At 42.9% G+C, this 144179-nt stretch overlaps 5 protein-coding genes and 1 pseudogene across 8 annotated transcripts in view; 3 read left to right on the top strand and 3 right to left on the bottom strand.

Moving 5' to 3' along the window:
- Window positions 1–2990, top strand: part of LOC139371009 (fatty acyl-CoA hydrolase precursor, medium chain-like) — a 4664-nt gene extending 1674 nt beyond the window's left edge. For both annotated transcript variants that reach the window (XM_071110996.1, XM_071111007.1), the window contains exons 7-13: window positions 35–136; window positions 390–530; window positions 733–813; window positions 1192–1333; window positions 1441–1590; window positions 2428–2500; window positions 2698–2990. In XM_071110996.1, the coding sequence (XP_070967097.1) occupies window positions 35–136; window positions 390–530; window positions 733–813; window positions 1192–1333; window positions 1441–1590; window positions 2428–2500; window positions 2698–2878 (870 nt within the window). In that variant the 3' untranslated portion in view covers window positions 2879–2990. The remainder of the gene's footprint in view (window positions 1–34; window positions 137–389; window positions 531–732; window positions 814–1191; window positions 1334–1440; window positions 1591–2427; window positions 2501–2697) is intronic.
- Window positions 2991–26951: 23961 nt separating this feature from the next.
- LOC139381854 (forkhead box L1) lies at window positions 26952–28483 on the bottom strand. Its single transcript, XM_071125673.1, has one exon. The coding sequence runs from the start codon at window positions 28459–28461 to the stop codon at window positions 27229–27231; it is 1233 nt and encodes a 410-aa protein (XP_070981774.1). The 5' UTR covers window positions 28462–28483; the 3' UTR covers window positions 26952–27228.
- Window positions 28484–53338: 24855 nt separating this feature from the next.
- Window positions 53339–67220, top strand: LOC139370999 (gigaxonin). 3 transcript variants are annotated; one of them, XM_071110962.1, is made up of 12 exons: window positions 53339–53649; window positions 54039–54236; window positions 54595–54709; window positions 54950–55300; window positions 55529–55749; window positions 56141–56262; window positions 58302–58414; window positions 59678–59827; window positions 59921–60057; window positions 63400–63534; window positions 65041–65150; window positions 65279–67220. In XM_071110962.1, exons 2-12 carry the CDS (start codon window positions 54046–54048, stop codon window positions 65458–65460), a joined length of 1827 nt encoding a protein of 608 aa, XP_070967063.1. In that variant the 5' UTR covers window positions 53339–53649; window positions 54039–54045; the 3' UTR covers window positions 65461–67220. The 3 variants fall into 3 exon arrangements, with proteins under 3 accessions (XP_070967063.1, XP_070967072.1, XP_070967081.1); XM_071110971.1 differs by lacking the exon at window positions 53339–53649 and adding an exon at window positions 53657–53745; XM_071110980.1 differs by lacking the exon at window positions 53339–53649 and adding an exon at window positions 53681–53958.
- Window positions 67221–69008: 1788 nt separating this feature from the next.
- Window positions 69009–113119, top strand: LOC139370990 (C-Maf-inducing protein-like). Its single transcript, XM_071110950.1, has 21 exons — window positions 69009–69826; window positions 98469–98594; window positions 98693–98743; window positions 98945–99106; window positions 99299–99340; window positions 100959–101021; window positions 101436–101516; window positions 101676–101779; window positions 101943–102047; window positions 102494–102895; window positions 103367–103432; window positions 104059–104085; window positions 104193–104241; window positions 104349–104456; window positions 104551–104667; window positions 104865–105005; window positions 105375–105422; window positions 105646–105792; window positions 105935–106040; window positions 107805–107875; window positions 107966–113119. The coding sequence occupies exons 1-21, from the start codon at window positions 69506–69508 to the stop codon at window positions 108017–108019; spliced, it is 2391 nt and encodes a 796-aa protein (XP_070967051.1). The 5' UTR covers window positions 69009–69505; the 3' UTR covers window positions 108020–113119.
- Window positions 113120–113639: 520 nt separating this feature from the next.
- LOC139377811 (1-phosphatidylinositol 4,5-bisphosphate phosphodiesterase gamma-2-like) lies at window positions 113640–121310 on the bottom strand (annotated as a pseudogene).
- A 4452-nt stretch (window positions 121311–125762) lies between these two features.
- Window positions 125763–131202, bottom strand: LOC139381846 (MTOR associated protein, eak-7 homolog). Its single transcript, XM_071125662.1, has 8 exons — window positions 131131–131202; window positions 130710–130872; window positions 130138–130371; window positions 129893–130037; window positions 129336–129734; window positions 129034–129152; window positions 128666–128845; window positions 125763–127350 (listed from the first exon to the last, which is right to left on the bottom strand). The coding sequence occupies exons 2-8, from the start codon at window positions 130866–130868 to the stop codon at window positions 127228–127230; spliced, it is 1359 nt and encodes a 452-aa protein (XP_070981763.1). The 5' UTR covers window positions 130869–130872; window positions 131131–131202; the 3' UTR covers window positions 125763–127227.
- Between the last annotated feature and the right edge of the window lie 12977 nt (window positions 131203–144179).

Here is a 144179-nt window from a genome sequence, read left to right as displayed (position 1 = left end):
GCTATGTGATGTTTGAACAACTCTATGTGGCCAGGTGGTGGCTAACCTGACAGAGTGTGACTGCACCACTAACGAGCATCTTGTCAAGTGTATAAGAGAGAAAACTGAAGATGATTTAGTGAACGCAACAAAAAAGGTACGCTCTGCAAAAAAGGTAAACTAGCTATTCTTAGTGGAAACATAAGGAGGATATTTTGCATGTGCATTTCTTCTTGGTGGTTCAAATTATTAATTTCATGATTGAAATGGTTTGACCTCACCTTTAGTGTAAAACAAACATACAGAGTAGCATCTCCCTCAGCTACTACTGTTAAGTTATTACAACAACAGCCACAAGGGGTCAGGTTAGGCCTGTCTTCAACCATTGAGCCAACTTTTCTGCATTTTAGATGAAAACCTTTATGGGGGCGACTGTGGACGGAGTGTTTCTGAAAGACCTTGCAGAGGAGCTTTTAAAGAGCAAGGCGGTCGAAAAGGTTCCTGTGCTGCTTGGAGTGACAAACCATGAGTTTGGATGGATCCTCCCCTCGGTAAGTTTATAGTTTCTTAATTCAAAAGCACACTTCTGTTCAAAATATCTCTTCATGTCTCTTCATCTTCAAGTTTAGGTGGTTCGCAAAATAAAAAGTGTTTAAATAAGGATTAAGTTGCTGTCTTCTTGCTTTTAGGAAGACAAAGGTTCGTTTAATGTCTTGGCTTTCATACAGTATGTTCTCCTATGTTTTGTAACAGTCCTTTGCTCCACCTGGATGGTCGGAGGGATTTGACAGGCAATCAGCGATGTCGATAATGAACGTTTTCTATCCTGCTGGGGTGAGTGGTTTTCATCCACCTTGTCCTCCTCCTCCTTCTGTTCCTTCATCTGTTACTGCTGCTGATTGCTCTTACGCTCTGCATTATTAATCAATCTGAAGCAGTGTTTATGTACCATTTACATTATTGTATCATGATACAATTTAGTATTATTGTTATCATAGTAACTTAATTAAATTATGAATATTATTAAGCAGAAAATGTACCAGAATATGAAAGTAATGCTGGCCACACTAAGATGATGATATGTAGGCCTATACTATACAGCAATATCAAACCAGATTGGAAGTCAGAGTGGGTCTTGAACACACAGGGGCACTTAAACTTGTATATCTGCACAATGCCAATTCTGCAATCTGCATCTCTGTTGCATTTCAGGCCTCCGGACTTAACAATCTCATTGCAGATGAATATTTCAAGGATGCAAAAACTCCTGAAGATATACGTGATGGATTCACTGAAATGCTGGGAGATCTGTTCATGGTTCTGCCTGTTATTAAAGTCGCTGGATACCACAGAGGTTAGTTTCAGTTGGGGAAGGCAACCTCCTGATGCATTGTAATTCACCTTATGATATGATGCCAAAAGCTCTCACGATCACTTACAATGTCTCTCCTGTGTTTTTAGATGCAGGTGCACCTGTGTACATGTATGAGTTTCAACACCGCCCAGAGATGCACAAAGAGACCAGACCAAGCTTTGTAAAGTCTGACCATGCTGATGATATTGGGTTTATGTTTGGATCATGCTTCTGGAATGGACATATAAAGATAACAGGTAGGTAGGTCTACAGAAACTGCATCAGGGCTGGATTACTGACCGTGCACGCAGTAGTCTTGAAAACCCGACCCTATAGGCCACAGTGACTATAGGGTCTGGCTTCAATTCCGGACTCTTTTGGCAACTTCGATAAGGGAAAAAAATTGTTATGCCAGAACGTCGCAATTTGAAACCAAAGTTTGCAGGCAAAACCTTTGCAGTGATTTTAGTGAAGGTAGTTGATGCAAACTAGCCACTTGCGAAATGCACTTATTAAAAATAATCTCTGGATCTCCATCCTGCTAGCTACTATTTTGCATTTTATTCAAGCGGATAAGGTTGTGACGTAGGCAGTGACATCTATGCCTGAAGAGTAGTTCATCTATGCCTAAAGAAGGAATGAAGAAAAATAGCATTAAACCACAAAATTGTATCTCTGCTGCTAACATGTTTCTTGCCCAGGGCCCAAGGTTTGGTTTGTCCAAACCTGAACTACATAGCCTGCGGTCACATTGGCATGGTTGATACCATTCGTGATCACCAGAATGATTCAAATGTATTATGCAATGCAAGTTAATAAAAACTGACCTGAACGTTATAAGGAGATAGTCATTAGCCTTTGTCTTCTGAGGATATGAACAATATGAAGATTATATTTTCACAAGATAAGAATAATAGGGATAAAAAAGAAAGATGGATCATCAAATAAAGTGGTCAGGTGGCCACTAGTTAATTATCATTATTTGTTGATTTATAATGGTCTTGACCTAAAAAAAAAGCTTCTAGAGATCATATTATTTTCAAAACAAGGTAACGTCTGATCATTCCCTATATTCCCTTAAATGTCACTTACAGGAACAGTCACTGAAGAGGAGGAGAAGCTGTGCAAGACAATGATGGCATATTGGGCCAATTTTGCTCGCACTGGGTAAGCACGCACTCTGACATAAACTGACGACAATATGGCTATTTCTTTGTTCAATAACTTTTATCTGCATGATTTTCACACAACCGTCCAGCACACCAAAGGAAATAGACTCCAAGGTTACTACTTTGCTTCAATAGGCCTGTTATAGCACACTGATCCCTAAGAATGAACTAACTGTGACTTGATGTAACCCTCAGCTCACCAAACGGGGAGGAGCTGATACTGTGGCCCCTGTATGACCAGAAAGAAGAGTACATGGAGTTGGGTTTGAAGCAGGTGGTTGCTCAGAGCCTAAAGAAGGACAAGGTGCACTTCATGACTGTCCTCCTCCCTCAGAAGCTCCACAGCCTGGCAGCCGCAGCAAGTCAGGGAAACTGACATTATTAGCTTACACCTCTAAACACTGTACCTGTAAGCCTAATTATTTTGACAAATTTCTGTAGGTATGTCTAGACTAGAATTTGAATAAATAGTGCACTTTAATTGTAAACGTGTGCTTGCCATCTTTCTGTCTCTGTCTTCATAGCCTTGTGAAGGAAAATGTTTGTTATTTTCTAATAACCAATTTGAATGGGTTCATGCAAGTGACTGATTGATCGTGCCTGGGAGGAATTATCACTATCAGTATCTGCAATTTGGCAGTACGCCCAGAAGATTGTTTTGAGAACAAATGGGATATCTCAGTTTCAAGGTCTCAGCTTGGAGAGAAGAAGCCTTGTGTGGTATTGGTTGGTCACATGCATGAACCAAAAATGTATGATGAATTAATTATGAATTAGCTAAATCATGCAAATATAACTTGTCTGTGTAAGCAGTATATAAGAGAACTAACAGATTGCACCAGTGGAGCTCACTTCAGATCGGTACTTTATGCATCTACAGTACCAGTCAAAAATGTGCACACACCTACTCATTCAAGGGGTTTTCTTTATTTGACTATTTTCTACATTGTAGAATAATAGGGAAGACATCAACACTATGAAATAACCCATATGGAATGATGTAGTAACCAAAAAAGTGTTAAACAAATCAAAATTCTATATATTTTTTAGATTCTTCAAAGTAGCCACCTTTGCAATGATGACAGCTTTGCACACTCTTGCCAATCTCTGAATCAGCTTCATGAGGTAGTCACCTGAATTGCATTTCAATTAACAGGTATGTCTTAAGTTAATTTGTGGAATTTCTTTCCTTCTTAATGCATTTGAGCCAATCAGTTGTGTTGTGACAAGGTAGGGGGGTATACAGAAGATAGCCCTATTTGGTAAAAGACCAAGTCCATATTATGGCAAGAACAGCTCAAATAAGCAAAATAAATTGAAATTTGGAAAATAATAAAATGAGATATTATTACTATTAAGTACTGAGTGAATGAGAGCAATCAGGGTACTAGCTCCAATGTGAAAGAGGTGGTGTCTGAATGAATACCACAACCAGTTCTGTGTGAGCTGAGTTTACCAGTTCTGTGAGCTGAGTTTTCAATCTATGACACTATCTAGTGGTTCTGTCCACCACCGCCCGTTGATCTACAGGTAGTGAGCACTGACAGGAGAAGCCATTGAAAATGTTGAGAGGGTAACAGCTGAGATGGGTAAGGACTGTTCATTGATGACCCTGGACACTGAGGTTTCCTTGAAACTGCGCTGTGATCGTTGCTGGTGGTGGGGATTTAAATACCTAAGTTCTGTATGTGAAAGGAGAGAGTACTATTCCCCAAAATGCTGTTGAATTGAACACTAGTGTAAATATTTAAACCCCTGTATGAATAGAACACTAGTGTAAAGGAGGAATTTGTGAAGAAGAGTATAATGGCTTACTAGATTTGATAAAGTAACAATGTGTGAATGTATAATGGTCACTTAGAGTTGAACTTGGTAGGTAGAGACTTATTATGGACAGAGCTCGCCATCTACAGGGGACTGATAGACAGTGCCAGCCCAGTTTTAATACATCTTGATCCCAGATAGTTAATCTCTTACCTTCTGAATTGGCTGATGTATTCTATAAATTTGGCACATTACATGTTAATCTAAAATAATAGACATTTAATAAGTGTGAAGCAGAAAGTGAATATCCAACAGAAATTGTTAATAAATATATCGAGTAACAGTTTCGGGTAGACAAAAAATTTAAACAATGCTTTCCAATAAGGAGAAAGTTATCATATTTGTTCTGTTTTTAAACCTTACAATAGGGGTAAAAGCAGTTTGTTTGAGAGTGATCCGTATGTATTAGCAGTAGTGATTGAGAAGGTCTTCCTATTTGGAAGAAGGGAGAACCCTAGTTGAAGGAAACAGATATGGAGAATAGTGAAAGTAACATAGTGAATGGTGATATTAGTGGCATTCAGATCACACTCTAATAATGCAATGTCTTAGTAATTTGAAGAAGTCAATGTTTCAATACAAGGTCACATGACGAACAGAGGGCTTGAGCCTTATTCGAGGCTGCCATCTGGTGTTTGGGTTAAAGATAAGCTTCCTGTGGACCAATAGATAGGCCGTTAGTACTCACTGAACTCAAATGGGTTGTAAGGGACACAGTGGGAAAATATTTGTTTTCTATTTTCTTTTTTTCTTTCACTTTTATTTAACCAGGTAGGCCAGTTGAGAACAAGTTCTCATTTACAACTGCGACCTGGCCAAGATAAAGCAAAGCAGTGCGGCACAAACAACACAGAGTTACACATGGGATAAACAAAAGTACAGGCAATAACACAATAGAAAAGTCTATGTACAGTGTGTGCAAATGTAGTAAGATTAGGGAGGTAAGGCAATAAACAGGCCATAGTGGCTAAATAATTACAGTTTAGCAATTAAACACTGGAGTGATAGATGTGCAGAAGATGAATGTGCAAGTAGAGATACTGGGGTGCAAAAAAATAAATAACAATATGGGGATGAGGCAGTTGGGTCGGCTATTTACAGATGGGCTATGTACAGGTGCAATGATCGGTAAGCTGCTCTGACAGCTGATGCTTAAATCTAGTGAGGGAGATATGAGTCTCCAGCTTCAGTGATTTTTGCAATTCGTTCCAGTCATTGGCAGCAGAGAACTGGAAGGAAAGGTGGCAAAATGAGGAGTTGGCTTTGGGAGGTGACCAGTGAAATATACCTGCTGGAGCGCTTGCTACAGGTGGGTGCGACTATGGTGACCAGTGAGCTGAGATAAGGCGTGGCTTTACCTAGGAAAGACTTATAGATGACCTGGAGCAAGTGGGTTTGGCGACGAATATGAAGCAAGGGCCAGCCAACGAGAGCATACTGGTCGCAGTGGTGGGTAGTGCATGGGGCTTTGCTGACAAAACGGATGGCACTGTGATAGACTGCATCCAGTTTTCTGAGTAGAGTGTTGGAGGCTATTTTGTAAATGACATCGCCGAAGTCAAGGATCGGTAGTATAGTCAGTTTTACGAGAGTATGTTCGGCAGCATGAGTGAAGGATGCTTTGATGCGAAATAGGACGTTTGGATTGGAGATGCTTAATGTGAGTCTGGAAGGAGAGTTTACAGTCTAACCAGACACCTAGGTATTAATAGTTGTCCACATATTCTAAGTCAGAATTGTCCAGAGTAGTGATGCCAGATGGCCGGGCGGGTGCGGACAGTGATCGGTTGAAGAGCATGCATTTCCTTTTACTTGCATTTAAGAGCAGTTGGAGGCCACGGAAGGAGAGTTGTATGGCATTTAAGCTCGTCTGGAGGTTAGTTAACACAGTGTCCAAAGAAGGGCCAGATGTATACAGAATGGTGTCATCTGCGTAGAGGTGCATCAGAGAATCATCAACAGCAAGAGCGACATCATCGATGTAAAAAGAGAAAAGAGTTGGCCTGACAATTGAACCCTGTGGCATCCCCATAGAGACTGCCAGAGGTCCGGACAACAGGCCCTCCGATTTGACACACTTAACTCTTTCTGAGAAGTAGTTGGTGAACCAGGCGAGGCAGTCATTTGAGAGAACAAGGCTGTTGAGTCTGCCGATAAGAATGCGGTGATTGACAGAGTCAAAGCCTTGACCAGGTCGATGAAAACGGCTGCACAGTTTTGTCTTTTGTTGATGGCGGTAATGATATCGTTTAGGACCTTGAGTGTGGCTGAGGTGCACCCATGACCAGTTCAGAAACCAGATTGCATAGCGGAGAAGGTACGGTGGGATTCAAAATGGTCGGCGATCTGTTTCTTAACTTGGCTTTCAAAGACCTTAGAAAGTCAGGGTAGGATAGATATAGGTCTGTAACAGTTTTGTCTATAGTGTCTCCCCTTTGAAGAAGAGGATGACACGCAGCAGCTTTCCAATCTTTAGGGATCTCAGACGATACAAATGAGAGGTTGAACAGGCTAGTAATAGGGGTTGCAACAATTGCGGCGGATAATTTTAGAAAGAGATGGTCCAGATTGTCCAGTCCAGTTGATTTGTAGGGGTCCAGATTTTGCAGCTCTTTCAGAACATAAGCTATCTGGGAAGTCAAATAAAGGCAGATAAAACGTGTTTATCCAAAGCCATCTCTTTACGCCAATACCGGTCACAACTTGTAGACTTGTTTACGTGTTGCTGTGCTGTACGTGTTGCTGTGCGTTTTGTTGCCAACCTTACTTTGCTACCTGACAACTTTACGGTTTTTACTTTTTTTACTTATTAATTACCATTTATATTTTGGGTTTTTCCTTTTTTTCATTCAACTTTTTCACTCCGGACGCTTTATCTGGACGTGGTTTGTCAGGACCTCCAACAGCCGAAGCTAAGTAGTAACATTAACATGATGCCTTCTAATTTCAGTCGCTGTACTCATAATGTACAGGAGAATGATCGCCTTACGGCGAAGATAGCTGTATTGCAAGCCCAGCTTCAGATGCAATCATTAGGCAAAGGTAATTTCAGTGTAGGAAAGGATGAAACAGCGTCTGTGCCACCAATAAGTACAGATAGTAACGTTAGTATAAATCAACTTTCTCATGGTTTCTGGAGGGAAATGCTGTAGGAATGCTCAACCGGTGTCGCTCATTCAGCCAACAGAAACTTTCAACAGGTTTTCCCCATTAAGCGAGTAGGAGTCTGAGGCCGAGCCTTCTCTTGTCTCTACTCCTCCCATTACGGGGTCTGAGACGCCGAAGCTTCCCACCATTAGCTCTGACAAATTGAAAACCCTAGTCTTTGGCGACTCTGTTGCCCGCAGTATTAGATTTCAAACGAATCATCCAGCGATCATACACTGTTTACCAGGGGGCAGGGTTACCGACATTAAGAAAGCAGAGCAGCACTTTATTTTGGACAGACTTCTCCCCATCTTAGCTACTGTTGTATCAGTATGTTTGACCATGGCAATTTACAATCCAGGGTTACTCCAAGCAGTTTAGTCACCTCAACTTGCTCAATTTCCACATTATTCAGTACGAGACGTAGTTGAGGTTTAGGGATTAGTGAATGATTTGTCCAAAATGCAATGCTTTTAGTTTTGGAAATATTTAGGACTAACCAATTGCTACCAATTCTGAAACTAACTGCAGCTCTTTGTTAAGTGTTGCAGTCATTTCAGTCGCTGTAGTAGATGACATGTATAGTGTTGAGTCATCCGCATACATAGACACACTGGCCTTACTCAAAGCCAGTGGCAGGTCGTTAGTAAAGATTGAAAAAAGCAAGGGGCATAAACAGCTACCCTGGGGAAATCCTGAATCTACCTGGATTATGTTGGAGAGGCTTCCATTAAAGAACACCCTTTGTGTTCTGTTAAACAAGCAACTATTTTCCACATTATAGCAGGGTGTGTAGATGAAATCTGAGCAAGGGTTGCCTTCCAGAGAGACATCAGAGTTTAACTTCTTTGTTTCACAGAAACATGGTTCACTCTTCATACGTTATCAGAGTTGGTACAGCCACCTGGTTTCTTCACGCATCGCGCCAACAGAAACAAACATCTCTCTGGTAAGAAGAAGGGCGGGGGTGTATGCCTTATGATTAACGAGACGTGGAGTGATCATAACAACATACAGGAACTCAAGTCCTTTTGTTCACCTGACCTAGAATTCCTTACAAACAAATGCCGACCGCATTATCTACCAAGAGAATTCTCTTCGATTATAATCACAGTCGTGTATATCCCCCCCAAGCAGACACGACCTTGAAAGAACTTCATTGGACTCAGGAAACTGGAAACCACATATCCTGAGCCTGCATTTATTGTAGCTGGGGATTTTAACAAGGCTAATCTGAAAACAAGGCTCCCTAAATTTTATCAGCATATCGAATGCGCGACCCGGGCTGGCAAAACCCTGGATCATTGTTATTCTAACTTTCGCGATGCATACAAAGCCCTCCCCCACCCTCCTTTCGGAAAATCTGACCACGACTCCATTTTGTTGCTCCCAGCCTATAGACAGCAACTAAAATAGGAAACGCCCGTGCTCAGGCCTGTTCAACACTGGTCCGACCAATCGGATTCCACGCTTCAAGATTGCTTCGACCACTTGGACTAGGATATGTTCCACATAGTGTCGGACAATAACATTGATAAATACGCTGATTCGGTGAGCAAGTTTATTAACAAGAGCATCAGTGATGTTGTACTCACAGCCACTATTAAAACCTTCCCCAACCAGAAACCATGGATTGATGGCAGCATTCGCGCAAAACTGAAAGCGCGAACCACTGGTTTTAATCAGGGCAAGGCAACCGGAAACATGACCGAATACAAACAGTGTAGCTATTCCCTCTGCAAGGCAATAAAACAAGTTAAGCGTCAGTATAGAGACAAAGTAGAGTCACAATTCACGAGAGGCATGTGGCAGGGTCTACAGTCAATCACGTACTACAAAAAGAAAACCAACCCTGTCGCAGACCACGATGTCTTGGTCCCAGACAAACTAAACAACTTCTTTGCTCGCTTTGAGGACAATACAGTGCCACCAACACGGCCCTCTACCAAAACCTGTGGGCTCTCCTTCACTGCAGCCAACATGAGTAAAACATTTAAATGTGTTAACCCTCGCAAGGCTGCCGGCCCAGACGGCATCCCTAACCGCATCCTCAGAGCATGCGCAGACCAGCTGGCTGGTGTGTTTACGGACATATTCAATCAATCCTTATCCCAGTCTGTTGTTCCCACATGCTTCAAGAGGGCCACCATTGTTCCTGTTCCCAAGAAAGCTAAGGTAACTGAGCTAAATGACTATCTAGTAGCACTGAAAAACAGCTTTTATCTCAAGGCCATGAGACTGTTAAGTGAGTGCTACGGGGCACTCACTTAACAGTCTTATGGCCTTGAGATAAAAGCTGTTTTTCAGTCTCTCGGTCCCAGCTTTGATGCACCTGTACTGACCTCACCTTCTCGATTATCTTTTTGGCCTTCCTGTGAAATCGGGTGCTGTAGGTGTCCTGGAGGGCAAGTAGTTTGCCCCCGGTGATGCGTTGTGCAGACCGCACCACCCTCTGGAGAGCCCTGCGGTTGTGGGCGTTGCAGTTGCCATACCAGGTGCTGTTACAACCCGACAGGATGCTCTCAATTGTGCATCTATAAAAGTTTGAGGGTTAGGTGACAAGCCAAAATTATTCAGCCTCCTGAGGTTGAAGAGGTGCTGGTTCGCCTTCTTCACCACACTGTCTAGTAATTTATAGACAGTGTGGTAATTTAGACTAAGAATGCATTGAGATACCACTCTCTCATTACCACAAACGGAGGCCGTGATGGGGAAAGTTAGTGCTAGAAATATAAGATTTGTATACTGTATGTCAATGTAAATGTACATTCTGCCAGTGTCGGTGTGTGCTAAGTTGAGGGTCTTAAATTCAAGTGATAGATCCAATGAGAAGCACTAAGGACTGTCATTTTACATTTGGGTTGGATAATTGATCAATAGTTCTAATTATGATTTGGAAAGGCTTCTAAAGACAGAGTGATGCCCCTAAAATGTGAGGAGAGTCACCAGATTGTAGCTTGAGCTAAACTTGCATCAATCTCATTCTTATCAAGGTAGGCATGAAGCTGTTACAACAACGTTCTCTCTCTTCCTTGTGAAAGTCAATATGTGACCTGTTTCAGGAAACTATATCGCAAGTCACGACTTCACAGGAGAGTCATATGAACGTTATTTTTTATCAAAATGAGTTTTTATGGCAGAAATGCCATCTGGAACATTTGAACTAACAAACTTGTATGCCATCTGTAAATATGAATAAAGTTGTTAAATTATGAGCCTAGTTGGTTTAGACACAGAAAAAGTCAGGAACCTTCCCGCTAGCCATGACTGGCTGAGATAATGAGTGGGCTGGACATGTCGAGAGATGAGTTTCAAATTGGTCTGCGGTGTAGCATCTTCTGTAATGAACTGCTCGTAATGCGTAGATAATCCTTTCTACTGCAGTTTTTTCGAAAGATACAAGGTTAGCCATGGAGAACTGCAAATATGTTGCTACTGCTCTCAATAACATTGCTGCCCTGAATTTATCAGGCATTATCAACAAATGTCAGTGGGAAAAAATTGTGATGGACTACTTTATGGAGACGACCGTGCCATGCTGACTCTCTCTGACTCTAAAAAAGGAATCAGACGATGAGGAAATCCCTAATTTAGGTAAAAACATTTTCATTGAAAACATTGTAGAGTCTTTTGATGACAGTGAGGGGAAGAAACGGCGATCAACAGTGTTGTTGTCACGGAAGAAGTTGACCGAGTTTTGAAATCAGTTGAATGTCTGGTAGAAGCAGAGTATTATAAGGAGATGAATATAATTCTGGCGTTTGATTGCAAATGCAGAGGGAGTCGAAAAGAGAACACAGAAGGCTGTTGTATAAAACACCTGTCTCCGGATTACATCTTCAAACTAAGGGCAACCATGGCACCCATGACAGAGAGGGAGAAAGACCTGATGATTCTTTTGGGATTGCACACAGTGACAATAAAACACAATGGGCCAAGCAAGCTATACAAACAAAATGGAAACAACACAGGATGTATTATTTAATAAAAGGGGTTGCAGTTTGCCGTGAAGCATTCATCCATGTACACGACGCTGGGCCAATTGTGCGCCGCCCCATGAGCCTCCCGGTCGCGGCCGGCTGCGACAGAGCCTGGGCTCGAACCCAGAATCTCTGGTGGCAGACCACTGCGCCACCCGGGAGGCTCTCTTTAGCTAACATTATGTGTATGATCTCAGAATGCCATTTCGCATTGCTAGTTATAGCCTAATGTTAGCTAGCTAACATTAAACCTATTTGGTTAACTTTAGCTAGCTATGACAATTGGTTTGTATAGCTAGTACTCTATGGATTGAGATTATGGTTCATTGTTTAGCTAACTAGCTACAGTGAGGGAAAAAAGTATTTGAACCCCTGCTGATATTGTATGTTTGCCCACTGACAAAGAAATGATCAGTCTATAATTTTAATGGTAGGTTTATTTGAACAGTGAGAGACAGAATAACAACAAAAAAATCCAGAAAAACCCATGTCAAAAATGTTATAAATTGATTTGCATTTTAATGAGGGAAATAAGTATTTGACCCCTCTGCAAAACATGACTTAGTACTTGGTGGCAAAACCCTTGTTGGCAATCACAGAGGTCAGACGTCTGTGATCTTGTAGTTGGCCACCAGGTTTGCACACATCTCAAGAGGGATTTTGTCCCACTCCTCTTTGCAGATCTTCTCCAAGTCATTAAGGTTTCGAGGCTGACGTTTGGCAACTCGAACCTTCAGCTCCCTCCACAGATCTTCTATGGGATTAAGGTCTGGAGACTGGCTAGGCCAGTCCAGGACCTTAATGTGCTTCTTCTTGAGCCGCTCCTTTGTTGCCTTGGCCTTGTGTTTTGGGTCATTGTCATGCTGGAATATTGCAACTCCACGAGGTGAGATCTTGCATGGAGCCCCATGCCAAGGGAGATTGACAGTTCTTTTGTGTTTCTTCCATTTGCGAATAATCGCACCAACTGTTGTCACCTTCTCACCAAGCTGCTTGGTGATGGTCTTGTAGCCCATTCCAGCCTTGTGTAGGTCTATAATGTTGTCCCTGACATCCTTGGTGAGCTCTTTGGTCTTGGCCATGGTGGAGAGTTTGGAATCTGATTAATTGATTGCTTCTGTAGACAGGTGTCTTTTATAGGCTGAGATTAGGAGCACTCCCTTTAAGAGTGTGCTCCTTATCTCAGCTCGTTACCTGTATAAAAGACACTTGTGAGACAGAAATCTTTCTGATTGAGAGGGGGTCAAATACTTATTTCCCTCATTAAAATGCAAATCAATTTATAACATTTTTGACATTTTCTGGATTTTGTTGTTGTTATTCTGTCTCTCACTGTTCAAATAAACCTACCATTAAAATTATAGACTGATCGTTTCTTTGTCAGTAGGAAAAAAATCAGCAGGGTTCAAATACTTTTGTCCCTCACTGTGCATGTTTAAACAAAAGACCCCAAATTAAAGCTTACAGTTAGCTAGCTAGCTGACATTAGATGGCTGTACGTGTATGATCTGTGTGTAATAATGTTTTCTCAGAATAACATTTTGCATGGCTAGTTACAGCCTAATGTTAGCTAGCTAACTTGCTAACATTGAACCTATTTGGTTAACTTTAGCTAGCTATGATAATCGGTGTGTATCAAATCAAATCAAATTTTATTGGTCACATACACATGTTTAGCAGATGTTATTGCGGGTGAAGCGAAATGCTTGTGTTCGAGCTCCGATAGTGCAGTAATATATAACAAGTAATATCTAACAATTTCACAACATACAATATACCCAATACGCTAGTACTCTAGTACTCTATGGATTGGGATTATGGTTGTTTATCTAGCGTGTCTAAACAAGACTCCACTTCGCCAGATGATTACATGACCCATGAAGTTAGCCAGGTGTGTCTGACAGGGATTACGGCTATCTATTATATAATAATGCTAAAATATTTGTATCTGGAATTTGTCTTTCAGCATCAGTAGAACACACCTGACTCTCCTCCACCAGTCATACAAGGAGAATAGTCTAATGCCTCCCATCAAAAAGAGAGCTGACCCAAGCAAGCACTGGTTACACATGAAGCATGAGGACCTACAGCGAGTGGTGAACTTCATCAACAACTACGCAGAGGACAATGCAATAGTATTAGCAGGACGCCACCCAGGACACAAACACTTTGGTGGAAAGCTGCTGCCATCCCATGTGACAAAAGCAGCGATGTGGCATCTCTACAAGGAATCGATAACTACACTTGGTATGTAAAGCATAAGCAACACGTTTTGATTATTTAATTTACCTCCAACATGATTGCCACGACTTTCATTGATCTCACATGATGACTGTATTTTCCAGAGGTACGTGTAGTCGGGCTGTCTTCCTTCAGGAATATGTGGATAAAATTGCTGCTAAAATTAATTTTAGATCACTTTCCCATTAAGAGACATTAAAAGAAGACAAAAATGAATGTTACCAATTGAATGACATCTATTGCAGGATAAATCAATGTTAGAGTTCACATAGCTGGCCATACATGGATGTTACATTTTACTTTATGGGTTGGTTATGTAGGCTTGTTCTAACCCATTGCTTTCTACTACATAGAATAATATAATTAAATTATATCTTTACATTAATATATAATTTATAAGTCCAAAAATGGATGTAACAACTACAGATTGCCCCTCTAAATCTATCGAGTTTGAGCATGGGTCCTTTAGGCCTATGATTATATATTTTTTTATCGAGTTAGATCATCTTTGGATGCTGACAGCAGTCGCACCATTAGAAGACATAGCTTGGACTGTAGCCTACAAAAGCCTACTCCTGCTCTTTTCCCATGATCCATCAAACACATTTGGTGTGTCATCATAGTGGTCTCTGACTTGTGGTAAGACTTGCTCAGGTGGAACGAACTTAAACCTGCGCCTTTTATCAATGATGATTTGAATGTCATTGAGAAAACCGAGAAGTGTCAAAGATTTTTTTCACAAGGTACCTTTCTGAATTTAATAGTAATCCTCGAAGTAATCATCTAGTTTTCAAAAGTATCTGTAATCTGATTCACTACCTGACCCTGGTTCAATTCCAGGCTGTATCACAACTGGCTGTGATTGGAAGTCCCACAGGGTGGCGCACAATTGGCCCAGCGTTATCTGGATTAGGGTTAGGCTGTCACTGTAGATAAGAATTTGTTCTTAACTGACTTGCCTAGTTAAATAAAGGTATAAAAACTTGGCAGGTGAATTGATGTTGTAATGTCTCCTACAATTTTTAAAAATATTTCCTGTTTTACAGCTTCGATGCTCTGGAGCCTGGTGTTGTTGTTGCCAAGGAGCGTTCGGACTCAGACGGGACCAGGTTTCAGCTACTGCACAACGCTGACATCCTTCCTCCCATCGATGGTCTGCCTGTACAAGCACCACCTGGACTGGACACAGCTAGAAAAACTTATATTTTGAGAAAATCAGGGAGTTTTGCTACGAAGAGGCTATACACGTCACATGCCCTGCACCAATCCACCAATCCTTTATCCTGCTGCTCAGCCACTTTACCCCTGATTGTATGCATATAACTACCTCACCCATCACTGATATCGATATTGATATTGTTCTTGTATATACTGTATATTATTTTCTTTATATTGACACTATCTTCTTCTGATATTGCTACTATGCAAGTAACCATTTGGCTGTACCGTTTGCACCTACTGTTGAGACCCATCACTTAGCAAGATGTGGCTGGGGGTCATAGCATTTATTTCACATGACCCATCAATTTAGACAAGTGTGCCTGGGTAGGCGTCATCTAAAATTTACAAAATATTTTTTTATTTTCCATGGAATGTTCCTTTATTGTATCCTACTACTTTTACCACTTTTAGTCTTAATCTTTTAGACCTCATATGTGAATCCTTAAAGAGTGTCACAACCTGATCAGTTTCACCTGTCTTTGTGATTGTCTCCAACCCCCTCCAGGTGTCGCCCATCTTCCCCATTATCCCTTGAGCATTTATACCTGTGTTCTCGGTTTGTCTGTTGCCAGTTCGTATTGTCTTGTCAGGTCTACCCAGTGTACTTTGCCGTGTTTGTTTCCTAGTTTTCCCAGTTCTAACCATTCTGCCTGCCCTGGCCCCGAGCCTGCCTGCGTCCTGATTACGAACCTCTGCCTGTCCTTGACCTGCCCTTAGTGTGATATAAATGATTGAGAACTGTACTATCCACCCCCTGTGTCTGCATCTGGGTCATATCCTGAGTTGTGATAAAGAGATGGGTGGTGCTGGCTTAAGAGGGTGTGAACAATGTAAATGAGTGTAGACAAAAGAGTGCTCTCCAGTAGGTACCAAATATTCATAGGCCATTTTCTCAAAGGTGAGGTTACAAGTTTATCAACTTTCAAAGCAGCATTACTTTCCCATTGTTCCTCATTTGCAGTGTATGGTATACCATTTGTTGCTCTGTGTCTCTGCTTTTATCCAATGTAAAAACATTTTCAAATTTTGCTACATAAGACTGAATCAAAGCGGTCGGTCACATATGGTTTCTAGGTGGTGTGGAACATGTTCCAGATGAGGGATCGTTGGAAACGGACACATTTTTTTTTGTAACTGAATAATTTCAGTTCCTTCCTCTGCGCCGGTGCCCAGTTCAGGCTCGGTGCCCAGTTCAGGCTCGGTGTCCAGTCCCGCTCCATGGCAGGAGCCTTCCTCTGCACCGGTGCCCAGTCCAGGCATGGCGTCCAACCCAACTCCATGGCCGGAGCTCTCCTCTGCGCCGTTGCCCAGTCCGGGCGCAGTGTCCAACCCAGCTCCATGGCCGGATTCGTGGGGTTCTCTATGGTGTTTAGGTCAGAGCTTGACAATGGGGGTGTTCTAGTCATTGATTTTCTATGTGGCTGGGTTGTATTGTTCCCAATTAGAGGCAGCTGGTAATCGTTGCCCCTAGTTGGGGATCATATTTAGGAAGCCCTTTCTCCCACCTGCTTTGTGGAATATTGTTTTGAGTGAGTGCATGTAGCACTACATTTGTTCGCGGTCGGTGTTTGTTTGTTTATTGTTTTGTTAATAAGTTTCACTTTAAATAAATATGTGGAACTCAAATCACGCTGCGCCTTGGTCCGTCTTTCCACATGACCAGTATATGAGAGAATTAATGGGACTGCCCTGGCAGAGCTCACATCAGACCGGTACATCAAATCAAACTTTATTTGTCACATACACTGAATACAAGTGTAGACCTTACCGTGAAATGCTTACTTACAATCCCTTAACCAACAGTGCAGTTCAAGAAGAGTTAAGAATATTTTTACCCAATAAAGTAAAACAAAACAAAAATCAAAAGTAACACAATAAAATAACAATAACGAGGCTATATACAGGGGGTGCCGGTACCGAGTCAGTGTGTGGGGGTACAGGTTAGTTAAGGTCATTTGTATATGTAGTTGGGGTGAAGTGACTATGCATAGATAATAAACAGTGAATAGCAGCAGTGTACACAACAAATGGAGGGGGGGGGGGGTGAATGTAAATAGTCCGGTGGCCATTGGATTAATTGTTCAGCAGTCTTATGGTTAGGGGTAGAAGCTGTTAAGGAGCCTTTTGGTCCTACACTTGGCACTCCGGTAACGCTTGCTGTGCGGTAGCAGAGAAAATAGTCTATGACTTGGGTATCTGAAGATTCTGACAATTTTATGGGCTTTCCTCTGACAAAGCCTATTATATAGGTCCTGGATGGCAGGAAGCTTGGCCCCAGTGATGTACTGGGCAATTCGCCCTACCCTCTGTAGCGCCTTAAGGTCAGATGTCGAACAGTTGCCGTACCAGGCGGTGATGCAACCGGTCAGGATGCTCTGGATTGTGCAGCTGTAAAACTTTTTGAGGATCTCGGGACCCATGCTAAATCCTTTCAGTCTCCTAAGGGGGAAAAGGTTTTGTCGTGCCCTCTTCACAACTGTCTTGGTGTGTTTGGACCATGATAGTTCGTTGGTGATGTGGATACCAAGGAATTTGAAACTCTCGACCCGCTCCACTACAGCCCCATCGATGTTAATGGGGGCCTGTTTGGCCCCCCTTTTCCTGTAGTCCACGATAAGTTCCTTTGTCTTGCTCACTTTGAGTGAGAGTTTGTTGTCTTGGCACCACACTGCCAGGTCTCTGACCTCTGTCCTATAGGCTGTCTCCTCGTTGTCGGTGATCAGGCCGACACTGTTGTGTTGTCATCAAACTTAATGAAGGTGTTGGAGTCGTGCTTGGCCATGCAGTTGTGGGTGAACAGGGAATATAGAAGGGGACTAAGCACGCAACCCAGAGGCGACCCCATGTTGAGGATCAGCGTGACTACCCTTACCACCTTGGGGCGGCCCAGGTCAGGGAGAGGTTCAAAATGTCAGCAAAGACATTTGCTAGTTGGGCCTTACATGCTCTGAGTGCACGTCCTGGTAATTCGTCTGGCCCCGCGGCCTTGTGAATTTTGACATGTTTAAAGGTCTTATTCACATCAGCTATGGAGAGCGCGATCACACAGTCATCCGGAAAAGCTGGTGCTCTCATGCATACTTCAGTGTTGCTTGCCTCGAAGCGAGCATAAAAGGCATTTAGCCAGTCTGGTAGGCTCGCATTACTGGCTCACGGCTGGGTTTCCCTTTGTAGTCAATAATAGTTTGCAAGCCCTGCCACATCCATCTAGCTTCAGAGTCGGTGTAGTAGGATTCAATCTTAGTTCTGTATTGACGCTTTGCCTGTTTGATGGTTCGTCTGAGGGCATAGCGGGATATCTTCTAAGTGTCAGGATTTGGTTCCACTCCTTTAAAGCAGCAGCTCTAGCCTTTAGCTCGGTGCGGAAGTTGCCTGTAATCCATGGCTTCTGGTTGGGAAATGTACGTATGGTCACTGTTGGGACGACGTCATCAATGCACTTATTGATGAAGCTGGTGACTGAGGTGGTATACTCCTCAATGCCATCGGACGAATCCCGGAACATATTCCAGTCTGTCCTAGCAAAACTGTCCTGTAGCTTAGCATCTGCGTCATTTGACCATTCCTTATTGAGCAAGTCACTGGTTCTTCCTGCATTAGTTTGTGCTTGTATTCAGGAATCGGGAGGATAGAATTATGGTCAGATTTGCCAAATGGAAGGCGAGGGAAAGCTTTGTACGCATCTATGTGCGTGGAGTAAAGGTGGTCTACGTTTTTTTCTTCTGGTTGCACATGTGACATGCTTGCAGAAATGAGGTAAAATGGATTTAAGTTATCCATTCAAGTATTAGACCAAACAATATGTGTCTGCTATATGCAAAATGTTTAGTATAAAGTATTAATTCATTCCTCCAGAGTGTTAGAACTACAGTGTTGTTACATATGATGCCTTGCAGTTGCTGTTCTCTGCCTTGTGTCATGGAGACCTCCTTCTGTGCTTACTCTTTCTCTTTCCTTGTGGGCTGTTTAGCAGAGGACCAGCTTCTTGTCACAAAGTGTCCCTTGTGTTCTGCTATGTCTCTGTTGTGTGTTTTCCTTGGATTGCAATGCTGCCCCCTGCTTCAAGGCTGGAGCTGACCTTCTGTTCAACAATCAGATATATTCCGCTGCATCTGCATGTGTATCCTCTATTGCCATACTGCTGAATGACTTAGACCTTTGTATTGAGGCTGTGTGTAGTTTTGATTTAGCAACCAGCGCTGCTATGTGTTTGCATTGCTGTGTGGACTGTGACCTCTCAGTATTGTTTGTATTGAAATGTGTAACAACCCTCAGCCCTCTAATACTGTAGCTGGGAATGCATCACCTGCTTTTCATGTTGCATGGCGAATGCATAGAAAGTCAGACGCTGGTCTTTAAGACATCTCTCATACAAAGTGTTGTGCTTACAATGTCCTCCCACTTCTGTTGTGCAGTGGTGGTTGAGTTTGCATGGACATGCAATTATGATGAAAAAAGTTGCTGAGATTGAAAAAACATACTGTACTTATTACAATGTGAACACTTTTGGATTCATGCGTGCGCATGAGTGTATAAGAGTGAATAAGACAGGACGTTTGAATCAGACAGAGGTGTTTGGGAAGAAGAATGTCAGAAAGGGAACTCTCTTGTGTCTGCACTTCACTGTGTGAGGCTATGAGTCTGTGAGCAGGGTGCTAAGTGGGGCCATTTAGTAGCACAATGTGGGAGTGTTTTAGACCCTGGCCCGTACTGCCAAATGGTTGCCATTCCTACCTCTGTATGTAAATAAACAGTGGTTATGCTGGCTGCTCACTGATTGGACATAATGTAATGAGCTGTGAAAGCCCAGTCAGTGGTGTCACACAATGAGGGCTCAGCACTCTCTCTATCTTTAATGGATCCCAGACCTGCCAGTTAGTTGTCCCAGTCCCACACACTAACTCATGGTGAATACACTCTTCATATCTACACCATGCATTTCTTTTCCCATATTCTTACATTGCACTTCAATGTGTAGTCTATTATACTGAAGTAACATTGTTTGTTGTGACAACTGTTTGTGCGGTAACAAGTGTGTTGTCTTTCTGTCAGAGAGTGGGAGAGTTTTATTCTATGTGAGTATGCTTGGCTGGTGCCACTGTGAGGGAGAGGGGGAAGATGGAGCTGCAGTGGATAGCAGCTTTCTTATTGTGTGTTTTTTTATTGCTGATCTTATTCTGTACATAATTACTCTGCCATCATCTCCTGCTTCTGGACATCAGAACAGTGATCACCAACCTCAATTTGGATGAACATGTTTCTCAGAGTAGTGGCTGAGTGGCAACAAGGAAAATATACACCGAGTGTACAACACATTAGAGACACCTGCTCTTTCCATGACATAGACTGACCAGGTGAATCCAGGTGAAAGCTACTGTATGATCCCTTATTGATGTCCCCCACTTTAATCAGTGTAGATGAAGGGGAGGAAGGATTTTTAAGCCTTGAGACAATTAAGACATGTATTGTGTATGTGTGCCATTCAGACAGTGAATGGACAAGACAATGCCTTTGAACAGGGTATGATAGTAGGTGCCAGGCACACCGGTTTGAGTGTGTCAAGAACTGCAACGCTGCTGAGTTTTTCACGCTCAACAATTTCCCGTGTATCAAGAATGGTCCACCACCCAAAGGACATTTATCCAACTTGACACAACTGTGGAATCCACTGGAGTCAACATGGGCCAGCATCATGTGGAAAGCTTTGAACACCTTGCAGAGTCCAAGCCCCCAAAAAACTGAGTCTGTTTTGAGGGCAAAAGGGGGTGCAACTCAATATTAGGAAGGTGTTCCTAATGTTTTGTACACTCAGTGTATATCTTGCTGGTTTTTCTATGCATCATCAAGACCGGACGGCAGACAAAGGAAGGAACAGGGTTTATATTTGTTAACAACAGCTGGTGCACAATCTCTAATGTTTTTGCGAGTTAGAATTCCTCATGATAATCTACAGAACTATTATTTACCAAGAGATTTACCAAACTGATGCTGGCACAAAGACCACACTCAATGAGCTGTATAGGGCCATATGCAAACAAAAAAATGCATATCCAGAGGTGTCGCTTCTCGTGGCCAGTGATTGTGATATAGGGAACCTGAAATTTGTTTTACCTCATTTTTACCTGCAAGTCACCTGTGCAGCTAGAGGCGACAAAACTGTACTCCACACACAGAAACGCATGCAAGGCCCTCTCTCGTCCTCCCTTTCGCAAATCAAACCATAACTCTATCCTCCTGCGTCCTGCTTACAAGCAAAAACTAAAACAGGAAGTACCAGTGACATGCTCAATATGGAAGTGGTCCGATGAAGGGGATGCTAAGCTACAGGACTGTTTCGCTAGCACAGACTGGAATATGTTCCCAGGATTCATCCGATAACATTGAGGAGTTTACCACATCAGTCACAGGCTTCGTTAATACGTGCATCAACGATGTCATCCCCACATTGACTGGACATACATACCTCAACCAGAAGCCATGGATTACAGGCAACATCGGCACTGAGCTAAATGCTAGAGCTGCCGCTTTCATCAGATCGAATATTACTACGCTGGCTCTGATGCTCGACGGATGTGGCAGGCTTGCAAACTATCACGGATTACAATGGAAAACTCAGCCGTGAGCTGCCCATCGACGTGAGCCTACCAGACAAGCTAAATGCCTTCTATATTCTCTTCAAGGCAAGCGACACTGAACCATGCATGAGAGCACCAGCTGTTCCAGACGACTGTGTGATCTGGCTCTCCGTAGCCGATGTGAATGAGACCTTAAAACAGGTTAACATTTGCAATGCCACGGGGCCAGACGGAATATCAGAACGTGTACTTAGTGCATCTGCTGACCAGCTGGCAAGTGTCTTCACTGACATTTTCAACCTATCCCTGACCCAGTCTGTAATACCAACTTGTTTCAAGCAGACTACCATAATCCCTGTGCCCAAGACTTCCAAGGTAACCTGGCTAAATAAAGCAACAGTAAACATGTCATCCCCCACGAATGATGCAGTTAATTACTATAGCTCCAGCCTTGGGCAAAAAAATGTAATTCTGTAAATGCCGGATCTCTATGGCAAGACGCCTCATTCACCCAAGTTTCATAAAAATCAGGCCAGTGCTATCTGAGATATTGCGTGTGACTAACAAACATACAGAGACAGATCCACAGTCCCCTCCCAGATTTCAGTGACAGTGACTATTGACCCGTAGCACTCACATTTATAGCCATGAAATGCTTTCAAAGGCTGGTCATGGCTCACACCAACACCCTCATCCCTGTCACCCTGGACCCACTCCAATCTGCATACTGCCCCAACAGATCCACAGATGATGCAATATATTTTGCACTCCACACTCCCCTCACCCACCTGGACAAGAGGAATACCTATGTAAGGATGCTGTTCAATCATTACAGCTCAGCATTTAACACCATAGTCCCTTCCAAGCTCAAGACCCTGGGACTGAACACCTCCTTCTGCAACTGGATCCTGGACTTCCTGATAGGCCGATCCCCCAGGTGGTGAAGCAAGTGACAAATTAAATGTGATTTGGAAGAGTTTTTTAAAATTATACCTGAGTATTTTGGGTTGGTTAGTGACAGTTTGTAGGCTAGTAATGGGAGATGGGTGGAGATGTACCTCTAAAATGTCATTGACTATTTGGTGAAGAGAGTCTGCAGAAGTGGAGCCATAGATTCCAAAGTAGCCCAGTAACTGAAACTGTTTTGTGGATGTTGGTACTGTGAGGATCGACGCTGGAGACAGGAAGCAGGTACAGGGAGAACATTTTATGAAATACGGACATGAAAAAGGACAGGAACAGCGTCTGGACAGGGGACAAAATAACAACATCTGGTCCCCCGGAACAACCAGGGGACCAGACAATTATAGATCGGGCAATCAACAATGGGAAGGAGTCCAAGTGAGTCCAATGAGCGCTGCTGCGCCTGGCATTCCACCTAGGCGAGCCTGATGGGACGGCCGAGGCATGGGCGCTGGACAAGAAAGCTGGAGCATAGAACCCCGACGAACCGGCAGAGGCATGGGGTTGGCGAACAAGCCGAGGTGTGGGAGCCTAACGATCCGGATGATGTGGGAAAGCCTGATGAACCGGCTGAGGCATGGGAGCCTGATGGCCAGCTGAAACATGACGTGGGGTGGGCGCCTGCCGAGCCCATTGGGGCAAGAAAAACCTCTCGAACCTTCTAGGGCGTGGAATCCTGACCAGCTAACTGAGGCACCCCCGGTTCCATCGGTGACGGCACCCGGACCCGACATCACCAACAAAAAACAAGGCCTCTCTGATGCTTCCAATCTTGGTGTCTGCATTCTGTGAGGATCGACACTGGAGACAGGAAGCAGGTACAGGGATAACTTTGAATGAATATCGGACATAAAACAGGACAGGAACAGCGTCTGGACAGGGGGCAAAACAACGACATCAATGCAGACACAGGGAACAACCGGGGGAGCAGACAATTATTGAAACGATGTGCGCTGAGAGTCGGGAAGCAAGTTCAGGGAGCAAGTGTTAATAAACAAACACAACATAATACAAGAATAAGAAACCCAAACAACGCACAGAACTGACACAGGAACAGAAACAATAACGCCTGGGGAAGGAACCAAAGGGAGTGACATATATAGGGAAGGTAATCAGGGAGGTGATGGAGTACAGGTGAGTCTGAAGATGCACAATTGCCCATAATGATGGTGACAGGTGTGCGCCATAACGGGCAGCCTGGTGACAAAGCCAGCTGATTCCTATAATCCTCTTCAAATTATGGTTATTTGTGTATGATTTGTAAAGCTAAAAAACAATATTGAAAAGTTTGTTTTTGAAACGCGTTTGGTTGGTCCCTTCAAAATCATTTTTTCATGGTTTGATCCACTCAGGTAATCATGCCATTTACTATGTAGGTCCAACTGTGTGGGTTTTACTGTAGTAATATTTTGTATATACTTTTTTATAATGGATTTATGTCTATATGCTTTTGGATATTGCTGTCTTGTGTTTTGATGGAAAAACAACTGTCATCTGAGAGCATTTTTAAAACAGAGTTTTGTGTGTGAGTGAGTGAGTGAGTGAGTGAGTGAGTGAGTGAGTGAGTGAGTGAGTGAGTGAGTGAGTGAGTGAGTGAGTGAGTGAGTGAGTGAGTGTGTGTGTGTGTGTGTGTGTGTGTGTGTGTGTGTGTGTGTGTGTGTGTGTGTGTGTGTGTGTGTGTGTGTGTGTGTGTGTGTGTGTGTGTACTGTAAACAATGTCAGCGGCATGCATATGCCTGGTGGATATCTGAGGTGGATAATTATGTATAAAGTTTTGTGCCAGGAAACATAACTTGATTAGCAGCTAATGTTCCTTGCAGAGAGCCCATCAATCTTCATCACGGCCCTGCCCTCCCCTTGTGCTGAGTGTGTATTTGGACAAGTGTAGTTGGTTTATGTAGATAGTGAAAAAATATAATAAACATGTAGATTAAACCCCTTTTGAAGCTTGCAGTATTAAATGGCATGATTTAGTGCAGAATGAAGGACTGATTCCACATGAAATGAGAGTGATGACACTTTCCAAGACTTGCACCATTTCTCTCACTCTATTTGACCCCGCACTGATTCATTAAGCCTGGCTAACTCAGTCACAAATGAATTATGGTGGGCAGACTCAACTTTGATTCAGAGAGCTGTGAGTGTGAACCACACAGTAAACCCTACACTACATAATATATATGCCTCACTACACCACCATTCATCCCTAGAAATCATCTCATCCACCTATATATCTTCCCTGTCAGCCCTCCATTTTACTACTGCAGTCTTGTTCCCCTGAATGATATCATGGAGTATATTCCTCATAGGTGGTCTGACTGTTGGTTAGTTAGAGGAAAGAGAAGCCAACCTGCGATTTTAAAGGTTACTAAATCCAAACAATTCAGTGAACTGACTTGAATACCTACACTTTAGGTCAATTTTTTTTTTTAAATACATCAAAACACATCAGTGTTTCAGTCTAAAATGGTGCACTATTGCAATTGATCTGGTTTATTATTAGTGTGTCGATGGGTAATATATAAAAAAAATTTTTTTACCTCATTCAGAGAGATTTCAGATTTGTTTCCCATTAAAATAAATAAGAATGAGAGGACTGTCTCTTGGGTCTGAAGTCCAAATTAGGATCATTTTTCAATTCAAACACTTAGAAGGGTCAACAGACTCTTATTCATCATTTATTTGTGTGTTATGCCTTAGAAATAGAGATCAGAGAGCAGAACAGTTGAACCACTGGGTGGCACTAGAACATTCAGCCATCCTGTTGTGGTTGTGTCTCGAGATCATTACTCTCTCCAATTATTAACTAACTTTACAGTTAGTTGTTGGTTGAAGAGTTTGCTCTAGAGACTAGAAATTACTTATAATATATGTTGACATCATAAGTCTCAAAGGTCATTATAATAGGGAGTGGTATCTCAGACCAGTAGAAGTGTGTTTAAATGTGAACTGAACTTAGTTTTCAGTCATTTACTTAGGTTGCGTTTAGACAGGCAGTCCAATTCTGTTCTTTTTTTCTACTGATTGGTCTTCTGGACCAATCACATCAGATGTTTTCACATCAGATATTTTTCAGAGCTGGTCTGATTGGTCAAGACAATTAGAGAGAGAAAAAAATCAGAATTTGTCACAATAATTCAATCAGAATAACATTGAGATGGATATTCTTCATATTTTAATTAAATGCATGAAATTTGGGAAAACACAACCACTTTGGTGCATCAGATTAATTTGAAGAAATTCTTATAAACAAAAGATATTGTTTCAGATGCTTAGTTCTTGTTTGTTGAGGATCCTCAGTTTAGCAGAGCCACAGTATTTTACAGAAAGTGCTACAGAATCTGTCAATAGAGTTGAAGACTAAATGTGCTGATGACTGTTTGAGCTGAGCAGGCTAGGGAATGTAACCTCTTTTTCTCCTCAAAAGGTTTTCAGCATGACGTTTTATTTACACATCTGACCAAAAGAATCCTATACACAGGAAATGCTTGTGATTGTGAGTTCCTCTCCTCAAATGTGGGGAAGTTTATTTATTTCCACAGGCATTCCTGATTTGCACTCTCAAGGTCTGTAGTGAGGGTTTCAGAGGAGTATACATTTAAGCTATATTTAGAAGTGGGAGTTTGGGCTAAGAGTTTTCATGATTATGTTGTCAATAACGCTCTGATTTCATGCAGGTGTCATAACAAAAGCCCACAAACCCACTGCTTATTTATGCGACTGTATACAGTATGCAACTTTACAGTTCAATACCATAACAACTTTCATTCACTGTAAATCACATAGTGACCTCAAGGAAACAGATGGCAATGCTCTGGTTGATACAGTATTTGTGTTAACAGCACTTTTTGCAATGGGAAATTTGATCAACTGGTAAACAAATGTATGTTTACTGGTGCCCATAGCTCTAATTCTGATGCAATAGGCCTACTTACTGTCTGTCATGAACAAGTTTAACTCTTCTAACCTAACTGCGGTTGAAAATTAGCTGGCTGGCTAAAACCGGAACATTTACTGAAACGTTGATTAATGTGCACTGTCCCTGTAAAAATAAAATAAACTCAAATTATTCCAAGGTGTAAGTCTGTATGAGGGAGAGCATTGAAGACTGTCTGCAGGGCTATACTAAAGAATGCATGACCAAATGTAATGATTTTTACGTTTTATAGGCTAAGATTGAATGTGTTACACTGCAATGTCCTCAATTTACTTTTGTCAATTTTCATAGAATTAAATCAAGCTGATGTGCAATGTATTCTTTTAGTTTATTACGGTTTGTTTTTACATTCAAGATGGGAAAAGAAAACTTTGTAAAATGATATATATTTTCAGATACCATAATGCTACCACTTTAACATTGAAATGTAACACCGGAGGATCAGCACAGAATATAACTCACACAACAGTGAAATGGCAGGCACTCCGATGACAAGCTCAGAGCTACTACATATAAAACCCTCATTATAATAAACATTTACATTTACTAAAACAACATCCGTATACTCATGAGGGCTTTTCGTCAAATGCAAATGTATTTTACGCGCACCAGCTCATGGGAAGTGAAGGTAGCCTAATAATCATAACCATCATCAGAAATGTAATCATAACTGGTTCATCGTTATAGTGCTGATAGGCTCTTGATCAGATGGTTGTAGAAGTCAAATTATTAATATCATATTCTCTCTTCCCACTGCACGAAAATGGTGACACTCGTGCGTAATATCTTTAGATGTTCCCCTTTTATCACATCACCTCTCGTTTGTATATCACTTTGCCTATTTGAAATGTAGAACTTTCTCAGGGCAGGTGAATGATAAGTAAGAGCAAAGAGGAAATTCCATCTGGTACAGCTGGTGCGTGCGTGCACCCAAGATAACAGACGAATTGAATGTGTGACTTTGGGGGTCCAAGCCCGTCTGTGCTGTCACGCCAATGCTGCTTTTGTGCATTTGGTTTCCCTTTTTTGATAAGATACTGTCTATGCTAAAACATTTTGATTTGTCCGTTACTCTGCTTGGGACGGTGGGTATAATGTCCTTTGTTCTGCACAGAATAGATGAGTTCAAGTTCACCGCGCAACCGGACTGGACAGGAGACCCGTTCTCCCTCCCATCAAACGCTAGTATGCTGCTGTCTGGTTCAACCTCGTGGAGGGAAGACGCTCCTGAAAGATGCGCTGCGTCCAACCAGACCCTGTGGTCCTGAACTGGTATGCACCTTGGACCGAGGCGCGCGTCAGTGGATTGACTGCCGTACATGTCCTGCGTGGATTCAATTTGGATTTCATTGTGCACATTTAATTTTGGGCCATGGCCAGACCCACTTTGCTGCATCCCAACATTGTTGAACTCACCAAGAACATATTTTAAATCTGAACATTTCTCATAACATCTATGCTGTTGTTCCATCTCTGTGCCCACCACAGCCCTCTCTCCAGCTGACATTGGCCTACCCATCCTCCTCAGGTAAGCATCAGCTGGAAGTTTAGACCCTGTCGGGTTCGAAGAGACCGGACCCCTGTTCCTCTTGTGAGTAGTTTTGGACTCTGCAGTCTCTTGACCCTTTAGTTTTCTCTTCCTCCGTCTATAGTTTCCGTGGTCGAACATGTCCAGACACTTGGTGTCCAAAGTCCAGTAGCTGCCTTTACCGGGCCGGCCCTTCTCTCTCGGTACCTTGATGAAACAGTCATTCAGAGAGAGGTTGTGACGGATTGAGTTCTGCCAGCCCTGCTTGTTGTCATGGTAAAAAGGGAAGTGGTCCATGATAAACTGGTAAATGCCGCTCAGCGTCGCGCGCTTCTCTGGCGCGCCCTTTATAGCCATTGCGATAAGTGCAATGTAGCTGTACGGAGGTTTTTGCGGAGGTTCCTGCCGATTCGGGACGAAACCCAAAGCGGGAAGAATGGTACCGCGGTCGCCTCCATATAAGTAAATCAAGGAGGAATTGGAGAGATTGAGCGCGGAGGGTGGCACTCCAAGCTGCGGCACTCTGCTGTGGTACAGGCTCATGACGCTGAAGCGCTATTTCCTTCCCAAGGAAACTTTAGCCCGTAGAGAGTGCTGCTCTTGAAATGACGGGCTCACGCTGCGTCCCTGCCTCATGAGTCTAGAAATGTTAAATAATTGTTGTACGTTTGCTGTTTTATGTTGACTTTGCACTGGAAAATAAATGTTCGATCATAAACACTCGTTGTGTTTTCAGCCCACCCACATTAATTAAAAAGTTCATTGCCGAAAGCGGCTCTCTCCCCGCGTGTCCCCTGCGTACCAGCCAATGGTGTGCTTGGTTATTCCCTCATTTGTTTATAGAATTAGTCTGTTGATAAGTCTGCCCACCCAAGTTGAATCAAGCTGTGTTTATTTGGAAAAATTTCCGGGCACCCAATACATAAACGCACTGATCTGATGTTTGAAATATCACGTCCACCCTTGACGCTCAAAGTTGCTCACACAGAGAGAACAAGCAAACGGTCGAGTTCTTTCTGGACGTTGCTGTGGGTTACTTGAAATGAAAATAAAGAGTATAAAAGAAAAATAACTTAAACAATTGTCTTTTAACTCAAGTTGTGACAGACCCCCCTACATTAGCAATAAAAAAGACAGAAGGTATAGCCTATAATTTACACATTTAATCCCCAAAACTGCATGGTGTAAATAGGCACAGCTTTTATTTCATTTATAGCAATACATAAAAATATACTTTAGGTAATTGTTTTATAATAGAGCATATCCCTCTGCTATACTGCTTGAAAAAAATATGAACACAGTGTTTTAACGGTTTTATCAAGAGATGAGTGAGAAAGCCACCCACTGCCATAAAAGGACAATTTGGCAGGACGTGAAGGTAAACAGTATTATTTGTGGATGCGTGCATGATGCTTTATATTATGTATTTTCCTGTTTATAAGACGGAGGAGGATTATAACAACTTTACAAGTGCACACAGCTGGCCGGTGCTTACATTACGAGTTTGGAGGTTTCAGCATATATAAACTCTGGAGTTTTTTTTGAGTTTGTCTTTTTTCCTCTCCTCACAAACTATGATTCATTAAGAAATAAGCCAACATGGCCAAAAAGCAGCCTATATGTATCCCTCAAGTACTTAGACCACACATTCATCTGATGTTGTAGGGTGCTGTTGCAGACCATTCCGTTCATTGGCCTAAAATAAAATATATAGAAATATAGCCCGCTATAAGAGTGACATATTTGACATTTACATTTTAAACATAATATATGTGGGTGAATGCAAAAAGGAAAATAATGCGGTCAATGAGCTCAGGCTATAGTCTATTTTAATGTAAGCTATTTTTTGATAATTGTTTTGTGGACATCATAAACTTGGCCTACACATTTTTGGGGGTTCGGTTAGTGGCTAGATGGCCATTAGAAAGTCATTGTATAACCAGTAACACATGGGGGTAATGCAAATTGAGAAATGACAACGTTTAATTTGATAAGAGAAATAGGATATATAGGTCCCACTTGAATGATATCAATATTGTATTGACATACAGTGTTTAAATTGCATTGGAGAAAGTGTGAAATACTAATTATTTTATCACTGAAATGCCCCAAATGAGTTCAGAGCAACCCTGACAAGCATATACGGATTAGTTTTGGTTAAAGACAGTAGGCCTGCTTTCCGGGAACAAAAAATATACATTTGGCGACATCTAAAGGCAAGAACGAGAATTGTGGATTTTTTGCTATCCTCTGAATATTTGAAAATAGTTCACACACTGACGTTATGGTTTTTCCGCTGTCATTTTATTTTGCAGTCTTGCTGCATGCTGCAGCACAAAGATGGTTGAGAAGAACAACATCATTTATAGCCTATGTGTTATGATTATTTGTTGGTATTGCTCTGGTCCATGCACATTAAACGGATGCACATGCAGCTCATATGCTGCAATACAAATATGTGGGAAACTCGGAAAATACTACTTGTAAACGGGGAGCAAAGACTTGTGTGCATTCACCTGCTTTGAACTCGGTATGGACATACTTGCGAACAGTTTCTCAGTTTCAAAAATTCTCAGCCATAAAATTCTTAAAATAACTAACACTGTTATTGCACAACTGCCATCTGTAGGATTATAAGGAGAGTCCTTGGCTTTGTTAAAGTATGGCGCTTTTGGCAAACAAGCTGCGTCAACCATAAACTAAAAATACAGATTTATAGCTCATAAACAAATTAAAGTATTCAAAAAACATACGAATAGTTGTTTTTAAACAAATATTATTTGTGACATTTAACTGCAGAAAATGCTGTTATCTAGGTTATTCCCCTAGTATGTGATGTCAGAGTTCAGCATGTGGGAGAAGTCGGAGCTCAGAGATATTGTATTTTTACTCGTGGAAAATGCATCTAAAATGTATGTTACATACACAGTTTACAGCAGATAAGGTGCAAGCTCCCTTTACAATGCAGTACATTAATCAATAATAACAATGAAAAGAATCAAGTCAATTAATTACAAGTAGTAGGATGTAAGTAATTATAGCATCATAATGAATGATGCAAAAAAACGTACCGTTGAGAGGATTATGTTAGTTAATGTAAAGACCCACGATTATGCATATTTTTTAGTCGTGAAGTTAGCTTGCTAAATTGCGATTTTCGTAAATGATCTGAATAGCTAACATTAGCCAGCTAGCTAGGAAAGGAGATGCTAAAACACATACTTGGACCATACACCCACTCCTCTGAATAGCACGCTAGTGATTGCTTTGCAATGCTTGCATTTAGCCACTGATTCCTTCCAAACCACTCATTGTTGAATTTGCGATTTCCAACTTGTGTAAAGTTTATGTCCAATTTCTCGTCATAATTCACTTCATATGACAAAGATTGAAAAGGATTTGCCAGTAGATTGTCAAGTTGATTCATGATGATGACTGCAATCTTGCTAGCTAATATCAAAGGTACGGTAGACATAACATGATTTGACGTAATTTTATCTATGGCCAATGACCTTGAGCCTTCTTTGATGGTTACTTCTAATGTAACTCTTTGGCAGCTTGAAATTTTCAGCTCTCCCCGTAGATTTTGCAGTTATGTAGTGTCCCCGTGAGTGACAGAACACTGACTAATGACTGCGCAACTAGAGAACATTACCAACCCCTACACTCCGTATTTTCCGCTGGCTGCCCCACCACCACAGAAAGCCCTGAGCTAGGCTCAAACACCTGCATTTTGGAGCTGCATTACTCAAGAAAGCAAAAAAGAGACCATGTTTGTATAAATCTTTATTAATGCAATGATTCTGTTTTTTGTACAATGTTTGTAAACTGATATGACACGTATTAATGCCAAAATAACATGCAAAACAGGCAAAAAAAAAATATATAATATACCTTTACATTATTATTATTATTATTTATTTTTTAGATAAAGAGCCCCACCTGCCCTGAATGACCAGTTGGCCGGAAGGTTATCTTAAGAGTGGGTGAGGTGGCAATGACGGGACTGGAGGTTGACATCCTCTCTCACATCAAAACATACCTGCAGAATAGAGAGAGATGGATAGAGAGAGAGAGAGATGGCATGATTTAAGCCTGGTGTCTTGAATTCTAACATCAGGTGATGAAATACAAAACCTTGACCTTGGATCATTAACTCTGGGACTTTTACATCTCTATCTGTATTTCAATGTAAAGCATCTCTTTAACAATACTTCCTGTTGACCCAACCAAGTAACCTCTCACCTCTACTCATACTGGGCTTATAAACAACCAAAAACAAAGACTTTTCAAATCAAAGTTGCAAAATAACTAAAGCAAGTTCTGGGAAATGTTTTGATTGTGGTATGGTTAAAGTAACTCTGATTGTAAACTGAGCAAAAAAAGAAACGTCCTCTCACTGTCAACTGCATTTATTTTCAGCAAACTTAACGTGTAAATATTTGTATGAACATAACAAGGTTCAACAACTGAGACATAAACTGAACAAGTTCCACAGTCATGTGACTAACAGAAATTGAATAATGTGTCCCTGGGGGGGGGGTCAAAATCAAAAGTAACAGTCAGTATCAGGTGGCCACCAACTGCATTAAGTACTGCAGTGCACCTCCTCCTCATGGACTGCACCAGATTTGCCAGTTCCTTTTTTAAAATATTATTTTACCCCCTTTTTTCTCCCCAATTTCGTGGTATTCAATTGGTAGTAGTTACAGTCTTGTCTCATCGCTGCAACTCCCGTACGGACTCGGCAGAGGCGAAGGTCGAGAGCCATGCGACCTCCGAAACACAACACAACCTAGCCGCACTGCTTCTTGACACAATGCACATCCAACCCGGAAGCCAACCGCACCTATGTGTCGGAGGAAACACCGTGCACCTGGCGACCTGGTCAGCGTGCACTGCGCCCGGCCCGCCACTAGTGTGCGATGAGACAAGGATATCCCTGCCGGCCAAACCCTAACCCGGATGGCGCTGGGCTAATTGTGCGCCGCCCCATGGACCTCCCAGTCAAGGACAGCTGCGACAGAGCCTGGGCTCAAACCCAGAATCTGTGATTCGAGCCCAGGCTGCGATGCAGTGCCTTAGACCACTGCTCCACCTGGGAGGCGATCTGCCAGTTCTTGCTGTGAGATGTTACCCCACTCTTCCACCAAGGCACCTGCAAGTTCCCGGACATTTCTGGGGGGAATGGCCCTAGCCCTCACCCTCCGATCCAACAGGTCCCATAATTGCTCAATGGGATTGATATCCGGGCTCTTTGCTGGCCATGGCAGAACACTGGCATTCCTGTCTTGCAGGAAATCACGCACAATCACCCTCCACCTCCAAATCGATCCCGCTGCAGAGTACAGGCTTCGGTGTAACGCTCATTCCTTTGATGATAAACGTGAATCTGACCATCACCCCTGTTGAGACAAAACCGCGACTCGTCAGTGAAGAGCACTTTTTGCCAGTCCTGTCTGGTCCAGCAACGGTGGTTTTGTGCCCGAAGGCTACGTTGTTGCCGGTGATGTCTGGTGAAGACCTGCCTTACAACAGGCCTACAAGACCTCAGTCCAGCCTCTCGCAGCCTATTGCGGACAGTCTGAACACTGATGGAGGGATTGTGCGTTCCTGGTGTAACTCGGGCAGTTGTTGTTGCCATCCTGTACCTGTCCCGCAGGTGTGATGTTCGGATGTACCGATCCTGTGCAGGTGTTGTTACACGGGGTCTGCCACTGTGAGGATAATCAGCTGTTCATCCTGTCTCCCTGTAGCGCTGTCTTAAGCGTCTCACAGTAGGGACATTGCAAATTATTGCCCTGGCCATGCCTCCTTGCAGCATGCCTAAGGCACGTTCACGCAGATGAGCAGGGACCCTGGGAATCTTTCTTTTGGGTTTTTTCAGAGCCAGTAGAAAGGCCTGTTTAGTGTCCTAAGTTTTCATAATTGTGACCTTAATTGCCTACCGTCTGTAAGCTGTTAGTGTCTTAATGACCATTCCACAGGTGCATGTTAATTAATTGTTAATTGAACAAGTATGGGAAACAGTGTTAAAAGCCGTTACAATGAAGATCTACTGTATGAAGTTATTTAGATTTTTACAAATTATCTTTGAAAGACAGGGTCCAGAAAAAGGGACTTCTCTTTTTTTGTTTACATATGAGATGAGTAATGCCAGATATGTAAACATTATTTTAAGTGACTAAAATACTGTAGAAGAGTATAGAATACAGTATAAACATATGAGATGAATAATGCAAGATATGTAAACATTATTAAGTGACTAAGATACCGTAGAATAATATAGAATTGAATACAGCTGTAACGGCTCTCGTTTGAAGGAAGAGAGGACCAAAGCGCAGCGTGGAAAGTGTTCATGATCTTTATTGTCAAGAATCACTCAAACAAAAATAATGAATACAAAAACGAAAGCGAACAGTTCCGTCAGGCACAGATACTAAACGGAAAACACCCCACAAAACCCCAACGGAAAATTACAACTTATATATGATCCCCAATCAGAGACAACGATAGACAGCTGCCTCTGATTGGGAACCACACTAGGCAAAAACAATAAAGAAATAGAAAACATAGATTCTCCCACCTGAGTCACACCCTGACCTAACCAAGCATAGAGAATAAATAAGTATCTCCAAGGTCAGGGCGTGACAACAGCAGATACATATGAGATGAGTAATGCCAGACACAGTGGGGAGAACAAGTATTTGATAACACTGCCGATTTTGCAGGTTTCCTACTTACAAAGCATGTAGAGGTCTGTAATTTTTATCATAGGTACCTTTCAACTATGATTTTTAAGCAATTCATTTGCACTTTATTGCATGACATAAGTATTTGATCACCTACCAACCAGTAAGAATTCCGGCTCTCGCAAACCTGTTAGTTTTTCTTTAAGAAGCCATCCACTCATTACCTGTATTAACTGCACCTGTTTGAACTCGTTACCTGCGTAAAAGACACCTGTCCACACACTCAATCAAACAGACTCCAACCTCTCCACAATGGCCACGACCAGAGTGCTGTGTAAGGACATCAGGGGTAAAATTGTAGACCTGCACAAGGCTGGGATGGGCTACAGGACAATAGGCAAGCAGCTTGGTGAGAAGGCAACAACTGTTAGCACAATTATTAGAAAATGGAAGAAGTTCAAGATGACGGTCAATCACCCTCGGTCTGGGGCTCCATGCAAGATCTCACCTCGTGGGCCATCAATGATCATGAGGAAGGTGAGGGATCAGCTCAGAACTACACGGCAGGACCTGGTCAATGACCTGAAGAGAGCTGGGACCACAGTCTCAAAGAAAACCATTAGTAACACACTACGCCGTCATGGATTAAAAATCTGCAGCGCACGCAAGGTCCCCCTGCTCAAGCCAGCGCATGTCCAGGCCCGTCTGAAGTTTTACAATGACCATCTGGATGATCCAGAGGAGGAATGGGAGAAGATCATGTGGTCTGATGAGACAAAAATAGAGCTTTTTGGTCAAATCTCCACTCGCCGTGTTTGGAGGAAGAAAAAGGATGAGTACAACCCCAAGAACACCATCCCAACCGTGAAGCATGGAGGTGGAAACATCATTCTTTGGGGATGCTTTTCTGCAAAGGGGATAGGGCGACTGCACCGTATTGAGGGGAGGATGGATGGGGCCATGTATCGCGAGATCTTGGCCAACAACCCCCTTCCCTCAGTAAGAGCATTGGAGATGGGTCGAGGCTGGGTCTTCCAGCATGACAACGACCCGAAACACACAGCCAGGGCAACTAAGGAGTGGCTCCGTAAGAAGCATCTCAAGGTCCTGGAGTGGCCTAGCCAGTCTCCAGACCTGAACCAAATAGAACATCTTTGGAGGGAGCTGAAAGTCTGTATTGCCCAGCGACAGCCCTGAAACCTGAAGGATCTGGAGAAGGTCTGTATGGAGGAGTGGGCCAAAATACCTGCTGCAGTGTGTGCAAACCTGGTCAAGAACTACAGGAAACATATGATCTCTGTAATTGCAAACAAAGGTTTCTGTACCAAATATTAAGTTATGCTTTTCTGATGTATCAAATACTTATGTCATGCAATAAAATGCAAATGATATACTTAAAAATCATACAATGTGATTTTCTGGACTTTTTCCCCCGTCTCTCACAGTTGAAGTGTACCTATGATAAAAATTACAGACCTCTAAATGCTTTGTAAGTAGGAAAACCTGCAAAATCGGCAGTGTATCAAACACTTGTTCTCTCCACTGTATGTAAAAATCAAAGAGACTAGTGTTCCATTCCTTAAAGTGGCCAGTGATTTCTAGTCTATGCCTATAGGCAGCAGCCTCTAATGTGCTAGTGGTTTAATAACAGTCCGATGGCCTTGAGAAAGAAGCCGTTTTTCAGCCTCTCGGTCCCAGCTTTTATGCATCTGTACTGACCTCACCTTCTGGATGATAGCAGGGTGAACAGGCAGTGGCTCGGGTGGTTGATGTCCTTGATTATCTTTTTGGCCTTCCTGTGACATCGGGTGCTGTAGGTGTCTCTGGAGGGTGGGTAGTTTGTCCCTGGTAATGTGTTGGGCAGACCGCACCACCTTCTGGAGTGCCTTGTGGTTGCGGGCAGTGCAGTTGCCGTACCAGGCGGTGATACAGCCCGACAGTATAATTTCAATTGTGCATCTGTAAAAATTTGTGAGGCTTTTAGATGACAAGCCAAATTTCTTTAGCCTCCTGAAGTTGATGGAACTTGAAGCTTTCCACCTCCATTGCAGCCCCATCGATATAGATAGGGAGGTGCACCCTTTGCTGTTTCCTGATGTCCACAATAATCTCCTTTGTTTTGTTGACGTTGGTTGACAGGTTGTTTCAGGCACCACACTTCCAGAGCCCTCACCTCCTCAATGTAGGCTGTCTCGTCATCGTTGGTAAAGCCCACTACTGTTGTGTTGTCTGCAAATTTGATGATTGAGTTGGAGGCGTGCTGGTCACGCAGTCATGGGTGAACAGGGAGTACAGGAGGGGGCTGAGCACGCACCCTTGTGGGGCCCCAGTGTTGAGGATCAGCGGAGTGGAGGTGATGTTTCCTACCTTTACCAGCGGGGGGCGACCCGTCAGAAAGTCCAGGACCCAGTTGCACAGGGCGGGGTTCAGACCCAGGGCCTCGAACTTAATGATGAGCTTGGAGGGTACTATGGTGTTGAATGCTGAGCTATAGTCAATAAACAGCCTTCTAACATAGGTATTCCCTCTTTTCCAGATGGGATAGGGCAGTGTGTAGCGTGATGGCGATTGCATCGTCTGTGGATCTATTGGGACGGTAAGCAAATTGAAGTGGGTCTAGGGTGGCAGGTAAGGTAGAGGTGATATGATCCTTGACTACTCTCTCAAAGCATTTCATGATGACAGAGGTGAGGGCTACGGGGCGATAGTCATTAAGTTCAGTTACCTTTGCCTTCTTGGGTACAGGAACAATGGTTGCCATCTTGAAGCATGTGGGGACAGCAGACAAGAATAGGGAGAGATTGAAAATGCCCATAAACACACCAGCCAGCTGGTCTGTGCATGCTCTGAGGGCGCGGCTAGGTATGCCGTCGTGGATGGCAGCCTTGCGAGGGTTAACACGTTTAAATGTTTTACTCACGTCAGCCATGGAGAAGGAGAGCCAACAGTCGTTGGTAGTGGTCCGCGTCGGTGGCACTGTGTTATCCTCAGAGCGTGCGAAGAATGTGTTAAAATGTCGGTCTCAGCGACGTGGCTGGTTTTCCTTTTGTAGTCCGTGATAGTCTGTAGTCCCTACCACATACGTCTCGTGTCTGAGCCGTTGAATTGCGACTCCACTTTATCTCTATACTGACGCTTAGCTTGTTTGATTGCCTGCCGGAGTGAATAACTACACTGTTTATATTCTGCCATATTCCCAGTCACCTTGCCATGGTTAAATGCGGTGGTTCAGTTTTGTGTGAATGCTACCATCTATCCACGGTTTCTGGTTAGGCTAGGTTTTAATAGTCAAAAGTGGGTACTATATTTCCTAAAAACACTTCCTTATAAACTCAGTCACCGTATCTGTGTATGCGTCTCGATTATTTTCACAAGCTATCCAGGACATATCCCAGTTCAAGTGATCAAAAGAATCCTGAAGCGTGGATTCCGGTTGGTCAGACCAGCATTGAATAGTTCTTAGCACGGGTACTTCCTTTATGAGTTTCTGCCTGTAGGAAGGGAGGAGCAAAATGGAGTCGTGGTCAGATTTGCCTAAAGGAGGGTGGGGGAGGGCCTTGTAAGCATTTCGGAAGTTTGAATAGCAATGGTCGATTCTTAGCAGCGCGAGTAGTACAGTCAATATGTTGATAGAACTTCGGCAGCCTTGTCCTCAAAATTACTTTTTTTAAATCCCCAGCTACAATAAATGCAGCCTCAGGATATGTGGTTTCCAGTTTGCATAAAGTCCAGTGAAGTTCTCAGAAAGCTGTTGTGGTATTGGCTTGAGTGGGGATGTAAACAGCCGTGGCAATGACGGAGGACAATTCTCTTTGGAGATAATATGATCGCCATTTGATTGTGAGGTATTCAAGGTCGGGTGAACAAAAGGACTTGAGTTCCTGTATGTTCTTAGAATTACACCATGAGTCGTTAATCATGAAACATACCACCCTTCTGCATCCCGGAGAGAAATGTATTCCTGTCTGCGAGATGTACTGAGAATCCTGCTGGCTTTACCGACTCCGACAGAGTATCCCAAGAGAGCCATGTTTCTGTGAAACAAAGTATGTTACAGGCCCCGATGTCTCTCTGGAAAGAAATCCTTGCTCTAAGCTCATCAACTTCATATCCAAATAATGAACATTAGCGAGTAATGTACTCTGAAGCTGACCAACTGAAGCGGAAGATTCCCGGTGTGCGCGCCTCCTAAGTCGAACCAGCAGGCCGCCTCAAATACCTCTCCTCCGCCGGCGATGTTTTGGGTTCAGCCTCTAGAATAACTTCAATTGCTCTGTGGAGAGTGAACAAAGGATCTGCTCCAGGAAAGTAATATTCCTGGTCGTAATGCTGGTAGTTCTGTTGAGTTACCGCCGCTCTAATATCCAATAGTTCTTCCCGGCTGTATGTAATGACACAAAACATTTCCTGGGCTAATAATGTAAAAAAATAGTACATAAAAAAAACGAAATAATGCAAAGTTCCGTAAGAGCTAGTCGCAATGCTGCCATCTCCGTCGGATGTCCCCTTTAAGAACGGAGCTCCCTTGGTCATGCGCAATGTTGCTCTATTTTATTCTTGTACTAATTCGCTTTGTAAATGTGAAGCTCCAGTTCACTTCCTTGTATTCAGAGTCTTTCTTATTATATACATTTGTAATAAGAGCTAAGACACTACACTTGCCTTTTGGCTGATCGAATCGTGGTTTCAGGTTGGGTGAAAACAGAGTTGGGTGCTGTGGAATCAGTGAGGGTAACCAGAAGGGGTCTTGTGATAATTGTTTATGTTTCTGCTGGTCATTGAATTGTTTTGCTTTCAATAAAGGGCGCCATTATAAAGGACTGATTACTGGGGTAGAAGTAAACGTGTGAAAGTTGACCAACTGAAGTGGAAGATTCCCGGTGTTTGTGATGCTTGTCGTTTGGTGCGACGCAGACAGGGTGGTATGTGTGGTGAAACAGAAGAGTCATTGTCTGTTCTTTTGAGTTCAGATGTTGAGTTTTTGCCTGACAAAGTGATGTTAGGATATAAGTTATTCTGTACGAGCTTTTGTGCCGAATACATTACGTTGTTACAGGTGTCAAGCTTATGGGCATGTTGCAGCAGAGTGTATGAGGGAGGTTCCTAGGTGTGAGAAGTGTGCAGAAGGGCATGAGACAAAGGAATGTGTAGCATGGGGGAAAATAGTGGTATGTGTTAATTGTAGGGGTGCCCATGGGTCTGTGGAACAGAAATGTCCGGTGTGAGAGAGGCAGGTTGAGGTTTTCAGTGTTAGAGTACTGCAGAATTTGTCATACGCTGAAGCAGTGAAGAAAGTAGAGGAAGATGGGTCAAGGGGGAGGGATCCTGAGATGAGTGGTGTGAGTAGTAGATCAGTACCAGTACAGAGGGATAGGGCAACAAGTGATAAATGTGTACGAGACTTGACGTCAGAAGAGTTACAGGGTGTGTTAAGTAATGGTGGCCCATCCGTTCAGGCTGTTGGCCTGAAGTAGGACTAAATATATTTAAATAGTGGAGTAGGATATTTTTTGGGGGGTTGCCGGGGCGGGAGGGTTTGTGAGTGTAGTGTTTTTTATGAATTTTTTCAAGCTAAGTATAAGGGAGTTATACTCCAGTCTAGTAGGTGGTGGTAGTGCAACATTTATTTGATGCCAACCACCATTAAACCTAGAAGAAGAAGAGTAGGTTACCTTGAAAACAACAGTCGTACATCTTGGATACAGTCTCCAGTTCTTATTATACCTCAGTACTTCAGCCCCATTCAGCAATGGTGTGCTTCAAATTAAAATACTTTCGGCTTCATACGCCATCAGGTGTTTTTCATAGAAATATGTGGATGACATCAGCACCACCACTATCTACTGATTTTAATGTTTATGGATTAATCAGACAAGCCTGGACCAGAGCAGCCCCCTAGCTCTGAAGTTGATTATTAATTAGCTAGATTCTTCAACAACAAAAAAATGACACATTTCTTCAGCAGCAGTGAGAAGTCAGGGCTTTGGATAGTAGCTCCAAACCTCGCTTGTTTTTCTTCCAGGAGGTAACTGTAGGTTGCTAGCTGCTTGAAGTCCTAAAACCCAGAAAGCCATCCCTATGGGGAAAATCAATGGGGAAGAATAGGGTTTTGGGACAAACTCAGAAAATAATGTCTGAGGTTGACACGGGCTTAGGAGATCTTATACGTTTTGTTATATAACATATCAGTCAGTTGACATGACCTTTACGAATTATGAAGCCTTTGTGCTTATTTGTCATTACATAAATGCTTAAAAATGCAGGAAGAAAATGCGCTAGCTGATGAGGATTATCTCATAGAACAAAATGTATAAGATCTCCTAAGCCTGTGTTTACCACAGACCTTATTTTCAGCGTTTATCCAAAAACTCGCCATTCATTTCCCCATAGCGATGAAGCGTCCAACAAACCATGGCAGAGTTAGTGCCTACAAAAAAATGGCATTACTATTTCTCTATATATCCAGGGATTTGTTCCAGTGGCGACCCTTCATTTTTGACAGGGTTTGCATGTTTTACATGTTATTTCGGCTCTAATACGTGTCACATATCAGTTTGCAAACAATGTAAAAAAATATATAATAATAATAATTCAGTTAATAAAGCAGAATACAAGTATGGTCTCTTTTTTGCTTTCTTGAGTAAGGCAGCTTCAAAATCTAGGTGTTTCAGCCTAGCTCTGTGCTTTCTGTTGTCGTGGGGCAGCCAGTGGGAAAAAACTGAGCGTAGGGGTTGGTCATGTTCTCTAGTTGCGCTGTGATTGGCTCAGTGTTCTGTCACTCATGGGGACACAACGTCACCGCCTAGTCTTAAAGGTGGAGCTCGAAAATTGAAGCCCCTTGGGTGCAAGATCATTGGTTACAGATAAAAGGATGTCAAATCACGTTATATCTACAGTAGCTTTGATTGGACTGATAATGTGAACATCATACTTTTAAAATATTAGCTAGCAGTCATCATCATGAATTAAGCCGACAATCTACTGGCAAATCCATTTTAATCCTTGTCATATGAAGAGAACTAATGAAGAGAAACTATAGATAAAATGTATCGGTGCTCATTGGCCATAAACATTACACAACAAGTTGGAAATCGCAAATTCAACAATGAGTGGTTTGGAAGTAATCAGTGGCTAACTGCAAGCAATTCAAAGCAATAACTAGCCTGCTATTGAGTGGAGTGGCTGTGTGATCCCAAGTCTGGCATAAAGGGTCTCTTTTCTAAGCTTAAAATTATAAACATTCAACATTGGCAATGCTGTCAATGAAGCATGATTTGTGCCGCACTCAAAACAACTGTTAACTCAGAACTGGGAAATCTGACTTCAGTGAGTTCAAGACAACTGGGCACTCGGGGAAAAACTAGCTCCGACTGGGAAAATATGTTTTGAACGGTCATCCAAGTCAGAATTGTAAATCGGGAAATTGGGCCTCTTTCTGGCGGTACAACCTGAAGATCACTGATGTCATCATGATTCGACCTTGTATTTTTTCCAAGTTCCCAGTTGTCTTGAAAACACCATAAATCCAGAGAATGCCAGGCTGATGACAAAATTTGCCCACGAAGGACCGCCGCACCACCTTCCTGTTCAAGTGAGTATAGCACAACAAGGAGAGTCCAAAAATGTATTGTATGCTGCTGCATAAATTATGTAATATGCCAGGGAGATAGTATTACTTTCTTAGCTACAGTATATCTAAGTGTATGTTGTGTAGTAAGCTGTTAGTAGCCCACATGCCTCACCCTAATACTTTGGTTTCTTTTCCCCTCTTAATTTCGCCTACTGTTCTGACTTGGTGGTGCACATGTATCCTTTAACATGTTTTAGAGAAATGTAATCATTGAATATTGTAAGAGCTTTCATTGTCTGTTTATATGCCCCCTTTATTTATTCTACTGTTCTGACTTGGTGTACAGGGACAACACGGTAAGAATGTTCCATGTTCTGAATTCTGTCACTGTACATTTAAAAAGTGCTGAACAAATAATTATATTTCCTGTCCATCCTAGCTCGCTCATTAATGTTTTAATATAAATTACGGATTGCCTCTTATCCGCATGTTGTCCCCTTATGCCATAGTTTGTACATCTCAATTGTTAGTAGAAACTACATTTGTTTAAGCAAGTCAGCCATATCAGCTGTTTTTTTTAAAGACAGTAAATGAGGCCGAATTAACTGTTTTGCTGCCAGAAAAGGCTCCGCTGATAGCCAGGGGTAGCAGTGGTAAGGTGTTGGGACTGCTGTTAGGACTGTGCTGATGGGACTGTGCTGTTGGGACAGCAATATGTAGGCCCTACCGTTTGTCACCGTTATAGTGCAATTAATGTATTGTTCAGTGTTGTGTAGTGGCATGCATCACACATTTATTTTTTTTGTTTGCCCCACCAAGATTTACATGCTAAAATCGCCACTGATCTATTCAATCTTGCAACAGTAAAAGGTCATGGCTAGAAGGGATCCATCCAGCTTTTGTCAAATTAACATCAGATTTAACTTTGCGTAGCAGGTTATGAGAATTAGGTTAAGGTTAGGAAAGGGGTGAACTTTTGACATTCATGGAGCACCAAATATGCCATAATTAGAATTAAATGAATAAATAAATGCACACAAAAATATATATAAATACATGATTGGTGTCACACTTTTTCTCCATCCCTATCAAACACAGCGGATTAAATCAAATTGTATTCTAAACTGAAGATCATGAGGAGTTGATTATTGGATTCAGGTGTGTTAGCTGGGGCTGGGGCAAAACTGTGACACCAATCAGGCCCCCAAGGACTGGAATTGCCCACCCCTGTTGGGAATGTCCATTTGGCCAGAAAAGCATGGTAAGCTAACGTTACTGAGTGAGTATCATGCTAGCTAGTCTGTCCACAACTGATAAAGTTGAGGTGGCTAGCTAGCTGCAATTTACAGGCACTCAGTTTTACACTTAGCTAGCCAGTTAATGAATTTAACTGCAATGATCATAAATCATTGCTAGCTAAGGTACCTAAATATCTGTCAGATGTAAAGCAAGCAGTATCGTGGCATGTCAGAAGCAATCCATGTTGACTAGCTCACGTTAGCTAGATCATTGATTAAGAAAGAGAGTGGATACTTAATTAATAGGGTTGTCATTTAGTTAGCCAATGTCATTCTTGACATCATCCATCTTTGAAGCGGTTTGGCTGCAAAATTAGGTCTCAACAATCCAGGCATCTAAGATAGCAGCTAGCTACCTACAGTCAAATAAGAAGAAACATGTTGTTGTCATGGAATAATTATCCTATGTGAAGCTAGCCACAATACGGATTAGCCAGAAGAGTGGAATTTGCTGTTCGCCTTAGCAATTGTTAGTGAGATGAAATTAGATGTGATACCACAATATATTGGCTTGGTATAAATTCACATGTATGCCATGTAATTTGTCATAGCTATTATCACAAAATTGCATGTATACTTTTAATCAGATCTATTGCATTTACATACATGAATGTGGTGTAGGCAAACTGATACATTAATTCAAAATACAGATACCAGGTTGAGACTTTTGACCAGCAGGATCATTGAGCACTGTAAGTCATGAAATTGTTTTCCTTCACATTGCATGATACTAGGGAGGAGGCCATGGGCCAGTGGGAGGTCAGGGCTCTCTCTTTCTAGTATTCACTACCTCTCTCTGTCTCTCCAGGTGCTACTAAAACAGACTGGTTCATGAACATCCGGAGCTTTCTGACCAACTACCTGCAATCTCTCCAGATTGGATTGGATTTACTGTACTCATGTCAAAACTCATGCGCTCTCCTCCCTGTAAAAGTCCCCCAGACATTTATCAGATACATTACACAGGTGTCAACTAAAATATATATATATATCCTAGACAAGATTGAAGAATGAGACAAGACAAAGTGAATATATGTAAGTGACTGTGTCTGTAGCAGTTTGTATGAATTTGAGTGGTTACTTACAATACATGTTGACAGAATGGCTGCAAGACAGAGAGTGAGAGAACTGTTGCTGTACTCCCAGCACAGGAGGTTGGTGGCACCTTGAAGAGGAATTTTACCCTGGAGGAATCTGTGCTTGTTTTCATCATGTCTGAGGCATTTCTAGGACGGTGAGATAATTACCCAGGAGAATCGCAGGTCAGGGCTTTGCGTGCGGAATGATAAACCCTATGACGGCTTCCGGTGTATTGATGGGGGGGGGGGGGGTAATCAAAATGTATGTAGTCCTGCTTTGTGGCATTTCGAAGGGTCTATGTTAAACTGATCATACTATACGTTTTTGTGGGTATAAATATGGTTGTCCTTAGAGCCATTGGACGTCTTTCAGAGATGTCATTGCTAAATATACAAGCAGACATTTTTTCCAGTCATTAAAAGACTACAACTTGTGTTGGGCGGTGCTTCATACTCTGGCCCCCGTCCCTCCCCCAAAGCGGGCTTTTTTGAAAAGGAGACGGACACTAACAACAATCCTTTGGGCAAAACTGAAATAACTCCAGACGCAATGGCTTCAAGTGATTACTCTCATCAACATGAATTCAATGGTGGAGCATCCATTAGCGACATTCAACCATACATGTTTCAACCGGGATAGAGCGAAGAGGATTTGAAACAGAGTTTGATTTAGCTAACATAACGTTAGAAGCTGAGCTACAGCCGATGCCAGCACCAAGAGGGCAGATGACATTACCGTACCTAGCAGTGGAGGCTGATGAGGGGAGGACGGCTCATGGTAATGGCTGGAACGGCGCAAATTGAATGGCATCAAATACATTGAACTCATGTGTTTGATACCATTCCACCCATTCTGCTCCAGCCATTACCATGAGCCCTTCCTCCACAATTAAGGTGCCACCAACCTCCTGTGGTGCCTCACTAAGAAAATTATTTTTCCTGCAAGCCATCTGGTTAATTTAGTTTATCTACTGAAACCCATATTGTGTATTGCTGGCTAACATAATACTGTTACAGTAGGGGGAAATCAAATAATGTTTCTGTATGCTAACTTAGCTACCTAGATGCTATAGCTAGCAAACAACCATCGGTAGCCATATCTATTACTAAAAATAGAAGAGGTTTTACAATCGGAGATCTTTTGTATCTCGATTTTTAGTCGTAGATATGGCTAGCTACTAAACAGCAAGCTACAATGTTACAACCAGCCAACTAAAGCTAGGTCTACCAGCAAAAGTTAGCACAACTGGAATTGGTTAGCTAGTTAGCCTGGCGCCTGCTAACTTGTTATGCGCCACACCTCACATTTGTAACTTGTTCGCAAATGTGTAACATCAGCAACTAAATAATTTTACGAGCTAGCTATGTAAAATCATTTGAGTGTTGACATTGAAATGCACGGTCATAATCAATCTCATAAAATGATAGGTGTGATGCAAGATAAGCATGCCTGATAGACATGGCTGTAGGTAGATACGGTCTGCCTTCCTACCTAGGCTCATTTGTACACTCTTGGTCACTGTGCAAAGGTTGATGGTTATGCCATATTTCTTTCTATTAGGCTAGATATTGTGTAAAAGTAATCTCTGTGCCTGTGCACATGTATGCATGTTCAACTCGTCTATCCTAATGTTGATGCTATGCTGGCATGGTTCAACTGTTGTTCAAACTGTATAAATGTTTTAGTTAGTCTTCCAGAAAATACTGTGTGGTGCCTGGGCTTCTTCGTGGAGTGGATTCTAGATACAGAAACAGGATTCCTTTGCCTGCGTGTGTCATTGTAGAAGAACTGTATCCCTTGAACCATATCCCTCGAGGGATGAGACATTATGCTGGATTTCAAGCAGATGACTCATGAGGAGTTGAATGGTAGGTAGATCATGACAACACTCCTTCCACAGCTTTACAAGTATTTCCTGAACTTACTGTATGTTTCTTTGGAATGGCAATTTCTTGACCATCTCTCCCATCTGCTGATCACCAGTTCTCTTAGCTAAAGATTGTTACAACGGATAATGTGATTTAACTGATTTATGGGGTACATTACTGGTTGTTACAGGATACAGATGATGTCAAGTTTACATAAACTACTTTTAATGACTCCAACCACTCCACACATTTTTTGTTAACAAACTATAGTCCTATATCGACATAACCTGAAAGGCCACTCAGCAAGGAAGAAGCCACTGCTCCAAAAATCGCCTTAAAAAAGCCAGACTAAGGTTTGCAACTGCACATGGAGACAAAGATCGTACTTTTTGGAGAAATGTCCTCTGGTCTGATTAAACAAAAATGGAACGGTTTGGTCATAATGACCATCGTTAGGTTTGTCTCGCAAGCCGAAGAATACCATCCCAACCGTGAAGCACGGGGGTGTTAGCATCATGTAGCATCATGTCGTGGGGGTGCTTTGCTGCAGGAGGGACTGGTGCAAATTATGTGGATATATTGAAGCAACATCTCAAGACATCAGTCAGGCATTTAAAGCTTGGTCGCAAATGGGTCTCCAAATAGACAATGACCCCAAGCATACTTCCAAAGTTGTGGCAAAATGGCCTAAGGACAACAAAGTCAAGGTATTGGAGTGGCTATCACAAAGCCCTGACCTCAATCCGATAGAAAATTTGTGAGCAGAACTGAAAAAGCGTGTGCGAGCAAGGGGGCCTACAAACCTGACTCAGTTACACCAGCTCTGTCAGGAGGAATGGGCCAAAATTAACCTAACTTATTGTGGGAAGCTTGTGGAAGGCTACCCAAAACATTTGACCCAGGTTAAACAATTTAAATGCAATACTACCAAGTACTAGTTAAGTGCATGTAAACTTCTGACCCACTGGGAATGTGATGAAAGAAATCAAATCTGAAATAAAAAAATTCTCTATTATTCTGACATTTCACATTCTTAAAATAAAGTGGGGATCCTAATTGACCCAAGACAGGATTTTTTTACTAGCATTAAATGTCAGGAATTGTGAAAAACAGAGTTTAAATGTTATTGTCTAAGGTGTATGTAAACTTCCGACTTCAGCTGTAGGTAATGTTTGGTGTAGCACAGAGAATTTTCCACCCACCTTAGCGATGTCGTGTCCGTCCTTGATTTGGGGAAACATGGGTCTTAAAATGTCTGTGTCCAGTTGCAGGGGGTCCGTTTGGATTTACAAAATGATCCATTATTAAAATAAATACTTTTTTTGCTCCATAAAGTAATCCAACAATATGTGCACCGCCATCATGTCTATTTCAAGTCTTCTCATTGATCGAGATGGCTGTCTGTCATCATGACATGCAGAACTTTGGGGCGGACAACCACCTGTCTCGATCAATGAGAGAAGACTTAAAATAGACAAGATGTCAGAAAACAACTTTTAAATCACATTATCTGGTGTAACAATTTGTAGCTACGGTTCTCTGCACTTGTGCGTCTCTACACCTGAGACACACTGAACTAGACTGTTCATACTATTTTTTTTGTATGTTACTTTTACCATATAACATTTGTTGAATACCCAGTTCTCTTGAGTTAACATTTGTACACACAAATAAACATTATTTGAGATCTGAATGTCTAGCATCTGTTTGACACTACTGAGCCCTATCTTCTGTGAATCCATAAGGACAGACAAATGTCTATGATTGATAGAAAATATCCATATTTATGTTATGATGGCTTTCCAACCTTGTTCCTGGAGAGCTACCATTCTGTAGGTTTTCAGTACAACCCTAATCTAGCTCACCTGATTCTAATAATTAGCTGATTGATAAGCTGAACCAGGTGAGTTACAACTGGGGTTGGGGTGAAAACATACAGAAGGGTAGTGCTCCAGGAACAGGATTAGAGACCCTTGTCTTAACACAGGAGGTTGGTGGCACCTTAATTGGGGAGGACGGCCCGTGGTAATGGCTGGAGAGGAATAGGTGGTATGGTATCAAATATATCGAACACATGGTTTCCAATTGTATTTTGTAAAGTGGTTTCTTGCATCAAACAGCACATTTTCAGTCACCATGAACAGGTTAATGTCAAACCCTGCATGTGTTTTTCAAAAGTCTCATGGAATGTAGGCCAACATTGAACACCACACATTTTATGCTACTGTAGGCTGAATGATATAATAGCTATTTCCATGTTATGGGATGCATTTTTCTCCGTGATTTTAGATGATAAGCCATTCTGGTAGGCCAGATAATCAAATAGCCACAGTAGCCTACTTGGCCACTGTTAAAACTAACTTAAAGGAGGGGCCTCCTGGGTGGCGCAGTGGTTAAGGGCCATAAAATGTGTGGTGTTCAATGTTGGCCTACATTCCATGAGACTTTTGTGGCGCAGCAGTGCAGCGCCAGCTGTGCCATCAGAGTCCCTGGGTTCCCGCCCAGGCTCTGTCGTAACCGGCCGAGACCGGGAGGTCCATTGGCCTAGCGTCCTTGTCTCATCGCGCACCAGCGACTCCTGTGGCGGGCTGGGCGCAGTGTGCGCTAACCAAGGTGTCCGGCGCATTGGTGCGGCTGGCTTCCGGGTTGGATGCGTGCTGTGTTAAGAAGCAGTGCGGCTTGGTTGGGTTGTGTATCGGAGGACGCATGACTTTCAACCTTCGTCTCTCCCGATTTCAGGTCTGCTGAGAGCAGACTTGAACATTTGCACAGAATTTTGACACCTCCATCACACGTTTACTGTGAACACTGATGTCACTTTAAGTTAGTTTTTTTGACTGATACCCAATTTTCAGGACCCAAGATCCATAGGTAAAGCTGTACATTGCGATATGAATGTACAATAGGCTGAATAGTGAGGCGATTTCCCACAGTTAAAGTCCTGCAATAAGAGCCCAGACGCTAATATTTGTGTAAACTCTTCACAGTTATGAACATTTCATGGACGCAAGATCCATAGGCAAGGCTTTACCATGCCCCCAACGCAATTCTGAAGTCTTAATACATCCAGAGTGGGATTTTCAACTGATACATTTTTTTTGTTGGTCAAATTAACTCATTGTTGAATTGCTATAACAACATTCCGAACTTGTTAAGCATTATCTAGTCCAATTATGTTATGATTCCACTATTTGTATCTGTTTGTGTCCATTTCAATGCTGACTTTTATTTTGATGCTCCCTCAAGCAATTTATATATATTTTTATTTGACCTTTATTTAACCAGGTAGGCTAGTTGAGAACAATTTCTCATTTACAACTCCGTCCTGGCCAAGATAAAGCAAAGCAGTTTGACACATACAACAGAGTTACACATGGAATAAACAAACATACAGTAGAAAAGATCTATATACATACAGTGTGTGCAAATGAGGTAAGATAAGGGGCAATAAATAGGCCATGGTGGCGAAGTAATTACAATATAACAATTCAACAGTGGAATGATAGATGTGCAGAATATGAATGTGCAAGTAGAGATACTGGGGTGCAAAGGAGCAATATTAATAAATACAGTATGGGGATGGGCTATTTACAGATGTGTTATGTACAGGTGCAGTGATCTGTGAGCTGCTCTGACAGCTGTTGCTTAAAGCTAGTGAGGAGATTTTTGCAGTTCGTTCCAGTCATTGGCAGCAGAGAACTGGAAGGAAAGGCGGCCAAAGGAGGAATTGGCTTTGGGGGTGACCAGAGAGATATACCTGCTGGAGCGCGTGCTACGGGTGGGTGCTGCTATGGTGACCAATGAACTGAGATAAGGCGGAGCTTTACCTAGCAAAGACATGTAGATGACCTGGAGCCAGTGGGTTTGGCGACGAATATGTTGCGAGGGCCAGCCAACGAGAGCATACAGGTCGCAGTGGTGGGTAGTATATGGGGCTTTGGTGACAAAACGGATGGCACTGTGATAGACTGCATCCAATTTGTAGAGTAGAGTGTTGGAGGCTGTTTTGTAAATGACATCGCCGAAGTCGAGGATCGGTAGGATGGTCAGTTTTACGAGGGTATGTTTGGCAGCATGAGTAAAGGATGCTTTGTTTTGCGAAATAGGAAGCCAATTCTTGATTTAATTTTAGATTGGAGATGCTTAATGTGAGTCTGGAAGGAGAGTATAGAGTCTAGCCAGACAGTTAGGTATTTGAAGTTGTCCACATATTCTAATTCAGAACCTTCCAGAGTGGTGATGCTGGAAGGGCGGGCAGGTGCGGGCAGCGATCGGTTGAAGAGCATGAATTTATTTTTACTTGCAGTTGGAGGCCACGGAAGGAGAGTTGTATGGCATTGAAGCTCGTCTGGAGGTTAGTTAACACAGTGTCCAAAGAAGGGCCAGAAGTATACAGAATGGTGTCGTCTGCGTAGAGGTGGATCAGAGAATCACCAGCAGCAAGAGCGACATCATTGATGTATACAGAGAAGAGAGTCGGCCCGAGAATTGAACCCTGTGGTACCCCCATAGAGACTGCCAGAGGTCCGGACAACAGACTCTCCGATTTGACACACTGAACTCTATCAGAGAAGTAGTTGGTGAACCAAGTGAGGCAGTCATTTGAGAAACCAAGGCTGTTGAGTCTGCCGATAAGAATGTGGTGATTGACAGAGTAGAAAGCCTTGGCCAGGTCGATGAATACGGCTGCACAGTAATGTCTTATCGATGGCGGTTATGAAATCGTTTAGGACCTTGAGTGTGGCTGAGGTGCACCAGCTCTGAAACCAGATTGCATAGCGGAGAAGGTATGGTGGGAATCAAAATGGTCGGTAATCTGTTTGTTAACTTGGCATTCGAAGACCTTAGAAAGGCAGGGTAGGATCGATATAGGTATGCAGTTTGTAGCAGTGGCTCCCCCTTAGAAGAGGACGATGATCGCGGCAGCTTTCCAATCTTTGGGAATCTCAGACGATACGAAAGAGAGGTTGAACAGGCTAGTAATAGGGGTTGCAACAATTTCGGCAGATCATTTTAGAAAGAGAGGGTCCAGATTGTCTAGCCCCGCTGATTTGTAGGGGTCCAGATTTTGCAGCTCTTCCAGAACATCAGCTATCCGGATTTGTATTTATTTATTTAATTTCACCCCCTTTTCTGCCCAATTTCGTGATATCCAATTGTTAGTAGTTACTATCTTGTCTCATCGCTACAACTCCCGTACGGGCTCGGGAGAGACGAAGGTCGAAATTCTCTGAAACACAACCCAAACCAAGCCACACTGCTTCTTAACACAGCGCGCATCCAACCCAGAAGCCAGCCGCACCAATGTGTCAGAGGAAACACCGTGCACCTGGCGACCTGGTTAGCGTATACTGCGCCCGGCCCGACACAGGAGTCACTAGTGCACGATGAGGCAAGGATATCCCTACCGGCCAAACCCTCCCTAACCCGGACGACGCTAGGCCAATTGTGCATCGCTCCATGGACCTCCCGGTCGCGGCCGGCTGCGACAGAGCCTGGGCTCAAACCCAGAGTCTCTGGTGACACAGCTAACACTGCGATGCAGTGCCCTAGACCACTGCACCATCCGGGAGGCCCAGCTATCTGGATTTTGGTGAAGGAGAAATGGGGGAGGCTTGGGTGAGTTGCTGTGGGGGGTGCAGGGAGGTTGAACCGGGGTAGGGGTAGCCAGGTGGAAAGCATGGCCAGCCATAGAAAAATGCTTATTGAAATTCTCAATTATAGTGGATTTATCGGTGGTGAGTGTTTCCTAGCCTCAGTGCAGTGGGCAGCTGGGAGGAGGTGCTCTTATTCCCCATGGACTTTACAGTGTCCCAGAACTTTTTTGAGTTTGTGCTACAGAATGCAAATTTCTGTCAGGAAAGCTAAGGCTAGCTTTTTCAAACTGCCTGTGTATATTGGTTTCTACCTTCCCTGAAAAGTTGCATATCATGGGGGCTGTTCGATGCTAATGCAGTACGCCACAGGATGTTTTTGTTCTGGTCAAGGGCAGTCAGGTCTGGAGTGAACCAAGGGCTATATCTGTTCCTGGTTATAAACTTTTTTGAATGGGTCATGCTTATTTAAGATGGTGTTGAAGGCACTTTTAAAGAATAACCAGGCATCCTCTACTGACGGGATGAGGTCAATACCTTTCCAGGATACCCGGGCCAGGTCGATTAGAAAGGCCTGCTCACTGAAGTGTTTTAGGGAGCGTTTGACAGTGACGAGGGTTGGTCGTTTGACCGCAGACCCATTACGGATGCAGGCAATGAGGCAGTGATCGCTGAGATCTTGGTTGAAAACAGCAGAGGTGTATTTGGAGAGCAAGTTGGTTAGGATGATATCTATGAGGATGCCCGTGTTTACGGATTGGATGTTGTACCTGGTAGGTTCATTGATAATTTGTGTGAGAATGAGGGAATCAAGCTTAGATTGTAGGATGGCCGTGATCCGCAAATTGTACTATTGTGGCTAATCCTTTTTGTGGCTAGCTTCACATAGGGGGGTGCAAAAGCAATTGTGCTAGGCACTGTGACATTGATCAACCAATGCTTTTTTATACCCTGATGAAAACCGCTTGTCTGTCAACGTTGGATATTAGGTTATTAAATTATTGCATCTGAGCTCCTAGAGTGTGCGGCTCTCCTTTTAGTTTTTCAAGTGTTAGATACCACCGACAGATGTTTGATTGACACAGATGTTTTATTAACACCCCCTCATTATCATATTGGAGTAAGAAATACAGAAATGACTAAAAATGAATTAAAGTTTGAATTAGATAAATAATAAAATACATACAGATATGTATTTTTTGTATTTCCTTGCTCATTCATTTGTCGATTTTATTGATTTATGTAATTATGACAGGTTTGGTCCTACATAGTAAACTAGTAAAGAGAAAACAAAAAACTTTAGTCGCGGGAGAATGACGTTTACCACGTAGAGTTTGTGGGCGTAACATGTGTGCGTCGAAAATACAGCACAATGGGGGCTGTGTTCGATTACTTTAAAGATGTATCCACCCTTTCTTCCTCGTGCATACACTAAACTGTATGAAAGCGGGAAACAATGTTGCCACGTATCCATATTTATCTCAGATATGTGATTGTTCCAGGGGAAGGAATGTGAAAGTATTTTAACGGAGCCTGGCTTGTAAAATAGAAAAAGTGTGCTAAACGCTTCTTTAAAAAAAACAAAAATTTACCTCGCGTTCTGCTTCTGACTTGTGTGGCCCATGCAAGGTAGGCTACAGTGAAGTGGGACGAAGCCAATGACTATGTCATTCCATTTGGGACGCTCCCTGCTATTTGTTTATATCTAGTTAGTTAGCGAGCTAGGTAAAGTAGCGTACTATTATGGTTATGAATGTCACATGGGCCTGTGTGGTTGTATTGAAATGTTTGACCCTGCCAAGTATAACGTTAGATGATTAACTACCTATGCCACTTAATATTCAGCCCAAAATCCAGTCCAATAATTTCGTATAGGCAGCTGGCTAATTTTGCATGCTGACGTTAGCCTAGCCTACGGTCGGCTAATTCTGCCTGAAGGTAACTCTGGCATGGTAAATTGCTTTATTCCTAGTTCGCAAGCCGGGCTGGTGTGCTAATGACATGTTTTTTCTCTGTAGGAACACAATGTCCAGTACTGAGTCCGAGGTTAGCGTTGCAGGTTCGGTGGTGTCAGACCCTCAACACTCTCAGAAACTTCTCAAGGCCCTTCGCTCCTTTTGGCAAGAACAATGCTTCCAAGACGCAGTGTTAGTACTGGACGGGGAAAAGATTCCAGTCCAGAAAAACATTTTGGCTGCGGCTAGTCCATACATCAGGTAATCCGTTAGTTATGTCTTGCTTTACCTTTGTCGAAAGCAGAACTGTTGATGAAATCCATTCCATGGTTATTATAACTTTGATACGGCTGGGGATGTGACATTGTTTCCAGCTGTCAACAGGGCGTCTCCCGCAGTGTCCCACTCGATGACTGTCAGATTTTTTACCTGTCATTGCTGATCAAATTTGTATTGGTTTAGTACACATATTTTGCAGACATTACCGCGGGTGTAGAGAAATGCTTATGTTCCTAGCTCCAACAGTGCAGTAATACCTAACAATACACTCAAAGCCAAACAAAAAGGAATGAAGAAATACTAGAATGCGACACATACCGTATTCTGACATATTCCATAGAACAAAACTGAACTACAACCCTCCAAAGGAAGATGGATCCATGTACACCATTGAGCTTCAGGGAATCTCTGTCACTATCATGAAGCAGATCCTGGACTACATCTTTAGTGGGGAGGTGAGTAGTGTGCAATGCTGTAAATGGGCCTAGAATAATGTGTAAATGGTACTAGAATAATGTGAACATAAATGGGATTATTTTACTGGCTTTTAAATTGCCTATAACAATATTGTCCTGTACTTCCTAACTCTTTTGAGGGAATCCATATTCCTATTTGTAGCTTACAGTTTTTGAATCTTATGTTCCCTACTTGAACAACCCTGATCTTCCGTCCTGCTCATTGTTATCTGTGTGTAGATCAGTCTGAGTGAGGACACCATTCAGGACATGGTCCAGGCTGCTGACCTGCTGCTTCTGACAGACTTGAAGTCCCTGTGCTGCCAGTTCCTAGAGAGCTGCATTGCTGCCGAGAACTGCATTGGGATCCGGCTCTTCTCTCTACATTACTGTCTGCACCATGTTCACCATGTTGCCACAGACTTCCTCCAGACACATTTCCGTGATGTGGCTGCCACGGACGAGTTCAGGGAGTTACCCCCAGACCGGCTGTGTGAGATCCTGTCCATGGAGAAGCTCAACGTGGGCAATGAGAAGCATGTCCTGGAGGCTGTGGTGCGCTGGCTCGGTCATGACCTGGAGGAACGGAGGGTGAGGACCTTGTTTTACTACTAGGGGTGTGGGGGTTCTGCCCTTGTTTCTGTCTGTCAGAAAACAACCTGTGTAGTATTCCATGGCTACAAAAGTAGAATTACAACTACAATTATGTTCAGAGACTACTACATCATTTGAAGGACTGTTTTTCGCACACTATTTGCCTATCCATTACTATTGGCCTGTCAGCTCATCCCGAGTAACCTATTTCTGATCCTTCCGAAGGTGCACATGAAAGAGGTGATGTCATCAGTGTGGATCCAGGGCCTGGACCAAGGTTACCTGAGGGAGCAGGTATTGGGAGAGCCCTTGATGAGGGAGGTGATCAGGGAGTACTGCAACGCTCCACTGGGGGGTGCTGCACTGCAGGGTGAGGCTCTTCTAGCTGCCTTCAAACCTCGTGGCTACTCGGAGTGCATCGTCACTGTAGGAGGGGAGGAGAGAGGGTGAGTATTTGCTGACTCTTACTCTGGGAGGATGTCCAGGCATAAGATGTCTACATTCTGTTGAATGTGTATATGAATCATACAATGTGGCCATAACGCATTAATTCTCATTTTGCAGAATGCTGTGGTTTTGTGTGCGTATGCTTGTTATACAAACAGTTTGCAATGGAAGTTCTTGCAAAACATTCAGAGAACTGAAATTTATGACAAGCAAGATGAGAATTTATTAAGGGCCGTAAGAATAGTGTGGTTGATATACTGAGAGATTTGAGGTGACAGAGATTTTTATGGTGACACAGAGAGAGGATGATGTTAGAGAGGGAGCCAGTGTGTCAGATAAAACCAACAGGATATAACTCACTTGACTTCCTGTTCTCTGGTTCCTGTTTAGAACGAGGAAGCCGTCAGCCATGGCACGCTGCATGTGTCCACTCTATGATCCAAACCGTCAGCTGTGGATCGAGCTGGAACCAATGAGCATTGGCCGAATAGGGCATGGGGTGCTGGCTGCAGGTTGGTATTGAATCCAGACCTAGTTTTATTTTTACAGTACCAGTCAAAAGTTTGGACACACTTACTCATTCAAACTATGAAATTACACATGCAATCATGTAGTAACCAAAAAAGTGTTAAACAAATCATAGTGGTAGCCATAGTAGCCACTCTTTGCCTTTGACAGCTTTGCACACTCTTGGCATTCTCTCAACCATCTTCACCTGAAATGCTTGAAGGAATTCCCACATGCTCAGCACTTGTTGGCTGCTTTTCCTTCACTTTTCATCCCAAACATCTCAATTGGGTTGAGGTCGGGTGATTGTGTAGGCCAGGTCATCTGATGCAGCACTCCATCACTCTCCTTGGTCAAATAGCCCTTACACAGCCTGGATGTGTGTTGGGTCATTGTCCTGTTGAAAAACAAATGATCGTCCCACTAAGCGCTAATCAGAGGGTGTATCACTGCAGAATGCTGTGGTAGCCATGCTGATTAAGTGTGCCTTGAATTCTAATTAAATCACCAACATGCTTCAGAATGGGAACCAAACATGCAGAGATGATCTGTTCACCTACTCTACGTCTCACAAAGACACAGCGGTTGGAATCAAAAATCTCAAATTTGGACTCATCAGACCAAAGGACAGATTTCCACCTGTTGAATGTCCATTGCTCATGTTTCTTGACTTAAGCAAGTCTCTTCTTATTATTGGTGTCCTTTAGTAGTGGTTTCTATGCAGCAATTCGACCATGAAAGCCTGACTCATGCAGTCTCCTCTGAACAGTTGATGTTACTTGAACTCTGACGCATTTATTTTCTGAGGCTGGTAACTCTGTAATGAACTTATCCTTTGCAGGAGAGGTAACTCTGGATCTTCCTTTCCTTTTGCGGTCCTCATGAGAATCCGTTTCTTCATCAGTGCTCGTTCAAAGTTCTTATGTTCCGTATGGATGACCTTCATGTCTTAAAGTAATGATGGACTGTTTCTTGTTGCTTATTTGAGCTGTTCTTGCCATAATATGGACTTGGTCTTTTACCAAATAGCCCTATCTTCTGTACCAGTCAAACAGTTGGACACCTACTCATTCCAGGGTTTTTTGTTATTTTTAATATTTTATACATTGTAGGATAATAGTGAAGACATCAAAACTATGAAATAACATATGGAATCATGTAGTAACCAAAGAAGTGTTAAACAAATCAAAATATATTTTGCTGAAGCATAAGGTGATGGCGGTGGATGAATGGGACGATAATGGGTCTCAAGATCTCGTCAAGGTATCTTTGTGCATTCAAATTGCCATCAATAAAATGCAATTGTTCGTTATCCGTAGATTATGCCTGCCCATACCATAACCCTACTGCCACCAAGGGACACTAATCACAATGTTGCCATCACAAAACCTCTCACACTCACAACGCCATACATGTGGTTGTGAGGCCGGTTGGACGTACTGACAAATTTTGTAAAATTATGTTGGAGGTGGCTTATGATAGAGAAATAAATTCTCTGGCAACAGCTCTGGTGGACATTCCTGCATGCCAATTGCACACTCCCTCAAAATTTGAGACCTCTGTGGCGTTGTGACAACTGCACATTTCAAGTGGCCTTTTATTGTCCCCAGCACAAGTTGCACCTGTGTAATGATCATGCTGTTTAATCAGCTTCTTCATATGCCACACCTATCAAGGTGGATGGATTATCTTGGCAATGGAGAAATGCTCATTAACAGGGATGTAGAATACATTTGTGCACAAAATGTGAGAAATTGGCCTTTTGTGCTTCTGGGAAATTCTGGGGATCTTTTATTTCAGCTCATGAACCATGGGACTAATACTTCACACTTTGTTATTTCATAGTGTTGATGTCTTCACTATTCTACAATGTAGACAATTGTAAAAAATAAAAATAGTAGGTGTGTCCAGTCTTGACTGGTACTGTACCAGTGGAGTCTTCATGGCAGTTTTATAATTATGGATCCCACAATTCTCATGTAAGTCAAACCCAACCCAGTGTAAGGGATCAACCATGAATTAACACCATTCTTTGTCCTCTCAGAGGGCTACCTCTTTGTGATGGGTGGTATGGATGAAACTAAGATGGTCCTGAGCAGTGGGGAGAAATATGACCCAGACACAAACACCTGGACCCCAATTCCTTCCATGAAACAGGTATTCTACTTAATTGATAATGCCCTCGAAACCGGTGTTTGGAGGATATATTGGCACGGGTGGTGGTTTGCCGGCCCTCGACAAAACATGCCAATATATCCTCCAAACATTGGCTTTGAGGGCATTATCACTTTTTTTATACAATGGGGTTACCAACATATTCATATAATGATTGACATATTTTCATATGTTGGTTTTATTCATGCCATGTCATCCTTCCACAAGATATATAGTTCTGACACAAATCTAGGGTTGCTACCTAAGCCGGCTGGTTGTTCGTTTGCCATTTAACGACTAGGTCACGTCTATCTTTTTATTCTGTATCTATGAACGCAACCCAGTTGTTCCTTCTAAATGTTCCATTGCCATACTGGCTGGCAACGTTCTTATCCCTTGCTTGCTAGCTAGCCAACTATGGCTAACTTAGTCACGTCAAACAGTGTAGCCAGAATAACAATAGTACCTTCATTTGCATTTATGCAAGCTGTTTTCTAGTGACATTTATTTGGACACATCCATAAGAATGATGCCAGCTGATTCATGATTTCGACTGGCTGAGAAACGCTGCCTGTCTGGCTCATCCCGACTCCCGACACGTTCATTACTATAGGATAGTTGGAGATCAAATTTGAATATTGAAACAATGTTGCAATTGTCGGAGAGGCAAGGTTTATACAAATCTCCGCTGTTGAAAACTAAATGTTAGTATAAAAGAAATGTGAGATAATGTCTAGATGCTTTTTATAGTGGATATCAAGTTTATAAATTGCCTGGTTGGACTGATGACTGGATTGCGCAGTCAGATGGAACAGAGTAAATAGGAATTTTAACGTCATAGATTTAGCTGGTGATAACTTGTGGAATTGACACCTTCTGGAATGCGGTTTTAACCAATTGGCATTCAGGATTGGACACACCCGTTGTATAATACTGCACACAACATAGAAACTGCAACTTTTTTTCCCTTTGCAATCCTTCCAACCTGTCAGTAGCAACATTCAACCCACTTGTTTCATAGACATTTCAAGTGATGCCATTTTGAAGTTACTTCAATTGGTTATATAGACCAAATGTCTTTCACTGAACCAAGTAATTTAATCCATCAAACGCTCCATGTGTCCTTTTTAGTTGTATAGGCTACTCACTGGTAGCCATGTTTTAATGTTCTTATCTATCCTTCTAAAGCGTTATCGTTCTGAGTAATGCCACCAGGGGACAGTATTGCCCACTGTTATTAAAGGCTTCTACTCTTTGTTTGGTCAGGCGAGGCAGAACTTTGGTGTTGCAGAGCTGGATGGGATGATCTATGTTTTGGGAGGAGAGGATGAGGACATAGAGCTCCTGACTGTAGAGGTTTTCGACCCTCACTTTAACACCTGGACAACCCAAACCAGCATGACAATGGTCCGCAAGGTGAGACATGAGCACATCCAGCTTGCTATAAACACATTCACAAATTGCAACCTCTCCAAATCTCTCACCACTTGCCCAACGATCTCTCCTCAGATTGGCTGCTATGCCACCATGAAAAAGAAGATCTATGCAATGGGTGGTGGGTCATATGGAAAGCTGTACGACTCAGTAGAATGCTATGATCCAAAGACCAAGCAGTGGACTGCAATCTGCCCTTTGAAAGAGAGAAGGTACAGAATCAACTCAGTAGTAGTTAAAAAATTACACCTAGCCAAGGTTTTTCTTCATTTTTACTATTTTCTACATTGTCTTTTCATGTAGTAACATTTTTGTATTTATTTTTTTAATCTAAATATCTTAGCGAGATTTCAAAGTAGCCACCCTTTGCCTTGATGACAGCTTTGCATACTCTTGCCATTATCTCAACCAGCTTCACCTGGAATGCTTTTCCTTCACTCTGCTATCCAACACATTTCAATTGGGTTGAGGTCGGGTGATTGTGGAGGCCAGGTCATCTGATGCAGCATGCCATCACTCTCTGTTGTCAAATAGTCCTTACACAGCCTGGAGGGGTGTGTTGGATCATTGTCCTGTTGAAAAACAAATAATAGTCCCACTTAGCGCAAACCAGATGGGATGGCGTATAGCTGCAGAATGCTGTGGTAGCCATGCTGGTTAAGTGTGCCTTGAATTCTAAATAAATCACTGACCGCGTCACCAGCACACCATTACACCACCTCCTCCATGCTTCATGGTGAGAACCACGCATGCGGCGATCATCTGTTCACCTACTCTGCGTCTCACAAAGACAACGGTTGGAACCAAAAATCTCAACTTTGGACTCATCATACCAAAGGACAGAATTCCACCGGTCTCATGTCCATTGCTCATATTTCTTGGCCCAATAAAGTCTCTCTTATTGGTGTCCTTTAGTAGTGGTTTCTTTGCAGCAATTTGACCATGAAGGCCTGATTCACACAGTCTCCTGTGAACAGTTGATGTTGAGATGTCTGTTACATGAACTCTGAAGCATTTATTTGGGCTGCAATTTCTGAGGCTGGTAACTCCAATGAACTTAACCTCTGCAGCAGAGGTAACCGAATCTTCCGTTCCTATGGCGGTCCTCATGAGCGGCAGTTTCATCATATCGATTGATGGGTTTTTTGCGACTGCACTTGAAGAAACGCTCAAAGTTCTTGTAATGTTCTGTGTTGACTGACCTTCATGTCTTAAAGTAATGATGGGCTGACATTTCTCGTTGCTTATTTGAGCTGTTCTTGCCATAATATGGACTTGATCTTTTACCAAATAGCCCTATCTTCTGTATACCACAGCTACCTTGTCACAACACAACTGATTGGCTCAAACGCATTAAGAAGGAAAGCAATTCCACAAATGAACAAGGAACATCTGTTAATTAATGCATTCCAGGTGACTACCTCATGAAGCTGGTTTAGAGAATGCTAAGAGTGTGCAAAGCTGTCTTCAAGGCAAAGGGTGGCTACTTTGAAGAATCTAAAATATACTTTGATTAAACATTTCTTTGGTTACTACATGTGTTATTTCATAGTTTTGATGTCTTCACTATTATTCTACAATGTATAAATTGGACTAAAGGAAAAACCCTGGAATGAGTAGGTGTGTGTGTACACACTCTCACTAATGTTTAAACGTTTAGGATCACTTAGAAATGCCCCAAGTCCTCAACTTGCAGCTTCATTAAATAGTGCCCGCAAAACACCAGTCTCAACGTCAACAGTGAAGAGGCCACTCCGGGATGCTGGCCTTCTAGGCAGAGCTGCAAAGAAAAGCCATATCAGACTGGCCAATAAAAATAAAAGATTAAGATGGGCAAAAGACCACAGACACTGGACAGAGGAACTCTGCCTAGAAGGCCAGCATCCGGGAGTCGCCTCTTCATTGTTGACGTTGAGACGTGTTTTGCGGGTACTATTTAATGAAGCTGCCGGTTGCGGACTTGTGAGGTGTCTGTTTGTCAAACTAGACACTAATGTACTTGTCCTCTTGCTCAGTTGTGCACCAGGGCCTCCCACTCCTCTTTCTATTCTGGTTAGAGACACTTTATGCTGTTCTGTGAAGGGAGTAGTACACAGCATTGTACGAGCTCTTCAGTTTCTTGGCAATTTCTCGCGTGGAATAGTCTTTATTTCTCAGAACAAGAATAGACTGACGAGTTTCAGAAGAAAGGTCTTTGTTTCTGGCCATTTTGAGCCTGTAATCGAACCCAGAAATGCTGATTCTCCAGATACTCAACTAGTCTAAAGAAGGCCAGTTTATTGCATCCTTAATCAGCACAACAGTTTTCAGCTGTGCTAACATAATTGCAAAAGGGTTTTCTAAAGATCAATTAGTCTTTTAAAATGACTTGGATTAGCTAACACAACGTGTCATTAGAACACTGGAGTGATAGTTTCTGATAATGAGCCTCTGTACGCCTATGTAGATATTCCATTAATCAGCTGTTTCCAGCTACAATATTCATTTACAACATTAACAATGTCTACACTGTATTTCTGATCAATTTGATGTTATTTTTATGGACAAAAGAAGTCTAATAAAAAAAATAAAAACACATTTCTAAGTGACCCCAAACTTTTGAATGTGCGTGTGTGTGCTTACCGAAAGTACTTGACATTATGGATTTATGGTACAGCCTTTTTCTAAAATGGATTAAATTGGCGGGAACTGGACCACAGTCATACACTTTTATCCAGAGCATCCCAAACATGCTCAATGGGTGACATGTCTGAGTATGCAGGCCATGGAAGAATTGGGACATTTTCAGCTTCCAGGAATTGTGTACAGATCCTTGCGACAAGGGGCCGTGCATTATCATGCTGAAACATGAGGTGATGGCAGCGGATGAATGGGATGACAATGGGCCTCAGAATATCATCACGGTTTCTCTGTGCAATTCTGTTCGTTATCCGTAGCTTATGCATGCCCATACCATAACCCCACCGCCACCATGAGACAAACCTCTCGCAGTCACGACGCTATACACGTGGCCTGCGGTTGTGAGACTGGTTGGACGTACTGCCAAATTCTGTGAAATGATGGCGACGACTTATGGTAGAAAAATAAACATTAAATTCTCTGGCAACAGCTCTGATGGACATCCCTGTGTGACAAAACTGCACATTTTAGAGTGGCCTTTTATTGTCCCCAGCACAAGTTGCACCTGTGTAATGATCATGCTGTTTATTCAGCTTCTTGATATACCACACCTGTCAGGTGGATGGATTATCTTGGCAAAGGAGAAATGCTCAAAAACAGGGAGGTAAACAAATTTGTGCACAATTTGAGAGAAATAAGCCTTTTGTGCATATGGAAAAATGTTGCATCGTTTTTTTTTCAGCTCATGAAACATGGGACTAATACTTTACGTGTGTGTCAGGTTTGACTTTAGAATACGCCGTTATTGTCCACATTTAGATGGAACATTTTATGAAGAAATCCCCTGTGAAGGATTTGTTTACTGTTGGTGTTGCTATTGATATGTTCTCATTGAGTGACCCCTGATGTTATGGTGTGAATGTCTCTGCCTTCAGGTTTGGCTCAGTGGCATGTGGTGTGGGTCAGGAACTCTATGTGTTTGGAGGCGTGAGGAGCCGTGACTCAGACAACCCAGAATCCAGCACCATGACCACCTGCAAGTCTGAGTTTTTCCATGATGAGATGAAAAGGTCAATAATAGGGCTTGTTACTTTGATCAAGAACTTCCTTATTTGAATTTATGCTTCAGCCAGAATGTGTTGGACTGGGTATATCCTTGTTACCTAAAGATGTATGTACAGTTGAAGTTGGAAGTTTTTACATACACTTAGGTTGGATTCATTAAAACTCATTTTTCAACCACTCCACAAATTTCTTGTTAACAAACTATAGTTTTGGCAAGTCGGTTAGGACATCTACTTTGTGCAAGACACAATTTTTCCAACAATTGTTTACAGACAGATTATTTAACTTATAATTCACTGTATCACAATTCCAGTGGGTCAGAAGTTTACATACACTAAGTTGACTGTGCCTTTAAACAGCTTGGGAAATGCCAGAAAATTCTGTCTCCTAGAGATGAATGTACTTTGGTGGGAAAAGTGCAAATCAATCCCAGGACAACAGCAAAGGACCTTGTGAAGATGCTGGAGGAAACGGGTACAAATGTATCTATATCCACAGTAAAACAAGTCTCATCGTCATAACCTGAAAGGCCGCTCGGCAATGAAGAAGCCACTGCTTTAGAACCGCCATAAAAAAAGCCAGACTACGGTTTGCAACTGCACATGGAGACAAAGATCGTACTTTTTGGCGAAATATCCTCTGGTCTGATGAAACAAAAATTTAACTGTTTGACCATAATGACCATCGTTATGTTTGGAGGAAAAAGGGGGCGTCTTGCAAGCCGAAGGACACCATCCCAACCGTGAAGCACAGGGGTGGCAGCATCATGTTGTGGGGGTGCTTTGCTGCAGGAGGGACTGGTGCACTTCACAAAATATATGGCATCATGAGGCAGGAAAATTATGTGGATATATTGAATCAGCGTCTCAAGACATCAGTCAGGAAGTTAAAGCTTGGTCGCAAATGGGTCTTCCAAATGGACATTGACCCCAAGTATACTTCCCAAGTTGTGGCAAAATGGCCTACGGACAACAAAGTCAAGGTATTGGAGTGGCCATCACAAAGCCCTGACCTCAATCTGATAGACAATTTGTGGGCAGAACTGAAAAAGTGTGTGTGAGCAAGGAGGCCTACAAACCTGACTCAGTTACACCAGCTGTGTCAGGAGGAATGGGCCAGAATTCACCCAACTTATTGTGGGAAGCTTGCGGAAGGCTACCCAAAACATTTGACCCAAGTTAAACAATTGAAAGGCAATGCTACCAAATACTAATTGAGTGTATGTAAACTTCTGACCCACTGGGAATACAAGCTGAAATAAATCATTCTCTCTACTATTATTCTGACATTTCACATTATTAAAATAAAGTGGTGATCCTAACTGACCTAAGACAGGGAATTTTTACTATGATTAAATGTCAGGAATTGTGAACCTGAGTTTAAATGTATTTGGCTAAGGTGTATGTAAACTTCCGACTTCTTCAACTGTATGTATGTGGTCTCTGTTTACTGTATTTGTAGTTGAAATATTTTTTATCAAGTGTTTATTTTCCCAACCACGCTCTTTCCAGATGGATGTACCTTGATGACCAGACTCTCTGTGTTCAGACCAGTTCCTCTTTTGTGTATGGCGCTGTCCCCATTGGTGCCAGCATCTATGTAGTGGGAGACTTAGACACTGGTGAGTTAAAGGCAGGCTCCTGAAGTAAATTACCACTACTTGGCAAGCATTGGCAAATACATCTTACTGTATGCGTGCACTGTGTAATGTATACATCGATCTCTAAAGGTCTGTGTGTCTCTGCGCAGGTACAACCTATGACTATGTGAGAGAATTCCGTCGCAGCTCGGGGACGTGGCACCGCACCAAGCCCATGCTGACATCTGATCTGTGCAAGACTGGCTGTGCAGCCCTGCGCATCGCTAACTGCAAACTGTTCCGTCTGCAGCTGAAGCAGGGCCTGTTTAGACTCAGGGTCCCGACCTCCTAGATGGAGCTCATTTAGGTGCTCTGTCTCCACACTCACAGCAATGGAACATGAGAATGGAGGTTGAAGGGACATCCCAAAGGGGACGTTTGGAGTATTTATCTGCATATTTTGGTGGCTTTCTTAGGTTCCATCAGGGTATTATTCTATGTGTGGGTACTTGCTTGAAGAGGGATGGCTTTTTAAACATGACGTTATTTCATATGCAATTTAACAATGGGTATGATTTGTAAATAGGTTTTACTGACCATTTACCCATTGCTTTTTGTTTACTACGTTCTTGCTGCTGTTTGGTGGGTTTTAAAGAATTTAACAAATTTTAAGGGGAGAAAAGCAAGAATGCCATAGTACTGTCATTCATTGTAGCATAGGTAGTCATTTTTAAGGAAAATCTATACCCATGTCTAACACTGCATTTTTTGTTAAAGATCAGTCGCTGAATGACAACGAGACATCCCATTTTCGTTGTTACCTTAGTAGCTAAGGGATTCGTGGCCTTTGAATAGACTTGGGCGATATGGACTGAATTGTCACGATAATGATACATTTATCGTATAACATTAATGTGCATCGGTTACTTTTTACATTATCCTTAGGTACAACACTCAAAGTAGTAGTTATCACTTGTCCTGTTAGCATTCGCCCATATTAGCAGCCTTATTTCGTTTCAAACTTCACATTTATTTAGTATAGACTACTTATCGATATCAGTAAGATGTCCTCGGTGGTGGGTTTGGTTGGTGGCAATAATTTTTCTGGTTTATCATGACAACTAGAGCTACACGAGGAGACTTCTAAAATAACAGATGTGGTTTTACTTGTTCCCTTAGCTAAGGGACTTGTAGCCTATAAAATAAGCAAAATGTCGTCTTTACCCACAAACTTAACTTAGACTGTTTTTAAATGGACAGCTTTGAATGAGTAATGCCAGAAGCTGGAGCATACTTTGTATTGAAATGGTAACAGGTTTTATATAACGTTACTGTATCTTAAGTGAAATCTCTTTGGGACGTGCGTGTTTAGTGAATGTAAAGCTGAGTTAAGCCCCTTCCTTCCATTGGTTTCCCCTTAACCAAGCACTCTAGGCACTGTGTGGGCCAGAAATGGATTTAGAGTTACTGGTGTCACTCTTAAGTTGCTGGATGTATTTTGCTGATGACTTTTGAACTGGCTTTCCAGTCATTGTGGATGATTTTCTTGGCATCTGTTAACCCCATTTGTTCTGTGTGAGTTACAGCTTTTGCTGTCCATCCCATTTGAAGGGACTCACACGCTACAGAACTCACAAACATATTTTTAAAATGCATTCACACGCCTTTATGAAGCCAACAGAGCTCAGGACACTTCTGAAAAGCACCAAGAACAAATGTAAGAACGGGTATCACAATTTACACTTAACACTGTATACTTGCAGCATGTTAGTGTATTGCTGAGAGACTCAACATTCCATAGTCTTTAGTGTAAACTGTGAGAGTGACACTATCTGCATTCTACTGGTCCAAACAGTGCTTTCACAACACATTCACCCATTGTGTAACTATCAGAACACTGTGATATGCGCTTTATGCATTGTTCTTTGAGGAATTCTGCAATAGTACCATCAAGTGGTTGTTAACCAAAGTTGGGATGTGAGAGGACCATGAATTCAAATCTGTTTATTTTTGTATTCAATTCTGTGGGGTAGCAAGGAAGGTGTCATGGAAAGAGCTCAATTATGAGTGTCTTCAGTTTAACAAGATGATTAAACAACACTGGCCAACTCATTAGTTATTCCTCTGTGTCTTCAGCCCTGGTTTAAATCAAGTAGCATTCAGGGTGTTGGAGTTTTGTTTTTATGTTTCAGAGGATTCATGAGAAAATGAAGAGGTATTCCTCAAATAATCCATTATATTTGGGTTATTGTTTGTTTTAATCTCTCGGAAACAGATTTTCTTGGTAAACTGTTACAGATTCAGTGACACTGTTGACTTGTAACTGTGTGTGTCTTAGATGAGGGGCAAGCATCGGATTAAGACAACAGGTTTACTGAAGATAATCAGGATGGAGTTAACCAAGCTGCTCTCATGACTTTCTCAATTTAACTATAGTCTTGTGACTCAACACCGAGTGGCTAATGTTAAACTGAGCCCTGAGAGACTATTGCTTCTGCTGCAGTTTGGACACAGGATTTAGGCTGGGATTCAGCTGGGAGCACTGCCCACTGAACTTCCACTAGAAAAGACTTGTGGCATGTGAAGGGAAGCCTATCAGAAAGCCACCAGCGCACTACACTGCATTGACAAAACCTGTTTGAGATTTACATTGAGCATAATATTTTTTTTAAATAATAATGCAGATTGTAAAGTAATTCATTCCACAGACATTAAGAAACCTCATGTTATTCCATAAGGTGTTGAGCTTGTTTGTAGGCCTTCATCGTTGCATTTCAGTGTGGTGGATCATTTTAAATGACACAGTTCCTCATATCTGACATTTCAAAACTGCATCATGACAGTCACTGTTTTTCTTTCACTTTCAGCTTTACTTAACATTCAGGCATGAGCGGCTGAGGCACATCTGCAATGTCGTGGTCAAGTTAAGTAATGAGTGGTTGGAATGTAAAAACTTTCTGAGAAATGTGTTCAGCTCCCAGTTGGAGCATCAAACTCAGTGGTCAGGCGAACTTAGAGCTTGTTTTCGACAGTGTGACCCATGAGATGATGAGTGCCCAAGATACAGTACGTCTCAAGCTCTTTCTACTGAGTCCCCACAAATAGAACAGTTTGAAAATGTTGTATAAAGACTGACTTAATGAAGAGAACAGGTACAATTGCTCATGACAGTAGTGTATGGTTACTCTATCTCTGCAATACTTATTCTACTCAATATGCTCTTCAGCGTGCCCCTAGTCTTGTCAACATAGACTGTCATATTCAGTGGGTTTGTAACAACTGTTTCTTAGGTAAAATCTGGACACATGGATACTGGTAGTCTCTGACCCACTGCTGAAACAGTTGTAATGGGGTGTGTTGTGCACTCCCCAACCAGACAATTTGGATGCTTATCAATAATTTCTGCAAAGTACCAACATTGAGGTCACAGTTAAAGGGAAACTGTTTGTGGTTCATGCTTATTGTAGCCTAGTGTGCACCAAAATGCAAAATATTTAGCAATAAAATGGAAAATAAGCCTTTTTCTGTTTGCAATTTAAACTGTACCGACAACTAATTAAATAGGACGACTTCCTCACATTAAAAATTCGCATATGTTGCTCTCAGTATCATATCAGGTCTTATGATTCTTAAGGCCCATGATCCCAGCAACATTTATTGAATAGACTGATAGATTTGTGTCAAATGCCGTCTTCAACAAAAATGGAGACGGCACTGCTAGACGAGAGATAATTAGCATTTGTCGTACGTCCTCCATTTTTGTATTGAGGAAACTGCCCTCCTATCGCAGACAGCAGACAGTGGAGCTAAAAGACTTACAGCGCATCCGCTTGCCTCCCCATTGACGTCACTTTGGTATCACATGAACGAGAAAGGACCAATCCAAGTGGCTCTATCGAAGTTCTTTTGCGAAGATAGAGGAAGACCGAAAAGGGAACCTTGCCAATGAACATTTAAAGACAAAAAACCGTCGCCTTTTGGATTTGGGTCTTTTGTATCAGAGCTACGTGATTAGTAGGAGTTAAATCTATGGATTATGTTAGCTGAACTGGGGCTGGCAATGGCCCAAACATATTGAATAGATCGTTGGGGGAGTAAAACGCGACGTTGTAGTGGGCTTTGTACGGATAAAGGATTATTTGCCTACACAATAACTGCTCCGTCGTGAAATACCCCCACCAAAGATTCGTTCATGGCTTTTCTGTCAGTGTCTCCGCCGTGTCTGTTTTCCGCTCGCAACACCATTTTAACTATTGAGGTCGCATCGCTGTAGTTTTGCTCCCAAGCCCTACAATCTACACACCGCCGGCTTTCCTTTTTATATATATATATATTTTTTTAACTACTAAAAGTAATACATAGTTACCTCCTAGGATAATTTTTGCGACCAACTAAATATGGATTTTAACAGCAGCGGTGGGGGAAACGAGCTACATAATAACCAATTCTATCAATCTGAGGAAAGCAAGCCTTTGCTTGGAGAGATGTCTGTGCCGTTGGAGGGGAATAATAATAAATTATGCGCCGGGCCGTGCAAGAGAACCCTGCAACATTGCAGCAGCGGGATGCGATATAAACTACTACAGGAGGGGGACATCCAGGTGTGTGTGGTCAAACACCCTCGGACCTTCCTCAGCAAAATTCTAACCTCAAAATTCTTACGGAGATGGGAACCGCACCACCTCACCTTGACAGACAGCAGCCTGGCGTCTGCGACGGTGAGTTGCTACTGTAGTTAACTGTTTCCAAAGGCCCTAATGTATTTTTTGAGGGGGTGGGTGACATTGTTTTCACTTGGGATCATCGATTAAGCACGACGACTGACTTGTATGTCACTAACAGCAGAAAATGTAGCCAATATTTGTTGAACATGTAGCGTTTCCTTTGTTACCTTCCATGTTCCATTTGCTCAGCTGATAATGTGATCACAACATTGTTGCTTTATTTCCCTCCTCCGTGACAGTTTAGTCGCTACACCTATACGCATCCTCGGACGACTATTTGCTGTGCTTTTATTCTAGCTGGCTACGTTTTTCAAATACCATTTGATAATCTCTAGGACTATTTGTTTAATCAAACATGGCTGTCCTACTGTTGTGCTACATAGGCAAGCACTGGCGTGTAATTTGATAAGAGCGCAAATTGTGGTGTGTGTGTGTGTGTGTGTGTGTGTATATATAACATTGTTTTGTGAGCAGCGAGATGGCTGGCACGCTCGTAAGTTTATTTGATTACGTTTTCTATAGGCTATGGAAGCTGAATTGGGTCTACTGTTATTGATCTCCCAACAGCTGCCGCCTATGGATTTGTCACCTAGAATAGTGTAGCATGTCAGCGGTCAATTTAGTTTAATTTAGTACATTCAATAAGTTAATTGAAATCCAATTAATGTATAAAATACTCAAACAATATGCACTTATCAATTAAGGCATTACATTTCAATGCACTTCCTGAATTCACTGAATTGACACCAACTGTGATTTAGGGGGTGTAGGCCTAGCTCTCAAACTCTAGATGGCATTCTGCCTTCACCCTACAGTTCTATGCCATTAGCTTCTTCCACGACTGCCTCGTGAACTACAACCCTTTTAACATTTAGAAACCTCAATCATTGCTTGGGATAAGGGCCATATCCTTCAAAAGCCTTATCTTTCATACGTGAGAAGGAATCCTTCTAATAAAAAAAAGATGCTAACTGGCAGTTTTGCACAGATCCATACAGCTAGGTTATGGGTGTCTCCACCCGATGAAACTACATTTCCGCTACACTTCCCGAGTATGCTGACACACTAGTATTCGGAGTGTGCTAGATAGCAAATTAGCACGAGTGGTCGCCTCATTTTCCGTCAACAAGCGTAGCTCATAGATTAAAGTTATTTCTAAGAATATGGGTTTTAAATATACACTGAACAAAAACATTAACGTTAAGTGTTGATTAGAGGTCGACTGATTAATTGGCATGGCTGCTTACCGATTGTTATGAGAACTTGACAATCAGCCTTTTTGGATGCTGATTACGTTGCAATCCACGAGTAGACTGCGTGGCAGGCTGACCTGTAACGCGAGTGCAGCATCAAAAGGACCTTGTGGCTTGCAGGGAGCCAAGGTAAGTTGCTAGCTAGCATTAAACTTATCTTATAAAAAAAACAATTTTAACATAATCACTAGTTAACTACACATGGTTGATGATATTACTAGGTTAACTAGCTTGTTCTGAGTTGCATATAATCAATGCGGTGCCTGATAATTCATCACTGAATCACAGCCTACTTCAACTTCGCCAAACGGGTGATGATTTAACAAAAGTGCATTTGCGAAAAAAGCACAGTCGTTGCAATAATATACCTAACCATGAACATCAATGCCTTAATTAAAATCAAAACACAATTATATATATTTTTAACCTTCATATGAAGTTAAAAGATTCATGTTAGCAGGCAATATTAACCTGTTGCGACGACCAAACCCGGATCCGGGATTCTATTTATAGACCTAAGCTCATTACCATAACGCAACGTTAACTATTCATGAAAATCGCAAATGAAATGAAATAAATATGCTAGCTCTCAAGCTTAGCCTTTTGTTAACAACACTGTCATCTCAGATTTTCAAAATATGCTTTTCAACCATAGGAAAACAATCATTTGTGTAACAGTAGCTAGCTAGCGTAGCATTTAGCGTTAGCATTAGCGTTAGCTTTAGCGTTAGCATTTAGCAGGCAACTATCACAAAAACAAGTAAAGCCTTCAAATAAAATAACTTACCTTTGAAGAACTTCTGATGTTTTCAATGAGGAGCCTCTCAGTTAGATAGCAGATGCTCCGTTTTTCCAAAAAGATTCTTTGTGTATTAGAAATAGCTCCGTTTTGTACATCACATTTGGCTACCAAAAAAAAAAAAAAAAAAAAAACGAAAATTCAGCCCTCAAAACGCGAACTTTTTTCCAAATTAACTCCATAATATCGACTGAAACATGGCAAACGTGGTTTAGAATCAATCCTCAAGGTGTTTTTCCACATATCTCTTCAATGATATATCCTTCGTGGAAGCCTGGTTTCTCCTTGCTCTCAAATGGAAAAATAATTGCCCCTGGCTTTACGCTCCAATTTCGACGCAGGGACACCAGGCGGACACTTGGAAAATGTAGTCTCTTATGGTCAATCTTCCAATGATATGCCTACAAATACGTCACAATGCTGCTAACACTTTGGGGGAACGACAGAAAGTGTAGGCTCATTCCTTGCGCAATCACAGCCATATAAGGAGACAATGGAAAACAGAGCTTCAGAAATTCTGCTCATTTCCTGGTTGATGCATCATCTTGGTTTCACCTGTAGAATGAGTTCTGGGGCACTTACAGACAATATCTTTGCAGATTCTGAAACTTCAGAGTGTTTTCTTTCAAAAACTGTCAAGAATATGCATAGTCGAGCATCTTTTCGTGACAAAATATCGCGCTTAAAACGGGAACGTTTTTTATCCAAAAATGAAATAGCGCCCCTAGAGATCAAAGAGGTTAACTAGGGAAATTGTGTCACTTCTCTTGCGTTCAGTGCAAGCAGAGTCAGGGTATATGCAGCAGTTTGGGCCGCCTGGCTCGTTACAAACTGTTGAAAGGCCATTTTTTCCCAACAAAGACTAATTAATTTGCCAGAATTGTACATATTTATGACATAACATTTTAGGTTGTTAAATGTAACAGTAATATTTAGACCTAGGTTTGACACCCGTGCGATAATACGGAACGGTTCCGTAAACGTTTTGTTTTCAAAATGATAGTTTCCGGATCTGACCATATTAATGACCAAAGGCTCGTATTTCTGTATTTATTATAATGAATTAAGTCTGATTGAGCAGTGGTAGGCAGCAGCAGGCTGGGAATATTGAAGACTCATGTTAAAAGGAACCACCAGCTTTCATATGTTCTCATGTTCTGAGCAAGGAACTTAATTAAATGTTAGCTTTTTTACGTGGCACTTTTACATCTCCAACACTGTTTTTGCATTAGTTAAACCAAATTGAACATGTTTTATTTATTTGAGACTAAATAGATGTTCTTTATTATATTACGTTAAAATAATAGTGGTCATTGTTCATTCAGTATTGTTGTAATTGTTATTTATTACATATATAAAAATGGGCCGATTTTAATCGTTATCTGCTTTTTTTGGTCCTCCAATAATCGGTATCGGCGTTGAAAAATCATAATCGGTCAACCTCTAGTGTTGATCCCATGTTTCATGAGCTGAAATAAAAGATCCCAGAAATGTTCCATACGCACAAAAAAACATTTCTCTAAAATGTTGTGCATGAACTTGTTTACATTCCTGTTAGTGAGGATTTATCCTTTGCCAAGATAAACCATCCACCTGAAAGGTGTGGTATATTTGATTTTTAACCTTTATTTAACTAGGCGTGTCAGTTAAGAACAAATTCTTATTTACAATGATGGCCGACGCTGGCCAATTGTGTGCCGCCCTATGGGACTCCCAATCACGGCCGGTTGTGACACAGCCTGAATTCGAACCTCAAGCGCTGAGACGCAGTGCCTTAGACCGCTGCGCCACTCGGGAGCCCTCTCAAGAAGCTGATTTAAACAGCATGATCATTACACAGGTGAACCTTGTGCTGGGGACAATAAAATGCCTCTCTAAAATCAGCAGTTTTGTCACACAACACCATGACACAGATGTCTCAAGTTTTAAGGGAGTGTTCAATGGTGGCATGCTGACTGCAGAAATGTCCACCAGAGCGGTTGCCAGAGTTAATATTGTCTCATTTTAGAGAATTTGGCATTACGTCCAACCGGCCTCAGAACCGCAAACTACGTGTATGGCGTAATGTGGGCGAGCAATTTGCTGATGTCAATATTGTGAACAGAGTGCCCCGTGGTGGTGGGATTATGGTATGGGCATGCATAACCTACAGACAATGAACACAATTCCATTTTATCGATGGCAATTTGAATGCACAGAAATACTGTGATGGGATCCTGAGGCCCCTTTCTTTTAAGGTATCTATGACCAACAGATGCATATGTATTCCCAGTTATGTGAAATCAATAGATTAGGGCCGGAGGGTGCACTACCGTCTTATCCGCTCTTGACCAACCATGCTATTTTGTTTTTTCGCATTGTTCGTAACATGTTTTGTGCATAATATTGCTGCTATCATCTCTTATGACCGAAAAGAGCTTCTGGACAGCAGAACTGGGATTACTCACCTCAAATTGGATGAAGAGTTCTTCAATGAGTCGGACGCGTGGGATATACTACGAACACCTGACCAGGCCCAGATCCCCGTGAATCGCTGGAAAGGGAAATGTTGGTTTCACGGAAAGAGATCCGGCTGCCTTGTGAGGATCTGGCGATGTGTGGCTAATCTGCCCTTGCCTTCCGTTCTGCTAGCTAACGTTCAATCACTGGAAAATAAATGGGACGAACTAAAAGTATGTATATCCTACCAACGGGACATTAAAAACTGTAATATCTTATGTTTAACGAGTCGTGGAAGAACGACAACATTAAGAACATACGACTGGCGGGTTATACACTCCATCGGCAGGACCGAACAGCAGCCTCTGGTAAGACGACGCGGGGGCCAGAACGTGTATTCCAAGCATGCACTGACCAACTGGCAAGTGTCTTCACTGACATTTTCAACCTATCTGAGTCTGTAATACCAACATGTTTCAAGCAGACCACCATAGTCCCCGTCTCTGAACATGACTACCGACCCATAGCACTCACATCTGTAGCCATGAAATGCTTTGAGGCTGCTCATGGCTCACATCAACATCATCCGAGAAACCCTAGACCCACTCCAATTTGCATACCGCACCAACAGATCCACAGATGATTCTACCTCTATTGCATGCACTCCACTATGCCCTTTCCCACATGGACAAACTATGTGAAAATGCTATTTATTGACTACAGCTCAACATTCAACACCATAGTTCCCTCAAAGCTCATCACTAAGCTAAGGACACTGGGACTAAACACCTCCCTCTGCAACTGGATCCTGGACTTCCTGTCGGGCCACCCCCCAGGTGGTAAGGGTAGGTAACAACACACCGCCACACCGATCCTTTAACACGGGGGCCCCTCAGGGGTGCGTGTTCAGTCCGCTCCTGTACTTCCTGTTCACTCATGACTGCGTGGCCAGGCACAACTCCAAAACAATCATTACGTTTGCTGATGACACAACAATGGTAGGCCTGATCACTGACAACGATGAGACAGCCTATCAGGAGGTCCGAGACCTGACAGTGGGGCGCAAGGACAACAACCTCTCCCTCAACGTAACCAAGCCAAAGGAGATGATTGTGGACTACAGGAAAAGGAGGACCGAGCATGCCCCCATTCTCATCGACGGGGTTGTAGTGGAGTAGGTTAAGAGCTTCAAGTTCCTTGGCGTCCACATCCCCAACAAACTAAGATGGTCCAAGCACACCAAGACAGTTGTGAAGAGGGCATTACAAAACCTTTTCCCCCTCAGGAGACTGAAAAGATTTGGCATGAGTCCTCAGATCCTCAAGGTTTTACAGCTGCACCATCGAGAGCATCCTGACCGGTTGCATCACTGCCATCCAGGACCTCTATACCAGGCGTTGTCAGAGGAAGGCCCTAAATATTACCAAAGACTCCAGCCATCCTAGTCATAGACTTTTCTCTCTGCTACTGCACGGAAAGCGGCACCGGAGTGCCAAATTTAGGTCCAAGAGGCTTCTAAACAGCTTTTACCCCCAAGCCATAAGACTCCTGAATAGCTGATCAAATGGCTACCCAGACTATTTGCATTTTCTTATATATATACAGTACCAGTCAAAAGTTTGGATACCTACTCATTCAAGGGTTTTTACTATTTTCTACATTATAGAATAATAGTGGCAATATCTAAACTATGAAATAACATATGGAATCATGTAGTAACCAAAAAAGTGTTAAACAAATAAAAAAATATGTAATATTGGAGATTCTTAAGTTCTTTTGTGGAATCTCTTTCCTTCTTAATGCGATTGAGCCAATCAGTGGAGTTGTGACAAGGTAGGGGCGATGTACAGAAGGGAGCCCTATTTGGTAAAAGACCAAGTCCATATTATGGCAAGAACGGCTCATACATAAGCGAAGCCAAATAACATTCCATTATTTTAAGACATGAAGTCAATCTGGAAAATTGTGTGGTCACATAAACCGCTATGATGAAACTGGCTCTCAGGACCACCACAGAAAAGGAAGACTCAGTTACCTCTCCTGCAGAGGATACGTTCATTAGAGGTGCCAGCCTCAGAAATTGCAGCCCAAATAAATGCTTCACAGAGTTCAAGCAACAGACACATCTCAACATCAAATGTTAAGAGGAGACTGCGTGAATCAGGCCTTCATGGGCAAATTGCTGCAAAGGAACCACTACTAAAGCATACCAATAAAGAGACACTTGCTTGGGCCAAGAAACATGAGCAATGGACATGAGACCGGTGGAAATCTGTCCTTTGGTCTGTTTTGTCCAAAATTTGAGATTTTTGGTTCCAATCACCTAGTCTTTGTTAGACGCAGAGCAGGTGAACGGATGATCTACACATGAGTGGTTCCCACCGTGAAGCATGGGGGAGGTGGTGTGGGGGTGCGTTGCTGGTGTCACTGATTTATTTAGAATTCAAGGCACACTTAACAGCATTCTGCAGTGATATGCCACCCCATCTGGTTTGCGCTTAGTCCCACTATAATTTGTTTTTCAACAGGACAATGACCCAACACACCTCCACCATAATTTGCGAAAAAATACATTGAAAATCCTACAATGTGATTTTCTGGATTTTTTTTTCTCATTTTGTCTGTCATAGTTGAAGTGTGCGTATGATGAAAATTACAGGCCTCTCATCTTTTTAAGTTGGAGAACTTGCACAATTGGTGGCTGACTAAATACTTTTTTTGCCCCACTGTTTACTACCCAATAATGTCAATAAAAACATGTTATACATTTTTGCTAATTTATTGAAAGTTAAATACAGATCTCATTTACATAAGTATTCACACCCCAGTCAATACATGTTAGAATCACCTTTGGTAGTGACTACAACTGAGTCTTTCTGGGTAATTCTCTAAGAGCTTTGCACACCTGGATTGGACAATATTTGCATATTATTCTTTAAATTGTTCAAACTTCGTCAAGTTTGTTGTTGATCTTTGCTAGGACAGCCATTTTCGGGCTTTGCCATAGATTTCCAAGTATATTTATGAATGCTATTTCCCGAAATGGAACGATTTATTTATTGCTTAAGGTAATTAATTATTCATGGCTCGCTTTATTTTATTTTAAAACTAAATGAATGATTAACTTGTATGCTTTGATGACATGAATCAATGATTGACTGATACAGTAGCCTATAGAAGTATAGGCGATATTAAGACTAAACGGGATGTGCTCTAATTTCTACAGCTCGATGGTGGTTATACAAGGCTGCTATACTAAGCAGTGCGTGCTAACCAAGGTTGCCAGGTGCATGGTGTTTCCTCCGACACATTCGTGCGGCTGGCTTCCAGGTTGGATGCGCGCTGTGTTAAGAAGCAGTGCGGTTTGGTTGGGTTGTGTATCGGAGGAGGCATGACTTTCAACCTTCGTCTCTTCCGAGCCCGTACGGGAGTTGTAGCGATGAGACAAGATAGTAGCTACTAAAAAAACAATTGGATACCATGAAATTGGGAGAAAACGGGGTGAAGTTCATTTAAAAAAAAATTACATTTAAAAAAAAAATATATATAATAGTAATAAGGAGATAAAAGAAAAATAATCATTATTTTTAATTATTTTTGGAACAGAGGCTGTTCTAATGGGAAAAAAGTGTAAAGCCTTTATTACAGCAAAACGAAGATTTAAAAACAGCCAACTTTGTACATTTATTTACTTGACATGTCGTTGCATGAGGTTTGGTGCTTACGGAGTCAGTAGGCTATTAAACACTCAAACAAGCAACAGAAGCAGGATCTGTCTTATTTCTGTAGATATATTGACGATTTATAAAGCCAGGCACATTTAACAGTTAAGATATTTATTATACACCTAATTATGTTTGGGTTTAATTTCTCCTCACTTTTCTTAGACAATAAGGCAAGCAAGGGCTGTTTTCTCATCTTCTCATTCTGCTGCTGCCTCCACGGTATTGTTCTCAACACCAATATGCTGGTTAACTTTGCTATTATGCACATAGCAACATGTTCTAGGAAAAGGCGCCAATTCAACAGCGCACTGATGTGTTTCAGAACCGTGGACAGCGACCGCTAACCAAAGAGGGAGATTGCATTCGGTATAAAATAATATTTTTTTATTGGTGTTGCACAATGGTTATTATGTAATATAATCCTATACAATTTCAGTAACATGTCTTGGACTGATGGACTATGCCACCCCCACGGCCTCCATAATGGATCAGTCCAATCAGACAGGAGCAATTCAGACAGGTGTCTTGTACACCGTTAATTTTTTTGTCTACTGCTCAACTAAGGCTGTTGGACGACCAAGATTTTCTTATCGACCAAACAATCGACCAGTCTACTTAATTGGACCAGCCCTAATATAGAGTGTTCATAACAAGGTCATATACGGTTAATTAATTGCACGTTGAGGCCCCCAAGGAAATAATTTCCCTCATACCTTGTAATTCCACAGCTTGACTATATATCAGACTAGTCCGGTCAATAACTAGTTCAATCACAGATGATAGTGCTGAACAGTTGTTTTGTACTAATAACGACTTATTGGAGTTCTATTCGAATGTCGTATTGGGTAACCAAACTCACTTAAACCTGAGCCACGTCCCAACATTCTGTGGCATTTTCTCACATTCCAAGTGCTAACACATCAGACTTCCTCCTTTCCTGTCATTATTTACATTAGGGGGGGAAAGCCAGCCCTGTGGATGCTTCAGGTTCAATAATTGAGGTAGGCTACTTTATAAAGAGGTCTTAGGGACCAGTATGAGAAGTGACTCACTACTTAAGCATAGGGCAGTCACTATTGAGAACCTGCATCATATTTGCATAACACTAACCTATTTCAAGAACTTCCTGTCACTCCTCCTTTTCAAAGGCCTCCAATAAAAATGATCTTGCAGTTCTGATATTTCAAGGGTCCTGTTCTATCTTGAAGCAAACACAAACTAAGAACGGGTGGTTGACTGTCTAATAGAGAAGGGTTAGGCCACATTGCTCCCTAAAGGGCTCAGATTGGACCGAGATACCTCACTATCAGCAAGAAACTGAACACACTATCTAAACACAAAAAAAGTAAGACCTAAAAAGCCCAAATTGTTTTCTACGTCATACTCCACCTAGGGCTAATATTGTAGCGTACAATGAAGTGAAGAGATGTATAATACACATTTGTGACACACTGAAGCCTCGTAGAACCTCATGGCAGACATCAATACTGTTTTCACATTCAAATACATGACCTTTTTTGGGGGATAATCACCCATTATGAGAAGATTTGACTTATTGTCTGTAATGAAGCTGCCGTGCCCTGCCATATATGGTTTCTTATCATTGATCTGAATTGGACTTTTCCCTTTGCCAGAACATGCAGTAGTGGGAGAAAGACAGAATGTGTGTAACAAAATAATTACATTCATTTTAGATATATAGGCCTGTTTGTCACCTGTCCTGTGTTTGTATTTATTATGGATCCTCCTCGGGTCCAGCAAAATTAAGGCAGTTATAATTTTTTTTTAAACATTACAATACAGTCACAGCAGATTTCACAACATATTAAGTTTGTGCTCTCAGGCCTCTACTTTACTACCACATATCTATAAAACAATCTGTGTATGTTATCGGGTGTTTGTATCTGTTTGTGTTGCATCACAGTCCCCGCTGTTCCATAAGGTGTATATATATTTTTTAAATCTAATTTTACTGCTGGCATGAGTTACTTGATGTGGAATAGTGTTGTATGTAGTCAAGGCTCTGTGTTGTATTGTGCACTTCCCATAGTCTGTTCTGGACTTGGGGTCTGTGAAGAGACCTCTGGTGGCATGTCTTGCATGGGTCTCTGAGCTGTGTGCCAGTAGTTCAAACAGACAGCTCGGCTGCTTTTAGTTTTTGAAATATTTAGGACTAACTTATTCCTTGTCACCCATTCTGAAACTGCAGCTCTTTAAGTGTTGCGGTCATTTCAGTCACTGTGGTAACTGACGTGTTGAGTCATCCGCATACATAGACGCACTCAAAGCCACTGACTGGCATGTCGTTAGTAAATATTGAAAAATATATATGTTTACCGTCTTATTAGAAGTGTACAGTGGCTTACCACCTTAAGCGTCTAACCTTTGCACCTAGGCCTACTGTATGCCATAACAATGATGAGCAGGGGTTTTAGCTTTGTGCTAATTGGACCAAGGGGTGTTAATCAGAAATCCCTTTACAGGAAATGTTATAGATATTTGAAGTCAAATTTAAACTTAAAACAATCAAGTGTACACATATTTGCAGATGTTATTGCAGGTGCAGCCAAATGCTTATGTTTCTAGCTTCAACAGTGCATTAATATCTAGCAATAGAATATCCCCAAAAATATGAAATGTCAGAACAAGCAATGAGCAAAAATATTTCACTGTCCCAGTACTTTTGGAGCTCACTATGTCTCTATACACACTACATGACCCAAAGTATGTGGACATCTGCTTGTCTAATATCTCATTTCAAAATCATCATGCACATTAATATGGAGTTGGCCCCCCTTTTTCTGCTATAATGGCCTCTACTCTTCTGGGAAGGCTTTCCACTAGATGTTGGAACGTTGCTGCAGGGACTTCCATTCAGCCACAAGAGCATTAGTGAGGTTGGGCGATTACACCTGGCTCGCAATCAGCATATCAATTCATCCCAAAGGTGTTCGATGAGGTTGATGTCAGGGATCTGTGCAGGCCAGTCAAGTTCTTCCACACCGATCTTGACAAACCATTTCTGTATGGATCTCACTTTGTACATGGGGGCTTTGTCATGCTGGAACAGGAGAGGGCCTTCGCCAAATTGTTGACAGAAAGTTGGAAGCACAGAATAGTCTAGGATGACATTGTATGCTGTAGCGTTAAGCTTTCCCTTCACTGGAACTAAGGGGCCTAGCCCAAACCTTGAAAAACGGCCCCAGATAATTATTCCTTCTCCACCAAACTTTACAGTTGGCACTGCATTGGGGCTGATAGCGTTTTCCTGGCATCTGCCTAACCCAGATTCGTCCATCAGACTGGTCGACGGTGAAGCGTGATTCATCACTCCAGAGAAGGCTGCTCCAGAGTCCAATAGCGTCGCCTTTTACACCACTCCAGCCGACACTTGGCATTGCTAATGGAGATCTTTTTCTTTAGGGGACAGATCAGCTTGTAGCTTCCATCAATATAATTGTCTATCATTTCCAATCCCCCATATCATTTTTGTGTGTTCCTTCAGAAAGTTTTCAGACCCCTTGACCTTTTCCACATTTTATGTTACAGCCTTATTCTAAAATTGATTCAATAGTTTTTTACCCTCATCAATCTATAACCAATAATGACAAAGCAAAAACAGGATTTTTAGAAATGTTGCTTTTTTTTCTTTTTTTTTAAATAAGGAAATATCACATGAGTATTCAGTCCCTTTACTCAGTACTTTGTTGAAGCACCTTTTGGCAGCGTTTACAGTCTTGAGTCTCCTTGGGTATGACACTACAAGCTTGGCACATCTATATTTGGGGAGTTTCTCCCATTCTTCTCTGCAGATCCTTTTAAGCTTTGTCAGGTTGGATGGGGAGCGTTTGCTGCCCACAACTATTTTCAGGTCTCTCCAGAGATGTTAGATCGGGTTCAAGTCTGTGCTCTGGCTGGGCCATTCAAGGACATTCAGAGACTTGTCCCAAAGCCACTCCTGTGTTGTCTTGGCTGTGTACTTAGGGTGGTTGTCCTGTTGTAAGTTGAACCTTTGCCCCAGGTCCTGAGCGCTCTGGAGCAGGTTTTCATCAAGGTTCTCTCTGTACTTTGCTCTGTTCATCTTTGTCTCAGTCCTGACTAGTCTCCCAGTCCTTCCACTGAAAAACATCCCCACAGCTGATGTTCCAGACACTTGGCATTCAGGCCAAAGAGTTCAATCTTGGTTTCATCAGACCAGAGAATTGTTTCTCATGGTCTGAGAGTTTTTAGGTGCCTTTTGGCGAATTCCGATTGGGCTGTCATGTGATGTTTTACTGAGGAGTGGCTTTCTTCTGACCACTACCATAAAGGCCTGATTGGTGGAGTTCTCAAGAGATGGTTGTCCTTCTGGAAGGTTCTCCCATCTCCGCAGAGGAAGTCTAGAGCTCTGTCAGACTGACCATCGGGTTCTTGGTCACCTCCTTGTCCAATGCCCTTCTCCCCCTATTGCTCAGTTTGGCCGGGTGGCCAGCTCTAGGAAGAGTCTTGGAAGAAGTTTGGAACCACCATCTAAGCATGATGGAGGCCACTGTTTTTTGACCATCAAGGCTGCAGAACTGTTTTGGTACCCTTCCCCAGATCTGTGCCGCGACACAATCTCGGGGCCCTGCCCCGCTCTCCTTTCGGAAAAGCTGACCACTACTCCATTTTGTTGATCCCTGCCTACAGACAGAAACTAAAACAAGAAGCTCCCGCGCTGAGGTCTGTTCAACGCTGGTCCGACCAATCTGATTGCACACTCCAAGACTGCTTCCATCACGTGGACTGGGATATGTTTCGTATTGCGTCAGACAACAACATTGACGAATACGCTGATTCGGTGAGCGAGTTCATTAGAACGTGCGTTGAAGATGTCGTTCCCATAGCAACGATTAAAACATTCCCAAACCAGAAACCGTGGATTGATGGCAGCATTCGCGTGAAACTGAAAGCCCGAACCACTGCTTTTAATCAGGGCAAGGTGACCGGAAACATGACCGAATACAAACAGTGTAACTATTCCCTCCGCAAGGCAATCAAACAAGCTAAGCGTCAGTATAGAGACAAAGTAGAATCTCAATTCAACGGCTCAGACACGAGGTATGTGGCAGGGTCTACAGTCAATCACGGATTACAAAAAGAAAACCAGCCCCGTCACGGACCAGGATGTCTTGCTCCCAGGCAGACTAAATAACTTTTTTGCCCGCTTTGAGGACAATACAGTGCCACTGACACGGCCCGCAACTAAAACATGCGGACTCTCCTTCACTGCAGCCGACGTGAGGAAAACATTTAAACGTGTCAACCCTCGCAAGGCTGCAGGCCCAGACGGCATCCCCAGCCGCGCCCTCAGAGCATGCGCAGACCAGCTGGCTGGTGTGTTTACGGACATATTCAATCAATCCCTATCCCAGTCTGTTGTTCCCACATGCTTCAAGAGGGCCCCCATTGTTCCTTTTCCCAAGATAGCTAAGGTAACTGAGCTAAACGACTACCGCCCCGTAGCACTCACTTCCGTCATCATGAAGTGCTTTGAGAGACTAGTCAAGGACCATATCACCTCCACCCTACCTGACACCCTAGACCTACTCCAAGTTGCTTACCGCCCAAATAGGTCCACAGACGATGCAATCTCAACCACACTGCACACTGCCCTAACCCATCTGGACAAGAGGAATACCTATGTGAGAATGCTGTTCATCGACTACAGCTCGGCATTCAACACCATAGTGCCCTCCAAGCTCATCATCAAGCTCGAGACCCTGGGTCTCGACCCCGCCCTGTGCAACTGGGTACTGGACTTCCTGATGGGCCGCCCCCAGGTGGTGAGGGTAGGCAACAACATTTCCACCCCGCTGATCCTCAACACTGGGGCCCCACAAGGGTGCGTTCTGAGCCCTCTCCTGTACTCCCTGTTTACCCACGACTGCGTGGCCACGCACGCCTCCAACTCAATCATCAAGTTTGCGGACGACAACAGTGGTAGGCTTGATTACCAACAACGACGAGAGTGTGGTGTCAGGAAAATAACCTCACACTCAACGTCAACAAAACTAAGATGATGATTGTGGACTTCAGGAAACAGCAGAGGGAGCACCCCCCTATCCACATCGATGGAACAGTAGTGGAGAGGGTAGTAAGTTTTAAGTTCCTCGGCGTACACATCACAGACAAACTGAATTGGTCCACGCACACAGACAGCATCGTGAAGAAGGTGCAGCAGCGCCTCTTCAACCTCAGGAGGCTGAAGAAATTCGGCTTGTCACCAAAAGCACTCACAAACTTCTACAGATGCACAATCGAGAGCATCTTGTTGGGCTGTATCACCGTCTGGTACGGCAACTGCTCCGCCCACAACCGTAAGGCTCTCCAGAGGGTAGTGAGGTCTGCACAACGCATCACCGGGGGCAAACTACCTGCCCTCCAGGACACCTACACCACCCGATGTCACAGGAAGGCCATAAAGATCATCAAGGACAACAACCACCCGAGCCACTGCCTGTTCACCCCGCTATCATCCAGAAGGCGATGTCAGTACAGGTGCATCAAAGCTGGGACCGAGAGACTGAAAAACAGCTTCTATCTCAAGGCCATCAGACTGTTAAACAGCCACCACTAACATTGAGTGGCTGCTGCCAACACACTGACTCAACTCCAGCCACTTTAATAATGGGAATTGATGGGAAATGATGTAAAATATATCACTAGCCACTTTAAACAATGCTACCTAATATAATGTTTACATACCCTACATTATTCATCTCATATGTATATGTATATACTGTACCCTATATCATCTACTGCATCTTTATGTACATGTATCACTAGCCACTTTAACTATGCCACTTTGTTTACATACTCATCTCATATGTATATACTGCACTCAATACCATTACTGTATCTTGCCTATGCCGCTCTCTCACTCATTCATATATCTTTATGTACATATTCTTTATCCCCTTACACTTGTGTCTATAAGGTAGTAGTTTTGGAATTGTTAGCTAGATTACTTGTTGGTTATTACTGCATTGTCGGAACTAGAAGCACAAGCATTTCGCTACACTCACATTAACATCTGCTAACCATGTGTATGTGACAAATAAATGTTGATTTGATCATGGCTTGGGTTTTGCTCTGACATGCACTGTCAACTGTGGGACCTTTTTATATAGACGTGTGTGTGTGTGCCTTTTCAAATAATTTTCAATCAATTGAATTTACCACAGGTGGACTCCAAGTTGTAGAAACAGCTCAAGGATGATCAATGGAAACAGGATGCACCTGTGCTCAATTTCCAGTCTCATAGCAAAGAGTCTGAATACTTATGTAAATAACCTATTTCTGTTTTAGTAATTTTTATAAATTTGCAAACATAAATAAAATCCTGTTTTCTCTTTGTCAGTATGGGGTATTGTGTGTAGATTGACGGACTTTATTCTTTAAAAAAAATCTATTTTAGAATAAGGCTGTAATGTAACAATGTGGGAAAAGTCAAGGGATCTGAATACCTTCCCACTGTACCGTATACCGGGGTGTTTGGAAACCACTGGTTTTTCAATACCATCAATACTGTTGAAACCATTCCTTTTAATTAATTTTCATTTTAATATTTGTAGCAATATAAGTAAATACCTGCAGTCAACTTGTGCAATGTGTTAGATTAAGCAGATCACATTCTTATTTCACCTGTCACATTATTTTACATTATGATTACTTAGTTCCCCAGCACAGTTGAGCCAGTCACGCATTTGTTAATAGCACTACAGGAGAAAGCGGTGTCAAATCAAATTTTATTTGTCACATGCGCCGAATACAACAGGTGTAGAACTTACAGTGAAATGCTTACTTACAAGCCCCTAGCCAACAATGCATAAAACATTTTTTTTTTAAATGAATAAAATAATAACAAATACAAGTAATTAAAGAGCAGCAGTAAAATAACAATAGCAAGACTATATACAGTGGGGTACCGGTACAGAGTCAATGTGCGGGATCACCGGGTGGTTGAGGTAATATGTACATGTAGGTAGAATTATTAAAGTGACTATGCGTAGATGACAACAGAGTAGTTGCGGTGTCAAAGGGGGGTGTGGTGGAATGCAAATCGTCTGGGTAGTCATTTCAGGAGTCTTATGGCTTTGGGGTAGAAGCTGTTTCGAAGCCTATTTGACCTAGACTTGGCACTCCGGTACCGCTTGCCGTGCGGTAGCAGAGAACAGTCTATGACTAGGGTGGCTGGAGTCTTTGGCTATTTTTAGGGCCTTCCTCTGACACCCCGCCTCGTATTGAGGTCCTGGATGGCAGGAAGCTTTGCCCCAGCGATCTACTGGGCCGTACACACCTCCCTCTAGTGCCTTGCAGTCGGAGCCGAGCAGTTGCCATACCAGGCAGTGATGCAACCCGTCAGGATGGTACAGCTGTAGAACCTTTTTGAGGACCCATGCCAAATCTTTTCAGTCTCCTGAGGGGGAATAGGTTTTGTCGTGCCCTCTTCATGACTCTCTTGGTGTGCTTGGACCATGTTATTTTATTGGTGATGTGGATGCCAAGGAACTTGAAGCTCTCAACCTGCTCCACTACAGCCCCCTCGATGAGAATGGGGGCATGATCGGTCCTCTTTTTCCTGTAATCCACAATCATCTCCTTTGTCTTGATCACGTTGAGGGAGAGGTTGTTGTCCTGGCTCCACACAGCCAGGTCTCTGCCCTCCCTATAGGTTCACTCGTCGTTTTCAGTGATCAGGCCTACCACCTGCAAACTTAATGATTGTGTTGGAGTAGTGCCTGGCCGTGCAGTCATGAGTGAACAGGGAGTATAGGAGGGGAATGAGCACGCACCCCTGAGGGGCCCCTGTGTTGAGGAGGATGTGTTGTTACCTACCCTTACCACCTGGGGGGTGGCCTGACAGGAAGTCCAGGATCCAGTTGCAGATGGAGGTGTTTAGTCCCAGTGTCCTTAGCTTAGTGATGAGCTTGGAGGGCACTATGGTGTTGAATGTTGAGCTGTAGTCAATAAATAGCATTCTCACATAGGTGTTTCTTTTGTCCATGTGGGAAAGGGCAGTGTGGAGTGCATCATCTCTGGATCTGTTAGGGCGATATGCAAATTGGAGTGGGTCTAGGGATCCTGGGATAATGGTGTTGTGAGCCATGCCCAGCCTTTCAAAACGTTGTTCATTTGCACAATGTCTCTCGTTCACATTTTCTTGTGAATGTCCAAACTCACCATAAATTACATTCGGTAGTGCCTAATATATGTATGAGCTGGATTGTTTTTCATTTGTGCTCGTTAGCATATCAAGCTAGCAGCCTCAATGGAAATGTGCAAAAGTTGTTAGTATTCTGGTAATTAGACACCCAATGGGCTTTGAGCTTTTGGCACCCCCTTGTGTATTAAACTGGTAATACCGTATATCCCGGGGTGAGAGATGGAACAGTATGATAATATATCAAATCAAGCTTTATTTATACATTTCAGACATGGAATGCAATGCAGTGTGCTTTACAGGAAAAAAAACTATGTAAATAAAAGCTGAAATATTTACTACACAACAAACATAATATACAAATCTAAAGCACCCTAAGAAAAAGCTAAGCTAAAATTGTGTTTTAAGATCTCTTTTAGATATGTCCACAGTTTCAGCCCCTCAGGTTCTCTGGCAGGCTTTTCCAGAGGCTGGGGGGGTAATGACTAAAGGCAGCCTCTCCATGCCTTTTGGTCCTAGGCTTTGGGATAGTTAAAAGGCACAACTTAAAAGCATGTCTGACGTGTTGGGGTGCACAATCTTGGATTGATTTACAAACCAAATTCATTCTAAAACTCACAAGCAGCCGGTGCAAGATATCTTAAAACCGGTGTAATGTGTGCTCTTCGTCTGGTCTTGGTCAGTATCCATGCTGCAGGATTCTGTATGTTTTGCAGTTGACAAATGGCTTTATTGGGTAGACCAGACAGGAGAGCATTACAGTAGTCAAGCCTGCTCGTAATAAAAACATGGATAGGTCTCTATCAGTCTGAGAGGGAAACGGGCACACCGTGGCAATGTTCCTCAGGTGATACAAAGCTATTTCGGTCACATTCCTAATATGTGATTTTAAGAAATTTAGTTCAGAATATAAATATCACCTAGGTTTTTTTACCTGGTGTGTAATGTATGGTACCAGTCAAAAGTTTGGACACAGATACTCATTCAAGGATTTTAGATTTTTTTGTATTACTTTTTTTGGGGGGGAAATGTAATCCATTTTAGAATAAAGCTGTAACGAAACAATGTGGATACTTTACGAATTCACTGAGCGTATAAAGTGGGTAAAACAGTACGTAAACATAATTAAAGTGACCAATGTTCAATGAGTCTATGTACATAGAACAGCAGTCTGTAAGGTTCAGGACAGGGTACTGGGCGGAGGCTGGCTATTGTGGCTATTTAACAGTCTGATGTTCTGGAGATTGAAGCTGTTTTTCAGTCGCTCGGTCCCAGCTTTGATAAACCTGTACGGTCTCCTCATCCTAGATGGTAGCGTCCATGGCCTTGATGATCATCTTTTCTTTCCTGCGAAGGGTGCTGTAGATGTGCTGGAGGGCGCCCTGTGATGCTGTGGGCCGACCGCACCACCCTCTGGAGAGCCTTGCGGTTGTCGGCGGTGCAGTTGCAATACCAGGCGGTGATGCATGTTGTCAATGTGTGGAGGGACAATTTCAGGTCCTCAGTTTTTGTTCACGTGAAAGAGCTTGATGCTTTTGACCCTCTCCATTGCAGCTTTTGACCCTCTCCATTGCAGCTCCGTCTATGTCAATGGGGCGTGTTCACAATCAGCTCCTACGCTTTGTTGACATTGAGGGAGAGGTTCCTGGCACTACTCCACCTGGTATCTCACCTCCCTGTAGGCTGTCTCATTGTTGTTGGTAATCAGGCCTACCACTGTTGTCATCAGTGAGCTTGATGATTGAGTTGGAGACATGCGTAGCCAAACTGTCATGGGTGAACAGGGAGTACAGGAGGGGTAGAAGCACACACCCCTCGGGGGGGCCCCTGTGTTGAGGATCAGTGTGGCGGAGGTGTTGTTGTCTACCTTCAACACTTAGTTAGGGTCGGCCCTTCAGGAAGTCTAGGACCCAGTTGCACAGACAGGGTTTCAGTGATGAGCTTGGACGGCTCTATGGTTTTGAAGTTTAAGCTGTAGTTGAACAGCATTGCTTGAATGTCTTACTCACGTTGGCCACGGAGATGGGGATCACACAGTCCTCGCGAGCGTTAGGGGTCACGTCTGCGGCTCTTTTTTTCCCTCGAGGCGGGCAAAGAATGTGGTTAGTGTTTGAGTGAGGTGTCAGTGTCTGCGACATGGTTTCTTGTCAATTTCTCTCATGGGATAGCTGTGATTTCTCAGAACAAGATTAGACTGAGTTTCAGAAGAAAGATCTTTGTTTCTGGCCATTTTTGAGCCTGAAATCTAATCAACCCCACAAATGCTGATGCTCCAGATACTCAACTAGTCTAAAGAAGGCCAGTTTTGTTTCTTTAATCAGCACAACTGTTTTCAGCTGTGCTAACTTAATGGCAAAAGGGTTTTCTAAAGATCAATTGGCCTTTTTTAAATGATAAACTTGGATTAGCTAACACAACGTGCCATTGGAACACAGGAGTGATGGTTGCTGATAATGGGCCTCTGAACGCCTATGTAGATATTTCATAAAAAATCTGCCGTTTCCAGCTACAATCATAATTTACAACATTAACAACGTCTACACTGTATTTCTGATCAATTTGATGTTATTTTAATGGACAAAAATGTGCTTTAAAAAAAAAAAAGGATATTTTCTAAATGACCCCAAACTTTTGAAAGGTAGTGTACACCGGATAGATGCAGTGAAATGTGTTTTACTCCGGCTTTGCCGTTTTGGTGTAGCTATCGGGATGAATGAGGCTGCCTCGTAAGTCCAAAAAGGATCCAGGGCAAGGAAGTCAAAATTTTGGTGAGTGACCGCCGATTTGATGTCCAGATGTTGTTTTCGGCTGTAGGAAACATTCTGAGCAAATAATGTAAGAAATAATACTTAAAAAAATAATAATAATTAAATGCAAACGTGGCTAGGAACTAGAAACAGGGTGAAGTGTCTGCCTGTGCCATCTTGTACTAAACTACTGTAAGTTTGAGCTTGCCACCTTTTTTGTTGTAACCCAATCTGTACAGTAACACTGGAGCAGGTGCTAGCCATTACACTGTAACGACCCTGGGTTTATAAGCGCGGAAAATCGACTCTGCCGCACGAGCATGCTTTTACAGCACAGTCGATAGCGCGCCCGACCTTTGGGCTCGAAGGTCATGGGTTCGAGACCTGCTCCCTGCTGTTTCATTACATTGGTGTCAGAAGTGATCGGACCTTGCATCCACGACAATGCGTGTGCTTGGCACAACATGTAAAGTGTTGGTCCTATGTTTCGTGAGCTGAAATAAAAGTGCCCAGAAATGTTCCATACACACAAAAAGCTTATTCATCTCAAATGTTGTCCACAAAGTTGTTACATCCCTGTTAGTTTGAGGATATCCCTGCTGGCCAAACCCTCCCTAACCCGGACAACACGGGGCCAATTGTGCGCCAGCCTATGGGCCTCTCTGTTGCGGCAGGCTGCGATAGAGCCCAGAATCTCTGGTGGCGCAGCTAGCACTGCAACTAGGCAAGTCAGTTAAGAACCAATTCTTATTTACAATGACGGCCTACCCCAGGCCAACGCTGGGCCAATTGTGTGACTCCCAATCACGGACGGATGTGATGCAGCCTGGAGTCGAACCAGGTACTGCAGCGACGCCTCTTGCACTGAAATGCAGTGCCTTAGACCACTGCGCCACCCCGGAGGTCTACCACAGATGTTTTAAGGGAGCGTGCAATTAGCATGTTGACTGCAGGAAGGTCTACCAAATCTGTTGTCAGAGAATGTAATGTTAATTTCTCTACCATAAGCTGCTTCCAACATCGTTGTAGAGAATTTGGCAGTAAGTCTAACCGGCCTCACCCGCAGACCATGTGTAACCACGCCTACCCAGGACCTCCACATCCAGCTTCTTCACCTGCAGGATTGTCTGAGAGCAGCCAATCGGACAGCTGACGAAACTGAGGAGTATTTCTTTCTGTAATAAAGCCTTTTTTGGGGGGAAAAACTAATTCTGATTGGCTGGGTCTGGCTCCCCAGTGGGTCGTCCTGGCTCCCAGGTGAGTGGGCTTATTTCCATTCATGTGAAATCAATAGATTAGGGCCTAATGAATTTATTTCAATTGACTGATTTCCTTATATAAACTGTAACTCAAAATTGTTGCATTTTATATTTTGTTCAGTATGTATGTATTTGTGTATCCAATACTCTGAGACAATACAGTACATGGGATCCTTGGTATTTCTAAGTGAGGGAGTAACAGAGGGGTGAAAGAAAGGACAGTGAGCTGGTTAATGTGGCATGAGGAGAACTCATCATATGAGAGCCTTTGGAAACGCAGCTGTGGTGAGGTCCTGACTGGGCTCTATTTTGTCTCTGTCACAGATCTCACAGTACATGTCCCAACGTGATACCGTTTAGATTTATTTAGTTTTGTGTTTGTTGTTTTGTAATGTTCATAGTGAAATCCCAGTTACAGGGTCCTTCAGTCCTTCACAATAGCTTGTTTGAGACATCAGCCTGGTGGGTAATTTACAACCTACTGTTTGGTTTCTTATTATTATGGAGGGAAGTTACTGTAGTAATAATAGTAACCTGTTTTGTCACAGTAGCTCTACTGTGTGTGCAGCTGTTTAACACACAGTTCTGCATCATTCATTTTGACACAGTACAGTGGCCATTTGCATGAAATTTGGGAAGTCATGTTTGCACAATCATATTCTTTAAAAAAAAATTAATCAATGTGTTATCAAGGGCTCCCGAGTGGCGCAGCGGTCTAAGGCACTGCATTTCAGTGCAAGAGGCGTCGCTGCAGTACCTGGTTCGACTCCAGGCTGCATCACATCCGTCCGTGATTGGGAGTCACACAATTGGCCCAGCGTTGGCCCGGGGTAGGCCGTCATTGTAAATAAGAATTGGTTCTTAACTGACTTGCCTAGTTCAGGATAAATAAATCTAAGCCAAGTGTCATATATTTCCATTAGTTATGTAATGGTTATTTTCCAGCGTTGTATAATGCAATGCTTGATCAATTTGATCTGTATCCCATAATCTATTCCACTTTGATCTTATCTTCCAAATGCCCAAAAAATGGTATTTAATGTTTTTTTATATGTATTATAAATTGTTACATTTGTGCAATTTATTATTTTTATTTTTTGACCACCTTTTAACTTGGCATCTCAGTGACGCCTGTTGCACTGTGATGCAGTGCCTTAGACCGCTGCGCCACTCGGGAGCCCGAATGTTGAAAGTACTTTCCTGAAGTACTCTGCTAGTATTACTAGTACAACAGAACCACAGTCGGTGTAAAGTTGATCAAGGAATTGGCAAAAAGGAAACCACACCGTGTCAAATGTTTATTGGGTGAGAGAAGAGAACAGGGTAAAGGTTGCATACACGTGCACATCCACTACAGCTTGTCTCTGGTGTATCTCTGATTAGATCAAACCACACATTGTGCAAGTCACAATCAGTATATGGAGTTGTCCCCATACACCAGTCACAGCTTGAATTGATTCACCTCCAGTCCACTAGGTCATGCCTGATAATGCGCCTCCAATATCTCACCTTCTGCAGACTGATGCTGTGTTACAAAGTGATGTGCCTTTCAACCACTGTGTCCTCTCTCTAAATCACTCAGTTTCAGGCTGCAATTGAGAATTTATTAATTGGATATCCTTCATACAAGCTACCCAGAGGCAACTGCCATCTACTGGTCTAGAATGTTTATAACATGTGCTAATTAGAAAATGGTGGAGAGTACTTGGCTAGCAATACCCATAATGGCTATATAATGTAAGGAGAGATGTGATGCTGCATATTGTGAATAGGTGATTTCATGCATCTTTCAGTTGCATCAGAATGCAAAAGGACCTGGCAATATTGGATTACCTATACATTCTTGAATTCACAATGAATGAATTGTCTGTGTTTAGTTGTTTTTTTTGTTTTGTCAAATGACATGCATCAACAGATACGTTGATATCAACATCCTATCAAGACATATGGGGTATGATCATTTAATAAGGTGAGCACAGTATTGAATAGGCTTGGGAGATACAGTGGGGCAAAAAAGTATTTAGTCAGCCACCAATTGTGCAAGTTCTCCCACTTAAAAAGATGAGAGGCCTGTAATTTTCATCATAGGTACACTTCAGCTATGACAGACAAAATGAGAGAAAAAAATACAGAAAATCACATTGTAGGATTTTTAATGAATGTATGTGCAAATTATGGTGGAAAATAAGTATTTGGTCAATAACAAAAGTTTCTCAATACTTTGTTATACCCTTTGTTGGCAATGACAGAGGTGAAGACTTACAGAAAACGTTTGACAAGGTTTTCACACACTGTTGCTGGTATTTTGGCCCATTCCTCCATGCAGATCTCCTCTAGAGCAGTGATGTTTTGGGGCTGTTGCTGGGCAACACGGACGTTCAACTACCAAGGATTTTCTATGGGGTTGAGATCTGGAGACTGGCTAGGCCACTCCAGGACCTTGAAATGCTTCTTATGAAGCCACTCCTTCGTTGCCCGGGCGGTGTGTTTGGGATCATTGTCATGCTGAAAGACCCAGCCACGTTTCATCTTCAATGCCCTTGCTGATGGAAGGTTTTCACTCAATCTCACGATACATGGCCCCATTCATTCGGATCAGTCGTCCTGGTCCCTTTGCAGAAAAACAGCCCCAAAGCATGATGTTTCCACCCCCATGCTTCACAGTAGGTATGGTGTTCTTTGGATGCAACTCAGCATTCTTTGTCCTCCAAACACGGCGAGTTCTATTTTGGTTTCATCTGACCATATGACATTCTCCCAATCTTCTTCTGGATCATCCAGATGCTCTCTAGCAAACTTCAGACGGGCCCGGACATGTACTGGCTTAAGCAGGGGGACACGTCTGGCACTGCAGGATTTGAGTCCCTGGCGGCGTAGTGTGTTACTGATGGTAGGCTTTGTTACTTTGGTCCCAGCTCTCTGCAGGTCATTCACTAGGTCACCCCGTGTGGTTCTGGGATTTTTGCTCACCGTTCTTGTGATCATTTTGACCCCACGGGGTGAGATCTTGCGTGGAGCCCCAAATCGAGGGAGATTATCAGTGGTCTTGTATGTCTTCCATTTCCTAATAAATGCCTCCCACAGTTGATTTCTTCAAACCAAGCTGCTTACCTATTGCAGATTCAGTCTTCCCAGCCTGGTGCAGGTCTACGATTTTGTTTCTGGTGTCCTTTGACAGCTCTTTGGTCTTGGCCATAGTGGAGTGTGACTGTTTGAGGTTGTGGACAGGTGTCTTTTATACTGATAACAAGTTCAAACAGGTGCCATTAATACAGGTAATGAGTGGAGGACAGAGGAGCCTCTTAAAGAAGAAGTTACAGGTCTGTGAGAGCCAGAAATCTTGCTTGTTTGTAGGTGACCAAATACTTATTTTCCACCATAATTTGCAAATAAATTAATTAAATATCCTACAATGTGATTTTCTGGATTTTTTTCTCATTTTGTCTGTCATAGTTGAATTGTGCCTATGATGAACATTACAGGCCTCATCTTTTTAAGTGGGAGAACTTTCACAATTGGTGGCTGACTAAATACTTTTTTGCCCCACTGTATATACCGTATAGACCGGGTATTTATTAATATTTTTTGGACTCTTTTTCTCCACAATTCCGTGATATCCAATTGTGATACAATTACGATCTTCTCTCATCGCTGCAACTCCCCAACAAGCTCGTCGAGTCATGCGTCCTCCGAAACATGACCCGCCAAACCGTGCTCCTTAACCTCTTTGGAAATGGGGGGCAGTATTGAGTAGCTTGGATGAATAAGGTGCCCAGAGTAAACTGCCTGCTACTCAGGCCCAGAAGCTATAATCTGCATATAATTAGTATATTTGGATAGAAAATACTCTAAAGTTTCCAAAACTGTTGCAATAATGTCTGTGAGTATAACAGAACTCATATGGCAAGCCACAACCTTAGATTTCCCACTTCCTGGTTGGATTTTTCTACGGTTTGTAGTTTTTTTAAAGTGATTGCCTATCCAATATACTGTCTATGGGTTCAGATTGCACTTCCTAAGGCTTCCACTAGATGTCAAGTCTTTAGAAAATTGTTTCAGGCTTCTATTGTGAAAGGGTAGCGAATAAGAGCTGTTTCAACCAGTGGTCAGGCTGAAAGCCTTGAGTTTGTCGCGCCCGGCCGTGAGCACGAGCTCCGTTCCATTTCCTTTCTAATGACAAAGGAATTGTCCGGTTTGAATATTATTGAAGATATATGATAAAAACATCCTAAAGATTGATTATATACATCATTTGACATGTTTCTACAAACTATAATGGAACTTTTTTTGACTTTTCGTCTGGACTTTGTAAACGCGCTTTGTGCATTTGGATAACTGGACTAAACGCACAAACAAAGGGGAGGTATTTGGACATAAAGATGAACTTTATCGAACAAAACTAACATTTATTGTCTAACATGGAGACCTGGGAGTGCCATCAGATGAAGATCATCAAAGGTAAGTGACTCATTTTAATGCTATTTCTGACTTGTGACACCTCTCCTTGGTTGGAAAATGGCTGTATGGTTTTCCGTGGCTAGGCGCTGACCTAACATAATCGCATGGTGTGCTTTCGCCGTAAAGCCTTTTTGAAATCTGACACCGTGGCTGGATTAACAAGAAGTTTATCTTTAAAATGGTGTATAATACTTGAATGTTTGAGGAATTTTAATTATGAGATTTCTGTTTGAATCCGGCGCCCTGCAATTTCACTGGCTGTTGGCGAGGTGGGACGCTAGCGTCCCACATATCCCAGAGAGGTTAACACCCGCCAGTTTAACCCGGAAGCCAGCTTCACCAATGTGTCGGAGGAAACACCATTCAACTGACGACCGAAGTCAGCCTGCAGGCACTTGGCCTGCAACAAGGAGTGATGAGTTAAGTAAAGCCCCCCCCGGACAAACCCTCCCCTACCCGGATGACGCTGGGCTGATTGTGTGCCGCCCTATGGGACTCCCAGTCACGGCCTGGGATCGAATCCGGGTCTGTAGTGATGCATTGCCTTAGACCGCTACGCCATCTTTTGATTATTAAAAAAAATATCATTTGAATATTTGTTGCTACTTAAGTAAATACCTGCTGTCAACTTGTGCAATGTTAGAAGATTGCCTTCATTTTACCTGTCACAATTGTTAATTATGAAGCTTACCGGTAGTCCCCAGTCACGTGGTGTTTGTTTACAAGCACACAATAAGGAGAGTCCGGAGCCAGAAGAATGTTTGCCTGCTAAATATCTCATAACTACTAAGCTAACTTTCTAAAATGTGCTAAATGCTCTGCAATGTGCCATTTTGATTTGCAAATTTAGTAGCTAAGTGGTTAGCTTCTTCCAAAATCAAGCTTCGCTTGGAAACAGCAGAGAATCCCCCCCTCGATCAAGCGCCTTTGTCTAATATTTGTTTTGTGTGCAACAAACTGTGAGTAGCATTTTTGAGTTACTTGTATAACTTTGAGCTGGGATGTCTGTCCTGCAAATGGTTTAGAGCAGAGATTGTTTGTGTGCAATGCGCTCTTTAGCATTTAGTTAGTTTTCTCTATGGGATTATACATGTACTTATTAGCATTGCTAACATTTGGATTGCAGAGGTGAAGTGGGGTTTGAAAATAGCCCCCCTTGTGTTTAGTGTTGCTATTACCGAATATCCCGGGATGGTATAAGGTCGGTATAATCTGGATACCGCCCAAGCCTTGTGTTGAAATAGGAATTGTTTATTACTAGAGCTACAGATTTGATCATGAACACTGAGACCTGCTGTGAGTATTAATTGAGCAGGATCAACAGATTTTCTTTATCGTTCATATGATCAGTTTGCCAGTGCAGCTTAATACAGAGATTCTTTCTGCACATCTTTGTCCACCTGGTTCTCCCTGGAAATGCAAAAAACAAGTCTTGATTTCACCTACTAGTTTCCATGGCAACGTAGCTGTTTTGGGGAGGAGAGCTGTACTCCACTTTTCTTTAAGAAAAGCATAATTAAAAAGGACAGAATGAGATGAAGAAAGACCGTGAGCAAAATAGATGGAGGAAAACATAAGGAGTGAATGCTAGAGGAAGATAGATTGGCGCGGGTTACCACAGCAAGGTGTTGTGCAGGATATGACTTCTGATGATTATTTTAATCTGTTTGCTCCTGTTCTATATTGACTTGGTCGTTTGAGTTTCTTAGAGATGCAAACTTCCCCTTATCTATTGTGAATTTCGTATTTTGTGTTTTATTTGTGTGTGTGTGTCCAAGTACATGCACTTTACGTTCAATTAAAAATGGTTTTGAAGAATGACTTTTGTTTTCAAGATAAATATGTGATGTAGAAATAGTGTGTAATGAAAACCCTCCTGATTTCACAATATGGCTACTACATTTCAAGCATCTCCATCTCAGGAGGGAGATGCGATGAAGAACAGCTAGCTTACTCTCACCTAGAGAGCGAGATGTAAATAAAGGGAATTTGTTTATTCTTTTACAGGGGGAGGGAAATACAGGGAGGAACTGCTTATTTGTTCTATTACACAGGAGAGGCAGAAAAGGAGAGATGCAAATAAACGAACAGCCTGTTAGTTTGTCGCCCTCATTGAAGCTAAGGAACTCCGTTAATTTGAATTTACAAAGAAATGGCTCCGGTGTGCTAGTGCAGAGGGAGGGCATCAGAAGTAAAAGGAACAGCTTGTTGATTTGACTGGAGCTAAGGTGTCACTAATAACGGAACAGAGGGATGGAGACGCAGAACAGTCTGACATTTCAGGCCATGTGACCAGAAATGCAACAGTCAGTCGTGCTGCTGAAAAATGTGTTTTTTTTTTCTCTCCCTCGCTTTACCCCTCTCGTTCTATCTTTTGTTATTTTTTTCCCCTTAACTTTCCTTTTACTAGTATCAATTCCCAAATATTCAAGGATTTATGTCACAATAAAGTAAACTGCTTGACTACCTTTTGAGGTCAGTGATGGAAAAACTAGCAGCCGGTTCAAATGTGATATTCGAGCAACCATAGGATGGCTCAATGCATGACCCAAATGCAGAAGTAGGCCTTTTCACATAGTCCTATAAGGCCATCTCTGTTGGGTGTTGAATACTGCCTTGTACAAGTTGTCAGTACAGTGATCATAATGATTTACCAATGAGCGATTGTTTGTTAACACTGCTTGCCTGTGTTGGTCTTGTATTCGTCTTCACAAGTGTGTAGCCTATATGAATGAGTGGTTGACATTATTTCTCTCCTCTACTGGTCTCTAGCCCACGGGGTACATGGAGGCTGCCCTGTCCTACAGCACCATAGAGGACCTGCAACTGCTCTCCTGGGATAACGCCCCCAAATACTGTGTGCAGCTCAGCTTCCCCGGGGGCACCGTCCTCCTGCAGGTATGTTCTGTCCCCCTCCCTCCCTCTTCATGTCACGTGTGTGTGTGTGTGTGTGCCAATCATGTATCTTTTACTTGACTGACTATGTGCCCTAACAGGCAGCCAACAGCTATCTGCGGGACCAGTGGTTTAATTCTCTACAGTGGAAGGTAGGATTACTAAGTTGAAGTATTCATTGGTTTGCGTTCATGGGGGTTCAACAAGATTCACAGCACTTTGGGCAGAGATTTTATCTGTAGTCTACACAGAACGCTGCATACATTTCCTTCATGCATTTTTGCATTGGTTTGATAAGCACATAAAACTGTATCTGTATGTGAGTATGTGTGTGCCTCTTTATTTCCAACCAGAAAAAGATCTATAAGTACCGTAAGGTTCTGAACAACCCAAGTCGCTGGGAGGTGGTTCTGAAGGAGATCAGATTGCTGGTGGACATGGCCCTGACCTCTCCCCTGCAGGATGAGTCCATCCACCAGGCCCCCCTGCAAATCATCTCCACCCTGCTGGCTGAGGTAGGCCCATCTGCAGACCACACACACACACACACACACACACCTGCTACTGGGAGGTCAGCTCAAAACCCACAGATGTCTGCTGTTTGGCAGAATAAAAGTTGTTTGGGAGTGTCTCTATTACATTTATTTGTCTGAGCTCTCTGTTGCTGATCATACCAGTCTTATTTCTGTTGTCCCCTTCCTCCTCAGAACACCAACCTCAGCACTCAGGACCATGAGAACATCATTGTGGTGAGTTTAAAGTTGCTGTTATAGTGTAATGGTGGATTCATCGGGATGTGTTTGTGTCCCTAACCCCATGGGACCTGGCCACTAGATATGGGATGTTGCAGCTCTTGAGGTACAGTTTAATGTACACTTTTTTTTACATGGGAGAAGTTGCTCACCTCATTTACCTGCCTTGGGGTGAATTATGAGCTAAGATGATGAGAGAATTATAGGTACACCGGTGTATTTTTAGGGTGAATTCTGCAGTAACTCTTGGGAATTACAGGCTAGGCTTAAGCTCTCGTGGACATATTATGTAAACATCAATGGTTGAGCATCTGACCAAATTATGCAAGATTTTAGTTCTGGCTTAACCGAGATTAGGCTAGCACTCTCTTTATTCACCCATGGAAGGTTTATCAGCTGTATGCCCGGGCTACACTTGGAATACACTGTCCAATGAAATGCTTACTTACAGCTTCCTTCTCGATAATGCAACAACAATAAGAAAATATAAGAATACGAACATAAAGTAAATGGCTCAGTAGAATAGAATACACATTTTAGCATAAGTACAATACAGATGGGCACAATTTATAGTCCAATATTTACACATGTTTTGGGGAAGGGGTATTGGGGGCAAAATGTTTAAATTGTGTGGTATTTAGCAATAATAATGAGTCTGGTAGCAGCAGTTGTAATGTGTGTGTGTGTGTGTGTAGTGTGCATGTCTGTGCGGGTGCGTGCGTGAGAGAATGCATGTGCGATTAGGTGCGGAGAATCAGAGCAGGTGGTTGGTTCAGTTATCTTGTTCACTAGTCAGATAGCTTGTAGTACTTTAGTTTATTTTTTGTACTTTTGTCCCTTTTCATCCCCAATTTTGTGATATCCAAATGTTAGTTACAGTCTTGTCCCATCGCTGCAACTCCCAGACTCAGGAGAGCCGAAGGTAGATAGCCATGCATCCTCTGAAACACGACCCCGCCAAGCCGCACTGGTTCTTGACACACTGCTCGCTTAACCCGGAAGCCATCCGCACCAAATGTGTCGGAGGAAACACTGTACATTTGGCGACCGAAGTCAGCGTGCATGCGCCCGGGCCAGCCACAAGGAGTCGCTAGAGTGCGATGGGAGGAGGACATCCCAGCCAGCCAAACCCTCCCCTAACACAGATGACTCAGGGCCAATTGTGCGCCGCCTCATAGGTCTACTGGCCGTGGCCGGCTGCGACACAGCCTGGGATTGAACCCAGGTCTTTAGTGCCTTAGACCACTGCGTCACTCAGGAGGCCCGGCTAGTACTGTTTCACCCAATTTATGTATACTGTATTCTAGTCATGGCTCATACTATATAACTTATTATAAAAACAATTCTGGATTCTTTTTTTTTTTTTTTCGTTCTTATTGCTAGGTATTACTGTGCTGTTGGAGCTAGAAACACAAGTGTTTCGCTGCACCTGCTATAACGTCTACAAATCTGTGTACGTGACCAATAAACTTTGATTTGATCTAGTAGAAACTGTCTCTGAGCCTGTTTATCAGACCTCATACACATTGTCATTGTAAATAGAAGATCACATGGCTGGGGAAATTGTGAGGTTATATTAATCAGTCCTGTCTCTGGTATCTCTGTGTGTCCCTAGGCCATCGCTCCTCTCCTGGAAAATAACCACCCTCCACCGGACCTGTGTGAGTTCTTCTGCAAGGTAAAGATGGGCCCCACTTCAACCTGTTGTCAAAATCAAACCCCATAACTGCCTTGGCCCTTCGTGCTTGTGTAATGGAGTTGAATTGGTAACCTCACTACTCCGCTTGAAATGCCTCCACCTGCGCCATCGAATAGTTAGCTTTTCAGTGGCGTAGCTGGTTAAGGCATTGTCTAGAGGGTGGTCACGTGTGTTTGCGAGGACAAAGGACAGATCAAGGTCCGGTAAGAGAAGGAAGCTATACTGTTAAGCAAGCACTGTGACGTCCCTCACACTAGGGCTGTTGTTGGAGCGGAAGATGGAACCACTTTGCTACCATGGCTGTCATTAACAGCCCATGTACAGTTTATCCAGGCCTAGGTAATAGATTCACATTATTGTTAAGATGATGGAGTGAATGGTTGTTTTGTGCAGCACTGTCGGGAGCGTCCACGGTCCATGGTTGTGATTGAAGTGTTCACCCCTGTGGTCCAGAGAATCCTCAAACACAACATGGTGAGCTAAGCGTTCCGTCTTGTTCCCTGTATAGGTTCACACTCAGTTTGTTTCTTTTCTTCTGTGGTTATATATTGGAGTGTCAAAGCCCACTGTGCCGCCTCTTGTCCTCTCTCTGTCCCCGTGTTTATTTCTCTGCCTCCTTTCTGTCTGTGCCAGGACTTTGGGAAGTGCCCCAGACTGCGTCTCTTCACTCAGGAGTACATCTTGGCTCTAAATGAGCTCAACGCTGGGATGGAGGTCGTCAAGAAATTCATTCACAGGTGAGTCAGTGACATGTTTTTAGGATGGTGATTTTTTTTTTCTCCACCAACCAGGAAAAGCTCAGGCCCTAGTTATTTTCAATAGTACTCCATGATTTACTCTGCTTTCTCCCTGTTCCATGGAGTCTATTGGGTGCTAATTGTGTGTGTGGCTGTGTTTCAGCATGCATGGCCCAACCGGGCAGTGCCCTCACCCACGTGTCCTGCCCAACCTGGTGGCAGTGTGCTTGGCTGCCATCTACTCCTGCTACGAGGACTTCATCAACAGGTGAGTGATCTGCTGTACTGTAGATCCAACACACAGACTCGACTCTCTGGCCCAATGAACATCCCTGGTTAGCTTAGGTTACTCACCTTCCCTTTTAAACATTTACCGAGGTGTTGACTTGAGTAATGAGTTATCATTATATCATCACCCCTGGGTCCTCAGCCCCTGTAGGAGAAAATTTGCTGGATTTCCGTTGCATTGTCACCCCAGAGAATCATTGCTTGGATACATGACCCTGAACACGCTCCCTCTAAGTATACAGGGGCTAATGCCGTTGTAACAGAGGCCTGGCTACAACCCCAGCAGAATGACGATGTATTCTAACTATGGACTTCTGAGTGTTAGTCTTGAGACGATTATGTAATGTGTGATACAATGACTCTCCATTCTTCTATTACACAAAATGGTCTCTCCATCTCCCCAACAAAATCTCTCTCTCTGTGCAGCCGGGACAACTCCCCCAGTCTGAAGGAGATAAGGAATGGCTGCCAGCAACAGAATGAGCGTAAACCCCCTCTGCCCCTCCGCCTGCTCCGCCCAGAGCCCCTGACACCCGCACCCACAGGTCTGCTGTCCCTCTCCCCTCCCCCCTCAGCTCCCCTCCCCCCTCCCCCCAAACTGCCCCTCTCTCCTCCGCCTTCCATCGTCAACTCCAGTGAGATCCTGGTGGAGTTGGAACGCAACAACAACACTGCCAACGCCAGGCGGAAGGGCCCAGGGGGAGGCGACAGTGAGCCCAACCTGATCGACTGTCTGCTGGTCAGCCCCGCCCTCAACGCCCTGTCAATCCAGCTGCCTGCCCAGGCCGACCGCGTGCTTGGCTGCTTCGCACTCATCCTCAAAATGCTGTGAGTTACCACTACTGTTACTGTATCCCCTCTGCCTTACTGTCTGCCTTACTGTGTGTGTTTAAATGTTAACAAGGGTTCATGTTTGGCACTATCTGTGTGGGCTGTGCTGAGTAGCACAACACAGCTGCTGCCTCTGATGTCCTACTGGAGAATCATTCAAAAGGAAGGAGTGTCTGCTAGTGTGTCTCTGAATGGATGGATGACATGGGTGTGACGATGTTTTGCAAGAGGGAAGTGGCACAAGTGGTTCTATTATGTGTGTGGGAACGAGGAATGACTGTAACTGTGACACTTAACAGACAGGAATCTGATCCTCTCCTCGTCCCATTGAATTGATGGATTTGTTTGGTGTCATAGGGCGACACTCGGGTTACCTCTCGTGATTCCCTGTGTGCCCAGCCCCCTGCTCTCATTATGTGTCCACCTTTCTGTTCTTACTCTTATCTCTTTCTCTCTGCAACCATTCAGGTCTGACTACGATGACTGGAGACCTGCCCTGGCTAGCCTGCTGCAGCCCATCCCATTCCCCAAAGAGTAAGTATACTGCCCTGGCTCTACACCTATCCACTTCCACCTCTTGTTCTCCCTCACCTTTCCTGGTCACTCCCCGGCCCTCCACCCTTCCTCCTCCAGGCTTTGTGGTCAGGGCTGGGACTTTGGGTGAGGGCCTGTCTCCGCCGTGGAGAGTGGCCTGGGAGTGGTGTTGACGTGGCTGTGCTGCTGAGGTGCCCTGCTGGGGATGAGGCGCCCCCCTGAGTGGCTGTTGTAATTGGCTCCTCAGTCCGGGCCCTCATTACCAGTCACCTACAGAGGGATGTTGTTGTCACAGCCGGCAGACTCACCTGCTGCTCACCTGCGCACCAGAGCCTAATCCAAGCGTTCAGGCGTCATTAGAAAGGGCAACAACACTCCGACACAACTCCTAGAGGGATTGAGTCAGACAGAAAACACACACCCCCAACTTCCGATAGATTGACATGTATTTGTGTGTTGTTGCTCAGATATGTTCAAACCAAAAAAAAATGGGATGCGTTTCCTATGCGATCCAACTGCAATCTGTTCAACATCTTACTGCATGTTTAAACATGTTTTATTCTCCATTTAATCATAATTATTGTATTTCATCTTGTTTTTAATGTGTATTCTTACCACCTCTTTAGGGCCCTTGCACATGCCAAATTTACAAAGTAAGTATCTACAGCCATGACTTCTAGTTAACAAATGTTACATTTCAGTTACCATCCTACAAGGAAAGCATGGCTTTGTGCCTGACTTGTCTGTCTGTTTTGAACAGAGAGCTGAAACATGTTATTCAGAGGTTTGCAGAGGACCCCAGACAGGAGGTTAGTGTGTGTGTGTGAATCTCTGACCATACATCACTGTTTCGCCTTAGTTCAGTGTTGGATTTGTGTGTGTGTGTGTGGTAGTCATTGTTGTGTGGTTGTTGCAGGTCCACTCCTGTCTGCTCAGTGTGCGCTCAGGAAAGGACGGTTGGTTCCAGCTCTACAGTCCAGGGGGTGTGGCTTGTGATGATGATGGGGAGCTCTTTGCCAGCATGGTGAGTGATTGGTGGTATTACCCTAATAATCCTGACCCTCATACCTACCTTCTGTTCTGATTGGCTGGACTTGACCTTTGACTCTCTCCTCCAGGTTCACATTCTTATGGGCTCCTGTTACAAAACTAAGAAGTTTCTCCTGTCCCTGGCTGAAAACAAGCTGGGGCCCTGCATGCTCCTGGCTCTGCGTGGGAACCAGACCATGGTTGAGGTGTGTGTGTGTGTGTGTGTGTGTGTGTGTGTGTGTGTGTGTGTGTGTGTGTGTGTGTGTGTGTGTGTGTGTGTGTGTGTGTGTGTGTGTGTGTGTGTGTGTGTGTGTGTGTGCCCTATGTACAGAGCTGACTTTTTTATTACTGTGTGTTTTTAGAGGTGTACAGGAAGCAGAGGTGACGTGTGTGTTTGTTTTAGATCCTGTGCCTGATGCTGGAGTACAACATCATTGAGAACAAGGACACCCAGCTGCAGATCATCTCCACCCTGGAGAGCACTCCGGTGGGCCTTCACATGTACGAGCAGCTGTGTGACAGGCAGAGGGAGCTCAAAGAGCTGGTGAGTTAATACCGCACTGTGCAAAAACAAAGGCTCGAACACAACACGCTCAACCTCACACTGCATTCCCAATTCTACTGTAATGTCTTCTCAAAATACACAAGGTCTGGGCTGTCAGCGGACAACTGTAGTATCTGCTCAGTTAAAACTGTTACTACTCTATACTGTCCACTCTGCTAGAGTTATCTATTCATTATCCCGTGTTACCTAGTGTTTCTGTATTGTTACTTCATGCAAATATGAACCCTTTATCTCATTTAAGAGACCTCCTATTTCATCATTGGCACATTGCTCATAGACACCACCTGCTGTCTGAATAGGGAACTGCTGTAATCAGTCGCCATTTTTTACATTTCCTTTCTCCCTCAGCAAAGAAAAGGAGGCCCCACCCGACTCACTCTGCCCTCCAAGTCTACAGTGAGATTGGCTTTTATTACACTACTGCCATTTCCTCAAACATTATTTGTTTTTCTTTCACCTGAACATGTGATAATATTTTTTTATACAAAATGTTCAAATTTAACATTTTTACATTTTGCGAGAAAGATGACCTGACTCTCCATGTCTCAATTCAATTTGAAAAACATGATGTCTCTCCCTGCCTCTGTATCTGACCATGTCTCTGTGTATCTCTGAGTAGGATGCAGACCTTGCCAGGCTGCTGAGCTCTGGCTCCTTTGGGAACCTGGAGAACCTGAGTCTTGCCTTCACCAACGTCACCAGTGCCTGTGCGGAACAGCTCATCAAATTGCCCTCTCTCAAACAGCTCAACCTTTGGTCCACCCAGGTCAGAACACACACACACACACACACACACACACACACACACACACACATCACATTTTTTGTTTTTATTTGAACTTTATGAGTAATACTCTGTATGACTTTGAAAGTCAAATCCTCTCTTCCTGTTTCTGTCTTTCCTTCAGTTTGGAGATACAGGATTGCGGTTGCTGTCTGAACACTTGGCGTGTTTGCAGGTGTTGAATCTGTGTGAGACACCCGTGACCGACGCCGGCCTGCTGTCCCTCAGCTGTAAGAACTCATCTAAATCATTTGACTATATGCTACTCACATATGGTATACAGTGGGGCAAAAAAGTATTTAGTCAGCCACCAATTGTGCAAGTTCTCCCACTTAAAAAGATGAGAGGCCTATAATTTTCATCATAGGTACACTTCAACTATGACAGACAAAATGAGGAAAAAAATCCAGAAAATCACATTGTAGAATTTTTTTTATGAATTTATTTGCAAATTATGGTGGAAAATAAGTATTTGGTCAATAACAAAGGTTTATCTCAATACTTTGTTATATACTCTTTGTTGGCAATGACAGAGGTCAAACGTTTTCTGTAAGTGTTCACAAGGTTTTCACACACTGTTGCTGGTATTTTGGCCCATTCCTCCATGCAGATCTCCTCTAGAGCAGTGATGTTTTGGGGCTGTTGCTGGGCAACACGGACTTTCAACTCCCTCCAAAGATTTTCTATGGGGTTGAGATCTGGAGACTGGCTAGGCCACTCCAGGACCTTGAAATGGTTCTTACAAAGCCACTCCTTCGTTGCCCGGTCGGTGTGTTTGGGATCATTGTCATGCTGAAAGACCCAGCCACATTTCATCTTCAATGCCCTTGCTGATGGAAGGAGGTTTTCACTAAAAATCTCACGATACATGGCCCCATTCATTCTTTCCTTTATCAGTCGTCCTGGTCCCTTTGTAGAAAAACAGCCCCAAAGCATGATGTTTCCACCCCCATGCTTCACAGTAGGTATGGTGTTCTTTGGATGCAACTCAGCATTTTTGTCCTCCAAACACGACGAGTTGAGTTTTTACCAAAAAGTTCTATTTTGGTTTCATCTGACCATATGACATTCTCCCAATCTTCTTCTGGATCATCCAAATCCTCTCTAGCAAACTTCAGATGGGTCTGGACATGTACTGGCTTAAGCAGGGGGACACGTCTGGCACTGCAGGATTTGAGTCCCTGGCGGCGTAGTGTGTTACTGATGGTAGGCTTTGTTACTTTGGTCCCAGCTCTCTGCAGGTCATTCACTAGGTCCCCCCGTGTGGTTCTGAGATTTTTGCTCACCGTTCTTGTGATCATTTTGACCCCACGGGGTGAGATCTTGCGTGGAGCCCCAAATCGAGGGAGATTATCAGTGGTCTTGTATGTCTTCCATTTCCTAATAATTGCTCCCACAGTTGATTTCTTCAAACCAAGCTGCTTACCTATTGCAGATTCAGTCTTCCCAGCCTGGTGCAGGTCTACAATTTTGTTTCTGGTGTCCTTTGACAGCTCTTTGGTCTTGGCCATAGTAGAGTTTGGAGTGTGACTGTTTGAGGTTGTGGACGGGTGTCTTTTATACTGATAACAAGTTCAAACAGGTGCCATTAATACAAGTAACGAGTGGAGGACAGAGGAGCCTCTTAAAGAAGAAGTTACAGGTCTGTGAGAGCCAGAAATCTTGCTTGTTTGTAGGTGAACAAATACTTATTTTCCACCATAATTTGCAAATAAATTCATAAAAAATCCTACAATGTGATTTTCTGGATTTTTTTCTTTTCATTTTGTCTGTCATAGTTGAAGTGTACCTATGATGAACATTACAGGCCTCATCCTTTTAAGTGGGAGAACTTGCACAATTGGTGCCTGACTAAATACTTTTTTGCCCCACTATACTTCACACCTGCCCTACAACCTCATACATTCAGTATAGAACAGGCCTTCCACACAGCCTCCTAGATCTATATATGTTCATGTAGGTTAAGGTGACATGTTTATGCGTGTCTCTTCCAGCCATGAAGAGCCTGTGCAGTTTGAACATGAACAGCACAAAGCTCACAGCAGACACATACGAGGACTTAAAGGTAAGATGAACCGTGAGACCCTCTCTGTTGATAAGAACACCGAATTATAGTTTGTGGTATCTTATCTTTTCTCCTCTCTCTTCCTGTCAGGCCAAACTCCCCAATCTGACGGAGGTGGATGTCCGCTACACCGAGGCCTGGTGAACACATCCTGTGTGACATCACTAGAACACCAACTCCATCCAAACATGAGGATTACCTGATATCAACAGAACACATAGTCTCTCTTACATCAACAACAAGAGGATCCTCTCCCATCTGTAGACGAGGACCTTTTTTTATTTGTTTTTATCTGGAGACGACATCAGAACGCCTGGACCTCTCTAGTAACATCATGTCAAGCGAGAATTACTATCTTTCTAGTGACATCGTCAAAATACAAGGAGCTCCTTTTTTAGCGACATCATCAAAAAAGCAAGGACCCACTTTCTTGTGACACAAGGGACCTTCTCTTTCTCTCTCATGTGTGGTTTCTCACTCAGTTCCTGTCCACATCATCCTATTTGCCCTCAATAGACTCCTCATAGATTTATTCAGTGTTGTGTCAAATGTACACAGAACACCAAGTAAACAAGTGGATATTTCTCCCCTCCCACTCTCTCTGAGGACCTTTATGTTTAAATGCACTCTTCCCTCCATTTACTGGGAGCTCTTCTATCCTTGTCTGATCAAGGTTAGATAACCAGGTCACATTCCAGTACACTTTTGATATTGCTTCTAGTTCAATCCAAATGTAGCTCTAAAGATGTGTCCAATTGTCATTTCGGTCTTGTTTTTTTTGTTTGGGTTCTTTCAGGTTCAGATTCTGGCCTTTCCAGTCCTTTATTGGGGATGAGGTGCTACCTCAAACAAAATAAAAATTGCAAGACTGTGCCTAATTCCTCATATGACACTCAATCAATTTTTATCAACTTGAATGAACATATTTTTCCAGACATCTCTGCATTCATATATTGTGTGTGACATTTAAGCAGACATTTCAGGAGCTCTGCTCTGTGGTTGCAACACTATTAAAAGGAAGAAATGTTTCCTTTTAATTTGTGTTTTCAATGTACATAACTCCCATATTTAATAGAATGATTGTGTAGTAGGTGGTCTGGGACTGCCTTGTATTTATGATTTCTCAACTTCATATCCCTCTTTCTGCCTCCCATTATTTTCTCATATGTTAAGACACTTTCCAGGCATACCGCAGTTGACTTTCATCACACAATCAATCAAGATGTTGCCTAACATTCTTATCCATGCTGAGGCCTAAACTGAAGCCCTATGTGCACCTTGCATCAACCTCTCAATGTTGACTTTTTGGCATGATGGTACAAGTTTTTCTAAAGATAAATATGGGATACATTTTGATATTGGCTGTAGATATACAGGCCATGGTCATCCTTAGGAGTATTTTGTGATAAATGTCAGGAGTGAACAGACTCTGTAGAGGCAACAGCATGGTGTATAGATGACCCTGTTTTAAAAAAGCAGCACATAACCTGCCCAGAGTCTCTAGAATAAGACCTTTGTGGTTAGTCGGTCAGTACCAGAGTGGAAAGCCAAACAAGTTAATTTCTGTTTCAATCCTTTTTTTTTTGTTGCCATACTGCACTTCAAACACAAATATATTGTATCATACATCAGTACTATCTGATACAGTGGCATAGAATCACGTGGACTCCAACATGCTAATCATTTGTTCACAGAGCCACATTTCTCTCTACTCTGACTAGGTATCCCTCTTTCCCTTTGCCCATCAAGCATGGAGAGAGGGCACTGTTTTGGAGTATGCTCACCCATTATGTAGTACATGTAGCTGGGGTAAAATGTTTCATTCCTCCATCTTCATTTGGAATCATGAGAACACTGTTTGCATGGGCAATACCACCAGTTCTGAATAGATTTCCTATATTATTACCAAGGAATGTGATATTACAGCATTCAGGTATGTGGTAACTTGGCCCACACAAACTGCAGAAGAGTTGTCCCTCTGTCTCTTCTGCTTTAGGTGGTTTTGATGAATCTGTTCCTTCTCTGTGCCCTTTCAGGGCGTCTCGTACACAATTGGAGCGTTATTCTGTATGCCCGACTCTGGTTCCCTCTACTTTTGTTTTCTCCAGAATGCTCAAGAATTCTTTCCGTTCAGTTTTGGCAGAACTTTCAGGACACAGTTGGACACCGTCCAATAAGATTTCAATGCTATGTTTATTTTGAGTGCCACGACGGTTCGGTGCACGAAATGTTGTTGTATATGGCCACCAGGCTTAGGACCTCATGCTGTCACATCCTGTATAATGTAAATACAAGTGTATATAATTTTCTGTCCCTCTCTATGTTCCCCTCCGCTCTGTGTTTCTCTTAGTCTCCCTGTTAGGGAGGCTGTTGCCTTCATCTTCAGGATGTGTGCGTGTGGTCATTACTTTAATTTTCACACAAAGTGCACTGTAATCTAACTTCCATTATGTTTTCATGGTAATTGTTATGGCTGATTTTGTATTTGTTTCAACGGTTTGTTTGATTTGATCACTTTAATCAAGTGTTTGTCATCTGTTTTGTATGTACAGTACCAGTCAAAAATGTGGACACTTACTTTCTTTTTACTATTTTCTACATTTTAGAATAATAGGGAAGACATCAAACCTATGAAATAACACACATGGAATCATGTAGTAACCAAAAATGTGTTTAACAAATCAAAATATATTTGAGATTCTTCGAAGTAGCCACCCTTTGCCTTGATGACAGCATTGGACACTCTTGGCATTCTCTTAAACAGCTTCATGGTGAATGCTTTTCTAACCGTCTTGAAGTAGTCCCCACATATTCTGAGCACTTGTTGGCTGCTTATCCTTCACGCTGCGGTCCCAACTCATCCCAAACCATCTCAATTGGGTTGAGGTCGGGTGATTGTGGAGGTCATCTGATGCAGCACTCATCACACCTTTGTCAAATAGTCCTTACACAGCCTGGAGGTGTGTTGGATCATTGTCCTGTTGAAAAAGAAATAATAGTCCCACTAAGGGTGAACCAGATGGGATGGCGTATAGCTGCAGAATGCTGTGGTAGCCATACTGGTTAAGTGTGCCTTGAATTCTAAATAAATCACTGACCGTGTCACCAGCAAAGCACCATCACACCACCACCTCCATGCTTCACGGTGGCAACCACACATGCGGAGATCATCCGTTCACCTACTCTGCGTCTCACAAAGACACGGCGGTTGGAATCAAAATTCTCAAATGTGGACTCGTCAGACCAAAGGACAGATTTCCACCAGTCTAATATCCATTGTCGTGTTTCATGGCCCAAGCAAGTCTCTTATTATTAGTGTCCTTCAGTAGTGGTTTCTTTGCAGCAATTCAACCATGAAGGCCTGGTTTGCGCAATCTCCTCTGAACAGATGTGTCTGTTACTTGAACTCTGTGAAGCATTTATTTGGGCTGCAATTTCTGAGGCTGGTAACTAATGAACTTATCCTCTGCAGCAGAGGTAATTCTGGGTCTTCCTTTCCCGTGGCAGTCCTCATGAGAGCCAGTTTCATCATAGTGCTTGATGTTTATTGCGACTGCACTTTAAACTTTTGAAGTTCTTCAAATTTTCCGGATTGACTGACCATGTTTGTCTTAGCTTATTTGAGCCGTTGTTGCCATGATATGGACTTCGTCCTATTGGTAAAATACCATCTTCTGTATACCACCTCTACCATATCACAACACAACTGATTGACTCAAATGCATTAAGGAAAGAAATTCCACAAATGTACTTTTCATAAGGCACACCTGTTAATTGAAATGCATTCCGGGTGACTACCTCATGGGGCAGCAGGTAGCCTAGTAGTTAGAACATTGGGCCAGTAACCGAAAGGTTGCTAGATCGAGTCCCTGAGCTGACAAGGTAAAAATCTGTCGTTCTGCCCCTGAACAAGGAAGTTACTAGGCCGACATTGTAAATAAGAATTTGTTCTTAACTGACTTGCCTAGTTAAATAAAGGTCAAATAAAATGAAGCTGGTTGAGAGAATGCCAAGTGTGTGCAAAGCTGTCATCAAGGGTTGCTACTTTGAAGAATCTAAAACATATTTTGATTTAGTTTAACTTTTTTTTTTTTTTTTTACTATATGATTCCAAATCTGTTATTTCATAGTTTGGATGTCTACAATGTACAATGTAGAAAATTGTATAGAAAAACCATTGAATGAGTAGGTGTCCAGACTTTTGACTGGTATATCAGCTGATGTTTTTTTTATTTTAACTTTCTTTTTTACGATTTTGAATATGAAAAGGGTCAGATCACTAGCTCTGCAGTCGCCCTACCCCCTTTGTCCATGGGTTACCACGATGTTCTGATCGAAGCGCAATGATGAGCAGTACATGTCGTAGACCAGCGACTGAATCACCTTTGTGTGATTACAGACCTTTTGTATTGCTGGAATACATTAGCTTGTGCACAAAATACTGTGTATAATGATATGAACATAGTATGTATGTATGCCAGTGAGTTTACTGGTTACTGTACTGTTTGTACACTGGTGAGATACTGTGTGATAAATGGAGAGATTCAATATGTGGAATTATTTTTTTGTAACCAGTGACAGAATCTGCTCTTGGACCATTTCTATTGATGTGGTAATAGTGGGTGGGGTGGAGGGGGGGCAGTGGGAACTTTTTTTTTTTTTTTTGTAGCCCTGATGCTCCTCTAGTTTTTAACATTTCAAATGTATAGTTAAAGAGGGAGACCTAGAGGTGGGAATGTGGAGGGTTTTATTACTGTAGAGGAAATTGTGATTGTTATTAAAAAAATATATTAATTTGTTATATTGCTATCCTGTGGAGCTCACTGTGCTTTGCTTGGGTTTATGTCTCCTCTTCTCCCTAATTCCCTCTCTCTTCTCATTCTTCTCTATCCAGAGGTGATATTACCTGTTCTAATTTTTCGGGAATTTGTAAAGATTTTTCATTAGAATTGTGACTGCGGCTTGAGTCTTAATGTGGTTGACAGCGGGGTGCCTGCTGCTGTGGCACCCCCCCCAGCTGGCTCAGTCATGGACATAAACTAGGTTTCCCATGATTCCTGTAATTTTTGCAGATCAAACGCTGCCCTCATTTTCTCTTGTCTGTGTTATCTGCTTCTACAGCTGGGTTACTGCTGCTGCTGCTCTGTGGCTGTTGTAATACAAATACAAGACCTTCTACAGGAAAATAAGAACTATGATGTGAAATAATTTCAATCAAAATAAACTGTCTGAATATGTTTCAAATGTGAGTGCTGCATAGTTATTTATAGGATCACTAAATTTCACTGGGATGTCAAACATCCCATAGTTAAACCTCATAAAATGAAGTCAAGCTAGTCAGCAGAGGTCATGTTTTGACAAAATGATGCAGAGGAACCCTAGACAAATATATAAACAAAGGATTATCAAAGCAACATAATTAAAATGTTGGAAAATAAAGGTGCTCTATGCAACAATTCCACCTGCAAATAGCCCTTTTGTTCAAAAAACTCAGAAATTGCAAAGGTTCAAAAATATATATATATATATGCAATCACCTCTCCTACAGAGGTATGTCACACATTATCTCTCTTTTGGCATTGGCTTTGAAAGACTGAAGCTTGGGAGGCAACCCCACAGGCTCAGGATTAGCTGACCTCAGGAATATAATTTACTGTTGATTTCTTTTCCTGTATCCTAGGACAGAGCAGAGGACCAGACAAGAGAGAATTAATGTATGCCCATTATGACATTTTATTGTAACATGAAAGGAGCATAACTCGGCCTACTTCTGTTTGCAGGTGTCTTGGATCTTCTCTGTTTTTCATTGGTGCTGAACTCTCATGAGGTCATTGCGGAGCTGTGGGGGGGTCGGAGCTCTGCTGGCTGGCGTGGGTGTCGTACAGGAAAAGCTTGTTGCTTAGCTCCGCCTGCCTCCTCCGCAGTTGGCTAGTTGATGAGTATAGCTCCTCTGCTTCTGAATGGCACAGGCTCACCATCCAGACACACAAACACCACCAGTAACTCACATCAAAGGCTGTTTCCAGTCAACATGCAGTGTGTGTCCACCTGCTGCACATTGATGTAGACTAGTAAAGAAGCTAGCTCTATGCTGTCATTGAAACCATTTTTCAGAGGAACTGAACGGTGCCCTAAGAGACAGAGAATAGTGTGTTAATGTGTAAACAAGGAGCCTATGGGTTCATGCACCGCATATTAGTGTGTGGATCCTACCTGAGTGGATGCCCTTCACAAGGAAGGTAGCCTGAGCCAGGATGTTTGGGTCTGAGAACATGTCCTCATTCACCACGAAGCGCAGGAAGGTGATTGTTACCTGAACAAGTCCAGTTACCAACATAAATAAATACACAATCATCTTTGAAACAACACACAGAAGCTGAGTTTCTTTAATTAGCTGGAAAGTAATTCCATCCACTCAAACCCCTGCTCCCACTCCTTACGAGAGAGAACGGTCTTAAACTTGTTGTCCTCTGTGTGTCCACACAGCTCCGTCTCTACAAAAGGGCTGGCGATGCTACGGCCTGGCTTCGGCAGGTGTCTGGCAGCTAGCACCTACAGGCGGCAGCACAACAGATTCAGTGCTCAACAGTAACCAGTTTGTTTACCATGTGAAAGATTATCAGGGATATGTCATTGTAAATAAATCATTCTGGACAATAAGGAGAGCCTTACTCTGACAGTAAGGGTGAACTTGACTTTCCTCTTCTCCAGCTGTGGATCATAGCTGTCAGAGCACAACTTTTCTGTCTGTTGCCTGTATGTGGACTGAAGAGGGCACTGTTGAGTTGAGTATTTATCTGGGACACAAACAATTGATTACCACTGGTACACCGAGAAAGCACTTTTTTCATCTCTGTGAACACAATTCAGGAGGCACTCACTCTCTAGTTTAGGTCTACTTTGCACAGAATACTAGTTATCTCATTCCTCCATCTTTAACACATGCTTGCCAAACCCACCTGCAATCTGAAAGTTGAGCGCCACCATGTGGCAGCCGCAGGCCCACAGAGGGTAAGGGTCGTAGTTGGATGAGTCCACATGTTGGCCCTTGGGGTAGATGCGGCTCAAGGCCTTGCCTTGACTCTCCACAACAATCAAATGTGGTGGACCCCAGGAAGAGTAGCAGCTGCGAAACAGGATCCAAATAAAGGTTATACCTCAGGAAGTCTGGAGTTCTGTTCTTGGCCGGGGTCTTGTTCTCCACGAAGGAGCGGATCTTTTTGTAGCAATATTTCACTGTGGGGACATGGTTGGGAATGGGCAGGCTGAGTTTGATCAGACCAATACGAATATTTGTTTATTTATTTGGATCCTGTTTCACAGCTGCTACTCTTCCTGGGGTCCACCACATTTGATTGTTGTGGAGAGTGACTTATTCTGGTAGTAATCATAAGAGTGTGAGTTAACCAGCCATACTGTTTTTTAGTAGCTACTATCTTGTCTCATCGCTACAACTCCCGTACGGGCTCGGAAGAGACGAAGGTTGAAAGTCATGCCTCCTCCGATACACAACCCAACCAAGCCGCACTGCTTCTTAACACAGCGCGCATCCAACCCGGAAGCCAGCCGCACCAATGTGTCGGAGGCTACACCGTGCACCTGGCAACCTTGGCTAGCGCGCACTGCGCCCGGCCCGCCACAGGAGTCGCTGGTGCGCGATGAGACAAGGAGATCCCTACCGACCAATCCCTCCCTAACCCGGACGACGCTAGGCCAATTGTGCGTCGCCCCAAGAATTGTGAACACCAAGAAACCAGCTATAAGGAGGCAGCTAAGGCAACAGTGCATCGTCCTCCTTCTCAGGATTGTGCCCAGTGCTCTTTATAACGCAACTGGCTAGTTTGTCTGTCTGTAAAGAGAAGGGCTGCTCTGACTGGATAGAGCGAAGCTGTCTCCCTTTACTCCTTTCATATTTCACCCGATCACATCTCATCGCATGTTTCAGTCTGATCATGTAGCCTGCTGTTACTATGATAAATCAATAGGCAATGATCTTTTCTAGCAAGCTATCAACAAGCGAAGCGAGAGTAGGGAAAGAAGAAGAAACACTGATGTGCATTGTTACACCCCTAATAACAATACAATAGATCAGGGGTGTCAAACCAGTGGAGGCTGCTGAGGGGAGGAGGGCTCATAATAATGTCTGGAATGGAGCAAATGGAATGGCATCATCAGCTGTATATTAAAGGTTGACAGTGCATGTCAGTGCAAAAACCAAGCCACAAGGTCGAAGGAATTCTCCATAGAGCTCAGAGACAGGATTGTGTTGAGGCACAGATCTGGGGAAGGGCACCAAAAAATTCTGCATCATTGAAGGTCCCCAAGAACACATTGGCCTATCATGGATCCCCCACGGTACTAATGCTTATTCTGTTCACCAGTTCCGGGAAGTCTACGTCACCGGCTTCACTGAACGGGATTCATTATCATCAACCCCGGACTGTCTTGTCTGATCACACACACCTGGTTCCCATTTCCCCTGATTAGTATGTTATATATGTTCACTCTGTCTTTGTCGGTTATTGTTCCCATGTCCGTTGGTGGTGTGAGTACCTATGCATGGTGCAGCTGGTATGCTACGTACTTTATATATTGTGTATTACGTGTATCGTCCCGTGGCTTCAACAAGGTTTACCCTCGCTCTTTTGTTTGGGTATATTTGTTTGGGTGTATTAAAAACCCATATTGTGTATTCCTGCACTTGTCTCCAAAATCCTTTATACCAGCATGACATGGCCTCCATCATTCTTAAATGGAAGAAGTTTGGAACCACCTTGACTCTTCCTAGCCCAGCCAAACTGAGCAATCGGGTGAAGGAGGTGACCAAGAATCCGATTGTCACTCTGACAGATCTGAGTTCCTCTGTGGAAATGGGAGAACCTTCCAGAAGGACAACCTGAGAACTTGAGAGGATCTGCAGCGAATAATGGGAGAAACACCCCAAATACAGGTGTGCCAAGCTTGTAGCGTCTTACCCAAGAAGTCTGTAATCACTGCCAAAGGTGCTAACAAAGTACTGAGAAAAGGGTCTGAATTTTGTGATGTTTCAGTTTTTTTTCTAAAAACGTGTTTTCGCTTTGTCATTATGGGGTATTGTGTGTAGCTTGATGAGGGAATGTTTTTAAAATCCATTTTAAAATAAGGTTGTAACATAACAAAATGTGGAAAAAGTCAAGGGGTCTGAATACTTTCTGAATTCACTGTATTTGATACCATTCCATTTATTCCAAACTCATTCCATATGGCCTAGTGTCTGCAGGTTTTTGTTTTTTCCTTTCAATTAGGCCCTAGACAACCAGGTGTGAGGAGTACCTTACTAATTAGCGGCCTTAATTCATCAATCAAGTACAAGGAAGGAGCGAAAACCTGCAGACCATTGGCCCTCCATGGAATGCGTTTGACACCTGTGGGGTAGATGTATTTGATGCGTAGTCTGAAGGGGAAAACGTGTTTGTTTTTTGTTGTGTGTGAAAACTTCTTTCAGTTTTGACATGCAACATTTTAATTCGAGTTGTGTAGCCTGTTCAGTTCAGTCAGTCAGCATTAGTGATTCGTATTTTCCTGAAATGTTTGGGAAACGGCACATGAATGCAACAGTCCGTTTGTGTGTGTGTGTGTGTGTGTGTGATGCACGTGTATTTCTACACTTTATGTAGCCGTTAACCATGATGCTAATGTAAACTGTCCTTCCAAAAATCTTTCTCAATTAAATGTTAACTACAAAGTTGCCTATAGGCCTACATGGCAGAATGATGTCATGATTATTTACATCAATCTACTTGCCATTTGTTTTGCAAATTCTGTTGTTTTGCAATCACATTAGCACCATGCAAAATACTGATCACTCCTCCTACCAGATCCTTTGTCTCAGATTTGATATGGTTGAACACTTCCTCAAAAAAGTTGTCAGGGAAAAATAGCTGCAGTTTTCCTCCATAGTCCCCTTTCCACCTGTAGGGAGCACCCGACAGAGGTTTGGATGTTCCTAATCTGACGTGTGTGTTCTTGGGCATCTCCATCCATCACTGTCTTTGGACACATTGTGGATCAGAGCCCCCTTGCAGAAGCTTACTCAGTTCATCAGGTCTCATGGGTCTGTAGTCGTACGTTTTAACTGTGCTCTTAGGCTTGTGGTGTTACAAATACAGTATATCAACAGGTAGCTGCATACATTAATACACATACAAACACACTACATTTGAAATTGCTTGAGAAAATCTATAAAAATTACCTCAATTTAGGGAAACATGTTAAAGGGATACTTCGGGATGTTAGCAATGAGGCATGCTAGAAGATACCCGTAGACTTCCACTAATTGTGATAATTCTAGTTAGCAATTGCGCTTGCGATAGTTAGCAACTTCCTTGAAAATGCAAGAAAATACATCAAATGGTATCCATGAGTTAATTTGACAACTGTTCAGCCATCAGCTCCACAGACTCCATCAAAAGCTTGTCCTGGAATACCTCTCTGAAGAGACGAGCCATCTGCCTCTGCTGCTCTATGAGGCAGTGCTCCTCGATGGAGAGAACCACAGGGTATTTGACAACAACAGCACCACAACGCTCAGTCAACACAGGTGGAATGTTCTAGAAACATTTACAGTCCTCAGTTGTAAAGCACTTCAGGTGTGGGTATGTTTGTTAGTTTGGGCGTGTTTTCTCAGACAGAAAAAGACTCACTCAGATGTGACGAAGGCATGGTCATTGATAGCCTTCACCACTTCCTCAAACTTGATCTTGGTGGTCCTGGTCCAGCCATGGTATATGATGGGCTCACCTGGCCCTTCCCAGCAGTCCACTACAGGCCCACACAACAGAATACAATCCTTTAGAACTATATAAGTAAATGGATAATGTAATGAGGCCAAATTGAAATATGTGAGGGACTTTTTATGGAGTTTAAGGTGTACTATTAACACTCAACACAGCAGCATCGCAGACGCAGGCAGCGTACATAGGCCTCAGTGGATAACTCGCTCCGCAGCTGGTCTCCAGTCAAGTACCTGAAGGAAAAACATCACAACAAGAAATACAAAATGCAGGCAAATCATTAACATAATTTGTGTGTTTATTATAACATCATCCACAGCCTATTCATCACATCGTTTTACAGTATTGCTGACATTCTTTACTGTGCTGACAACTGTACTAACACTTGGTGTGAAACATTGATTAAAAAAAAGTGAAGTAGTCTTTCATAGTGTTGTCGTGTATTTCTGTGTTATATGGCGGTACTGACGTGTTATGTGAGGAGTTGATCCAATAGAGGGACAGTGGGTTGTTCGTGTCCAAGTTGCACATCTGAGTATTTCTCATCCCAAATCGAGTTCTCCTCAGAGAAGAGGAAACTGAGGAGCTAAAGGAAGCGAAGAGAGAGAGAACGAGAGCGCTGTGACAAACATAACACACTATTCTCCACTCCCCATACAGACAAATCACACACCGTGTCCCACCTTGCTGACAGTGAACTCTGGATCGTTGGTCTTCCTCATGGTTTTGTCTATAAAGATGGTCATCAGCTCTCTGACCTGGTCCACGACTCTTGAGAGAGAGGAGCAGAGAGGAAAAAAGAGAGAAAAAAGTACAATAAAGGGAATTATAAAAGGTAGATTAAACACTGACTGAAAATTACAGTTTTACCAATTGTATAATTGAAAGATAGCTTGATTCTTACCTTCTGCTGGTACAGAAGAAACCGTTGGAAATCATGGAGAAGAACTGCAGAGGCATATGGTTTATCTTTACTACTACAGTAGGGTAGAACCACAACACACCAACAACAAGACAAGTTTACCGGTCCGGTATAAGCCGAGAAAATGATTGATTGTGATTGTAGAACTACATACAGTATTTCAAAGAAATAGAAAGACCCACCCCATGACGAAAGCACACGACTACCTTTAATTTTTATCATAGGTACACTTCAACTGTGAGAGCCGGAATCTATGTCATGCAATAAAATTCAAATTAATTACTTAAAAAGCATACAATGTGATTTTCTAGATTTTTGTTTTAGATTCCGTCTCTCACAGTTGAAGTGTACCTATGATAAAAATTACAGACCTCTACATGCTTTGTAAGTAGGAAAACCTGCAAAATCGGCAGTGTATCAAATACTTGTTCTCCCCACTGTATCTATATAAGGTCCCACGGTTGACAGTGCATGTCAGAGCAAAAACCAAGCCACAAGGTTGAATGAATCGTCCATAGAGCTCCGAGACAGGATTGTGTCGAGGGTACCAAAAAATTGTGCAGCATTTAAGGTCCCCAAGAACACAGTGGCCTCCATCATTCTTAAATGGAAGAAGTTTGGAATCACCTAGACTCTTCCTAGAGCTTGTCACCCATGTAACGGCTGTCATAGGTGGAAGAAGGAGAGGACCAAGGTGTAGCGTGGTACGTGTTCATGATCTTTTAATTACACTGAACACTAGAACAAAAATAATAATAATAAACAGAACAAACGAAACAGCCCTTCTGTTACAGAGACAGAGACAGAAAACAACTACCCAGAACTCAAGGGGGAAAACAGGCTGCCTAAGTATGGTTCTCAATCAGAGACAGCTGTCAATCGTTGTCTCTGATGGAGAACCATACTTAGGTAGCCTGTGTTCCCACTATGATTTGTGGATAGTTGTTTTCTGTTTTGTGTATTCACCTGACAGAACTGTTTCGTTTCTTCCTTTCACTTTGTTATTTTGTTTTGTGTGTTCAGTCTAAAAAATTAACATGGACACTTACCACGCTGCATATTGGTCCGATCCTTCCTATTCCTCCTCAGACGGCGAAGAGATTCGTTACAGCCCAGCAAAACTGAGCAATCAGGGGACAAGGGCCCTTGGTCAGGGAGGTGACCAAGAACTAAATTATCACTCTGACAGAGCTCCAGAGTTCCCGCTATGAAGATGGGAGAACCTTCCAGAAGGACAACCATGTCTGCAGCACTCCACCAATCAGGCCTTTATGGTAGAGTGGCCAGATGGAAGCCACTCCTAAGTAAAAGGCACATGACAGCCTGCTTGGAGTTTCCAAAAGGCACCTAAAGGACTCACAGACCATGAGAAACAAGATTCTCTGGTCTGATGAAACCACGATTGAACTCTTCGGCCTGAATGCCAAGCGTCACGTCTGGAGGAAACCTGGCACCATCCCTAAGGTGAAGCATTGTGGTGGCAGCATCATGCTGTGGGGATGTTTTTCAGTGGCAGACTGGGAGACTAGTCAGGATCGAGGGAAAGATTAACGTAGCTAAGTACAGAGAGATCCTTGTAAAAAACCTGCTCCAGAGCGCTCAGGACCTCAGACTGGGGCGAAGGTTCACCTTCCAAGAGGGCAAAGACCCTAAGCACACACCCAAGACAATGCAGGAGTGGCTACGGGACGAGTCTCTGAATATCCTTGAGTATATCCCGGACTTGAACCTGATCGAACATCTCTGGAGAGACCGGAAAATAGCTGTGCAGAGACGCTCCACATCTAACCTGACAGAGCTTGAGAAGATCTGTAGAGAATGGGAGAAACTCCCCAAATACAGGTGTGCCAAGCTTGTAGCATCATACCCAAGAAGACCCAAGGCTGTAATCGCTGCCAAAGGTGCTTCAACAAAGTACCGAGTACAGGGTCTGAATACTTTATGTAAATGTGAAATTTCATTTTTAATTAGCAAAAAATTATACAAACCTGTTTTCGCTTTGTCATTATGGTAGAGCCATGCAATGCACTTGGTTGAATTGGAAATTAATATTCGAATGGAAATTTTGGAAATGCACATACTAATAGATTAGAAATTAGATCGACATTCGGATGTGCAACCGGTGTTTTGTCTCGTCTGCCAATTCTATTAGGAATATTAACACAAGACCCCCGCCAGAGACTATTACAGGTGCACAAAAGACATCACCTTTGCGCTCCAGTTGAACCTAAAAGCAGATTTCCCCCTTGTCACTCTGTCACTTTGCTTTCCACTTGCACAGCTACAAAAAAATGGAACGTTTTAAGACTTACACAATAAATGAAACAATCAGTGCTATAGCTGTAAAGTAGCCTCTTCTATAAATTAGGCTACAGATGAAATAAGTTATGATGAACTTCACAGGGTGGTGAAAGTGCACGGTGATGAGCTTGATGCTTCTTTCCAGTAAATATCGAGGATCTTATTTTGGTGACAGGATCATCAATGCTTGGCTGTCATTTGACAGAATATCAAAATGTATTTTTTTCCATATTAATCTCATCATGTTGGCCATACATGGGCACGTGCCAATACCGGAGTGGGCACACTCGCTGTCTAACACAACATCTTTTGTGGGAAAACCATCAGTAGTGTTGGAAATGTGATGGAAAGCCATTTACCATGTATTTTTTATTTGGTACATGGGAATTTACCCACAAAAAAAGTGTTTTTGTGTGTGCTACATCATCACGCACAGCCTTTTATCTGCAACAAGTCAATTTGATAGAAACATCTCTGGTGGGAAAATGTGCATATTGTTTTTAATGCAGATTTTAGAATATTCACATAAAAATCTGTCAAAAATTGGAAGAAAACCTAGCTAGTGTTAGCAGTGGTCTCCTTGTCAAAACTAAGACTGTTGCTGAAACAAAGACGGTTCCATCGACCTATTGGAGGAAGGCTCCACACCACTGTCTCACTTGAGTATTTTACCTATTTATTGTCAGATTATCTCATTTTGCGCTTTTGTAGTGTTAGCAAGTATGTGTGTTTTCTATCCCAGTTCGCTCCTCTCTCTGTAGGTTTTACAGAAACTCCCCGCCCCTTGGCTGCAACACTTCTTATTTGGTGTACCCTGCACGCACCACCCATGTGAAATTCCTGGTCTCTGGCAGTGTTTGGAACTGCCAATCTGCGGTCAATAATGCAGAGTTCATGGATCACCCCAGAGAACACTGCTACTCCAGCTGCTCTCTCTTTATCTCGTCTCTTATATTCCCGAGAGCCTCTGGTTGTCGCAGTGGTGGCACAGGGCTGCTAATTTTTCCTAAATGGAGATTTTCTCTTTTCTCCCTCACTCACCTGATCATCTCCTCATTTGAATTTCAAGCTGTCACTGTCACTTGTCCACTCAAGCTTAACATTGTTGTCATCTATCACCCACCAGGTTCCCTTAGAGAGTTCTTCAATGAGTTTGACTTCTTAATAAGCTAATTTCTTGACGATGGCTCACCGCTCTTTCGTACCGGGAGACTTCAACTTCCTGACATCTGCCTTCAATTAATTTATTTTCAACTCTTTCTTTCCCCTCCTTGCCACTTCTGACCTCACCCTTTCCCAGTTCCTTCCCACTCACAAGGCAGGCAATACGCTTGACCTCATCTTTACAAGAGGCTGTTCGCCTACTAATCTCATGGCAACCCCCCTCTAAGTCTCTGATCACTACTTTGTTTTCCTTTTCTGTCTCCCTCTCCTCCAAGCCTAGCCACTCAGACCCTAACCAGATGGTCATGCACAGTCGCAATCTTCGCTCTCTCTCTCCTACTACTTTCTCCTCTTCTATCCTATCATCTCTCCCTTCTACTAAATCCTTCTTCATCCAGTCTCCTGATTCTGCCTCTTTGACATTACTATATTCCCTTTCTGTATCATATGACTTGCACTGTCCCCTTTCCTCCCGGTTGCCTTGGCCCTCCCCTCTTGCTCCGTAGCTGAGTGACTCATTCTGAGCTTAAATAATAGGGCTGCGGTCAGCTGAGTGAAAATGGAGGAAAACTAAACTTCCGGAGGACTTATCATCTTTTCACTCCCTCCTCTCTACGTTCTCTTCGTCTGTATCTGTTGCTAAACCTACTTTATCACTCTAAATGTCAAGTTTCTGCCTCTAACCCTAGGAAACAATTTTCTACATTCTCCTCCCTCCTTAATCCTCCACCTCCTCGCTCACTGTGGACGACATGGTCAACTACTTTGAAAAGAAGATTGATGACATCCGCTCCTCATTTACTCAGCCTATTGAGTCCACTGGTCCCACTCACACATAACTACCCTACACCTTGACCTATTTCTCCCTTCTCTCTCCAGATGAAATCCTGTGACTAGAAACCCTCCTCAAGAATCCAAAATTCAACCCCTCTGACGTAAAAAAAAAAAAACTATTTATTTTCTTTCCAAAACACTAGTGCCGTCTCTGACCAACTCTCTTGCTATCTCTCTCAGAACGATGTACTTGGCCCTAACCAGGGATGGGTCACTCTCTGCACTGCCAAAGCTGACTCTATCTCCTCTGTTCTCATCCTCCTTGATCTATCCACTGCCTTCAACACTATGAACCATCAAATCCTCCTCTCCACCCTCTCAGGGCTGGGCGTCTCAGGCTCTGCACACTCTAGGACTGCATCCTACCTGGCAGGCCACTTCTACCAGCCGACATGGAGAAGATCTTTGTCTGCACCACGTACTCTCACTACTGGTGTCCCCCAGGGCTCGGTTGTAGGCCCTCTCCTGTTCTCTCTATACACAAAGTCACTCGGTTTCTTCATATCCTCACATGGTCTCTCCTATCATTGCTATGCGGATGACACTCAACTACTTTTCTCCTTCCCCCCTTGACATGCATCTCTACGTGCCTGGCAGATATCTCAGCTTGGATGTTGGCCCACCACCTCAAGCTCAACCTCGACATGACAGAGCTGCTCTTCCTCCTAGGGAAGGCCTGCCCGCTCCAAGACCTCTCCATCACGGTTGACAACTCCACGGTGTCCCCCTTCCAGTGCAAATAACCTTGGCGTGACCCTGGACAACACCCTGTCGTTCTTTACAACATCAAAGCAGTGACTCGCTCCTGCAGGTTCATGCTTTACAACATCCATAGAGTACCACCATACATCACACAGGAAGCGGCGCAGGTCCTAATCCAGGCACTTGTCATCGCCCGTCTGGTCTACTGTAACTGTTGGCTGGGCTTCCTGCTTGTGCCATCAAACCCCTGCAATGTATCCAGAACGCTGGCATTCAACCTTCCCAAATTCTCCCATGTCAACCCGCTCCTCCGCACTCTCCACTGGCTTCCAGTAGAAGCTCGCATCCACTACAAGACCATGATACTTGTCTACGGAGCAGCAAGAGGAACTGCCCCTCCCTACCTTCCAAGCTCTGCTCAAACCAGCTTCCCCATGAAGCTAGGACAACAGTCCGGGCCCATCTTCCGAAACCCTACCTCTTCAAAGTATTGAGAGTATCTTAAATAATCCTTGCGAGAGCAGGATGGTTTGTACAAGGCTAGCACTGCACCGCTATCAGAGATAACAATTTGAGAAACATCAACTGATAGTTTATTTAATAGTTTCATAATTTCAATGTATTTACCAATGAACCGTAAATATTATTATTACCATTACATACACACCATTACATACTGAAGTCAATATCTAATATTAAACAAATGCTCAGTGACTACAATAAGCCTTTTTTTTAAGTTGTGGAAATGTCTGATCTATGATCTATTATTTATTTTACTTTATGAAGCCACCCTCTTGTTCTATTCCATTCACTGCGTCTATATGGAAATGAAACTGCTGATTTGCGTATGTAGCGTCACTTTCCCTCATCATTTGCATAAAAATATGAAGAGGCGAGATCAGCCAACCAGAGTACTAAACCTAGCGAGGCAGTACAGTGAATGAGAGAACCGCCAGAGTAGGTTATGTAGGCTTCATTACTGTAAGTTGCCTCCTGGAAGTTGACATTTATTGGTGCTGTAAAGAAGTAGATTAGCCAGTATGTCTATCTAGTGTCATACTTAAAAATAAAAAGGTTTTACATACCATTCATGTTATAGGTGAAAAACAATGTTTACAAATAGGATCCTTACTAAACACTTTGGAATAAAAAGCCATCAAAGCTAAACAATGACTTATGACAATACAAATTATTAATCAATTATAATATTTATTTAAATACTTGTTCACATGAGCTCAGACAGACTCGTCCTAATATTTATACATTTCTTAATTCCATTATTTTACTTTTAGATGTGTGTATATTGTTGTGAATTGTTAGATACTAGTGCACTGCTGGAGCTAGGAACACAAGCATTTCGCTACACCCGCAATAACAAGTGCTAAAAATGTTTATGTGGCCAATAAAATTTGATTTGAGAAGATAAAGGTTGATGTGAGTGGGCAACACCTGGTGTCCTGTTCAGTTAATGTAGCCAATAGTACCTGCAGTTCACACAGATAAAAAAATTCTGACTTAACCATCTACACACACACACACACACACACACACACACACACACACACACACACACACACACACACACACACACACACACACACACAAAGATAAAAAAAACAAATATTTATGGGGTTAGGTGCCCAATTCCAATTTAGGAAATTACTCCTTCCTTACACATGCCTTTTTTTACACACTTCTCAGTAGTTGGTATTCAGACTGTAACGAACAAGCTTTGCCGGTGTGGTTAACCGCTGACAACCCTCCCACTTGTTGGCCAACAGATTTTCGTGTGGAGTTTTCATTCAATAGGGTTCAGTACGTTTATCTTAAGCCATCCCTTTAAATACGGTGTACCCCTTAGTTAGAATTTTGTCCACAGACTCACTAAAATGGATCAAGAGAACAGGTTCAGAATATTAGGGATCATGAAAGAAAGCGCTCTAAATATATACATATTTGTCTCCGTTTCAACACCAATTAGTAGATTTTAAAAATACTCTGATCTTGTAGGTTATTTAGGCTTAGGAAAGTATTTATGAATCATAAAAGAACAGGTTAGGAGAGCCTTTACTCACGAAAGAAAAGTGGTTTGATTCATTCTGAAAATTGCCACATTCAAGTCTTCAACCCATTGTGATTTTGGAAGATTAGTGTACTGTACATAGATTTACAATAGGGAGAAAAGTGTACAATAGAGTTCTATACCCTAATCTATTGCCTGCACTAACCATGGAACTGTGTGATGACACAACCAAGTATTGCGCCATGTGTCGGGTTCATACTGTTATGGCTAGAGTAGATGCTTTCTCCACTTGGAAGCGGTTGGTTCGCTAGACCTTATTCATGGTTCCTTGGGCGTAAAGGTGGTGAAATTATTTGGGAATTAAGTCAAGGTCAAAATACAGCGTACCTGTAGACACACTTATTCGATCTCCAACCCAAAAGAATAGTGGGTGAATAGCATGCTATTCTCATGCTTAAGTTCAAGGTCAGAATAAGTGTAGAGAAAAAGGGGATTACGTTCCATTCACGCTCGCTTAACTCGGGTCAGAATCGGCCCCTAGGTAATTAGTGCACTCTTTTCTACAAAATGTCTTCTTGACATGTCTTGTCTGAGAAGAAACTGTGACAAATCTATGTCATGTCTACATGTCTCATTATCCATTGTTCTCCTCTGGCTCTCGGAGGCCCTGGCTGTGTAGGGTCTTCCCTGCCATCTCCATCATGGCCTGAACCTCAGGGTCTGCATCCAGGATACTCCTCTTGCCTTCTGTCGCTCCCTGCAACAAAACACCCCAACATCACTGATGTCCTCATGACAAGTCATGAATACAATAAATCAATGAATATTCACTGAGTGTACAAATCATTAAGAACACCTGCTCTTTCCATGACAGACAGACAGACCAGGTGAATCCAGGTGAAAGCTATGATCCCTTATTAATGTCACTTGTTAAATCCACTTCAATCAGTGTAGATGAAGGTGAGGAGATAGGTTTAAAGAAGGATTTTCAAGCCTTAAGGCATGGATTGTGTACGTGTGCCATTCAGAGGGTGAATGTGCAAGACAAAAGATTAAAGTGCCTTGGAACAGGGTATGGTAGTAGGCAGTGGTGTAAAGTAAAAAAAAATACTTCAAAGTTTTTTTGGGGTATCTCTACTTTACTATTCATATTTTTGCCAACTTTTACTTCACTACATTCCTAAAGAAAATAATATACTTTTTACTCCATACATTTTCCCTTAAACCCAAAAGTACTTGTTACATTTTGACAGGAAAATTGTCAAATTCACACACTTATCAAGAGAACATCCCTGGTCATCCCTACTGCCTCTGATCTGGCGGACTCACTAAATACAAATGCTTCGTTTGTTAATGGTGTCTGAGTGTTGGAGTGTGCCCCTGGCTACACGTGAATTTAAAAAACAAGAAAACCGTGCAGTCTGATATGCTTAATATGAGGAATTTTAAATGGTTTATACTTGTACTTTTACTTTTGATACTTAAGTACATTTAAAACCAAATACTTGTAGACTTTTACCCAAGTAGTATTTTACTGGGTGACTTTCACTTTTACTTGAGTCATTTTCTACTAAGGTATCTTTACTTTTACTCAAGTATGACAATTTAGTACTTTTTCCATCACTGGTAGTAGGTGCCAGGCGCATCGGTTTGTGTCAAGAACTGCAATACTGTTGGGTTTTTCACACGCAACAGTTTCGTGTGTGTATCAAGAATCGTCCACCACCCAAAGGAAATCCAGCCAACTTGACACAACTGTGGGAAGCATTGGAGTCAACATGGGCCAGCATCCCTGTGGAACGCTTTCGACACCTTGTAGAGTCCATGCGCAGATGAATTGAAAAAGGGTGGGGGTGCAACTTAATATTAGGAAGGTGTTCCTAATGTTTGGTGTACGTGGTAAGTTACTTCCTATAATTAATTGAATGTGCCTCTATCTCCACTTGCAGGTAAACATAAGGAACACACTGATACAGGCACAGCATTAAAAGAGAAAGAATTCATGAAATATTAGATGAAATAAATGGGATCAAAGGAGTAAGAAGGCAGTGGTTGTCCAGGTTGATACTGACCTCTTCCTTCTCAGGGGGCTTCCCAACCCCCCACACCTCCAGAGAGTCCAGGGTGAAGTCCTCCTCAGCAGAGAGCTGAGGGCTGCCATAGGTAGTGCAGCGAGGCCGTGCCCGGCTATGCCCACGGCCAAAATCACTATCCAGCCACAGGCCAAAGTACCCATGCTGACCACCCATGCCCTGATCATAAGCAAATTACAGAAATTACATTGTTTGGGTTAAGATAAAATACTATTGAGGCATGTGGTAGTTAATATGATGTAGTTACTTGTGTGGTACTTCACATAGAATTATAGTAACAGATTGTAAAATAAAATGTTCAGGTGAGATTGTGTAGTTGAGATGTGTGTAGTAGTGGGGTGTCTCACCAAGCCGTTGGGCATGGTCTGCTGGCCCTGGTTGAGGTACATGTAGTGCTGGTTGTATCCTGTGCAGGTGTACACCCGTAGACAGGGGAATACTGAGAACAGGAAGCACCTGGAGTCTCCTACACAAGACAATCCAGTCACAAACACACACATCCAGAGATGAGCACTGATTATAGAGATGGACAACATACTGTATATGTCAGCATACATTACAAAAAAGGGCTTAAATATCTCTGCAGCAATCTCAGTCGGCCGTGAGCCTGTTTCTCCCGATTGCTACTTCCATCCACCACCACTCTCACCTTGGAACTGAGGCTTTACTTCCCAGCCATGGGAGGCGAAGCCACCAAAGATGTGTCCTTTAGTGTCTTTGATCAGGAGCACGGTGGGCCCGCGGCCTTTACAGCTGCCTACTATTTTGGTGAAGCTCTCCCCGTGCAGCTGAGTGGAGAAAAGCAGCTTCCAGGGGATGTTGTACCCATCAGGTAACTGTGGTGTGAGGAACATCAGCACGGGCAGGTCCAGCAGGCAGCGCAGCTTCTCCCAAGGGGTTTCCCAGCAGGGGGGCAGTAGGGTGGGAGGGGGACGGGAGGTTAAGCCCACGTTTAGGCCTTCACCTATCAGAAGGTCCATGTACATGGCCACATTGGAAACTCTGAACAGCCAGTCCTCCAAACATGGGACGTCACAGGTACGCTGGTCTGAGAGGAGGGAAGGACAGAATGTCAGGTTTTGTTGTTGATACAATAATATGTATGAATTATTAAAAATATGAAATCTGGGTGAGCAAGATTTATCTCCTTTCCTATTCACTCTATTCTGAAAACCTCATCAGTAAATTATCCTTCCATCCCTTTACCTGAGGGTTTTAGTTCAGAGCTCATCTGTTCAGCCAATAGTTTAACACCAATGGAACCGTCAGCCATACACTCTGGCTTCCAGCCCTGCAAACGACTCTTCTGGATGATGATCTGCACCACAGCAGAAACCAGGTCCTGCAAGAACTGAAATCAGAGCCAAATTCATTTGAGTTCAGAGCTAAAAATGCATGTTCCGCTAAGAACACAGGAGCACTTGCAGAAGACCTTCTGAGGGTCTACTAACCTCTATTATTTGGTCACATGTGGCAACACCTGTCCCTGTCCCCTGAGCCATTGCCATGAAAAGGGGCGCTCGCTCCTCTGCAGTGCCTCGCAGGACATCGGCCAAGAAGACCACCAGCTGCTCCCGACTCACCCCAGCCCCAGGGGGAGGAGGGGCCACTCCGGGGTCCATGCTACACATTCCAGCATAGACCCTCTTTATCATAGAGTCTGAGGCAATGTTTCCCATACAGGGCTACAGGACAGAAGATATGTTATATCTCCCATACTGGTACTGTTAAATATCTGCAAAATAATAACCACAGTTATTACATATATATGTGTTATTACACCTCCTACACATTGTTATTACAGTTATTACATATCTTAACCTTCTTGCAACGCGAGAACTTACATATTTCTGTATTATTTGTATTATTATTTGTAATATTATATTTGTATTATTTATAATATTTGTATTATTATTTCTTATTACAATATTTTAAACAAGATTTTGATTCTGGAGGTTAACTGATTAGATATCCTCGATTTGATAAATAAAATGTAATATCATCATGGTAACTCCACCCTCACCTTCAACATGCCCAGCGTTAAAACCTTCCCTGCTTTTCCAGCGCCACCTGCTGGACTCGCGCCGTGAAGCCGATCGAACACTCCCTCCACAACGGGCCGCTCCTCTGGGCGAAAACGGGCCAGCCGTTTCTGCACCACAACACTGTCGGTGTTCCCCATGGCCCTGTGTGCACATTGGACAACACTATCAGTGATAGGTCGGTAGTCATCGACAATAAAACGAGCACGACTTGAAACTGTCTGAAGGCTTGAAGCATCCAATGCTTCTGATCTGATGTAAAGTTAGCTATCGTGACTGCTAGCTAGGTGTCGGTGACGTAATTTACCTAACGTTAGCTAGCTCGAGATGATGATTATAGCTATTTACTTATCTATTAACAAACAACGTTGCAATTAAATTAATATGAAACATCTAGCTAACCTTGTTGAAAGAGGATAATTATCTAATTCCAGGGGCACTATGTAAACACAATACACTTCCTGGTATAAATAAGGGGGCGAAGATGAACACCAATCGAAATACCCGATAATCAACAGACTCCAATTATATTGGCTGGTAGTTCAAAATAATGATATGATTGGTCCAACGTCATATGAGTTTCCTCCAATCTGGAATTAGGGGAATGGGTGTTGGGCCGAAACCGAAAAACGTGAAGTTGTTCGATCCCCGTCGAGGGAGGAGCTGTTTTTTGTATATGATAGTAAAGCATACTTATGATGACTATAAAATGTGTTGGCACCTTCCATTCTTGCACATATTCTCATAAAAGGTATATTTTAACACTGTCTACTCAAGCAAATTTGCCGAACTGATAAACTTGGAACCAATTAGAACTTCCGTACAAACCCCTTGTGATGAAGCCAGCCAATGGCCTGCTTCTATCTAGGATGTAAACACAGGCAATTTACACTGTTGGATTAATTATTTTTCCACAAGGAAAACTACAGTCATTCATGTCCCATCTCCTTTATTCAGATAGTGTATGAGACCAAGGCTGATACTGTGGGTCCATAGTAATCGTTACCTTTATGCAGTATATACTATAAACATAGTACATTACACTGATGGCTTAGTTATTTCCAAAATGAAAAGGTACAGCAATTCACGTCTCCTCACCTTCAGATAGTGTATGAGACGAAGGATGATGCTGTAGGTTTTATTCTATACAGTATTGCCCAGTGTGTACTAGACACAGTAATATTACAGTTGGCTTCATTTTCCAGTATTGGGCTGAGTTTATGTTAGCCCAACCATAGTTAGATTACATTGGTGTTTTTTTTTCACACAGTTGCTGGGTTGCGATAGTTTTTGTTACACAATTTTACAGTACAGACAGTTATAGTTTCCCATGGAAACTATATTGCACTGAGGGTTTCGGTGTGTAGCTGTGTTTACTATAATTCTGTTGCACTACTTTACAGCACAGACAGTACCTATCCATTAATTGGACACTGACAGCTCTATTACACTACTGTTTTTTTTCACACATAGTGTAGCTGGGTTTACCTTCGTTTTTATGTTGCACTACTTACAGTAGGTTACATACAGAAACTATGCTAGTTTCCAGTGACTATCCTAGTTTCCCTTGGAAAGACCAGCAGTGTATTTTAGCTAGTCTGTTGTACTTACAGTTAAGATGGTAACTATCCTGGTTTCCCCTGGAAACTCACATTACAGCTCTATTACACTGCTGTTTTTCACACAATGCGTAGCGGGGTTGGTGCTCGATAGTTTCTGTTACGTTACTTTATAGTACATACAGTAACTATCCTAGTTTGTTTCCCTTGGAAACTCACAACTCAGCTCTATTACACTGAGGGTTTCAGTATATTGCTGGGTTAACTATAGTTATGTTACATTACTTTACGCTGGCCACCGCTATAGTTCTACTGAATACAGTGATGGAAGGCTACGAACTCCAGTTCCGATGCTGGCCACCGCTATAGTTCTGGCGCCTCAAATGTCCCAGGGTCTTCTAGTGTTGACGCCCTGGTTGACTGAATGTTTCCCAATGAGTTCAAATGAAGGGGTGTCAACCTACATCTTAGCCCCTTATTCTGGACAAAGATTCTGTCTGACAGACACGTTAACCTGTCATTACAGTTGTCCATATACGCCCCTCTTGCTGTTGTGGGTGAACTAAGGGCTTCCCCCAGTGTGTTGTGCCTGGCTAGGGCAATGGACACTTCACAAATGCAGGCAATACAAAATCTTTATCAGTTTCTGTTTACTATGGTAAGAGAGTTCTGGGCTAGGGCCTATTCGACCGGACTCTCACATTGCATGGTGGACACCTATACTGCAGCATTTCGGCTGGCCCACCGGCCTTTGCCTTTTGCTGTGGTGGTACATTCTACTGGAGGAGTAACTGCCTTATATGGACGATTGGATAGTCTTCCCCATTCAGGAACCAGGCCACAATGGACACAAGGACGTCTTGAATCACATTAGAGTTCTGGGCCTCACCCTAAACAAGGAGAAAAGTCACCTGACCCCTCACGGAAGGTGATCTACCTCGGGATATCCATAGACTCGACTCTCATGAGGGAACGTCTCCCTCAGGTGAGAGTAACAAAATCCTATCCTACCTCAGCCATTTACGGCTCGGACGAGCAATGTTGGTGTTAGAGTCCCAACAGTTAACGTTACTCGGCCTGCTGACGGTGGCTTCACTGTTGGTTCCGCTGGGCGTTCTCCATCAGGCCACTCCAGCGATGGTTCAACTCCCACGGCCGGCACCCAAAACAACACAGACACCCTCAACTGTTCTTGATGAGTGCATGTTTGAGGACCCTATCAAAGTGGCTATCCCACTCCTTCTTGTTAAAGGGGGTGAGCCTGATCAGAGACCACCGCAGAGAGCTGGTGTTCAGTAAAGCCTCTCTGACGGGTTGAGGGCCGTGTTCAGAGACATGGCGGCTAGCGGCCGCTGGAGCCCCCCATGGAGTGGTCAACACATCAATGTGCTGGAGCTCAGGGTGGTTAGTCTAGCTCTTCAACAGTTCCAGCCCTACCTGGTAGGACAGCATTTCCTGATTCAATGGCTCGGGAGCTTTTGCCGTGGGCCCAGACCCACTTGGCATCGCTGCGAGCAGCACATATCCTTGGTGTAATGAACAATGCAGCGGTCATACTCTCGAAAGAGGACCCGCCGTTAGGGCAAATCAAGTCTGACTTTTTAAAGTGGAAATTAAACTTTAGAAGCTTTTTTAATCACTACACTGCAAGCTTGCATTTCCTGCTGTGCAGAAAACTTCTCAGCAGCAAAAGATTGATCAAATTATGATTCTATCTGTATAGCATACCTTGCAATACAATCTTCTATAAAAATAGCTGGGCAAAATGTATACAATGTGCTCTGCAATAAGACGACCAGAACTTAATTTCTTAACCAGATGAGTTCTCAAATGTCAGCAGCTGCCCAATACCATTGTGGGCATGCATAATGTTGGATGTATTGGGATATAAATCAAATCAAACTTTATTTGCCACATGCGCCGAATACAACAAGTGTAGACTTTACCGTGAAATGCTTACTTAAAAGCCATTAACAAACAGTTCAAGAAGAAGAAGAAAATGTTTTCCAAGTAGGCTAAAATAAAAAAGTAATAATAAAAAGTAACACAATAAGAATAACAATAACGAGGCTATATACAGGGGGCTTCTGTACCGAGTCAGTGTGCAGGGGTACAAGCTAGTTGAGGTAATCTGTACATGTAGGTGGTGGCGAAGTGACTATGCGTAGGTAACAAACAAACGAGTAGCAGCAGTGTACAAAAGGGAGGGAGGGGGTCAACTTAAATTGTCCGGTGGCGATTTTTATGAATTGTTCAGCAGTCTAATGGCTTGGGGGTAGAAGCTGTTGAGGAGCCTTTTGTAGTCCTAGACTTGGCTCTCCGGTACCGCTTGCCGTGCGGTAGCAGAGAAAACAGTCTAGGGTGACTGGGGTCTCTGACAATTTTAGTGTCCGACACCACCTATTATATAGGTCCTGGATGACAGGAAGCTTGGCCCCAGTGATGTACTGGGCCGTTCGCACTACCCTCTGTAGCGCCTTATGGTCAGATGCCGAGCAGTTGCCATACCAGGTGGTGATGCAACCAGCTCTCGATGGTGCAGCTGTAGAACCTTTTTGAGTATCTGGGGACCCATGCCAAATCTTTTTAGACTCCTGAGGGAGAAAAGGTTTTGTCGTGCCCTCTTCACGACTGTCTTGGTATGTTTGGACCATGATAGTTCGTTGGTGATGTGGACACTAAGGAACTTGAAATTCTCGACCCGCTCCACTACAGCCCCGTCTATGTTAACTACACTGCCAATTCTCTGACCTCTTCCCTATAGGCCGTCTCATCGTTGTCGGTGATCAGGCCTACCACTGTTGTGTCGTCAGCAAACTTAATGATGGTGTTCGAGTCGTGAACAGGGAATACAGGAGGGGACTAAGTACACACCCCTGAGGGGCCCCAGTGTTAAGGATCAGCGTGGCAGATATGTTGTTGCCTACTCTTACCACCTGGGGGCGGCCCGTCAGGAAGTCCAGGATAAAGTTGCAGAGGGAGGTGTTTAGTCCCAGGGTCCTTAGTTTATTGATGAGCTTTGTGGGCACTGTGGTGTTGAACGCTGAGCTGTAGTCAATGAACAGCATTCTCACACAGGTGTTCCTTTTGTCCAGGTGAGAAAAGGCAGTGTGAAGTGCGATTGAGATTGTGTCTTCTGTGGATCTGTTGGGGCGTTATGCAAATTGGAGTGGGTCTAGGGTGTCCGGGAGGATGCTGTTGATGTGAGCCATGACAGTTGGTCGACACTTGACAGTTGGTCCATGCATGCTTTGAGTACACATCCTGGTAATCCGTCTGGCCCAGCAACTTTGTGAATGTTGACCTGTTTAAAGGTTTTGTTCACATCGGCTACCAAGAACGTTATCACACAGTCATCCAGGACAGCTGGTGCTCTCGTGCATGCTTCAGTGTTGCTTGCTTTGAATCGAGCATTAAAGGCATTTAGCTCGTCTTGTAGGCTTACGTCACTGGGCAGCTCGCGTCTGGGTCTCCCTTTGTAGTCCGTAAAAGTTTTCAAGCCCTGCCACATCCGACGAGCATCAGAGCCGGTGTAGTAGGATTCAATCTTAATCCTGTATTGATGCTTTGCTTGTTTGATGGTTTGTCTGAGGGCATAGCAGGATTTCTTATAAGCGTCCCGATTAGTCTCCCGCTCCTTGAAAGTGGCAGCTCTAGCCTTTAGCTAGATGCGGATGTTGCCTGTAATCCATGGCTCCTGGTTGGGATATGTACGTACAGTCACTGTGGGGACGACGTTGTCGATGCACTTATTGATGAAGCCGATGACTGAGGTGGTGTATTCCTCAATGCCATTGGATGAATCCCGGAACATTTTCCAGTCTGTGCTAGAAAAACAGTCCTGTAGTGTAGCACTGGTACTTCCTGTCTTAGTTTTTGCTTGTAAGCATGAATCAGAAGGATATAATTATGGTCAGATTTGCTAAATGGAGGGCGGGGGAGAGCTTTGTATGCATCTCTGTGTGTGGAATAAAGGTAGTCTAGGATTTCTTTTCCCTGGTTACACATGTGACATGCTGGTAAAAATTTGGTAAAACTGATTTAAGTTTGCCTGCATTAAAGTCCCCGGCCACTTGGAGCGTCGCATCTAGATAACCATCATCTTCTTTTGCTTATGGCCTTATAGAGTTGGTTGAGAGCAGTCTTAATGCCAGCTTCGTTTTGTGGTGGTAAATAGACGGCTACGAATAATACAGATGAGAACTCTCTTGGGAGATAATGTGGTCTGCAGCTTATCATAAGGTACTCTACCTCAGGCGAGCAATACCTCGAGACTTTTTTAATATTAATATTAAATATGAATACCTCGAGACTTATTTAATATTAATATTAAATAGTAATACCTCGACACTTCTTTAATATTAAATATTAATACCTCGAGACTTCATTAATACTCAATAGTAATACCTCGAGACTTCATTAATATTAATACCTCGAGACTTCATTAATATTAATATCTCGAGACTTCTTTAATATTAAATATGACATATTAATACATTGAGACTTCTTTAATATTAATATTTCATAGTAATACCTCAAGACTTCTTTAATATTAAATATTAAAATAAATATTTAGTATTAGACATCGCGCACCAGCAAACAAGTCTGTAGGATTATAGAAAAAGCTGTTGGGAAATTAATGTTTGAAATACTAAATGTTCAGTGAACGTGAATATATTTAGTTGGTTTAAATGATTAGCCTAACTTTCCTACTAACCTTCTAAAAGTTGACGATGCCAAATTCTTGCCAATCCATCATTCTACTACTTGATTGAATGTAAGGCGCGTTTTCCATAACGTACGTTGCATGAATATACATTAGAACAAAATAACATTTAGTGTTTCACCATTTATTGTGTACAGAGACAAATACTGTAGCTAAGGTGACTCAAGTAGTATTTGAAGTATCTAAATATATTGCCGGTGGGGGGGGCACAATCTTACAATGTTGCAGTCCAGAAATGAGCGCTTTACCATCTGTGCCAAAATACTTAGCCTGTAATGGAGACAGTAGAACTATCATCAACGCATGCTTCAGTATTCCCCAGTATTCTAGGAGCATTCGTGTGCCCAGGCCCCATAAGCGTATCAAATGTTTCCCACCCTGATCTCCAATGTAGCCAACCAATGTAGAGAGAGAAGTGCCTTAGCGGAATGCAATCTTAAGATCTTGTGGTCCAGAGACGAGAACTCTACCATCTACGGCAAAAGCCTGGGAACCTGACTGGGAAATAGATTTCTTATCACTGTTACAATAGTAAAACATAATGTTAGTCACCTCATCAAACTGATTCTAAGTTGAATTTTGTCTTCCAGATGCTCTAACAAGCATGTGTATATGTAGTTGGTGATCGTCAATTCTAAAATGCACGACACTGTAGGCTGTGTAAGACAAAACCCACAAAGAAGGCACATTCATATGTGGTCTCAATGTCTAATAGTGACAGCAGGGCTACTTTAAACAGCAGTAGGAGGGTTCTCCTCACAGGTGAGTGACTCAGCTGAGCCAATGCTTGGTTAATAGCACATGGTTGAACATTGGGAGCATGCCACAGGAGAGGAGAGCTAAAAAGATAATGAGAGACAAAAGTGAGTACAATGAATCAAAGAAATCATCACATTAAACGATTGTAGTTTATAAGCTAGAAATGAACATCCTGACAGATCTTCTTTTTTTTTTTTTACAACAGCCAGGCTACTAGAAGGATAGAGGCAGGGTGCTCTGCATCCTACTCCAACTTAGCTACAGATTGTACACCAGATAATGTGATATAACCAAATACGTTTGATATCCATTACTGGATGTTACAGGTTTGCCTATACCAAAATGCAGCCATACATTCTTCAACTAACCTGGTATTGGCAAAAACATTTATTTTTTTTCACCTTTATTTAACCAGGTAAGCAAGTTGAGAACAAGTTCTCATTTACAATTGCGACCTGGCCAAGATAAAGCAAAGCAAAATACAACAACACAGAGTTACACATGGAGTAAAACAAACATACAGTCAATAATACAGTAGAAAAATATGGCTATATACGATGTGAGCAAATGAGGTGAGATAAGGGAGGTAAAGACAACAAAAAAAAGGCCATGGTGCCGAAGTAAATACAATATAGCAAGTAAAACACTGGAATGGTAGATTTGCAGTGGAAGAATGTGCAAAGTAGAAATATAAATAATGGGGTGCAAAGGAGCAAAATAACTACAGTAGGGGAAGAGGTAGTTGTTTGGGCTAAATTATAGATGGGCTATGTACAGGTGCAGTATGTACAGGTGCAGTATGTATATGTGAGCTGCTCTGACAGCTGGTGCTTAAAGCTAGTGAGGGAGATAAGTGTTTCCAGTTTCAGAGATTTTTGTAGTTCATTCCAGTCATTGCCAGCAGAGAACTGTAAGGAGAGGCGGCCAAAGGAAGAATTGGTTTTGGGGGTGACCAGAGAGATATACAGTGCCTTGCGAAAGTATTCGGCCCCCTTGAACTTTGCGACCTTTTGCCACATTCCAGGCTTCAAACATAAAGATATAAAACTGTATTTTTTTGTGAAGAATCAACAACAAGTGGGACACAATCATGAAGTGGAACGACATTTATTGGATATTTCAAACTTTTTTAACAAATCAAAAACTGAAAAATTGGGCGTGCAAAGTTATTCAGCCCCCTTAAGTTAATACTTTGTAGCGCCACCTTTTGCTGCGATTACAGCTGTAAGTCGCTTGGGGTATGTCTCTATCAGTTTTGCACATCGAGAGACTGAATTTATTTCCCATTCCTCCTTGCAAAACAGCTCGAGCTCAGTGAGGTTGGATGGAGAGCATTTGTGAACAGCAGTTTTCAGTTCTTTCCACAGATTCTCGATTGGATTCAGGTCTGGACTTTGACTTGGCCATTCTAACACCTGGATATGTTTATTTTTGAACCATTCCATTGTAGATTTTGCTTTATGTTTTGGATCATTGTCTTGTTGGAAGACAAATCTCCGTCCCAGTCTCAGGTCTTTTGCAGACTCCATCAGGTTTTCTTCCAGAATGGTCCTGTATTTGGCTCCATCCATCTTCCCATCAATTTTAACCATCTTCCCTGTCCCTGCTGAAGAAAAGCAGGCCCAAACCATGATGCTGCCACCACCATGTTTGACAGTGGGGATGGTGTGTTCAAGGTGATGAGCTGTGTTGCTTTTACGCCAAACATAACGTTTTGCATTGTTGCCAAAAAGTTCAATTTTGGTTTCATCTGACCAGAGCACCTTCTTCCACATGTTTGTTGTGTCTCCCAGGTGGCTTGTGGCAAACTTTAAACTACACTTTTTATGGATATCTTTAAGAAATGGCTTTCTTCTTGCCACTCTTCCATAAAGGCCAGATTTGTGCAATATACAACTGATTGTTGTCCTATGGACAGAGTCTCCCACCTCAGCTGTAGATCTCTGCAGTTCATCCAGAGTGATCATGGGCCTCTTGGCTGCATCTCTGATCAGTCTTCTCCTTGTATGAGCTGAAAGTTTAGAGGCACGGCCAGGTCTAGGTAGATTTGCAGTGGTCTGATACTCCTTCAATTTCAATATTATCGCTTGCACAGTGCTCCTTGGGATGTTTAAAGCTTGGGAAATCTTTTTGTATCCAAATCCGGCTTTAAACTTCTTCACAACAGTATCTCGGACCTGCCTGGTGTGTTCCTTGTTCTTCATGATGCTCTCTGCGCTTTTAACGGACCTCTGAGACTATCACAGTGCAGGTGCATTGATACGGAGACTTGATTACACACAGGTGGATTGTATTTATCATCATTAGTCATTTAGGTCAACATTGGATCATTCAGAGATCCTCACTGAACTTCTGGAGAGAGTTTGCTGCACTGAAAGTAAAGGGGCTGAATAATTTTGCACGCCCAATTTTTCAGTTTTTTGAAGTGTTACAAAAGTTTGAAATATCCAATAAATGTCGTTCCACTTCATGATTGTGTCCCACTTGTTGTTGATTCTTCACAAAAAAATACAGTTTTATATCTTTATGTTTGAAGCCTGAAATGTGGCACAAGGTCGCAAAGTTCAAGGGGGCCGAATACTTTCGCAAGGCACTGTACCTGCTGGAGCGCGTGCTACAGGTGGGTGCTGCTATGGTGACCAGCGAGCTGAGATAAGAGGGGACTTTACCTAGCAGGGTCTTGTAGATGACCTGGAGCCAGTGGGTTTGGCGACGAGTATGAAGCGACGGCCAGCCAACGAGAGCATACAGGTCGCAGTGGTGGGTAGTATATGGGGCTTTGGTGACAAAACGGATGGCACCGTGATATACTGCATCCAATTTATTGAGTAGGGTATTGGAGGCTATTTTGTAAATGACATCGCTGAAGTCGAGGATTGGTAGGATGGTCAGTTTTACGAGGGTATGTTTGACACCTAGGTATTTGTAGTTGTCTACGAAAGAGCGGTTGAACAGGCTAGTAATAGGGGTTGCAACAATTTCGGCAGATCATTTTAGAAAGAAAGGGTCCAGATTGTCTAGCCCGGTTGATTTGTAGTGGTCCAGATTTTGCAGCTCTTTCAGAACATCCGCTGACTGGATTTGGGAGAAGGAGAAATGGGGAAGGCTTGGGTGAGTTGCTGTGGGGGGGTACAGGGCTGTAGGGGTAGCCAGGTGGAAAGCATGGCCAGCCGTAGAAAACTGCTTATTGAAATTCTCAATTATAGTGGATTTATCGGTGGTGACAGAGTTTCCTATCCTCAGTGCAGTAGGCAGCTGGGAGGAGGTGTTCTTATTCTCCATGGACTTTACAGTGCCCCAGAACTGTTTTGAGTTTGTGTTGCAGGAAGCAAATTTCTGCTTGAAAAAGCTAGCCTTGGCTTTTCTAACTGCCTGTGTATATTGGTTTCTAACTTCCCTGAAAAGTTACATATCACAGGGGCTGTTTAATGCTAATGCAGTACGCCATAGGATGTTTTTGTGTTGGTTAAGGGCAGTCAGGTCTGGAGAGAACCAAGGGCTATATCTGTTCCTGGTTCTAAATTTTTTGAATGGGGCATGCTTATTTAAGAGGGTGAGGAAGGAATTTTTTTAAATAACCAGGCATCCTCTACTGACAGGATGAGGTCAATATCCTTCCAGAATACCCGGGCCAGGTCGATTAGAAAGGCCTGCTCGCTGAAGTGTTTCAGGGAGCGTTTGACAGTGATGAGTGGAGGTCGCTTGACCGCTGACCCATTACGGATGTAGGCATTGAGGCAGTTATCGCTGAGATCTTGGTTGAAGGTGTATTTAGAGGGCAAGTTGGTTAGGATGATATCTATGAGGGTGCCCGTGTTTACGGCTTTGGGGTGGTACCTGGTAGGTTCATTGATAATTTGTGTGAGATTGAGGGCATCAAGCTTAGATTGTAGGATGGCTGGGGTGTTAAGCATGTTCCATCTTAGGTCGCCTAGCAGCACGAGCTCTGAAGATAGATGGGGGGCAATCAGTTCACATATGGTGTCCAAAGCACAGCTGGGCGCAGAGGGTGGTCTATAGCAGGCGGAAATGGTGAGAGACTTGTTTTTAGAGAGGTGGATTTTTAAAAGTAGAAGTTCAAATGGTTTGGGTACAGATCTGGATAGTAGAACAGAACTCTGCAGGCTATCTTTGCAGTAGATTGCAACACCGCCCCCTTTGGCCGTTCTATCTTGTCTGAAAGTGTTGTAGTTAGGGATGGAGATTTCAGAATTATTAAGCTAGGATTCAGACACGGCTAGAACATCCGGGTTGGCAGAGTGTGCTAAAGCAGTGAATAAAACAAACTTAGGGAGGAGGCTTCTAATGTTAACATGCATGAAACCAAGGCTATTACGATTACAGAAGTCATCAAAAGAGAGCGCCTGGGGAATAGGAGTGGAGCTAGGCACTGCAGGGCCTGGATTCACCTCTACATCACCAGAGGAACAGAGGAGGAGTAGGATAAGGATACGGCTAAAAGCTATGAGATTTGGTCGTCTAGGACGTCCGGAACAGAAAGTAAAAGGTTTCTGGGGGCGATAAAATCGCTTCAAGGTATAATGTACAGACACCGGTATGGTAGGATGTGAATACAGTGGAGGTAAACCGTCTGGCAATACTGTCTTCGTTCTCAATTCTGGAAGACAGTTATCTTATAAATGTATGTTTCCAGTTGCAGGTAGTTCTGCAAACAGATAAAACTCGTGAAGATTGTAAATCCTTTTGTACCGCACAAGGAGGTTCCTCGCCATCTTAGCTGCGGCACGTCTAGAATTTCCCAGCATCTTTGCCAGAACTAGTCGTTTCTATGTGATGCAGCCGCGGACACCTGTAAAAGTAGATGACAGCGCGTTCACACTGCGCTACTAAAACAAAAAGATCTACACACATGCAAGAGGCATATTTCAGTCGATACAAAACATGGATTTACTATCTAAGTTATCTCTGGTCTTTATAGAACCACCTGCAACTTGACACGGACGTGTACACTGGGTGTACAAAACATTAGGAACACCTTCCTAATATTGAGTTACACCCTCTTTTGCTCTCAGAACAGCCTCAATTTGTTGGGGGGTCATGGACTCTAAGCCAGCATGTGTTGAAAGCATTCCACAGGTATGCTGGCTTATGTTGACTCCAATGCTTCCCACAGTTGTGTCAAGTTGGATGGATGTCCTTTGGGTGGTGGATGATTATTTATACACACAGGAATTGTTTCTGTCCCTCCCCATCCAGTCAGACAAGCGTCTGTAAACAATGGAATTTAGGAGGACACTCTGCCGAGCGAGAAGGGAACTACCAACAACCAACGATGGTGCCTCACTGGGTCCAGTCATAGTTGGACAAACCATCGCTGTGTTCTGCGCATGTGCAGAAGTCCCAGCGGAACCACGGAGTGGGCAGGCGACACGTGACCCAAGAGTGTCATGACGGAATGCGCCGTCACCGTGTGATTTGGATAAAACCTTCGTAGGGCTAGCAACAAGGCAGTCCGCCGAGGATCCGAAATTCAAGCCTTCAGAGTCACAGTGTCTAGCTGTAATCCCAGGAAGACAATCCGATGACTGGGCCAAAGCGTGGTCTTTTCCCAATTCACAGCGAACCTCAGACGTGTGAGATTAATCACTGTCTGTGTTGTGTGTGTGATCGCCCGCTCTGCTGAAGGGGCGAAGACCAGTAGGTTGTCTAGGTAGGCTAGTAGCCTTATCCCCTGACTATGCAACGGTTCCAATCCCGCCTTTGGAAAAGGTGAGAGGTGCCAGGGCGTACCCGAATGGTATCCTTGCATACTCATATGCTACCCCTTGGAAGGCGAAACGCAGAAACTCCAGGTGACACGGACATACCGGCACATAAAAGTATGCATCCTTTAGGTGTATGATTATAAAAAAGTATTTGTTGTGAATACATTCCAGCAGACGTTTTTTCCCTCGACACTAAAGTGGTGGGACAGCCCAGGGTGGGCCACCCTCGAAAGGGGGAGGAAATATTGGCGTGTTCAGTGAGAAACGGGGGTGCCGAGACTTTGGTTATACGTGTAACCTTGTGGTTCCAGACCTCCATGAATGCAGCAAGGGTCTGAGCTGCACTGACTGAGGCACCTGCCTGAGTCGGTGTGCTTTCCCCCAACAACGATTGCTTCATCGGCCCAACATGGGGCTGTGTACGCAAGCTGTTCTTTAAACCCTTAACCACATTACCCCTGAGAGTGTATAGTACAGGGTTTTTAAAAGGTATAGCATGGCGGCTCATCAAGAGCGTCCGCTTTGCTTCTCTCAATGTCATTTCCACTCACAACGTCCTCATGTATGTGCTCAGCTGCACACCCATGGTGGGCTGTGCTACACACAGAGTGGTGTGAGGAAGAGAGAGAGAGAGAATGAACCTGAACAGTCTTAAGTGTGTTATGGAAAGAGGTTATCTTG

Source organism: Oncorhynchus clarkii, chromosome 2 (genome assembly GCF_045791955.1).
Source record: "Oncorhynchus clarkii lewisi isolate Uvic-CL-2024 chromosome 2, UVic_Ocla_1.0, whole genome shotgun sequence".
Taxonomy (NCBI): domain Eukaryota; kingdom Metazoa; phylum Chordata; class Actinopteri; order Salmoniformes; family Salmonidae; genus Oncorhynchus; species Oncorhynchus clarkii.
The sequence above is the reverse complement of the archived record's forward strand: the minus strand, read 5'-3'. Positions and strand labels throughout refer to the sequence as shown.

What these genes read in the sequence shown, in the direction of transcription:
- LOC139381854 (XM_071125673.1), bottom strand. Translation starts at nt 28,461, where the DNA reads ATGAGCCTGTACCACAGCAGAGTGCCGCAGCTTGGAGTGCCACCCTCC.
- LOC139370999 (XM_071110962.1), top strand. Translation starts at nt 54,046, where the DNA reads ATGTCCAGTACTGAGTCCGAGGTTAGCGTTGCAGGTTCGGTGGTGTCA. An exon ending in GCATGGGGTGCTGGCTGCAG is followed by an intron (nt 56,263 to 58,301) that starts GTTGGTATTGAA and finishes TTGTCCTCTCAG; the next exon opens with AGGGCTACCTCTTTGTGATG. An exon ending in TGCCCTTTGAAAGAGAGAAG is followed by an intron (nt 60,058 to 63,399) that starts GTACAGAATCAA and finishes CTCTGCCTTCAG; the next exon opens with GTTTGGCTCAGTGGCATGTG.
- LOC139370990 (XM_071110950.1), top strand. Translation starts at nt 69,506, where the DNA reads ATGGATTTTAACAGCAGCGGTGGGGGAAACGAGCTACATAATAACCAA. An exon ending in ACCATGAGAACATCATTGTG is followed by an intron (nt 99,341 to 100,958) that starts GTGAGTTTAAAG and finishes GTGTGTCCCTAG; the next exon opens with GCCATCGCTCCTCTCCTGGA. An exon ending in CTCTGCCCTCCAAGTCTACA is followed by an intron (nt 105,423 to 105,645) that starts GTGAGATTGGCT and finishes ATCTCTGAGTAG; the next exon opens with GATGCAGACCTTGCCAGGCT.
- LOC139381846 (XM_071125662.1), bottom strand. Translation starts at nt 130,868, where the DNA reads ATGGGGAACACCGACAGTGTTGTGGTGCAGAAACGGCTGGCCCGTTTT. An exon ending in TAACGCTGGGCATGTTGAAG is followed by an intron (nt 130,372 to 130,709) that starts GTGAGGGTGGAG and finishes TCTGTCCTGTAG; the next exon opens with CCCTGTATGGGAAACATTGC. An exon ending in CTCTGAACTAAAACCCTCAG is followed by an intron (nt 129,735 to 129,892) that starts GTAAAGGGATGG and finishes CCCTCCTCTCAG; the next exon opens with ACCAGCGTACCTGTGACGTC.